This window comes from Xenopus tropicalis, chromosome 5 (genome assembly GCF_000004195.4).
Source record: "Xenopus tropicalis strain Nigerian chromosome 5, UCB_Xtro_10.0, whole genome shotgun sequence".
Classification (NCBI taxonomy): Eukaryota; Metazoa; Chordata; class Amphibia; order Anura; family Pipidae; genus Xenopus; species Xenopus tropicalis.
In genome coordinates, this window is record NC_030681.2 from 147,051,615 (window position 1) to 147,164,926 (window position 113,312).

A 113,312-nucleotide genomic window follows, 5' to 3' on the forward strand; every position below is an offset into this window, starting at 1 on the left:
TGCCACAGCCATGTGACCTGTGCTCTGATAAACTTCAGTCACACTTTACTGCTGCGCTGCGAGTTGGAGTGATATCCCCCCCTCCCAGTAGCCGATCAGCAGAACAATGGGGAGGGAGCAAGATAGCAGCTCCCAGTAGGTATCAGAATAGCACTCAATAGTAAGAAATCAAAGTCCGGCTTGGGACTCCTCCAGTTACATGGGAGTAGGAGAAACAATAGTTTAGCTGAAAGCAGTTCTAATGTGTAGCGCTGGCTGAAAGCTCAGACTCAGGCACAATGCACTGAGATGGCGCCTACACACCAATATTACAGCTACAAATAGGTATCACCATTTTATTCAGAGGCTTTTTAGGGCCCCTTTTCCCTGCAGGTTGGCAACTCTCTCAGAGATCCGGGCAAGCCCCCCCAGGTATCATTAGCAGCATTCATGTAATGTATAGAAAGTATCACAGCGGGGGCTGCAAATAAGATTCCCTGTACAATATCCTCACAGTAACATTACATGGCAGCACAGGAGACAACAAAATAGGCAGAACTTGACCTTTTTAATGCAGATCTTCTGTCCTAAATGTGTGCATTGTGGATGCGGCCCCCCTATTGCTGCGTGCTGCAGCCGGCCCGGCGTATTCATTCTGACATTTCCCCTGTAATATATGCACAAAGGGGGCCATACTCAACATTTAGAAATGCAAAATTCAACATTTATAGGGATTGAATAATTGCTGTGACATATCCCAATTCTTTTTTGCTCTGCTAATGTTATTTTAATAAGAAGAGAATTAAAGGCAAAGTGCTGAATCCCTAATAGCATTGCTTGGTGCCTTAAGCTAATCAGCCACCACCGCCGCTGTTGCACTACATTGTGTATCACACAAACTTATGTGCCTGAACGTTTGCTTGGGATATTTTGCCCCAATAATGTCTGTAATGTTTGTAATTTAATCTTGGGTGCATGCTGGGAGTTGTAGTTCATTAATTACAAATATAATTTATCGTTGCCCTGCGATAATAAAATGCTACTATTGTGTATATAAACTAACTGCTGTGTAGCAATGGAGGCAATCGAAATAGGGCTTAAGGTGGCCATACACGGGTCAGCAACGACGGCCTGCCTGACCAACATCTGGCTTGAAATCGGGCAGCTATCGATCGGGCAGATAACAGGTAAGCTCTGTAGAACACCATTATATTCTACAGAGTTTATCTGCTGTGTAACCTGAGCCTTTTCATCTTTGATTGGCTGCCCCCATGGCTACACAGCAGCTTATTCACATACTACTATATAAATACTATATACTACTATATGGTAGGGTTTCTGCAGCAAACTCACTAGTTATACCCGTGCAGGGCAATAGTATATGTATATATTTTCTTTTACTTTATTTTCATTTTCAAGAACTCTATTTTTTCATTTTAAGAACAAATATAAAGCAAAACATAAGAAAGAAGATTGACATTGAGATCTTGAGACTTAGGGGGGCCATTTACTAACCGTCAGATTTTTTTTTCATCCAATTCAGATTTTGGCTAAAATGGCTAAAAATCATGTAGAAGTCAATGGCAGATTTCCCTTTCCTGAAAGATCCTTCTTTTGCCTCAAAACATTAGAGGTTTTGGATTTTGATGCTGGTTTTCAAATGGAGTTTTGGGGGCAACAATTCTAAAAAGTTGCCGTTTCTGTGACTTTTTTCATTTTTTTTTTCCGTTTATTATTAAATGTCAGGCATTCATGGAAATGGGTTTAGTCGAATTTAAAAAAATAAAAATATGAGAAATGTTAGTAATACATAGTATACAGAATGGTGTAAGTACTGGCTTACACCATGGTAAAAACCTCCCACTTCTAATTGGCAAAGATCTGGCCCTGTGACGACTCCCCTCTGCCACCCTGGCAGGTATCAATAGATTCCCTGGGGTGAATACCTGGCATGGAACGTACTGCTGAGTGTATTTATATCCCTGATTTACAGCTGGGGCATCCCTGGCCGCTCCGCTGAGCTATCTCCACTAGCAGCAGGTCCCTGTGCTCCGCTCATTGCTCTGCCACACAAGCCTAACGCTGCTTCCCTACCCAGGCTGGGTCTATACCAGATGCCCACGATCAGGGTCGGACTGGAGGGTGCAGGGCCCACCGGGGCTTCTGCCTCAGGGGCCCCTGCACCCCCCAATGGCCCCCACGCCTTCACCCCTCCACCCCCGCAGAGGCCCCCAACCCCCTTCCCCTGAGCGCTCCTAAAAGAAATTTAGCTGTGGTGCGTTAGGGGAGGGAGATGGCAGATCGCGGGAGCACCCTGGGGGGTGGGATCAGATCTGGGCCGTCGGGGTCCATCGGGTTTTTTCCCAGTACCCCGGCGGCCCAGTCAGACGCTGGCCAAGATCAAAATGAGCCCCCGGACACCTACTGCTCTGCTAATACGGCTCTATTAAAAGGGGCAAAAGACTGATATTTGGGCCTGCTTAGTACATAATGGAAAGAAATGGCTGAGGAGATCCTCATATTATGGATTTTGCCCTGAGATCCAGATCTGGACTGGGATTCAAAACAGGCCCTGGCATTCCAAGTACCCAGGGGCCCAAACAGCCCCACCAGCCCAATAAAAAGTCACTGTCTATGGCATCTTACAGCAGCCCCCCTGGCATATGCCAGGATCCACAGTCTAATGGTTAGCGCAAGTAAAGGGCGAATTTATGCTTCTGATTGCAGCAGGAGCGGTTACTCTGGAATTCTGAGGCGGAATGCTACATTGTGGGTAAAAACCATAGTGAATTGCACTGATTTTTTTTTTTTTTTGCCTTTACATGCATTTAGTAAATAAGCCCCTAGAGGTTTTATTGGAGAGAATGTTTCCACCCATACCCAGGAAAAAGTTTCCATTCGTATTTTGATCTTGGAACAGTCCCTGGAGGTAGAGCAAATGCTGCTCTGCGGAGCGCGTCTGTGTACCGGGAAAGGTCAACTTAAATAGAACGTTTGTGCAATGACATTGAGTAGGAAAGCTTGCAGATTAGAAATTCAGCCTTGTAGGAAGGTAGAGTCTATGGGTGCAGAGCTGCCTACAGGGGGGGCACATACAGGGGAATGCCCTGCTTCAGCGGGCACCAGGTACAGTGTGCGGCAAGATGGCAAACATGGGGCTAAACGATGACTTTGGTCCTTTATCAGCAAGAGCAGAAGGGCCACCGATTGGGTTTGTACAAATAACATGGCCCTGCGGAATATATTCTGCCCCTGGCACTGCCACCGCCCTAATAGTTTGGCACATTGCTGCTGGGGCCCACTTACCGGCTCTCTAACTCAGAACCCATCACCATGTAATGGAGAGATTGGATCATGCTAAACAGCTGGCACACTTCTGCCTTTTTGGGCACTAGGGCAATAAAGATCTTGTATTGTGCCTTGGGGGTTCTGGCAAACAGCTGGTTCACTGGTTTTGCCTTTTTGGGCACTAGGGCAATATAGATGCTCCTAGTATCTTCCTACAATAACCCACCACTAAAGAAGCCCTTATTGTATTGTGCCTTCAGGGTCCTGGCAAACAGCTGGCGCACTGGTTCTGCCTTTTTGGGCACTAGGGCAATATAGAGCCTCCTAGAATCTTCCTACAATAGCCCACCACTAAAGAAGCCCTTATTGTATTGTGCCTTTGGAGTCCTGGCAAACAGCTGGCACACTTCTGCCTTTTGGGGCACTAGGGCAATATAGATCCTCCTAGTATCTTCCTACAATAGCCCACCACTAAAGAAGCCCTTATTGTATTGTGCCTTTGGAGTCCTGGCAAACAGCTGGCACACTTCTGCCTTTTGGGGCACTAGGGCAATATAGATCCTCCTAGTATCTTCCTACAATAGCCCACCACTAAAGAAGCCCTTATTGTATTGTGCCTTTGGGGTCCTGGCAAACAGCTGGCACACTGGTTCTGCCTTTTTGGGCACTAGGGCAATATAGATCCTCCTAGTATCTTCCTACAATAGCCCACCACTAAAGAAGCCCTTATTGTATTGTGCCTTGGGGGTTCTGGCAAACAGCTGGCACACTGGTTCTGCCTTTTTGGGCACTAGGGCAATATAGATCCTCCTAGTATCTTCCTACAATAGCCCACCACTAAAGAAGCCCTTATTGTACTGTGCCTTCAGGGTCCTGGCAAACAGCTGGCGCACTGGTTCTGCCTTTTTGGGCACTAGGGCAATATAGAGCCTCCTAGTATCTTCCTACAATAGCCCACCACTAAAGAAGCCCTTATTGTATTGTGCCTTGGGGGTTCTGGCAAACAGCTGGCACACTGGTTCTGCCTTTTTGGGCACTAGGGCAATATAGATCCTCCTAGTATCTTCCTACAATAGCCCACCACTAAAGAAGCCCTTATTGTACTGTGCCTTTGGGGTCCTGGCAAACAGCTGGCACACTGGTTCTGCCTTTTTGGGCACTAGGGCAATATAGATCCTCCTAGTATCTTCCTACAATAGCCCACCACTAAAGAAGCCCTTATTGTACTGTGCCTTTGGGGTCCTGGCAAACAGCTGGCACACTGGTTCTGCCTTTTTGGGCACTAGGGCAATATAGATCCTCCTAGTATCTTCCTACAATAGCCCACCACTAAAGAAGCCCTTATTGTATTGTGCCTTCGGGGTCCTGGCAAACAGCTGGCACACTGGTTCTGCCTTTTGGGGCACTAGGGCAATATAGATCCTCCTAGTATCTTCCTACAATAGCCCACCACTAAAGAAGCCCTTATTGTATTGTGCCAGTGGGGTCCTGGCAAACAGCTGGCACACTGGTTCTGCCTTTTGGGGCACTAGGACTCAGCATTGTTCCAGTTTCAAGCTCATTGTATAAAGGGGCTGTTCACCTTCATAAACTTTTAGTATGTTATAGAATGGCCTATTCTTAGCAATTTTTCAGTTGGTCTTCATTTTCTGTTTTTTATAGTTTTTGAATTATTTGCCTTCTTCTTCTATTTTCAGCTTTCAAATGGGGGTCACTGACCCCCGGCAGCCAAAAACCTGTTGCTCTGTGAGGCTACAATGTTATTGTTACTTTTTATTATTTCAGGCCCTCCTCTATTCATATCCCTGTCTCTTTTTCAAACCACTTCCTGGTTGCTAGGTTAAATTGGACCATAGCAACCACATAAAAAAAGCTAAATAATTAAAAAAATGCAAATAATAAATAAAGAATGATTGCAAATTGTCTCAGAATAGCACTCTCTGCATCATACTAAAAGTTAATTTAAAGCTAAACTACCCCATTAACCAGCCGTTTCTCAATCATGTATATAATCTGTAAACACTAGGGATGCAGTGAATCCTGGAATTGGTTCGGGATTCGGGCCGAATCCAGGCTTTTTTTGAAGGATTCGGCTTCAGACGAATCCGCAGTCCTGGTCGAACCCAAAAAAGTGAGTTCGGTGCATCCCTAGTAAACATTAAAGGACAACTAAAGCTCCTCTAAGGATTGGGCTAGAAATGATGCTCTTGGGGCTTTCTGTACCATTCGGCTGTATATAATTCTTGGCGTATAGATTCAGCTTTTCAACATCAAATATTCAGGCTTAAAAAGTTCCGCAATCAGCACCGGGGCAGAATGCAGAGGGGGCCCAGCGGCGGGGGAATTCATTAACTAATCACATATTCTATCCTCAGTTTCCCCTTTAGTCACGACGTACAAATTGCTTTTGTTTTTGCACCCTTCCAGCAGTTCACTTTGGGTAAATTAATCACATTCGAGATGCCTTTAAGCGCCATCGTTCCAACTTGTGCCGCTTCCAGCATTGTTAACATGCGTCTGACCTTTCTGCAATATTTAGGACCCCATGCCGACTGATTGCCAGATGAGGATCTGTGGACGTGAACTGTTTATTAAAGCGCCGTGTACAATCGTAAGAGGAGAATCAGCGGACAGAGGGGCATCCAGGGGGAATATTGGGTTTAAAGACAGTGGAATAAGGAGTAACCAGAAATCCTTGCGTTAAAGGGAAGCAAACCCAAACTGAAACATTTAAAAGCCCTTATGAACATATTAAAGGGGAACCCTGCCTAAAAACTGTTTTTTTTCTAATAAAAGAAAATGTCATTCAAAGCAACTTTCCATTACACAATAATAAAATGTAATCAATAGGATCAGTAGCACAGACAATATGGACTGACAGATAGGTAGCAATGTTATATTAAGGTGGCCATACATTATGAGATTATTATAAGATTCACTTGTCCAGGGTCGGACTGGGGGGTGCAGGGCCCACCGGGGCTCCCGCCCCAGGGGCCCTGCAGGTGCCCCAGCCAGCCATGTCCCCTACCCCCCCCAGGGGCCCCCCTAAACCCCCCGCAGGGCCCCCGGCTGACGTCCTCCCCAAGCGCGTATAAATTGAACGCGTCAGGGGAGGAACAGTCAGTAAGGGGAAGCGCTGGCAAAGGTCGGACTGGGCCACCGGGGCCTACCGGGATTTTTACCGGTGTCCCGGCGGCCCAGTCCGACCCTGCACTTGTCTGGCCATATGCAGACAGATTTAAGCTGCTGAGTCTGGTCCTTCAGACCGGTTTGGCACTTTATCTTCCCGTGTATGGAGCCCACAGGCCTCCCCATTCGATATCTGGCCAAAAATTGTCCAGATGTAGATCGGGCAGGATTGATTCATCTGTCGGATCGAGGATTGCATCGGCTCATTGATTCGCTCATTGCTCTGACTTTTAGTATCCCCTACATTGTAATGCAATCGTTTGGCCCTAGGGCCCAACAATCGCTTCAGAATCATATATTGGGTGGGCATATCGGGGGGAAAGGAAAGATTCTCTTGTTTGGTGACCTCGCCAAATAAAGAAATCTTACCACGTATGGCCAAACAATCAAATTACAATGATGGAAATAGGAGCGGCCAGAGCGAGGAACGCATCAATGAGGTCCCCAATCCGACTAAATAATCAAACCTGCCTGATCGATTTTCAGCCACATATTGGTTGGTAGGGGCTATTGGGGGTGCCTATACATAGGCAGATAGGGACTTGAGCCGGCAGTCTAAATCCGCCCGTGTATGGCCACCTTTACTTGAATTTCTAAAAAGCCGCAGTCTTGTTTTGCTTGTCATAATAGGGGCCTAAAGGTCCCCATACATGGGCCGATTCTAGCTGCCGATATGGGTCCCTTAGACCAATTCAGCAGCTTATCGGCCTGTGTATGGGCACTACCGACGGGCCTGCCTGACCAATATCTGGCCTGAAATCGGCCAGATATCGGGCAGGTTAGAAAATCTAGTCGGATCGGGGACCGCATCGGACCGACTTTTCCTATACCCGTCGTTATAATTCGATCGCTTGGCCCCAGGGCCAAACAATCAAATTAGCCTGGATTCTCCCGATATCGCCCACCCGTAGGTGGAAGCGGATCTGAAGGTGTATGGGCACCTTAAGGAGACAGGAGAGGTCCTCACTGTAGTGCATATGTGGCCCTTGAAGGAAGGAATTTTCAAACTTGCCCAGCCAGATAATGATTTGCTGTGGGTTTGCCCCCATAGAGGGGCCAATAAATTACTGACGTGGCCTGGAGTAGCTCAGTCAGCAGGTAATATTACAGGCCCTCCAGCCAGATACCAGTGGCCATATCTGTGTAGGACATCTTTCTTGTTCCATTCATTCAGGCTCATATGATCAGATAATATCATAGGGCATTATATATAGGACATAAGGACATTCTGTCCTACTAGGAATTGCCTTCCCCGTTAAACAGAACAGGGATTGTGTGTCCATATTTTGCACTATACTCAAGCAATATATCCCCTGCCCAGAGGTGCGTATGTATCAGGCTATGGTGGTAGGGTAGGGTATACGCACATTCTGGAAGGCACTATTGTGAGAATGGCAATAATAAATGTACCCTCTATGCATCAGGCCAAATGCCCTTAGTAATAAATCGGGCCCAGTTTTGGGCACATTGTACAGTCGCAGTCACTAGGGATATTAACTGGAAATGTCCCTGGGAAATGAGTGTTTCCCCAACCAATTCCCACCTCCAAATGCGCCACTGAATTCCGTCTATTTATCAGACAGCCAGGGAGCCTGTGCCATGTTCTACCCACACTGAGTGCCACACACTGTGCTGCTGGCATCTAGGGCTGGCAGTGCTTATTATTATTACAGTGGGTACAGCTGATACTTAAGATTGGTAGTACGAGTTAATTCTACCGTGGGTGCTGCTAGTACCTGAGATTGGCAGTGCCTGTTCCTGGCTGAAAGCAGTATATGGGTACAGCCGGTACCTGAGGTTGGCAGTGCCAGTCCCTGAGAGCAGTATATGGGTACAGCCGGTACCTGAGGTTGGCAGTGCCAGTAGCTGCGAGCATTATATGGGTACAGCCTGTACCTGAGGCAGGCAGTGCCAGTACCTGCAAGCAGTATATGGGTACAGCCGGTACCTGAGGCTGGCAGTGCCAGTACCTGAGAGCACAGTATGGGTACAGCTGGTACCTGGGTTTGGCAGTGCCAGTACCTGAGAGCGCAGTATGGGTACAGCTGGTACCTGGGGTTGGCAGTGCCAGTACCTGAAAGCGCAGTATGGGTACAGCTGGTACCTGGGGTTGGCAGTGCCAGTACCTGAGAGCGCAGTATGGGTACAGCCGGTACCTGGGGTTGGCAGTGCCAGTACCTGAGAGCGCAGTATGAGTACAGCCGGTACCTGGGGTTGGCAGTGCCAGTACCTGAGAGCGCAGTATGGGTACAGCTGGTACCTGGGGTTTGCAGTGCCAGTACCTGAGAGCGCAGTATGAGTACAGCTGGTACCTGGGGTTGGCAGTGCCAGTACCTGAGAGCGCAGTATGGGTACAGCTGGTACCTGGGGTTGGCAGTGCCAGTACCTGAGAGCGCAGTATGGGTACAGCTGGTACCTGGGGTTGGCAGTGCCAGTACCTGAGAGCGCAGTATGGGTACAGCTGGTACCTGAGGTTGGCAGTGCCAGTACCTGAGCGCAGTATGGGTACAGCTGGTACCTGAGGTTGGCAGTGCCAGTACCTGAGCGCAGTATGGGTACAGCTGGTACCTGGGGTTGGCAGTGCCAGTACCTGAGAGCGCAGTATGGGTACAGCTGGTACCTGAGGTTGGCAGTGCCAGTACCTGAGCGCAGTATGGGTACAGATGGTACCTGGGGTTGGCAGTGCCAGTACCTGAGAGCGCAGTATGAGTACAGCTGGTACCTGGGGTTGGCAGTGCCAGTACCTGAGAGCGCAGTATGGGTACAGCTGGTACCTGGGGTTGGCAGTGCCAGTACCTGAGAGCGCAGTATGAGTACAGCTGGTACCTGGGGTTGGCAGTGCCAGTACCTGAGAGCGCAGTATGGGTACAGCTGGTACCTGAGGTTGGCAGTGCCAGTACCTGAGCGCAGTATGGGTACAGCTGGTACCTGGGGTTGGCAGTGCCAGTACCTGAGAGCGCAGTATGAGTACAGCTGGTACCTGGGGTTGGCAATGCCAGTACCTGAGAGCGCAGTATGGGTACAGCTGGTACCTGAGGTTGGCAGTGCCAGTACCTGAGCGCAGTATGGGTACAGATGGTACCTGGGGTTGGCAGTGCCAGTACCTGAGAGCGCAGTATGGGTACAGCTGGTACCTGGGGTTGGCAGTGCCAGTACCTGAGCGCAGTATGGGTACAGCTGGTACCTGGGGTTGGCAGTGCCAGTACCTGAGAGCGCAGTATGGGTACAGCTGGTACCTGAGGTTGGCAGTGCCAGTACCTGAGAGCGCAGTATGGGTACAGCTGGTACCTGGGGTTGGCAGTGCCAGTACCTGAGCGCAGTATGGGTACAGCTGGTACCTGAGGTTGGCAGTGCCAGTACCTGCAAGCAGTATGGGTACAGCTGGTACCTGGGGTTGGCAGTGCCAGTACCTGAGCGCAGTATGGGTACAGCTGGTACCTGGGGTTGGCAGTGCCAGTACCTGAGCGCAGTATGGGTACAGCTGGTACCTGGGGTTGGCAGTGCCAGTACCTGAGCGCAGTATGGGTACAGCTGGTACCTGGGGTTGGCAGTGCCAGTACCTGAGAGCGCAGTATGGGTACAGCTGGTACCTGGGGTTGGCAGTGCCAGTACCTGAGTGCAGTATGGGTACAGCTGGTACCTGAGGTTGGCAGTGCCAGTACCTGAGTGCAGTATGGGTACAGCTGGTACCTGAAGTTGGCAGTGCCAGTACCTGAGTGCAGTATGGGTACAGCTGGTACCTGAAGTTGGCAGTGCCAGTACCTGAGTGCAGTATGGGTACAGCTGGTACCTGGGGTTGGCAGTGCCAGTACCTGAGTGCAGTATGGGTACAGCTGGTACCTGAAGTTGGCAGTGCCAGTACCTGAGTGCAGTATGGGTACAGCTGGTACCTGAGGTTGGCAGTGCCAGTACCTGAGTGCAGTATGGGTACAGCTGGTACCTGAAGTTGGCAGTGCCAGTACCTGAGTGCAGTATGGGTACAGCTGGTACCTGAAGTTGGCAGTGCCAGTACCTGAGTGCAGTATGGGTACAGCTGGTACCTGAAGTTGGCAGTGCCAGTACCTGAGTGCAGTATGGGTACAGCTGGTACCTGGGGTTGGCAGTGCCAGTACCTGAGTGCAGTATGGGTACAGCTGGTACCTGGGGTTGGCAGTGCCAGTACCTGAGAGCGCAGTATGGGTACAGCTGGTACCTGGGGTTGGCAGTGCCAGTACCTGAGAGCGCAGTATGAGTACAGCTGGTACCTGGGGTTGGCAGTGCCAGTACCTGAGAGCGCAGTATGGGTACAGCTGGTATCTGAGGTTGGCAGTGCCAGTACCTGAGCGCAGTATGGGTACAGCTGGTACCTGGGGTTGGCAGTGCCAGTACCTGAGAGCGCAGTATGGGTACAGCTGGTACCTGAGGTTGGCAGTGCCAGTACCTGAGCGCAGTATGGGTACAGATGGTACCTGGGGTTGGCAGTGCCAGTACCTGAGAGCGCAGTATGGGTACAGCTGGTACCTGGGGTTGGCAGTGCCAGTACCTGAGCGCAGTATGGGTACAGCTGGTACCTGGGGTTGGCAGTGCCAGTACCTGAGAGCGCAGTATGGGTACAGCTGGTACCTGAGGTTGGCAGTGCCAGTACCTGAGAGCGCAGTATGGGTACAGCTGGTACCTGGGGTTGGCAGTGCCAGTACCTGAGCGCAGTATGGGTACAGCTGGTACCTGAGGTTGGCAGTGCCAGTACCTGCAAGCAGTATGGGTACAGCTGGTACCTGGGGTTGGCAGTGCCAGTACCTGAGCGCAGTATGGGTACAGCTGGTACCTGGGGTTGGCAGTGCCAGTACCTGAGCGCAGTATGGGTACAGCTGGTACCTGGGGTTGGCAGTGCCAGTACCTGAGCGCAGTATGGGTACAGCTGGTACCTGGGGTTGGCAGTGCCAGTACCTGAGAGCGCAGTATGGGTACAGCTGGTACCTGGGGTTGGCAGTGCCAGTACCTGAGTGCAGTATGGGTACAGCTGGTACCTGAGGTTGGCAGTGCCAGTACCTGAGTGCAGTATGGGTACAGCTGGTACCTGAAGTTGGCAGTGCCAGTACCTGAGTGCAGTATGGGTACAGCTGGTACCTGAAGTTGGCAGTGCCAGTACCTGAGTGCAGTATGGGTACAGCTGGTACCTGGGGTTGGCAGTGCCAGTACCTGAGTGCAGTATGGGTACAGCTGGTACCTGAAGTTGGCAGTGCCAGTACCTGAGTGCAGTATGGGTACAGCTGGTACCTGAGGTTGGCAGTGCCAGTACCTGAGTGCAGTATGGGTACAGCTGGTACCTGAAGTTGGCAGTGCCAGTACCTGAGTGCAGTATGGGTACAGCTGGTACCTGAAGTTGGCAGTGCCAGTACCTGAGTGCAGTATGGGTACAGCTGGTACCTGAAGTTGGCAGTGCCAGTACCTGAGTGCAGTATGGGTACAGCTGGTACCTGGGGTTGGCAGTGCCAGTACCTGAGTGCAGTATGGGTACAGCTGGTACCTGAAGTTGGCAGTGCCAGTACCTGAGTGCAGTATAGGTACAGCTGGTACCTGAGGTTGGCAGTGCCAGTACCTGAGTGCAGTATGGGTACAGCTGGTACCTGAGGTTGGCAGTGCCAGTACCTGAGTGCAGTATGGGTACAGCTGGTACCTGAGGTTGGCAGTGCCAGTACCTGAGTGCAGTATGGGTACAGCTGGTACCTGAAGTTGGCAGTGCCAGTACCTGAGTGCAGTATGGGTACAGCTGGTACCTGAAGTTGGCAGTGCCAGTACCTGAGAGCAGTATGGGTACAGCTGGTACCTGAAGTTGGCAGTGCCAGTACCTGAGAGCAGTATATGGGTACAGCTGGTACCTGGGGTTGGCAGTGCCAGTACCTGAGAGCACAGTATGGGTACAGCTGGTACCTGAGGTTGGCAGTGCCAGTACCTGAGAGCACAGTATGGGTACAGCTGGTACCTGGGGTTGGCAGTGCTAGCAGTGATGGCAGTACCTGAGATAAGCAGCCCAACCGCGGTGAGAGCAAGCGCTAACGATTGGCTGCGGTGAGGGAGAGTGCGGCCGGATTGGCTGGAGGGGGTGTCAGTTACCAGGGGGGCGGGGGCAGTGAGTACAGGAGCAGTGTGAGTGCGGGCAGAGCTGCCACAGACACCGGACAAGAGACTCTTCCGCTGTACGAGACCGGGAGCAGCAGCTGCAGCAGGTAGGGGGGGAGGGGGAGGGTCTGGGGCTCTGCTGTGGGGGGAATGGATGGGGCAGTAAGCGGCTTGTGCGATATTACCGGGGCAGGATTCACACTGATGAGATTATAGGGGGGAAAGGTGCAGTAGGAGACAGGTTGGGGCAGGGAGATAGTATCCCGCTGGGGCAGAGCCAACGGTAGGTGTGGGGGGGGGGGGGGGGGGCTGTGTGTATGGGGGTCACTGCACTGTATGGGGGGGATAGGGAGGGCACAGTGAGGAACATACAGCAATGTGTATAGGGTTGGGAGTGACAGTATGGGGGAGTGTATGGGGGAGACTGAATTAGAATATATTGGGCAAAAAGGGTATGGGGCAGGATAGGGAGAGAGTTTGTAGGGGGGAGACGGGAGTACACGGTAGAAGGAAAGTGTATGGGGGGAGTGCGGTGAGTAGTGTATGGGGGGAGTGCGGTGAGTAGTGTATGGGGGGAGTGCGGTGAGTAGTGTATGGGGGGAGTGCGGTGAGTAGTGTATGGGGGAGTGCGGTGAGTAGTGTATGGGGGGAGTGCGGTGAGTAGTGTATGGGGGGAGTGCGGTGAGTAGTGTATGGGGGGAGTGCGGTGAGTAGTGTATGGGGGGAGTGCGGTGAGTAGTGTATGGGGGGAGTGCGGTGAGTAGTGTATGGGGGGAGTGCGGTGAGTAGTGTATGGGGGTGTCAGCGACTAGTAAGTGTGTAATGGAGTGTAAAGGTGCTACAATACAGGGTATGGGGTGAGTGTATGGGGGAGACTGTAAAGGGTAGAAGAGAGTGTATGGGGGGACAGTGCAGGGCAAAAGAGAGTGTATGGGGGGACAGTGCAGGGCAAAAGAGAGTGTATGGGGGGACAGTGCAGGGCAAAAGAGAGTGTATGGGGGGACAGTGAGGGTAGAAGAGAGTGTATGGGGGGACAGTGAGGGTAGAAGAGAGTGTATGGGGGGACAGTGCAGGGTAGAAGAGAGTGTATGGGGGGACAGTGAGGGTAGAAGAGAGTGTATGGGGGGACAGTGCAGGGTAGAAGAGAGTGTATGGGGGGACAGTGAGGGTAGAAGAGAGTGTATGGGAGGACAGTGCAGGGTAGAAGAGAGTGTATGGGGGGATAGTGAGGGTAGAAGAGAGTGTATGGGGGGACAGTGCAGGGTAGAAGAGAGTGTATGGGGGGGACAGTGCAGGGTAGAGGAGTGTATGGGGGACAGTGCAGGGTAGAGGAATGTATGGGGGGACAGTGAGGGTAGAAGAGAGTGTATGGGGGGACAGTGCAGGGTAGAAGAGAGTGTATGGGGGGACAGTGCAGGGTAGAAGAGAGTGTATGGGGGGACAGTGCAGGGTAGAGGAGTGTATGGGGGGACAGTGCAGGGTAGAGGAATGTATGGGGGGACAGTGCAGGGTAGAGGAATGTATGGGGGGACAGTGCAGGGTAGAGGAGTGTATGGGGGGACAGTGCAGGGTAGAGGAATGTATGGGGGGACAGTGCAGGGTAGGGTTTGACAGCATGAGGGAGCCAGTGCAGGTTCAGAAGGGAGTAGATGGTAGTAGAAGGGGCAGGGTAAGGTAGAGGGTATGGGGAGACAGTCAAGGGTATGGGGAGATGGTATGATGTAGACAACATAGTTTAGGAGATGAAGAATAGAAATAAGAATGCTTATGGGCACAGTGCTGGGATGGAAGAGTGTGTGTTTTTGAGGAAGACTGCACATTGCAGGGAGAGTGGTTATACAATACAATACCTAGACTGTAAGCTCTACGGGGCAGGGACCTCCTTCCTACTGTGTCTCATACCACATGGCACTTATTCCCTGTGCATTTATATATATTTATTGTATTTATTTATTATAACACTTGTCCTCCCTGTGTGTAATTGTGTATATTGTAAGATTGTACAGCGCTGCGTACCCTTGTGGCTCTTTATAAATAAAGTTATACATACATACATACATAGGGGAAAACGATTATGCTTTACCAGATTGTGGGAAGAATCTTGGACCCTTATACATTGCAGATTATTAATTTGAATTTAAAAGCAGTCCCATGTTTATTTAAAGGAGACAGAGTAGGGGAGGGACATATTGTATTTGGGGAACAGGGTAGAAAATAGGAGAGACATCACAAGGGGAAGAGAGGCAAGTAGATGCAGGGGGGGAGAGAGAATATGAGAGAGAGGAAGAAGTGTAGGTAAAGAGTAATCTGCGATACTAAATAGGGAGAAAGCATGTGGAGAGGGGATATTGGGGACGAACAATATATGGGTAAAGGGAAGATGGCAGGTTGGAAGGAATTATATGGGGGGGGGGGATGAGAGAGAGAGAGTGTATACAAAGGAAAGGCTATTGGCCAGGAAAAGAGTATAAAGGGGGATGCTTAATAGGAAGATAATGATAGAGTTCTTGGTGGGGAGGGGGGTCCTTGATATTGAGAGATAATTATGGGTATTGAGAGAGGATGCTAAAGAGGGGTGCACATAGTATGGGCAGATGCTGCCCATTATTATATAGAAATGCCACCTCGGATACAGAGGTAAGGGATGTTGGTACCCAGCAGAGCAATGATAGCAGACATGGAGAGACATGCAACAAGTGGGGCCCTGGACTGGTAGGAACCAGCATGGTGGGGCTGGTATAAGGCACACAGGGTTATGATGGGCTGTGCAGTGAAGGATAAAATCAATAATCAAGCTACAGGGAAAGATGTCATTACTGGAGCTGCATGGGCAAATCACACAGCACTGAGAAAACAGGGATTAAGAAACAAAAGGGAATGATAAATGGGTGAGTGGATAAAATATGATTATGGAAAGTGAAGCACACAAAGGGAGCTGATAAAGGGGGGGTTAATACAGGAGATTCGGGGGCTGCTGCAACACTGCTTCTGTGTTGTGTGAGCCGTAACAATCAGTTAATTTGGCTGAGAAGCCCACCCCCTGGTTGGATTGGGTAGTGTTTAACAAGTTACTTCTATAAAGTTATATGTGTTCTAGGTAGGGTCAGTTAATACAGGATTTAGGCTGCAATCAACTTGTTGCCCTATAATGTTTGTCTTTAATTTAAATTCAAATTCTTATATAATATGGTAACCTGTAGGTGGCGCTCCACCTAAGCCATCTCAGCACTGGTTGGCTTGCATGACAAACAATATCCAGTGGGGTTTACTGGTTAATATACTGGTTAATATGTGCTAACAAGTCATCTTCCTGGAGTGTAGGGGGCCATAAAACCAGTTTGCTTTGGTGTCCAGTAACTTCCAGTTGCCCCATTGGATATGCTCATGGGAAAAACTATCATTACTGTCCATGAGATTGTGGGTCACATAACTCCAAGAGACAAATTTACTAAAATAAGCACTAAAATGCACCAGTGCAGTTACACATAGGATAGATTTGGATTTTATTTTATAAGACTACTGTACCAGCCTAGAGGTTTTACATCCCTAAAACAGTAATGGTGCATGCCTTCAATCTTCTGATCTTGTTACACCATCGTTTGAGGGTCTGTGACACTACACATGCTCAGTGTAAGTTGGGCTGCTGTTGACAAGCTAAGCCTATCAGAATGCAGAGCTTCCGACTTATGACTTGATTTCCTCAGGGCTGAGGAAATCTTTCAGAATTCTTTTTATTCAATTCTGAAGCAGACTGCACTGGTTTCTATGCTGGTTTGGTATGGTTTCCAATATCGTAAGAATGATTAGCAGTTGTGCGTATTGGTGTTTCAGTGAGTGAAGTAGCCCAGCTGGCCAGTGGGTCATTAAGTGCATGTAACCGTGGTAATATTAGAAAGCAAAACAACATATGTGGTGTCAGTGAAGAAGCAGGAAGTGACATCATACACCTTTTGATGCAATCATGGCAACCAGGAAGTATTTCAGTACAAACCACATAGCTGCTGAGTATAACAACAGTTATAAGGATTGTTATGTGTGGTAATCCAATATGCCTTACAGTGCTGTCCAGAGAGGTTTTTTCCATTGTAGAGTATCTCTCTGGAAAGCAGATAGGGGTGATTTGGCCACCACTGGTTTCCATCAGGTCACAGTGGTTGTCAAAACAGCCTGCATGGCACTAGGTTTAATGAACCATACGTGTATATATATATGGAGAGTAATGACGGCACTCACAGGAATTTTCACGCAGGAATCATTAGGTGAAAATAAAAAATGAGGTTTTATTCAGTCAGGGACTGAATAAAACCAAATTTTTAATTTTTACCTAATGATTCCTGTGTGCAAATTCCTGTGAGTGCCGTCATTACTCTCCTATTTGCGTACTACAACATTGCACGGGCACCCAGCTATCATCTACTATTGATGGTGTGCAGCTTGCTGGCTGTTTATACACACACATATATATACACACACACGTCATGGAACTCCATTTATAAGAATATACCGGTAATTTACAGTTTGGTCCCAATTGTAGGGAAACTGTTATGTGGATATATTCTCTTTTATAGCACCAGAGTATTTGCTTAATTTTGAAATTCAAGTGCACCACCTTCTGGACTCATATATATATATATATATATATATATAGTTACGACATTGCAGTTGGAAAAAGACACATGCTCATTAGCTCTGATCTAGCATCCCATATTTCCTGCCATTACAACTGCTTCTGGGAGAGAATTCCACAACTTCACATCTGTCACTGTAAAAAGAAAAAAACCTTTTCACACCTTAAGATGAATTCTCTCCTCTAATCTCCAGGGATGCCCTGTGTCCTCTGGAAAGGGCTACTGCTGATTAAGGAGCAGACTATTTTTATATATATATACATTCATATCCCCCCTAAAGTGCCTCTTGTTCTGTGTAAATATCCCTCAGCCTGGCCAGCCATTCCTTATACCTGATAGCTCCCACAGATTAGTTGCTCTCCTCTGGACTTTCTCCAATTCAGTAGTGTTCCGTTTTAGCACTGAAGACCAAAACTGCATATTCTAGATGGGCCCTTACCAGGATAAAGGGGAAGCATTACCCTCTCCTTCCCGCAATTTATTTTCTATTTTAATAGAGGTCAGTACCTTGCTGGCCCTTCCTGCTGTTACCTGCCATTGATTGCTACAGTTAAGTCTATTATTCACAAGCACCTAGGGTTGCCAACTTTTCTGGAAAAAAATACCAGCCTTCCTATACATTAGTGCTGCCTACAACGCTATATTTATTCAGCAGAAAGCTTTACTATACCTGACTAAAGAGGGCTAGAAGCTCCCTCTGATAGCAGCTGCCATTTTAGCTTGGTCTTGGTAGCTTCCTGCTGCAGATCACACATTCCTAAGGGTGGGGAAATGAGTTCTTATGCATTCTTATGGGAGAAGAAAACAGAAGAAGGGAGGGGGAGAGAGAGCAACTGAGCAGACTCAAGCCCCAAACCTTTATGAGCCCTAAAAGAGAGGAAGTCTGATACCGAAGAACATGTTCCCAAAAAAATAGACAAGAAATCCTGTGTTTCTTTTGATAGAGGAGTGCAGCATTTCTCTGAGTGCTTATGGCTGTATTTACATAGACCTTTCTGAAAAAGCTTACTTAGTTTTTACCTTTTTTTTTCTCCTTTAATACCACTGGTATAAAGCTTTAGTAAAATACAGGCCAGGTGGCAACTCTACAAGTACCCCTAGGTTCTTCTCCATCAAGTCGTATTAATGGTATAAATAATGTGCATATTCTTAAACCCTAGATATGTAACTTCACGCTTATATGCACAGAATATTATCCGCCACTAGCATTTTACCCCGACATGGGTGTACCCTTGTTCTGCTATGTAGGAACCTCTATACACAGCATGTACCATATTTATTATCCAGTACTTGCCTGTGTAATGTCTTTCTAACAAGCAGGACTGAAGATCCATACTGTGCAGATGGAATTGGGGACGGGGATCGTTTCACTGACATTGTGGCCTGGAGCAAACCACTTTAAGAATCTAATGAACAGTATCCGTTGATGATACCATTTTGGGTTGAAATTCTATATGCACTAACTTGCCTTGAGACAAGGGTGAATTTGCACCTTATTAAATATTCATCACTTTAGTAGCCTTCTGCAGCGCAGGCCATTTAAGCATTTGCTGACAAATCGGTCTTGTTGAGCTAAATAGACAATCAGGAGAAATATATAACATAAAGCTGTGACGTCACGTTACTTAACTGCATTACATATAACTTGAGATACTGCCTCTACAGGAATGTCACCTTGCTGGCCCGATTCAATTACAGTATCGCATTAAGCACATCCATTGGACAGATTTAACTGCATATGAGCCATTTACGGTTCCTTAAGTGCCTTATTTGCAGGGCAGTTGAACACAGAGTCATTTGGGCACTTTGGCTTTTTATGTAAGCAATTGCAACAAGGGTAAAGACACATGGAGCTACTTAGTAGCAGCTACTTGTCATGGCTATTAATTGCCAGAAAATACCCTGCCATAGTGTCCTCTCAAGGCAACTTCCGAGATTTCAGGGAAATCACGCCGCCGCGTATGCCATCCCCTGGCGATTTACACAGTGGGATGGCAACTGACGGCTCTCTGATGGCAACTCGGGGTGATTAGTCACCCGCGAACAGGGAGATTTGTCGCGGGCGACTAATCTCCCCGTGTGCCAGAGCCCTTACAGCTGCCTTAAAGACACCTTAAGGGTGAAGACACACAGAGCTACTAGTAGCAGCTACTTGTCATGGCTACTAAAAAATAGACAATGCTGATAATTTCCTGATAATTGTCTCTACGTGTGTTTTAGCAGAGGCAATTCTCAGTATTGTCTATTGCAGGGAATTTTCTGAAGTTTAGTCACTTTCAAAAAGTAGCTGCTACTAGTAGCCCAGTGTGTCTTCACCCTAAAACATGGCAGTCAAGTTGGGCCAATTTGGCGCCAAGTCACCTGAATTTGCCCCCATGTCCTGATTCTGTGGCGCTCTAGGCCTTAATTACTAACTTACAAAATATTGGATAGGGTTTGTCTGATCCCCAAACAATTACTTATTTATTTATACACTTATATAAATACCCACACAAATGGAACGTTCTAACAAAAGAGGTTTTTTACAAGGTTACTGCAGGCTCGCTACTGGCTGATTCGGGCACTTACCTAATTGAATTGAAGGTAGTGCATCATTAATTCAGTTAAAATGTCCTTGTTGGTCTGAACTATATGGTGCCCTATATTCTGGAACAGAAATGTATTTCTTTATTTTTGTCCCTAAAGGGGAAGTTCACCTTTAAATACCTTTAGTAAATGGATATATTATATGCAGCTTTATTACAGTCTTTATTACATATTTTGTATGGGTTTTGAGTTCTTTTTCTGCAGACACCTGGTTGCAGGAATCCCAAATCGTTCCATGTTTCTCTCTGGCTGCAGCTCAACACTGCGTTTTCCCAGACTGATAGAAAAAGCGCTTGTTTTGCTTGGCAGAGGTGCTATGCAGCAATGTTAGGATGGCCATACAGATACAGATATAAGCTGCCAATTTAGCCCCTGTCACTATGCCTTTAACCCTTTCAATGCCTTATGGTTACGGGTGCACGTGCTGTGGCAAAGTGCTTAAAATGTAATCTAGCACTAATGTCATATTTTTAAAGGACAACTATACCCCCAGAATGAATATTTAACCAACAGACAGTTTATATTATGTTACGTGACCTATTAAATAATCTTACCAAACTGGAATATATATATCAGTAAATATTGCCCTTTTACATCCTTTCCCTTGATCCACCATTTAGTAATGGGCTGTGTGTTCCCTTAGGGCGAAGACATACGGGGCGATTAGTCACCGCGACTTTTAATTAATCCAATCACGGCGACTGATCACAGTGACTTTTCGCACATAAAGTACAATGGCCGTTGATGTGACTAATCATGCAAGTAGATTAATCGCCGCGACTTTTTAAAAAAGTGTCTTCACCCTTAGAGATCACCTGACAGGAAGTGATGCAGCTCTAACTGTAACAGGAATTAGTGTGGGAGCAAAAGGCAGAACTCTGTCCATTCATTGGCTGATGGGGCCTAGCATGTATGTGTGCCGTGGCTTGTTTGTGTGCACTGTGAATCCTATGATCCCAGGGGGCGGCCCTTAGTACTTACAATGGCAGTTTTCTATTTAGGATTACCCAATGGCACATACTACTAAAAAGGTATATTTTTATGAAAATGGTTTATTTAGATGACGCAGGGTTTTACACATGAACTGTTTATGCAATATATTTTAATAGAAACCTACATTGTTTGGGGGTATAGTTTCCTTTTAAGTAATGCTCTATTACACCCTATTACCAATTACTCTTCTTTCAGTGCTGTCTTAAGAGTGATGTGGGGCTTCGGATCAGGCCAAAGACCTGATGTATACAGTGCCCTACCCTACCCTAAGGCTAGGGACTTTGCCCTGCTATCCACATATGGGACAGAGTTTGGAGAAAAGTGTAGGGGGCTGACATGAGCAAGTAGCAGGGGTTGGGGGCAGCTTTATAAATCCATACGCACATTCGTTAAAATCTGAAACCTCTCATGATCCCTTTATTAGGTTACTGTAACAGCTACTATTTCTATGTTTTCTACTTTAGGTTCCCTTTAACCGATGGCTGCCTGCAATAAAATCTTCCCTCTCCTCCCACTTAAGCTCTCTGGCACCAGAGGCTTAAGGAAAGGACCTTGGCCAGCCATTAAATATTTAGCAAAGCCTATGAAATACTATAAATGATAAATGCAAAATGTTAACGACCCATTACTTCCAGTTAAACATTTCAGGGAAAATTATATTTACCCCAAATGGACTGGCTTTTTAACTGATATTTTATACAAAAAAAACCAAAACATTATCACTATAAAAAAACACTATATTTTGGCCTACAGTGCACCTTAACACCCCATTTGTAGCACCTATTGATAATATGGAGTGTGAAGTGAATGTTTTAATTGTTATACTTAGTGGAGAAATTACTATAAAGAGAAATAAAATCAAAAGCTTTTTCAAATCAAAAGCTTGTTTTAATAAATTACCTAAAATTAGGGGCACAATAAACCATTCTGCAATAAATCAAGTTAAAGTCACATGGCTGTAGCCTGCAGCATTCTCATCTTTATTTCATGCTTGTGGGCTGAACCCCACCTTGGCTGCTGTAGGCGGAGCTTTATTGGACAAGGACAGAATGTGTTAGAGCTAGAATTGAGTAAATATTCCCCTGTCATTAGCCTTCTGGTGAGTGGGTTGCAGGGAAAAGTAGATGCAGAGCAATATGGTTCTATATGTGAATTTTGGGAACGGCGGCTGTTTGAGACAAAAGCATGGCTTAAGCCTGTAATACTATGAGGAATGCCCGCGGCACTGCTCTGGTATTTTAATAAGGTTAAAACTTTCTAGCTCAGATGAAAAGCTATTTATCACTCGGGGCCCATACAACTTCATGTAAATAGGGATTATTCAGTGGGATTATAACTTTATTACCCCTCTGCCAGGGCCTAAATAGCATGGCGTGCTGCGCCGGCTGCCTTTAACCCCCGCCTGCACTTGCAACTGCTCATTTGTGTGTCTGACCCTCCGTCTTTAGTTGTGGAGGGGTTTGGTGGGAAAATTTTTTTGTGAGGCCTGATTATATAAATAGAGTCCAACATATGGTGCTTCAGCTGTTTTTGAACTATACCTCTCAGCACCTAATGTGACCACCCAGGTGCTGGGACAATATCTGAACTGATATTAACAGTATGGGCCTATCACTGGATGTGGTCTTTACCCAAAATGATTTTCAAGTTCATCTAATTATATATATATGTATATATATATATATATACCCAGGCCCTAACTGAGCGTGTGTTAGAGATGCTGTGGTTTTGGCCCCATACATGGGCTAAAAGCTGCCAACTCTTTCAGGGGCACCCATGTTGGCAGGCACTGTTGGTCTGTGTAAGGGTAACTACTAATTAGGTTATGTAATTAGAGGTGCAAAGTTACATGTCTAGTCACCTATAGCAACTAATCAGCATTTATGGTCACCTGTTTAAAAGCAAGCATCCTATTGGCTGCTATGGGTTACTGCAAGGATCCCCAACATTTTATACGTGTGAGCCACATTCAGATGGAAAAAATGTTGGGGAGCAACACAAGAATGAAAAAAGTTCCAGGGGTGCCAAATAATGATTGGCTATTTGGTAGCCCTATGTAGATTTGCAGCCTACAGGAGGTTTGTTTGGCAGTACTCTGGGTTTTATGCAACCAAAACTTGCCCCAAGCCAGAAATTCAAAAATAACTCCCTGCTTTGAGGCCACTGGGAGCAACATCCAAGGGGTAGGTAAGTAACATGTTGCCCCTCAGCCACTGGTTGGGGATCACTGGGTTACTGCATACTTAGTGCCTTTTATACATTTACAATCACTGCTAAATGCCTCAAAGAGTTGCACCTCACTGGGGCTCATTTATAAGCACTGGGCAAATAAGCACAGTGTTTGTAAATGAGTTTGACAAGGGCAGTGTCAAGTCTCTGCAGGAAGGATAACCACCAACTTACCTTTACCCCATGTATATCTCCATTTCTGGAACCCTTTCCCCCCAAGACACAATAATGACATCTAGGTTTTGGAATAGAGAAGGTCACAGCTTTAATTACAGATTAAAATGCATTGTCCACAATACTATTAGTTTGTGCCAGCATGGTTTTATGCGTAACAGATCTTGCCAGACTAATTTAGTTGCCTTTTATGAGGAGGTGAGCAGGAACCTTGATGCTGGAATGGCAGTTGATGTCATCTACTTGGACTTTGCTAAAGCGTTTGATACAGTACCTCACAGAAGGTTAATGATCAAATTAAGGAATATTGGCCTAGAACATAATATTTGTAATTGGATAGAGAACTGGCTGAAGGATAGAGTACAAAGAGTGGTTGTAAATGGAACATTTTCTAATTGGGCCAGTGTGGTTAGTGGAGTACCGCAGGGGTCAGTCCTTGGTCCTTTGCTTTTTAACTTGTTTATTAATGACCTGGAGGTGGGCATAGACAGTACTGTTTCTATTTTTGCTGATGACACTAAATTGTGCAAAACTATAAGTTCCATGCAGGATGCTGCCGCTTTGCAGAGCGATTTGACAAAATTAGATAACTGGGCAGCAAACTGGAAAATGAGGTTCAATGTTGACAAGTGCAAAGTTATGCATTTTGGTAGAAATAATATAAACGCAAACTATCTACTGAATGATAGTGTGTTGGGGGTTTCCTTAATGGAGAAGGATCTAGTGGTTTTTGTTGATAACAAATTGTCTAATGCCAGGCAGTGTCATTCTGTGGCTACTAAAGCAAATAAAGTGCTGTCTTGTATAAAAAAGGGCATTGACTCAAGGGATGAGAACATAATTTTGCCCCTTTATAGGTCCCTGGTAAGGCCTCACCTTGAGTATGGGGGGCAGTTTTGGGCTCCAGTCCTTAAGAAGGATATTAATGAGCTGGAGAGAGTGCAGAGACTGCAACTAAACTGGTTAAGGGGATGGAAGGGTTAAACTATGAGGTGAGACTGTCGAGGTTGAGGTTGTTTTCTCTGGAAAAGAGGCGCTTGCGAGGGGACATGATTACTCTGTACAAGTACATTAGAGGGGATTATAGGCAGTTGGGGGGTTCTTTTTTCCCATAAAAACAATCAACGCACCAGAGGTCACCCCTTTAGATTAGAGGAAAGGAGCTTCCATTTGAAGCAGCGTAGGGGTTTTTTCACAGTGAGGGCAGTGAGGTTATGGAATGCCCTTCCTAGTGATGGGGTAATGGCAGATTCTGTTAATGCCTTTAAGAGGGGCCTGGATGAGTTCTTGATCAATCAGAATATCCAAGGCTATTGTGATACTAATATCTACAGTTAGTACTAGTGGTTGTATTTATAGTGTATGTATGTGAGTGTATAGATTGGTAGGTGTGGGTTAGGTGTGCTGGGTTTACTTGGATGGGTTGAACTTGATGGACACTGGTCTTTTTTCAACCCTATGTAACTATGTAATTTATATTAACATCATCAATGTATTAACTTATCAACCAATATGTTTTTAACCATATCCAAGGAATGCTTGCCCAAACAAACCACTGCTATACTCCTTCCTGGGCTACCTGGCATGCCGGCCACCCAACCCCATAGGGGGGCAGATGGGAAAGTGAGAACCAGGTAACCAACTTGTTACCCCTCTTGCGGGACCCATGCCCGACAAGAGCCTGCATCAGCACCAGTCGGCACCAGCCGTAACTATCCATGGCCATAGGCCCCCAGGGCAAGAATTCCACCGCCCACTGTGACAAACAAAACATTTTTGGACCCAAGTGAGTCCCCACAAGACACTGTTATGACCTCTCCTCCTATAGGGCGGGTGGGAGAGACGCTGCTTCGTTCTTCCAAAATGGCACCGCTGCACCTGTGTCTCCTCTACCTATCGCGTCACTTCCTTCTTCTCTGCGCCCTGTCACTGCCCTCCTCCCTGCACCGCGGGCTGTCTGGAGCCCCTATTCAGTCTGAGAACAGAATCCCTTTTTGAATATTGGAACCACATTAGCAATTCTCCAGTCTCTCAACACCATGCCAGACTGATACAGGAGTTATTATTACTGTGACCAGACTGTACTATTGGAACACTGATACAGGAGTTATTATTACTGTGACCAGACTGTACTATTGGAACACTGATACAGGAGTTATTATTATGGTGACCAGACTGTACTATTGGAACACTGATACAGGAGTTATTATTACTGTGACCAGACTGTACTATTGGAACACTGATACAGGAGTTATTATTATGGTGACCAGACTGTACTATTGGAACACTGATACAGGAGTTATTATTACTGTGAACAGACTGTACTATTGGAACACTGATACAGGAGTTATTATTATGGTGACCAGACTGTACTATTGGAACACTGATACAGGAGTTATTATTATGGTGACCAGACTGTACTATTGGAACACTGATACAGGAGTTATTATTATGGTGACCAGACTGTACTATTGGAACACTGATACAGGAGTTATTATTATGGTGACCAGACTGTACTATTGGAACACTGATACAGGAGTTATTATTATGGTGACCAGACTGTACTATTGGAACACTGATACAGGAGTTGTTATTACTGTGAACAGACTGTACTATTGGAACTCTGATGCAGGAGTTATTATTATGGTGACCAGACTGTACTAATGGAACACTGATACAGGAGTTATTATTACTGTGACCAGACTGTACTAATGGAACACTGATACAGGAGTTATTATTACTGTGAACAGACTGTACTATTGGAACACTGATGCAGGAGTTATTATTATGGTGACCAGACTGTACTAATGGAACACTGATGCAGGAGTTATTATTATGGTGACCAGACTGTACTATTGGAACACTGATACAGGAGTTATTATTACTGTGAACAGACTGTACTATTGGAACACTGATGCAGGAGTTATTATTATGGTGACCAGACTGTACTAATAGAACACTGATGCAGGAGTTGTTATTATTATGGTGACCAGACTCTACTAATGGAACACTGATACAGGAGTTGTTATTATTATGGTGACCAGACTGTACTAATGGAACACTGATACAGGAGTTGTTATTATTATGGTGACCAGACTGTACTAATGGAACACTGATGCAGGAGTTGTTATTATTTATGGCGACCAGACTGTACTAATGGAACACTGATGCAGGAGTTGTTATTATTATGGTGACCAGACTGTACTAATGGAACACTGATACAGGAGTTGTTATTATTTATGGCGACCAGACTGTACTAATGGAACACTGATACAGGAGTTGTTATTATTATGGTGACCAGACTGTACTAATGGAACACTGATACAGGAGTTGTTATTATTATGGTGACCAGACTGTACTAATGGAACACTGATACAGGAGTTGTTATTATTATGGTGACCAGACTGTACTAATGGAACACTGATGCAGGAGTTGTTATTATTTATGACGACCAGACTGTACTAATGGAACACTGATACAGGAGTTGTTATTATTATGGTGACCAGACTGTACTAATGGAACACTGATACAGGAGTTATTATTATGGCGACCAGACTGTATGAATGGAGATTGCTGGAGATGCACATATTAGGTCCCATAGAGTACTATTGTAGCTAACGTTTCCTCTCTTTGTGCTTGCAGGGATGAGGGGAGAGCCTTACTACATCGGGATGAGGGCCACTGGATATTTTGCCTGTGAGGTGGGAGGAGGGGAGCTGCTTCTTCTGTATCCAATGCACAGAAACAGAGACCTGTCCAGATTCCTCTCAGAAGAAGACTTTCAGGGCATCACTGATTTCAATGATCTCCCCAACTCCCTTTTTGCTTGCAACGTCCACCAGTCTGTGTTTGAAGATGAAGATAGCAAGGTACGAGATCTCTGCTTTAGTTCTCCTACATACCCCCGAAAGCCCAGCTTGACAGTCAGGGGGAGGTTTGGGGGGTATAGGTATTTGCTGTCCTTCACAGTTTTTAAACTATGGCTGATATTTTCCCCTAACTGTATTCATTTCATGAGCTGAGGGGCCCTGACCAAAGGTTGGATATTCAAGTCGGGCTTGAACCAAAAAGGATTGACAGCCACTGCCATAAGGGTGAAGATACACAGAGCTACTAGTAGCAGCTACTCATTGTGGCTACTAAAAAATGACAATTTTCAATACACTTTACTTACACTGTATAAATGATTTAAATCTTGTGTCCTTCAGTTTTGGGATTCACAATCACAGCCAGCAGGCAGACGCCATTTTGTGGGCACTGTTAGTAAGGCAAGCTTTGTATTATCCCAAAATCTTGTGTATGTGCCAGAATGGGGGACCTGAAGCCCATGCACTGGCTTTACTATTAGATGGTGAGGAGGGAGGGGGAAAGTGACTGCTCAATGGAAAGTGGAAGTAATTCTATGCCCCGCCTCTATGCCTAAGGCATAAGGGCGGAGTAGTCAATATATGATTGACAGCTGGGATTTCTAAATGCCTTTATAACGCATATGGATGTGTTAATAAAAATTTGAGTTTCATGTTTAATTTGAAAATTACTTTCATTATACAGCTTTTTATGTCTGGGTGACAGATCCCATTTAAGGGGAGGCCAAGGTTTAGAGTGGAAAAAAGGAGGCACCATATTGATCACAATGTCCCTCAACCCCCTAGAGCTGTTGGTTGCAATTTGAACAACCAGTATGGGAGGTAGAGAGTTGTTCCTGACAATGAGTTCTATGCTGTCTAACCTGCACCTGTACTGGCATTAATGATGCCTCCGGCCTTCTGTATATCATGGGAAAGTGCATCAGAGTTTTTGTTTGTTTTATAGCTCAAAACTGGGTGAAGCTTGCACAGATCCCCTGAGTTTCCCTTGCACTATTGTTGTGAATAGAATGAAGTATAGGTATTGGATCCAGTATCCAGAAAGCTCTGTATGACGATCTCCCATAGACCAAATAATTCAAATTTTTAAAAATGATTTCCTTTTTCTCTGTAATAATAAAACAGTACCTGTACTTGATCCCAACTAAGATATAATTACCCCTTATTGGGGGCAGAACAGCCCTATTGGGTTTATTTCATGGTTAAATGATTCCCTTTTCTCTGTAATAATAAAACCGTACCTGTACTTGATCCCAACTAAGATATAATTACCCCTTATTGGGGCAGAACAGCCCTATTGGGTTTATTTAATGGTTAAATGATTCCCTTTTCTCTGTAATAATAAAAGAGTACCTGTACTTGATCCCAACTAAGATATAATTACCCCTTATTGGGGGCAGAACAGCCCTATTGGGTTTATTTCATGGTTAAATGATTCCCTTTTCTCTGTAATAATAAAAGAGTACCTGTACTTGATCCCAACTAAGATATAATTACCCCTTATTGGGGCAGAACAGCCCTATTGGGTTTATTTAATGGTTAAATGATTCCCTTTTCTCTGTAATAATAAAACAGTACCTGTACTTGATCCCAACTAAGATATAATTACCCCTTATTGGGGCAGAACAGCCCTATTGGGTTTATTTAATGGTTAAATGATTCCCTTTTCTCTGTAATAATAAAACAGTACCTGTACTTGATCCCAACTAAGATATAATTACCCCTTATTGGGGGAAGAACAGCCCTATTGGGTTTATTTCATGGTTAAATGATTCCCTTTTCTCTGTAATAATAAAACAGTACCTGTACTTGATCCCAACTAAGATATAATTACCCCTTATTGGGGGCAGAACAGCCCTATTGGGTTTATTTCATGGTTAAATGATTCCCTTTTCTCTGTAATAATAAAACAGTACCTGTACTTGATCCCAACTAAGATATAATTACCCCTTATTGGGGCAGAACGGTCCTATTGGGTTTAATTAATGTTTAAATTATTTTTGGTATTTTTAAGGTATAGAGATCCAAATTAAGACCCCTTATCCAGAAAAGCCCAGGTCCCAAGCATTCTCTGCATATAAAAATAAAAATGTGATTTTGTTTGCACCAATCTGAAAGAATATTTTACACCCATTGAAAATAAGCCCCAGAATCTCTACTTCCTTGCAGCTGTCTCGACTTGTCCCTTATTAGTCCAGGGTCAGACTGGGCCAGTGGGACATGGGCAAAAAACCCGGTGGGCCACATCCCCTCGTGGGCCCTGCCGACCTAGACCCTGATCCTCCTCTGCCGCCCTCCCTCCCCCAGTCACGGCGCATTATAAGGTACACATACGGGTACGCCTATAAGTGGCTTTTCTCCTTGGGAGCTAATTAGGGCTTATAAGAATTTCATTTTCCGTCCTGGCAACTCACGTTCTTGCTGGGCTGTAATTACAGGTTATTTTCTGCCACTTGCATTTCCTTCCATCACATATATAATTCCACTCTCCCCATTCATAGATCTGTGTATGGGGCGCAGGGAATGCGATTTTCTATTGCATCAATAAAATGGCCCCTTTTCCTCGAGTTCTGCAGTCCCATTGGCTACTGGGTAATTTGAAGGAATTAATCATATTTGGTAAGAGATTCCTGTCTCCGGGACCCTGATGTCTTTGTGTTCAGTTATATCCTGCAGCCCGGGCGATATGAGACGCACGTTGTGATGCATCAGATGCTTTCAGGGGACGGAGCCTGAATCTCTCTCTAGATTTCCTGACGTCAAACTGGGGCTTTTTCTGCAGTAGGAATCTGCCTGGCGTAGCGCTGACTCCATCTCTTCTGTTCTACTGCTTCTCTGCAGTTTCTCAGCTCCTTACGCCTGCATCTCCCCAGTTATTGGGGGGGGGGGGGGGCAGTGTAAGAACTTAAGCTACGCAAACTGTGCCTATAGCCTATAGCTCCCAGCATGCCCCTGGAACTATAGGGGGGTGACTGTTACCCCAATGTTTCTATATATCTGTAACCTTGTTATGGGCTAAGGGGGCCCAGCCTGAAGGCCAGTTAGGGGGGATTTGGGGTGAGTGCTTATTTGTGCCCTGGGTACCCCTGGAACTATAGCAGGGTGACTGTTACCCCAATGTTTCTATATATCTGTAACCTTGTTATGGGCTAAGGGGGCCCAGCCTGAAGGCCAGTTAGGGGGGGATTTGGGGTGAGTGCTTATTTGTGCCCTGGGTACCCCTGGAACTATAGCAGGGTGACTGTTACCCCAATGTTTCTATATATCTGTAACCTTGTTATGGGCTAAGGGGGCCCAGCCTGAAGGCCAGTTTGGGGGGGATTTGGGGTGAGTGCTTATTTGTGCCCTGGGTACCCCTGGAACTATAGCAGGGTGTCTGTTACCCCAATGTTTCTATATATCTTTGCGGGCCGGTCCATGGGTTGGGCAGGTTCAGACTGACCTTTGCACAGTACTTGTGGGTCGCAGGTTTAGGCTGAACTCTCCCTTCCACCCTCCCTGCCTGTGACTTTACCTTCCCAGCTTCTGCCCCAGGAGCCTTTATATACAGACATGCAGCTGCCCGCACTGCCCCTTCATGATTTCAGTAATGGGGGGGCCGCTGGCCTAAAAATACAGGTGCCCTGCAGGCTCGGGTTGGGTGCGGGCAAGTTAGGATGCGGGAGAGTTAGGTCTTTATTTTGTGATTTTGTGTAACTGTTAAACCAGTGTTTTAATAACTGTAACTTTGTTATAAGCTACAGAGGCTCAGGTTAAAGATAAACTGGGGTAAGATTTGGGGTGAGGGCTGATTTACTGGGCTAGACTGACGTTTTAAAGGCTTATTTATGATATTAAAAGACAGAATTTTGATGGTTTTAGTTCAAATGTTCATTAAAAGTCACAATTCTGACTTACAGGTGTAATCATGCAGGTGTAATAGGAGGGGCTCTCAGTCATACCTTAATGTGAGAGCCCAGAACTGACGTTTGGATAATGAGAATGGGCAAAATAGACCCTGCAAAGTAAACAATGTTTTCAATATAGTTAGTTGGGCAACAATGTCAACTTTCCTCGACTGAAAAATAAAGATTAGGATTTTTTGCTTTACATTTTTTTCTCGAATCCCATTAATAAAACGTTATCTCAAATTTTAATAAATAATACCATAATCGTTTCTCCAGACCCTGGTTTTAGTCCATGCAAACTAAAGGGAAAGTATTTTCCTTATAATAAAGAATTTTTATATATTACAAATGTAATAACAGGCAGTAAGTTTGCCCAGGCAGTTACCCATAGCAACCAATAAGGTGTTTATTTTTATATAGGTGACCAGTAAATGCTGCCTGCTGACTGGTTGCTATGGGTTACTGCTCCTGGGCAGGTGTAGTGCCTTTTTTTACATAACCCCATAAGTATCTTGTACTGTACTGTAGATTTGCATTAGGGTTACGGTTGGCTTCTTCCATTGTGTTGTGGTTTTTAGACCACATATTTATTAATATAATGCTTCTGTGGCACCTGGGAATAGGGCTGAGTTACAGTAACAAACTGCCAGCAAGGAAAGAGTCCTATGGTTTGGCGAGTCCGTTCCTAAACACTAAGGGGCTAAGGGGGCCCAGCCTGAAGGCCAGTTAGGGGGAGATTTGGGGTGAGTGCTTATTTGTGCCCTGGGTACCCCTGGAACTATAGCAGGGTGTCTGTTACCCCAATGTTTCTATATATCTGTAACCTTGTTATGGGCTAAGGGGGCCCAGCCTGAAGGCCAGTTAGGGGGGGATTTAGGGCGAGTGCTTATTTGTTCCCTGGGTACCCCTGGAACTATAGGGGGGTGACTGTTACCCCAATGTTTCTATATATCTGTAACCTTGTTATGGGCTAAGGGGGCCCAGTCTGAAGGCCAGTTAGGGGGGGATTTGGGGTGAGTGCTTATTTGTGCCCTGGGTACCCCTGGAACTATAGCAGGATGACTGTTACCCCAATGTTTCTATATATCTGTAACCTTTTTATGGGCTAAGGGGGCCCAGTCTGAAGGCCAGTTAGGGGCAGATTTGGGGTGAGTGCTTATTTGTTCCCTGGGTACCCCTGGAACTATAGCAGGGTGACTGTTACCCCAATGTTTCTATATATCTGTAACCTTGTTATGGGCTAAGGGGGCCCAGCCTGAAGGCCAGTTATGGGGGGATTTGGGGTGAGGGCTTATTTGTGCCCTGGGTACCCCTGGAACTATAGCGGGGTGACTGTCACCCCAATGTTTCTATATATCTTTGTGGGCTTGTCCACGGGTCGGTTCAGACTGACCTTTGCACAGTACTTGTGGGTCGCAGGTTTAGGCTGAACTCTCCCTTCCACACACCCTGCCTGCGACCTTCATGATTTCAGTAATGGGGGGGCCGCTGGCCTATAAATACAGGTGCCCTGCAGGCTCGGGTTGGGTGCGGGCAAGTTAGGATGCGGGAGAGTTAGGTCTTTATTTTGTGATTTTATGTAATTTTTAAACCAGTGTTTTAATATTTGTAACTTTGTTATAAGCTACAGAGGCTCAGGTTAAAGATAAAATGGGGTAAGATTTGGGGTGAGGGCTGATTTACTGGGCTGGATGGTACTATAGCAGTGTGACTGTTATATAACTCTCTTGATGCTTCTGTAACTTTTCTGTAGAGCTAAGGTTGGGCCAACTCTCGCTGCTTTGCATTACATCTTCAGTGTTTAAAACCACTGTTCAGCGCTGATGATGTAACAATGCGTTACATCAGCACTATACATTGGTGAGCTAATGTGTAATTCTGATGATGTCACAATGCATTACTGATGATGTCACAATGAGCTTCCTCAGCACTACACAAGTGCTGGGTATTATGCTGATGATGTCACAATGGTAGATCGGTCATGTGACCTAAATATCTGTTGTTTTGCTGAAAGCATCTTCATTTGTTTTGATCTGTGACAGAGGCAGCAGCTGTTTCACACTGCTCTTCTTGTCTATCTTAACTACCTTACACACAACAATCACATTATATTTTCAATAACTATGGAACAAGAGGAAAATCGAAAACTTCGCAGAAGTGCTCGTATCCGAGCCTACAGAGAGAGACAGAACTCTGATTTCCAAATAATATTCCTGCCGCACAACATCCGGCAGCAGAAACCTCCAACTTCACACTCTGGAGCCCACAATTCCCCAAAGGTTGATCTGAAAAGTGGGTTTTCTTTCTTCCAAAGCACACAATTCAAAACTGGTGTTATTTTGTTCATAGCCATTGCGCTAATATTGTTTGCGATATGGCAGGTATACAAGCCCAGCCCCGAGTTAAGGAAGGAGGCGCTGATACGTATACGGGATTATGAGAACATGATGCGTGATATGAAGGATATGGATGAGGATATGAAGGATATGAAGGATATGGATGAGGATATGAAGGATATGAAGGATATGGAGGATATGGAGGATATGCCTGAGTTGGTCCATTTCAGGGAAAAATTAGCTAAGCTAAAAGCTCTGGTATCTCACAAACAGAAGAATAAGAAATCTTTATGGGAAACACTTGCTAACGGTTTCTCCCCAAACATTAAGGTTTTCACTCGATCCGTTCGGCGTCACTAATGGAACAATGAGGGGATTTATTTGAATTTAAGATAAATTTTGAAGTGTTTACCAAAGATTCGCACAAGAAATAAAGGGAAAAAGCGCAGAAAAGGATTTGCTGGTGTAAAAAGATACCCCCAACCCGTTTATTGGGGAGTGCACATACAGAGCCAACGTTTCAAGGGCTACACGCCCTCTTCATCAGGGGAAAAGTACCCACAATTCAATAATGATGCCCAACCCCGTTACCCATAAGCCCCACCCCTCGCCTCCGTATAGGCGCCTGACGTAATACGCTAGATCCCGCAGAGCGAACGTGTATTAGTTACAATGTGCGGAATTTAGCAGATACATATCAACGTGCGGAATCCAGTTCTCGCGAGACTACGAAAATTCGCAAAACACCAGAAAATCAGCAAAACGCATTCTTTTTGACCCAATTTGACACGACCACAATTTTTTTAGACGCGTGACGAATTTTTCACGAAACAATTCGCTTATGGTGAAATGCGGAAATTCGCTACGAATCCACGCCTGGCAAAAAAATTCGCTCATCACTAATTACTTTCTTTGGTTGTTCAACGTTGAAAAATAAAGATTTTTTTGGTTAAAACTTCATGAGATCTTTGTGTTTTTTATAGCAATAATATTTATACAGGATATGTGGCTGATTAATTCTGGCAGTTAGCCAGTTACTGGTGTAGCCCTGTTCCGCCACTGTGGGAAGTCCTGTACTGGTTCCCATTATGGCGCTACAGGAGTCCTGCGTCTCTGCTATATGGGGGGGTAAAACAGTAAGTTAGATGCCCCCACTCAGGGCAAGGGCAGACTATGCTGTAATACCCCCCCACTCAGGGCAAGGGCAGACTATGCTGTAATACCCCCCCACTCAGGGCAAGGGCAGACTATGCTGTAATACCCCCCCACTCAGGGCAAGGGCAGACTATGCTGTAATACCCCCCCACTCAGGGCAAGGGCAGACTATGCTGTAATACCCCCCCACTCAGGGCAAGGGCAGACTGTGCTGTAATACCCCCCCACTCAGGGCAAGGGCAGACTATGCTGTAATACCCCCCCACTCAGGGCAAGGGCAGACTATGCTGTAATACCCCCCCACTCAGGGCAAGGGCAGACTATGCTGTAATACCCCCCCACTCAGGGCAAGGGCAGACTATGCTGTAATACCCCCCCACTCAGGGTAAGGGCAGACTGTGCTGTAATACCCCCCCACTCAGGGCAAGGGCAGACTATGCTGTAATACCCCCCCCCACTCAGGGCAAGGGCAGACTATGCTGTAATACCCCCCCACTCAGGGCAAGGGCAGACTATGCTGTAATACCCCCCCACTCAGGGCAAGGGCAGACTATGCTGTAATACCCCCCCACTCAGGGCAAGGGCAGACTATGCTGTAATACCCCCCCACTCAGGGCAAGGGCAGACTATGCTGTAATACCCCCCCACTCAGGGCAAGGGCAGACTATGCTGTAATACCCCCCCACTCAGGGCAAGGGCAGACTATGCTGTAATACCCCCCCACTCAGGGTAAGGGCAGACTGTGCTGTAATACCCCCCCCCCACTCAGGGCAAGGGCAGACTATGCTGTAATTCCCCCCCCACTCAGGGCAAGGGCAGACTATGCTGTAATACCCCCCCACTCAGGGCAAGGGCAGACTATGCTGTAATACCCCCCCACTCAGGGCAAGGGCAGACTATGCTGTAATACCCCCCCCACTCAGGGCAAGGGCAGACTATGCTGTAATACCCCCCCACTCAGGGCAAGGGCAGACTATGCTGTAATACCCCCCCACTCAGGGCAAGGGCAGACTATGCTGTAATACCCCCCCTGGGAACCTCACTGAGCCAAACTGACAGCCCTCAGAAAAGGATGGGAAGTTTATTTTACAAGTAAATTATAAACTATATATAGTTACATAGACACGTAGGGTTGAAAAAGTCATAATTATGAGTGTAAAAGTCAAAATATAAATTTTTAGATTATGAGATTAAGTCATAATTATGAGATTATGGGGGCATTTACTAATGTTCAAATTTTTTTTCATGATTCTTTTTTTTGCACAAAAATACAATTGAACAAAATATGATTTTTTCGCCATTTATTATGCAATAAATTGCAAATCTTAAATAAAAAGAATATGCTGCCATCTAGAAGCTGTCGGGATCATGTAGAAGTCAGTGGCAGGCGCCCTTTTTAAAGAATGGAAGATCTTTCTTTGCTTCTTGGTTTAAAGAGTTTAGTTGTGGTGTCAAAAATCTGTAAAACCACGAAAATTCAAATGTTGATCAATCTGCCCCTAAAAGTCAGAATTTTGACGTTTTAAAGACATATTTATGAAATTAAAAGACAGAATTTGAGGTTTTAGTCATAAATATGGAATTAAAAGTTCAAATGTTCATTAAAAGTCACAATTCTGACTTACAGACATAATCATGCAGGTGTAATAGGAGGGGCTCTCAGTCATACCTTAATGTGAGAGCCCAGAACTGACGTTTGGATAATGAGAATGGGCAAAATAGACCCTGCAAAGTAAACAATGTTTTCAATATAGTTAGTTGGGCAACAATGTCAACTTTCCTCGACTGAAAAATAAAGATTAGGATTTTTTGCTTTACATTTTTTTCTCGAATCCCATTAATAAAACATTATCTCAAATTTTAATAAATAATACCATAATCGTTTCTCCAGACCCTGGTTTTAGCCCATGCAAACTAAAGGGAAAGTATTTTCCTTATAATAAAGAATTTTTATATATTACAAATGTAATAAAAGGCAGTAAGTTTGCCCAGGCAGTTACCCATAGCAACCAATAAGGTGTTTATTTTTATATAGGTGACCAGTAAATGCTGCCTGCTGACTGGTTGCTATGGGTTACTGCTCCTGGGCAGGTGTAGTGCCTTTTTTTACATAACCCCATAAGTATCTTGTACTGTACTGTAGATCTGCATTAGGGTTACGGTTGGCTTCTTCCATTGTGTTGTGGTTTTTAGACCACATATTTATTAATATAATGCTTCTGTGGCCCCTGGGAATAGGGCTGAGTTACAGTAACAAACTGCCAGCAAGGAAAGAGTCCTATGGTTTGGCGAGTCCGTTCCTAAACACTAAGGGGCTAAGGGGGCCCAGCCTGAAGGCCAGTTAGGGGGGGATTTGGGGTGAGTGCTTATTTGTGCCCTGGGTACCCCTGGAACTATAGCAGGGTGACTGTTACCCCAATGTTTCTATATATCTGTAACCTTGTTATGGGCTAAGGGGGCCCAGCCTGAAGGCCAGTTAGGGGGGGATTTGGGGTGAGTGCTTATTTGTGCCCTGGGTACCCCTGGAACTATAGCAGGGTGTCTGTTACCCCAATGTTTCTATATATCTGTAACCTTGTTATGGGCTAAGGGGGCCCAGCCTGAAGGCCAGTTAGGGGGGGATTTGGGGTGAGTGCTTATTTGTGCCCTGGGTACCCCTGGAACTATAGCAGGGTGTCTGTTACCCCAATGTTTCTATATATCTGTAACCTTGTTATGAGCTAAGGGGGCCCAGTCTGAAGGCCAGTTAGGGGGAGATTTGGGGTGAGTCCTTATTTGTTCCCTGGGTACCCCTGGAACTATAGCAGGGTGACTGTTACCCCAATGTTTCTATATATCTGTAACCTTGTTATGGGCTAAGGGGGCCCAGCCTGAAGGCCAGTTAGGGGGGGATTTGGGGTGAGTGCTTATTTGTGCCCTGGGTACCCCTGGAACTATAGCGGGGTGACTGTTACCCCCAATGTTTCTATATATCTTTGTGGGCTTGTCCACGGGTCGGGCAGGTTCAGACTGACCTTTGCACAGTACTTGTGGGTCGCAGGTTTAGGCTGAACTCTCCCTTCCACACACCCTGCCTGCGACCTTCATGATTTCAGTAATGGGGGGGCCGCTGGCCTATAAATACAGGTGCCCTGCAGGCTCGGGTTGGGTGCGGGCAAGTTAGGATGCGGGAGAGTTAGGTCTTTATTTTGTGATTTTATGTAATTTTTAAACCAGTGTTTTAATATTTGTATCTTTGTTATAAGTTACAGAGGCTCAGGTTAAAGATAAAATGGGGTAAGATTTGGGGTGAGGGCTGATTTACTGGTCTGGATGGTACTATAGCAGTGTGACTGTTATATAACTCTCTTGATGCTTCTGTAACTTTTCTGTAGAGCTAAGGTTGGGCCAACTCTCGCTGCTTTGCATTACATCATCAGTGTTTAAAACCACTGTTCAGCGCTGATGATGTCACAATGCGTTACATCAGCACTATACATTGGTGAGCTAATGTGTAATTCTGATGATGTCACAATGCATTACTGATGATGTCACAATGAGCTTCCTCAGCACTACACAAGTGCTGGGTATTATGCTGATGATGTCACAATGGTAGATCGGTCATGTGACCTAAATATCTGTTGTTTTGCTGAAAGCATCTTCATTTGTTTTGATCTGTGACAGAGGCAGCAGCTTTTTTAAACTGCTCTTCTTGTCTATCTTAACTACCTTACACACAACAATCACATTATATTTTCAATAACTATGGAACAAGAGGAAAATCGAAAACTTCGCAGAAGTGCTCGTATCCGAGCCTACAGAGAGAGGCAGAACTCTGATTTCCAAATAATATTCCTGCCGCACAACATCCGGCAGCAGAAACCTCCAACTTCACACTCTGGAGCCCACAATTCCCCAAAGGTTGATCTGAAAAGTGGGTTTTCTTTCTTCCAAAGCACACAATTCAAAACTGGTGTTATTTTGTTCATAGCCATTGCGCTAATATTGTTTGCAATATGGCAGGTATACAAGCCCAGCCCCGAGTTAAGGAAGGAGGCGCTGATACGTATACGGGATTATGAGAACATGATGCGTGATATGAAGGATATGGATGAGGATATGAAGGATATGAAGGATATGGATGAGGATATGAAGGATATGAAGGATATGGAGGATATGGATGAGGATATGAAGGATATGAAGGATATGGATGAGGATATGAAGGATATGAAGGATATGGAGGATATGCCTGAGTTGGTCCATTTCAGGGAAAAATTCGCTAAGCTAAAAGCTCTGGTATCTCACAAACAGAAGAATAAGAAATCTTTATGAGAAACACTTGCTAACGGTTTCTCCCCAAACATTAAGGTTTTCACTCGATCCGTTCGACGTCACTAATGGAACAATGAGGGGATTTATTTGAATTTAAGATAAATTTTGAAGTGTTTACCAAAGATTCGCACAAGAAATAAAGGGAAAAAGCGCAGAAAAGGATTTGCTGGTGTAAAAAGATACCCCCAACCCGTTTATTGGGGAGTGCACATACAGAGCCAACGTTTCAAGGGCTACACGCCCTCTTCATCAGGGGAAAAGTACCCACAATTCAATAATGATGCCCAACCCCGTTACCCATAAGCCCCACCCCTCGCCTCCGTATAGGCGCCTGACGTAATACGCTAGATCCCGCAGAGCGAACGTGTATTAGTTACAATGTGCGGAATTTAGCAGATACATATCAACGTGCGGAATCCAGTTCTCGCGAGACTACGAAAATTCGCAAAACACCAGAAAATCAGCAAAACGCATTCTTTTTGACCCAATTTGACACGACCACAATTTTTTTAGACGCGTGACGAATTTTTCACGAAACAATTCGCTTATGGTGAAATGCGGAAATTCGCTACGAATCCACGCCTGGCAAAAAAATTCGCTCATCACTAATTACTTTCTTTGGTTGTTCAACGTTGAAAAATAAAGATTTTTTTGGTTAAAACTTCATGAGATCTTTGTGTTTTTTATAGCAATAATATTTATACAGGATAAGTGGCTGATTAATTCTGGCAGTTAGCCAGTTACTGGTGTAGCCCTGTTCCGCCACTGTGGGAAGTCCTGTACTGGTTCCCATTATGGCGCTACAGGAGTCCTGCGTCTCTGCTATATGGGGGGGTAAAACAGTAAGTTAGATGCCCCCACTCAGGGCAAGGGCAGACTATGCTGTAATACCCCCCCACTCAGGGCAAGGGCAGACTATGCTGTAATACCCCCCCACTCAGGGCAAGGGCAGACTATGCTGTAATACCCCCCCACTCAGGGCAAGGGCAGACTATGCTGTAATACCCCCCCACTCAGGGCAAGGGCAGACTATGCTGTAATACCCCCCACTCAGGGCAAGGGCAGACTATGCTGTAATACCCCCCCACTCAGGGCAAGGGCAGACTATGCTGTAATACCCCCCCACTCAGGGCAAGGGCAGACTATGCTGTAATACCCCCCCACTCAGGGCAAGGGCAGACTATGCTGTAATACCCCCCCACTCAGGGCAAGGGCAGACTATGCTGTAATACCCCCCCACTCAGGGCAAGGGCAGACTATGCTGTAATACCCCCCCACTCAGGGTAAGGGCAGACTGTGCTGTAATACCCCCCCACTCAGGGCAAGGGCAGACTATGCTGTAATACCCCCCCCACTTAGGGCAAGGGCAGACTATGCTGTAATACCCCCCCACTCAGGGCAAGGGCAGACTATGCTGTAATACCCCCCCACTCAGGGCAAGGGCAGACTATGCTGTAATACCCCCCCACTCAGGGCAAGGGCAGACTATGCTGTAATACCCCCCCACTCAGGGCAAGGGCAGACTATGCTGTAATACCCCCCCACTCAGGGCAAGGGCAGACTATGCTGTAATACCCCCCCCACTCAGGGCAAGGGCAGACTATGCTGTAATACCCCCCCACTCAGGGTAAGGGCAGACTGCTGTAATTCCCCCCCCACTCAGGGCAAGGGCAGACTATGCTGTAATACCCCCCCACTCAGGGCAAGGGCAGACTATGCTGTAATACCCCCCCACTCAGGGCAAGGGCAGACTATGCTGTAATACCCCCCCCCACTCAGGGCAAGGGCAGACTATGCTGTAATACCCCCCACTCAGGGCAAGGGCAGACTATGCTGTAATACCCCCCCTGGGAACCTCACTGAGCCAAACTGACAGCCCTCAGAAAAGGATGGGAAGTTTATTTTACAAGTAAATTATAAACTATATATAGTTACATAGACACGTAGGGTTGAAAAAGTCATAATTATGAGTGTAAAAGTCAAAATATAAATTTTTAGATTATGAGATTAAGTCATAATTATGAGATTATGGGGGCATTTACTAATGTTCAAATTTTTTTTCATGATTCTTTTTTTTGCACAAAAATACAATTGAACAAAATATGATTTTTTCGCCATTTATTATGCAATAAATTGCAAATCTTAAATAAAAAGAATATGCTGCCATCTAGAAGCTGTCGGGATCATGTAGAAGTCAGGGGCAGGCGCCCTTTTTAAAGAATGGAAGATCTTTCTTTGCTTCTTGGTTTAAAGAGTTTAGTTGTGGTGTCAAAAATCTGTAAAACCACGAAAATTCAAATGTTGATCAATCTGCCCCTAAAAGTCAGAATTTTGACGTTTTAAAGACATATTTATGAAATTAAAAGACAGAATTTGAGGTTTTAGTCATAAATATGGAATTAAAAGTTCAAATGTTCATTAAAAGTCACAATTCTGACTTACAGACATAATCATGCAGGTGTAATAGGAGGGGCTCTCAGTCATACCTTAATGTGAGAGCCCAGAACTGACGTTTGGATAATGAGAATGGGCAAAATAGACCCTGCAAAGTAAACAATGTTTTCAATATAGTTAGTTGGGCAACAATGTCAACTTTCCTCGACTGAAAAATAAAGATTAGGATTTTTTGCTTTACATTTTTTTCTCGAATCCCATTAATAAAACGTTATCTCAAATTTTAATAAATAATACCATAATCGTTTCTCCAGACCCTGGTTTTAGCCCATGCAAACTAAAGGGAAAGTATTTTCCTTATAATAAAGAATTTTTATATATTACAAATGTAATAAAAGGCAGTAAGTTTGCCCAGGCAGTTACCCATAGCAACCAATAAGGTGTTTATTTTTATATAGGTGACCAGTAAATGCTGCCTGCTGACTGGTTGCTATGGGTTACTGCTCCTGGGCAGGTGTAGTGCCTTTTTTTACATAACCCCATAAGTATCTTGTACTGTACTGTAGATCTGCATTAGGGTTACGGTTGGCTTCTTCCATTGTGTTGTGGTTTTTAGACCACATATTTATTAATATAATGCTTCTGTGGCCCCTGGGAATAGGGCTGAGTTACAGTAACAAACTGCCAGCAAGGAAAGAGTCCTATGGTTTGGCGAGTCCGTTCCTAAACACTAAGGGGCTAAGGGGGCCCAGCCTGAAGGCCAGTTAGGGGGGGATTTGGGGTGAGTGCTTATTTGTGCCCTGGGTACCCCTGGAACTATAGCAGGGTGTCTGTTACCCCAATGTTTCTATATATCTGTAACCTTGTTATGGGCTAAGGGGCCCCAGTCTGAAGGCCAGTTAGGGGGGGATTTGGGGTGAGTGCTTATTTGTTCCCTGGGTACCCCTGGAACTATAGCAGGGTGACTGTTACCCCAATGTTTCTATATATCTGTAACCTTGTTATGGGCTAAGGGGGCCCAGCCTGAAGGTCAGTTAGGGGGAGATTTGGGGTGAGTGCTTATTTGTGCCCTGGGTACCCCTGGAACTATAGCAGGGTGACTGTTACCCCAATGTTTCTATATATCTGTAACCTTGTCATGGGCTAAGGGGGCCCAGTCTGAAGGCCAGTTAGGGGGGGATTTGGGGTGAGTGCTTATTTTTGCCCTGGGTACCCATGGAACTATAGCGGGGTGACTGTCACCCCAATGTTTCTATATATCTTTGTGGGCTTCTCCACGGGTCGGGCAGGTTCAGACTGACCTTTGCACAGTACTTGTGGGTCACAGGTTTAGGCTGAACTCTCCCTTCCACACACCCTGCCTGCGACCTTCATGATTTCAGTAATGGGGCGGCCGCTGGCCTATAAATACAGGTGCCCTGCAGGCTCGGGTTGGGTGCGGGCAAGTTAGGATGCGGGAGAGTTAGGTCTTTATTTTGTGATTTTATGTAATTTTTAAACCAGTGTTTTAATATTTGTAACTTTGTTATAAGCTACAGAGGCTCAGGTTAAAGATAAAATGGGGTAAGATTTGGGGTGAGGGCTGATTTACTGGGCTGGATGGTACTATAGCAGTGTGACTGTTATATAACTCTCTTGATGCTTCTGTAACTTTTCTGTAGAGCTAAGGTTGGGCCAACTCTCGCTGCTTTGCATTACATCATCAGTGTTTAAAACCACTGTTCAGCGCTGATGATGTCACAATGCGTTACATCAGCACTATACATTGGTGAGCTAATGTGTAATTCTGATGATGTCACAATGCATTACTGATGATGTCACAATGAGCTTCCTCAGCACTACACAAGTGCTGGGTATTATGCTGATGATGTCACAATGGTAGATCGGTCATGTGACCTAAATATCTGTTGTTTTGCTGAAAGCATCTTCATTTGTTTTGATCTGTGACAGAGGCAGCAGCTTTTTCAAACTGCTCTTCTTGTCTATCTTAACTACCTTACACACAACAATCACATTATATTTTCAATAACTATGGAACAAGAGGAAAATTGAAAACTTCGCAGAAGTGCTCGTATCCGAGCCTACAGAGAGAGACAGAACTCTGATTTCCAAATAATATTCCTGCCGCACAACATCCGGCAGCAGAAACCTCCAACTTCACACTCTGGAGCCCACAATTCCCCAAAGGTTGATCTGAAAAGTGGGTTTTCTTTCTTCCAAAGCACACAATTCAAAACTGGTGTTATTTTGTTCATAGCCATTGCGCTAATATTGTTTGCGATATGGCAGGTATACAAGCCCAGCCCCGAGTTAAGGAAGGAGGCGCTGATACGTATACGGGATTATGAGAACATGATGCGTGATATGAAGGATATGGATGAGGATATGAAGGATATGAAGGATATGGATGAGGATATGAAGGATATGAAGGATATGGAGGATATGGAGGATATGCCTGAGTTGGTCCATTTCAGGGAAAAATTAGCTAAGCTAAAAGCTCTGGTATCTCACAAACAGAAGAATAAGAAATCTTTATGGGAAACACTTGCTAACGGTTTCTCCCCAAACATTAAGGTTTTCACTCGATCCGTTCGGCGTCACTAATGGAACAATGAGGGGATTTATTTGAATTTAAGATAAATTTTGAAGTGTTTACCAAAGATTCGCACAAGAAATAAAGGGAAAAAGCGCAGAAAAGGATTTGCTGGTGTAAAAAGATACCCCCAACCCGTTTATTGGGGAGTGCACATACAGAGCCAACGTTTCAAGGGCTACACGCCCTCTTCATCAGGGGAAAAGTACCCACAATTCAATAATGATGCCCAACCCCGTTACCCATAAGCCCCACCCCTCGCCTCCGTATAGGCGCCTGACGTAATACGCTAGATCCCGCAGAGAGAACGTGTATTAGTTACAATGTGCGGAATTTAGCAGATACATATCAACGTGCGGAATCCAGTTCTCGCGAGACTACGAAAATTCGCAAAACACCAGAAAATCAGCAAAACGCATTCTTTTTGACCCAATTTGACACGACCACAATTTTTTTAGACGCGTGACGAATTTTTCACGAAACAATTCGCTTATGGTGAAATGCGGAAATTCGCTACGAATCCACGCCTGGCAAAAAAATTCGCTCATCACTAATTACTTTCTTTGGTTGTTCAACGTTGAAAAATAAAGATTTTTTTGGTTAAAACTTCATGAGATCTTTGTGTTTTTTATAGCAATAATATTTATACAGGATATGTGGCTGATTAATTCTGGCAGTTAGCCAGTTACTGGTGTAGCCCTGTTCCGCCACTGTGGGAAGTCCTGTACTGGTTCCCATTATGGCGCTACAGGAGTCCTGCGTCTCTGCTATATGGGGGGGTAAAACAGTAAGTTAGATGCCCCCACTCAGGGCAAGGGCAGACTATGCTGTAATACCCCCCCACTAAGGGCAAGGGCAGACTATGCTGTAATACCCCCCCACTCAGGGCAAGGGCAGACTATGCTGTAATACCCCCCCACTCAGGGCAAGGGCAGACTATGCTGTAATACCCCCCCCCCCACTCAGGGCAAGGGCAGACTGTGCTGTAATATCCCCCCACTCAGGGCAAGGGCAGACTGTGCTTTAATACCCCCCCACTCAGGGCAAGGGCAGACTATGCTGTAATACCCCCCCACTCAGGGCAAGGGCAGACTATGCTGTAATACCCCCCCCACTCAGGGCAAGGGCAGACTGTGCTGTAATATCCCCCCACTCAGGGCAAGGGCAGACTGTGCTTTAATACCCCCCCACTCAGGGCAAGGGCAGACTATGCTGTAATACCCCCCCACTCAGGGCAAGGGCAGACTATGCTGTAATACCCCCCCACTCAGGGCAAGGGCAGACTATGCTGTAATACCCCCCCACTCAGGGCAAGGGCAGACTGTGCTGTAATACCCCCCCACTCAGGGCAAGGGCAGACTATGCTGTAATACCCCCCCACTCAGGGCAAGGGCAGACTATGCTGTAATACCCCCCCACTCAGGGCAAGGGCAGACTGTGCTGTAATACCCCCCCACTCAGGGCAAGGGCAGACTATGCTGTAATACCCCCCCACTCAGGGCAAGGGCAGACTATGCTGTAATACCCCCCCACTCAGGGCAAGGGCAGACTATGCTGTAATACCCCCCCCACTCAGGGCAAGGGCAGACTATGCTGTAATACCCCCCCTGGGAACCTCACTGAGCCAAACTGACAGCCCTCAGAAAAGGATGGGAAGTTTATTTACAAGTAAATTATAAACTATATATAGTTACATAGACACGTAGGGTTGAAAAAGTCATAATTATGAGTGTAAATGTCAAAATGTAAATTTTTAGATTATGAGATTAAGTCATAATTATGAGATTATGGGGGCATTTAGTAATGTTCAAATTTTTTTTCATGATTCTTTTTTTTGCACAAAAATACAATTGAACAAAATATGATTTTTTCGCCATTTATTATGCAATAAATTGCAAATCTTAAAAAAAAAAGAATATGCTACCATCTAGAAGCTGTCGGGATCATGTAGAAGTCAGTGGCAGGCGCCCTTTTTAAAGAATGGAAGATCTTTCTTTGCTTCTTGGTTTAAAGAGTTTAGTTGTGGTTTCAAAAAACTGTAAAACCACGAAAATTCAAATGTTGATCAATCTGCCCCTAAAAGACAGAATTTTGACGTTTTAAAGACATATTTATGATATTAAAAGACAGAATTTGAGGTTTTAGTCATAAATATGGAATTAAAAGTTCAAATGTTCATTAAAAGTCACAATTCTGACTTACAGGCGTAATCATGCAGGTGTAATAGGAGGGGCTCTCAGTCATACCTTAATGTGAGAGCCCAGAACTGACGTTTGGATAATGAGAATGGGCAAAATAGACCCTGCAAAGTAAACAATGTTTTCAATATAGTTAGTTGGGCAACAATGTCAACTTTCCTCGACTGAAAAATAAAGATTAGGATTTTTTGCTTTACATTTTTTTCTCGAATCCCATTAATAAAACATTATCTCAAATTTTAATAAATAATACCATAATCGTTTCTCCAGACCCTGGTTTTAGCCCATGCAAACTAAAGGGAAAGTATTTTCCTTATAATAAAGAATTTTTATATATTACAAATGTAATAAAAGGCAGTAAGTTTGCCCAGGCAGTTACCCATAGCAACCAATAAGGTGTTTATTTTTATATAGGTGACCAGTAAATGCTGCCTGCTGACTGGTTGCTATGGGTTACTGCTCCTGGGCAGGTGTAGTGCCTTTTTTTACATAACCCCATAAGTATCTTGTACTGTACTGTAGATCTGCATTAGGGTTACGGTTGGCTTCTTCCATTGTGTTGTGGTTTTTAGACCACATATTTATTAATATAATGCTTCTGTGGCCCCTGGGAATAGGGCTGAGTTACAGTAACAAACTGCCAGCAAGGAAAGAGTCCTATGGTTTGGCGAGTCCGTTCCTAAACACTAAGGGGCTAAGGGGGCCCAGCCTGAAGGCCAGTTAGGGGGGGATTTGGGGTGAGTGCTTATTTGTGCCCTGGGTACCCCTGGAACTATAGCAGGGTGACTGTTACCCCAATGTTTCTATATATCTGTAACCTTGTTATGGGCTAAGGGGGCCCAGCCTGAAGGCCAGTTAGGGGGGGATTTGGGGTGAGTGCTTATTTGTGCCCTGGGTACCCCTGGAACTATAGCAGGGTGTCTGTTACCCCAATGTTTCTATATATCTGTAACCTTGTTATGGGCTAAGGGGGCCCAGCCTGAAGGCCAGTTAGGGGGGGATTTGGGGTGAGTGCTTATTTGTGCCCTGGGTACCCCTGGAACTATAGCAGGGTGTCTGTTACCCCAATGTTTCTATATATCTGTAACCTTGTTATGAGCTAAGGGGGCCCAGTCTGAAGGCCAGTTAGGGGGAGATTTGGGGTGAGTCCTTATTTGTTCCCTGGGTACCCCTGGAACTATAGCAGGGTGACTGTTACCCCAATGTTTCTATATATCTGTAACCTTGTTATGGGCTAAGGGGGCCCAGCCTGAAGGCCAGTTAGGGGGGGATTTGGGGTGAGTGCTTATTTGTGCCCTGGGTACCCCTGGAACTATAGCGGGGTGACTGTTACCCCAATGTTTCTATATATCTTTGTGGGCTTGTCCACGGGTCGGGCAGGTTCAGACTGACCTTTGCACAGTACTTGTGGGTCGCAGGTTTAGGCTGAACTCTCCCTTCCACACACCCTGCCTGCGACCTTCATGATTTCAGTAATGGGGGGGCCGCTGGCCTATAAATACAGGTGCCCTGCAGGCTCGGGTTGGGTGCGGGCAAGTTAGGATGCGGGAGAGTTAGGTCTTTATTTTGTGATTTTATGTAATTTTTAAACCAGTGTTTTAATATTTGTATCTTTGTTATAAGTTACAGAGGCTCAGGTTAAAGATAAAATGGGGTAAGATTTGGGGTGAGGGCTGATTTACTGGTCTGGATGGTACTATAGCAGTGTGACTGTTATATAACTCTCTTGATGCTTCTGTAACTTTTCTGTAGAGCTAAGGTTGGGCCAACTCTCGCTGCTTTGCATTACATCATCAGTGTTTAAAACCACTGTTCAGCGCTGATGATGTCACAATGCGTTACATCAGCACTATACATTGGTGAGCTAATGTGTAATTCTGATGATGTCACAATGCATTACTGATGATGTCACAATGAGCTTCCTCAGCACTACACAAGTGCTGGGTATTATGCTGATGATGTCACAATGGTAGATCGGTCATGTGACCTAAATATCTGTTGTTTTGCTGAAAGCATCTTCATTTGTTTTGATCTGTGACAGAGGCAGCAGCTTTTTCAAACTGCTCTTCTTGTCTATCTTAACTACCTTACACACAACAATCACATTATATTTTCAATAACTATGGAACAAGAGGAAAATCGAAAACTTCGCAGAAGTGCTCGTATCCGAGCCTACAGAGAGAGGCAGAACTCTGATTTCCAAATAATATTCCTGCCGCACAACATCCGGCAGCAGAAACCTCCAACTTCACACTCTGGAGCCCACAATTCCCCAAAGGTTGATCTGAAAAGTGGGTTTTCTTTCTTCCAAAGCACACAATTCAAAACTGGTGTTATTTTGTTCATAGCCATTGCGCTAATATTGTTTGCAATATGGCAGGTATACAAGCCCAGCCCCGAGTTAAGGAAGGAGGCGCTGATACGTATACGGGATTATGAGAACATGATGCGTGATATGAAGGATATGGATGAGGATATGAAGGATATGAAGGATATGGATGAGGATATGAAGGATATGAAGGATATGGAGGATATGGATGAGGATATGAAGGATATGAAGGATATGGATGAGGATATGAAGGATATGAAGGATATGGAGGATATGCCTGAGTTGGTCCATTTCAGGGAAAAATTCGCTAAGCTAAAAGCTCTGGTATCTCACAAACAGAAGAATAAGAAATCTTTATGAGAAACACTTGCTAACGGTTTCTCCCCAAACATTAAGGTTTTCACTCGATCCGTTCGACGTCACTAATGGAACAATGAGGGGATTTATTTGAATTTAAGATAAATTTTGAAGTGTTTACCAAAGATTCGCACAAGAAATAAAGGGAAAAAGCGCAGAAAAGGATTTGCTGGTGTAAAAAGATACCCCCAACCCGTTTATTGGGGAGTGCACATACAGAGCCAACGTTTCAAGGGCTACACGCCCTCTTCATCAGGGGAAAAGTACCCACAATTCAATAATGATGCCCAACCCCGTTACCCATAAGCCCCACCCCTCGCCTCCGTATAGGCGCCTGACGTAATACGCTAGATCCCGCAGAGCGAACGTGTATTAGTTACAATGTGCGGAATTTAGCAGATACATATCAACGTGCGGAATCCAGTTCTCGCGAGACTACGAAAATTCGCAAAACACCAGAAAATCAGCAAAACGCATTCTTTTTGACCCAATTTGACACGACCACAATTTTTTTAGACGCGTGACGAATTTTTCACGAAACAATTCGCTTATGGTGAAATGCGGAAATTCGCTACGAATCCACGCCTGGCAAAAAAATTCGCTCATCACTAATTACTTTCTTTGGTTGTTCAACGTTGAAAAATAAAGATTTTTTTGGTTAAAACTTCATGAGATCTTTGTGTTTTTTATAGCAATAATATTTATACAGGATAAGTGGCTGATTAATTCTGGCAGTTAGCCAGTTACTGGTGTAGCCCTGTTCCGCCACTGTGGGAAGTCCTGTACTGGTTCCCATTATGGCGCTACAGGAGTCCTGCGTCTCTGCTATATGGGGGGGTAAAACAGTAAGTTAGATGCCCCCACTCAGGGCAAGGGCAGACTATGCTGTAATACCCCCCACTCAGGGCAAGGGCAGACTATGCTGTAATACCCCCCCACTCAGGGCAAGGGCAGACTATGCTGTAATACCCCCCCACTCAGGGCAAGGGCAGACTATGCTGTAATACCCCCCCACTCAGGGCAAGGGCAGACTATGCTGTAATACCCCCCCACTCAGGGCAAGGGCAGACTATGCTGTAATACCCCCCCACTCAGGGCAAGGGCAGACTATGCTGTAATACCCCCCCACTCAGGGCAAGGGCAGACTATGCTGTAATACCCCCCCACTCAGGGCAAGGGCAGACTATGCTGTAATACCCCCCCACTCAGGGCAAGGGCAGACTATGCTGTAATACCCCCCCACTCAGGGCAAGGGCAGACTGTACCTGGGCTGGTAATACCCCCCCACTCAGGGCAAGGGCAGACTATGCTGTAATACCCCCCCCACTTAGGGCAAGGGCAGACTATGCTGTAATACCCCCCCACTCAGGGCAAGGGCAGACTATGCTGTAATACCCCCCCACTCAGGGCAAGGGCAGACTATGCTGTAATACCCCCCACTCAGGGCAAGGGCAGACTATGCTGTAATACCCCCCACTCAGGGCAAGGGCAGACTATGCTGTAATACCCCCCCACTCAGGGCAAGGGCAGACTATGCTGTAATACCCCCCCCACTCAGGGCAAGGGCAGACTATGCTGTAATACCCCCCCACTCAGGGTAAGGGCAGACTGTGCTGTAATACCCCCCCCCACTCAGGGCAAGGGCAGACTATGCTGTAATTCCCCCCCCACTCAGGGCAAGGGCAGACTATGCTGTAATACCCCCCCACTCAGGGCAAGGGCAGACTATGCTGTAATACCCCCCCACTCAGGGCAAGGGCAGACTATGCTGTAATACCCCCCCCCACTCAGGGCAAGGGCAGACTATGCTGTAATACCCCCCCACTCAGGGCAAGGGCAGACTATGCTGTAATACCCCCCTGGGAACCTCACTGAGCCAAACTGACAGCCCTCAGAAAAGGATGGGAAGTTTATTTTACAAGTAAATTATAAACTATATATAGTTACATAGACACGTAGGGTTGAAAAAGTCATAATTATGAGTGTAAAAGTCAAAATATAAATTTTTAGATTATGAGATTAAGTCATAATTATGAGATTATGGGGGCATTTACTAATGTTCAAATTTTTTTTCATGATTCTTTTTTTTTGCACAAAAATACAATTGAACAAAATATGATTTTTTCGCCATTTATTATGCAATAAATTGCAAATCTTAAATAAAAAGAATATGCTGCCATCTAGAAGCTGTCGGGATCATGTAGAAGTCAGGGGCAGGCGCCCTTTTTAAAGAATGGAAGATCTTTCTTTGCTTCTTGGTTTAAAGAGTTTAGTTGTGGTGTCAAAAATCTGTAAAACCACGAAAATTCAAATGTTGATCAATCTGCCCCTAAAAGTCAGAATTTTGACGTTTTAAAGACATATTTATGAAATTAAAAGACAGAATTTGAGGTTTTAGTCATAAATATGGAATTAAAAGTTCAAATGTTCATTAAAAGTCACAATTCTGACTTACAGACATAATCATGCAGGTGTAATAGGAGGGGCTCTCAGTCATACCTTAATGTGAGAGCCCAGAACTGACGTTTGGATAATGAGAATGGGCAAAATAGACCCTGCAAAGTAAACAATGTTTTCAATATAGTTAGTTGGGCAACAATGTCAACTTTCCTCGACTGAAAAATAAAGATTAGGATTTTTTGCTTTACATTTTTTTCTCGAATCCCATTAATAAAACGTTATCTCAAATTTTAATAAATAATACCATAATCGTTTCTCCAGACCCTGGTTTTAGCCCATGCAAACTAAAGGGAAAGTATTTTCCTTATAATAAAGAATTTTTATATATTACAAATGTAATAAAAGGCAGTAAGTTTGCCCAGGCAGTTACCCATAGCAACCAATAAGGTGTTTATTTTTATATAGGTGACCAGTAAATGCTGCCTGCTGACTGGTTGCTATGGGTTACTGCTCCTGGGCAGGTGTAGTGCCTTTTTTTACATAACCCCATAAGTATCTTGTACTGTACTGTAGATCTGCATTAGGGTTACGGTTGGCTTCTTCCATTGTGTTGTGGTTTTTAGACCACATATTTATTAATATAATGCTTCTGTGGCCCCTGGGAATAGGGCTGAGTTACAGTAACAAACTGCCAGCAAGGAAAGAGTCCTATGGTTTGGCGAGTCCGTTCCTAAACACTAAGGGGCTAAGGGGGCCCAGCCTGAAGGCCAATTAGGGGGGGATTTGGGGTGAGTGCTTATTTGTGCCCTGGGTACCCCTGGAACTATAGCAGGGTGTCTGTTACCCCAATGTTTCTATATATCTGTAACCTTGTTATGGGCTAAGGGGCCCCAGTCTGAAGGCCAGTTAGGGGGGGATTTGGGGTGAGTGCTTATTTGTTCCCTGGGTACCCCTGGAACTATAGCAGGGTGACTGTTACCCCAATGTTTCTATATATCTGTAACCTTGTTATGGGCTAAGGGGGCCCAGCCTGAAGGTCAGTTAGGGGGAGATTTGGGGTGAGTGCTTATTTGTGCCCTGGGTACCCCTGGAACTATAGCAGGGTGACTGTTACCCCAATGTTTCTATATATCTGTAACCTTGTCATGGGCTAAGGGGGCCCAGTCTGAAGGCCAGTTAGGGGGGGATTTGGGGTGAGTGCTTATTTTTGCCCTGGGTACCCATGGAACTATAGCGGGGTGACTGTCACCCCAATGTTTCTATATATCTTTGTGGGCTTCTCCACGGGTTGGGCAGGTTCAGACTGACCTTTGCACAGTACTTGTGGGTCACAGGTTTAGGCTGAACTCTCCCTTCCACACACCCTGCCTGCGACCTTCATGATTTCAGTAATGGGGCGGCCGCTGGCCTATAAATACAGGTGCCCTGCAGGCTCGGGTTGGGTGCGGGCAAGTTAGGATGCGGGAGAGTTAGGTCTTTATTTTGTGATTTTATGTAATTTTTAAACCAGTGTTTTAATATTTGTAACTTTGTTATAAGCTACAGAGGCTCAGGTTAAAGATAAAATGGGGTAAGATTTGGGGTGAGGGCTGATTTACTGGGCTGGATGGTACTATAGCAGTGTGACTGTTATATAACTCTCTTGATGCTTCTGTAACTTTTCTGTAGAGCTAAGGTTGGGCCAACTCTCGCTGCTTTGCATTACATCATCAGTGTTTAAAACCACTGTTCAGCGCTGATGATGTCACAATGCGTTACATCAGCACTATACATTGGTGAGCTAATGTGTAATTCTGATGATGTCACAATGCATTACTGATGATGTCACAATGAGCTTCCTCAGCACTACACAAGTGCTGGGTATTATGCTGATGATGTCACAATGGTAGATCGGTCATGTGACCTAAATATCTGTTGTTTTGCTGAAAGCATCTTCATTTGTTTTGATCTGTGACAGAGGCAGCAGCTTTTTCAAACTGCTCTTCTTGTCTATCTTAACTACCTTACACACAACAATCACATTATATTTTCAATAACTATGGAACAAGAGGAAAATCGAAAACTTCGCAGAAGTGCTCGTATCCGAGCCTACAGAGAGAGACAGAACTCTGATTTCCAAATAATATTCCTGCCGCACAACATCCGGCAGCAGAAACCTCCAACTTCACACTCTGGAGCCCACAATTCCCCAAAGGTTGATCTGAAAAGTGGGTTTTCTTTCTTCCAAAGCACACAATTCAAAACTGGTGTTATTTTGTTCATAGCCATTGCGCTAATATTGTTTGCGATATGGCAGGTATACAAGCCCAGCCCCGAGTTAAGGAAGGAGGCGCTGATACGTATACGGGATTATGAGAACATGATGCGTGATATGAAGGATATGGATGAGGATATGAAGGATATGAAGGATATGGATGAGGATATGAAGGATATGAAGGATATGGAGGATATGGAGGATATGCCTGAGTTGGTCCATTTCAGGGAAAAATTAGCTAAGCTAAAAGCTCTGGTATCTCACAAACAGAAGAATAAGAAATCTTTATGGGAAACACTTGCTAACGGTTTCTCCCCAACCATTAAGGTTTTCACTCGATCCGTTCGGCGTCACTAATGGAACAATGAGGGGATTTATTTGAATTTAAGATAAATTTTGAAGTGTTTACCAAAGATTCGCACAAGAAATAAAGGGAAAAAGCGCAGAAAAGGATTTGCTGGTGTAAAAAGATACCCCCAACCCGTTTATTGGGGAGTGCACATACAGAGCCAACGTTTCAAGGGCTACACGCCCTCTTCATCAGGGGAAAAGTACCCACAATTCAATAATGATGCCCAACCCCGTTACCCATAAGCCCCACCCCTCGCCTCCGTATAGGCGCCTGACGTAATACGCTAGATCCCGCAGAGAGAACGTGTATTAGTTACAATGTGCGGAATTTAGCAGATACATATCAACGTGCGGAATCCAGTTCTCGCGAGACTACGAAAATTCGCAAAACACCAGAAAATCAGCAAAACGCATTCTTTTTGACCCAATTTGACACGACCACAATTTTTTTAGACGCGTGACGAATTTTTCACGAAACAATTCGCTTATGGTGAAATGCGGAAATTCGCTACGAATCCACGCCTGGCAAAAAAATTCGCTCATCACTAATTACTTTCTTTGGTTGTTCAACGTTGAAAAATAAAGATTTTTTTGGTTAAAACTTCATGAGATCTTTGTGTTTTTTATAGCAATAATATTTATACAGGATATGTGGCTGATTAATTCTGGCAGTTAGCCAGTTACTGGTGTAGCCCTGTTCTGCCACTGTGGGAAGTCCTGTACTGGTTCCCATTATGGCGCTACAGGAGTCCTGCGTCTCTGCTATATGGGGGGGTAAAACAGTAAGTTAGATGCCCCCACTCAGGGCAAGGGCAGACTATGCTGTAATACCCCCCCACTAAGGGCAAGGGCAGACTATGCTGTAATACCCCCCCACTCAGGGCAAGGGCAGACTATGCTGTAATACCCCCCCACTCAGGGCAAGGGCAGACTATGCTGTAATACCCCCCCCCCCACTCAGGGCAAGGGCAGACTGTGCTGTAATATCCCCCCACTCAGGGCAAGGGCAGACTGTGCTTTAATACCCCCCCACTCAGGGCAAGGGCAGACTATGCTGTAATACCCCCCACTCAGGGCAAGGGCAGACTATGCTGTAATACCCCCCCCACTCAGGGCAAGGGCAGACTGTGCTGTAATATCCCCCCACTCAGGGCAAGGGCAGACTGTGCTTTAATACCCCCCCACTCAGGGCAAGGGCAGACTATGCTGTAATACCCCCCCACTCAGGGCAAGGGCAGACTATGCTGTAATACCCCCCCACTCAGGGCAAGGGCAGACTATGCTGTAATACCCCCCCACTCAGGGCAAGGGCAGACTGTGCTGTAATACCCCCCCACTCAGGGCAAGGGCAGACTATGCTGTAATACCCCCCCACTCAGGGCAAGGGCAGACTATGCTGTAATACCCCCCCACTCAGGGCAAGGGCAGACTGTGCTGTAATACCCCCCCACTCAGGGCAAGGGCAGACTATGCTGTAATACCCCCCCACTCAGGGCAAGGGCAGACTATGCTGTAATACCCCCCCACTCAGGGCAAGGGCAGACTATGCTGTAATACCCCCCCTGGGAACCTCACTGAGCCAAACTGACAGCCCTCAGAAAAGGATGGGAAGTTTATTTACAAGTAAATTATAAACTATATATAGTTACATAGACACGTAGGGTTGAAAAAGTCATAATTATGAGTGTAAATGTCAAAATGTAAATTTTTAGATTATGAGATTAAGTCATAATTATGAGATTATGGGGGCATTTAGTAATGTTCAAATTTTTTTTCATGATTCTTTTTTTTGCACAAAAATACAATTGAACAAAATATGATTTTTTCGCCATTTATTATGCAATAAATTGCAAATCTTAAAAAAAAAAGAATATGCTACCATCTAGAAGCTGTCGGGATCATGTAGAAGTCAGTGGCAGGCGCCCTTTTTAAAGAATGGAAGATCTTTCTTTGCTTCTTGGTTTAAAGAGTTTAGTTGTGGTTTCAAAAAACTGTAAAACCACGAAAATTCAAATGTTGATCAATCTGCCCCTAAAAGACAGAATTTTGACGTTTTAAAGACATATTTATGATATTAAAAGACAGAATTTGAGGTTTTAGTCATAAATATGGAATTAAAAGTTCAAATGTTCATTAAAAGTCACAATTCTGACTTACAGGCGTAATCATGCAGGTGTAATAGGAGGGGCTCTCAGTCATACCTTAATGTGAGAGCCCAGAACTGACGTTTGGATAATGAGAATGGGCAAAATAGACCCTGCAAAGTAAACAATGTTTTCAATATAGTTAGTTGGGCAACAATGTCAACTTTCCTCGACTGAAAAATAAAGATTAGGATTTTTTGCTTTACATTTTTTTCTCGAATCCCATTAATAAAACATTATCTCAAATTTTAATAAATAATACCATAATCGTTTCTCCAGACCCTGGTTTTAGCCCATGCAAACTAAAGGGAAAGTATTTTCCTTATAATAAAGAATTTTTATATATTACAAATGTAATAAAAGGCAGTAAGTTTGCCCAGGCAGTTACCCATAGCAACCAATAAGGTGTTTATTTTTATATAGGTGACCAGTAAATGCTGCCTGCTGACTGGTTGCTATGGGTTACTGCTCCTGGGCAGGTGTAGTGCCTTTTTTTACATAACCCCATAAGTATCTTGTACTGTACTGTAGATCTGCATTAGGGTTACGGTTGGCTTCTTCCATTGTGTTGTGGTTTTTAGACCACATATTTATTAATATAATGCTTCTGTGGCCCCTGGGAATAGGGCTGAGTTACAGTAACAAACTGCCAGCAAGGAAAGAGTCCTATGGTTTGGCGAGTCCGTTCCTAAACACTAAGGGGCTAAGGGGGCCCAGCCTGAAGGCCAGTTAGGGGGGGATTTGGGGTGAGTGCTTATTTGTGCCCTGGGTACCCCTGGAACTATAGCAGGGTGACTGTTACCCCAATGTTTCTATATATCTGTAACCTTGTTATGGGCTAAGGGGGCCCAGCCTGAAGGCCAGTTAGGGGGGGATTTGGGGTGAGTGCTTATTTGTGCCCTGGGTACCCCTGGAACTATAGCAGGGTGTCTGTTACCCCAATGTTTCTATATATCTGTAACCTTGTTATGGGCTAAGGGGGCCCAGCCTGAAGGCCAGTTAGGGGGGGATTTGGGGTGAGTGCTTATTTGTGCCCTGGGTACCCCTGGAACTATAGCAGGGTGTCTGTTACCCCAATGTTTCTATATATCTGTAACCTTGTTATGAGCTAAGGGGGCCCAGTCTGAAGGCCAGTTAGGGGGAGATTTGGGGTGAGTCCTTATTTGTTCCCTGGGTACCCCTGGAACTATAGCAGGGTGACTGTTACCCCAATGTTTCTATATATCTGTAACCTTGTTATGGGCTAAGGGGGCCCAGCCTGAAGGCCAGTTAGGGGGGGATTTGGGGTGAGTGCTTATTTGTGCCCTGGGTACCCCTGGAACTATAGCGGGGTGACTGTTACCCCAATGTTTCTATATATCTTTGTGGGCTTGTCCACGGGTCGGGCAGGTTCAGACTGACCTTTGCACAGTACTTGTGGGTCGCAGGTTTAGGCTGAACTCTCCCTTCCACACACCCTGCCTGCGACCTTCATGATTTCAGTAATGGGGGGGCCGCTGGCCTATAAATACAGGTGCCCTGCAGGCTCGGGTTGGGTGCGGGCAAGTTAGGATGCGGGAGAGTTAGGTCTTTATTTTGTGATTTTATGTAATTTTTAAACCAGTGTTTTAATATTTGTATCTTTGTTATAAGTTACAGAGGCTCAGGTTAAAGATAAAATGGGGTAAGATTTGGGGTGAGGGCTGATTTACTGGTCTGGATGGTACTATAGCAGTGTGACTGTTATATAACTCTCTTGATGCTTCTGTAACTTTTCTGTAGAGCTAAGGTTGGGCCAACTCTCGCTGCTTTGCATTACATCATCAGTGTTTAAAACCACTGTTCAGCGCTGATGATGTCACAATGCGTTACATCAGCACTATACATTGGTGAGCTAATGTGTAATTCTGATGATGTCACAATGCATTACTGATGATGTCACAATGAGCTTCCTCAGCACTACACAAGTGCTGGGTATTATGCTGATGATGTCACAATGGTAGATCGGTCATGTGACCTAAATATCTGTTGTTTTGCTGAAAGCATCTTCATTTGTTTTGATCTGTGACAGAGGCAGCAGCTTTTTCAAACTGCTCTTCTTGTCTATCTTAACTACCTTACACACAACAATCACATTATATTTTCAATAACTATGGAACAAGAGGAAAATCGAAAACTTCGCAGAAGTGCTCGTATCCGAGCCTACAGAGAGAGGCAGAACTCTGATTTCCAAATAATATTCCTGCCGCACAACATCCGGCAGCAGAAACCTCCAACTTCACACTCTGGAGCCCACAATTCCCCAAAGGTTGATCTGAAAAGTGGGTTTTCTTTCTTCCAAAGCACACAATTCAAAACTGGTGTTATTTTGTTCATAGCCATTGCGCTAATATTGTTTGCAATATGGCAGGTATACAAGCCCAGCCCCGAGTTAAGGAAGGAGGCGCTGATACGTATACGGGATTATGAGAACATGATGCGTGATATGAAGGATATGGATGAGGATATGAAGGATATGAAGGATATGGATGAGGATATGAAGGATATGAAGGATATGGAGGATATGGAGGATATGCCTGAGTTGGTCCATTTCAGGGAAAAATTAGCTAAGCTAAAAGCTCTGGTATCTCACAAACAGAAGAATAAGAAATCTTTATGAGAAACACTTGCTAACGGTTTCTCCCCAAACATTAAGGTTTTCACTCGATCCGTTCGGCGTCACTAATGGAACAATGAGGGGATTTATTTGAATTTAAGATAAATTTTGAAGTGTTTACCAAAGATTCGCACAAGAAATAAAGGGAAAAAGCGCAGAAAAGGATTTGCTGGTGTAAAAAGATACCCCCAACCCGTTTATTGGGGAGTGCACATACAGAGCCAACGTTTCAAGGGCTACACGCCCTCTTCATCAGGGGAAAAGTACCCACAATTCAATAATGATGCCCAACCCCGTTACCCATAAGCCCCACCCCTCGCCTCCGTATAGGCGCCTGACGTAATACGCTAGATCCCGCAGAGCGAACGTGTATTAGTTACAATGTGCGGAATTTAGCAGATACATATCAACGTGCGGAATCCAGTTCTCGCGAGACTACGAAAATTCGCAAAACACCAGAAAATCAGCAAAACGCATTCTTTTTGACCCAATTTGACACGACCACAATTTTTTTAGACGCGTGACGAATTTTTCACGAAACAATTCGCTTATGGTGAAATGCGGAAATTCGCTACGAATCCACGCCTGGCAAAAAAATTCGCTCATCACTAATTACTTTCTTTGGTTGTTCAACGTTGAAAAATAAAGATTTTTTTGGTTAAAACTTCATGAGATCTTTGTGTTTTTTATAGCAATAATATTTATACAGGATATGTGGCTGATTAATTCTGGCAGTTAGCCAGTTACTGGTGTAGCCCTGTTCTGCCACTGTGGGAAGTCCTGTACTGGTTCCCATTATGGCGCTACAGGAGTCCTGCGTCTCTGCTATATGGGGGGGTAAAACAGTAAGTTAGATGCCCCCACTCAGGGCAAGGGCAGACTATGCTGTAATACCCCCCCACTCAGGGCAAGGGCAGACTATGCTGTAATACCCCCCCACTCAGGGCAAGGGCAGACTATGCTGTAATACCCCCCCACTCAGGGCAAGGGCAGACTGTGCTGTAATACCCCCCCACTCAGGGCAAGGGCAGACTATGCTGTAATACCCCCCCACTCAGGGCAAGGGCAGACTATGCTGTAATACCCCCCCACTCAGGGCAAGGGCAGACTATGCTGTAATACCCCCCCACTCAGGGCAAGGGCAGACTATGCTGTAATACCCCCCCACTCAGGGCAAGGGCAGACTATGCTGTAATACCCCCCCAGTTACTGGTGTAGCCCTGTTCTGCCACTGTGGGAAGTCCTGTACTGGTTCCCATTATGGCGCTACAGGAGTCCTGCGTCTCTGCTATTTGGGGGCGTAAAACAGTAAGTTAGATGCCCCCATCCAGGGCAAGGGCAGACTATGCTGTAATACCCCCCCACTCAGGGCAAGGGCAGACTATGCTGTAATACCCCCCCACTCAGGGCAAGGGCAGACTATGCTGTAATACCCCCCCCACTCAGGGCAAGGGCAGACTGTGCTGTAATATCCCCCCACTCAGGGCAAGGGCAGACTGTGCTTTAATACCCCCCCACTCAGGGCAAGGGCAGACTATGCTGTAATACCCCCCCACTCAGGGCAAGGGCAGACTATGCTGTAATACCCCCCCCACTCAGGGCAAGGGCATACTGTGCTGTAATATCCCCCCACTCAGGGCAAGGGCAGACTGTGCTTTAATACCCCCCCACTCAGGGCAAGGGCAGACTATGCTGTAATACCCCCCCACTCAGGGCAAGGGCAGACTATGCTGTAATACCCCCCCCACTCAGGGCAAGGGCAGACTGTGCTGTAATATCCCCCCACTCAGGGCAAGGGCATACTGTGCTGTAATATCCCCCCACTCAGGGCAAGGGCAGACTGTGCTTTAATACCCCCCCACCCAGGGCAAGGGCAGACTATGCTTTAATACCCCCCCACTCAGGGCAAGGGCAGACTATGCTGTAATACCCCCCCACTCAGGGCAAGGGCAGACTATGCTGTAATACCCCCCCCACTCAGGGCAAGGGCAGACTGTGCTGTAATATCCCCCCACTCAGGGCAAGGGCAGACTGTGCTTTAATACCCCCCCACCCAGGGCAAGGGCAGACTATGCTGTAATACCCCCCCACTCAGGGCAAGGGCAGACTATGCTGTAATACCCCCCCACTCAGGGCAAGGGCAGACTATGCTGTAATACCCCCCCTGGGAACCTCACTGAGCCAAACTGACAGCCCTCAGAAATGGCTGTGATGTTTATTTACAGGTAAATTATAAACTATATATAGTTACATAGACACGTAGGGTTAAAAAAAGTCATAATTATGAGTTTAAAGGTCAAAATGTAAATTTTCAGATTATGAGATTAAGTCATAATTATGAGATTATGGGGCATTTACTAATGTTCTATTTTATTTTCATGATTCCTTTTTTTTGCACAAAAATACAATTGAACAAAATGTGATTTTGTTCGCCATTTATTATGCAATAAATTGCAAATCTTAAAAAAAAAAGAATATGCTGCCATCTAGAAGCTGTCGGGATCATGTAGAAGTCAGTGGCAGGCGCCCTTTTTAAAGAATGGAAGATCTTTCTTTGCTTCTTGGTTTAAAGAGTTTAGTTGTGGTGTCAAAAATCTGTAAAACCACGAAAATTCAAATGTTGATCAATCTGCCCCTAAAAGTCAGAATTTTGACGTTTTAAAGACATATTTATGAAATTAAAAGACAGAATTTGAGGTTTTAGTCATAAATATGGAATTAAAAGTTCAAATGTTCATTAAAAGTCACAATTCTGACTTACAGACATAATCATGCAGGTGTAATAGGAGGGGCTCTCAGTCATACCTTAATGTGAGAGCCCAGAACTGACGTTTGGATAATGAGAATGGGCAAAATAGACCCTGCAAAGTAAACAATGTTTTCAATATAGTTAGTTGGGCAACAATGTCAACTTTCCTCGACTGAAAAATAAAGATTAGGATTTTTTGCTTTACATTTTTTTCTCGAATCCCATTAATAAAACGTTATCTCAAATTTTAATAAATAATACCATAATCGTTTCTCCAGACCCTGGTTTTAGTCCATGCAAACTAAAGGGAAAGTATTTTCCTTATAATAAAGAATTTTTATATATTACAAATGTAATAAAAGGCAGTAAGTTTGCCCAGGCAGTTACCCATAGCAACCAATAAGGTGTTTATTTTTATATAGGTGACCAGTAAATGCTGCCTGCTGACTGGTTGCTATGGGTTACTGCTCCTGGGCAGGTGTAGTGCCTTTTTTTACATAACCCCATAAGTATCTTGTACTGTACTGTAGATCTGCATTAGGGTTACGGTTGGCTTCTTCCATTGTGTTGTGGTTTTTAGACCACATATTTATTAATATAATGCTTCTGTGGCCCCTGGGAATAGGGCTGAGTTACAGTAACAAACTGCCAGCAAGGAAAGAGTCCTATGGTTTGGCGAGTCCGTTCCTAAACACTAAGGGGCTAAGGGGGCCCAGCCTGAAGGCCAGTTAGGGGGGGATTTGGGGTGAGTGCTTATTTGTGCCCTGGGTACCCCTGTAACTATAGCAGGGTGACTGTTACCCCAATGTTTCTATATATCTGTAACCTTGTTATGGGCTAAGGGGGCCCAGCCTGAAGGCCAGTTAGGGGGGGATTTGGGGTGAGTGCTTATTTGTGCCCTGGGTACCCCTGGAACTATAGCAGGGTGTCTGTTACCCCAATGTTTCTATATATCTGTAACCTTGTCATGGGCTAAGGGGGCCCAGCCTGAAGGCCAGTTAGGGGGGGATTTGGGGTGAGTGCTTATTTGTTCCCTGGGTACCCCTGGAACTATAGCGGGGTGACTGTTACCCCAATGTTTCTATATATCTGTAACCTTGTTATGGGCTAAGGGGGCCCAGCCTGAAGGCCAGTTAGGGGGGGATTTGGGGTGAGTGCTTATTTGTGCCCTGGGTACCCCTGGAACTATAGCAGGGTGTCTGTTACCCCAATGTTTCTATATATCTGTAACCTTGTTATTGGCTAAGGGGGCTCAGCCTGAAGGCCGGTTAGGGGGGGATTTGGGGTGAGTGCTTATTTGTTCCCTGGGTACCCCTGGAACTATAGCAGGGTGTCTGTTACCCCAATGTTTCTATATATCTGTAACCTTGTTATGAGCTAAGGGGGCCCAGCCTGAAGGCCAGTTAGGGGGGGATTTGGGGTGAGTGCTTATTTGTTCCCTGGGTACCCCTGGAACTATAGCAGGGTGACTGTTACCCCAATGTTTCTATATATCTGTAACCTTGTTATGGGCTAAGGGGGCTCAGCCTGAAGGCCGGTTAGGGGCGGATTTGGGGTGAGTGCTTATTTGTTCCCTGGGTACCCCTGGAACTATAGCAGGGTGACTGTTACCCCAATGTTTCTATATATCTGTAACCTTGTTATGGGCTAAGGGGGCCCAGCCTGAAGGCCAGTTAGGGGGAGATTTGGGGTTAGTGCTTATTTGTGCCCTGGGTACCCCTGGAACTATAGCAGGGTGACTGTTACCCCAATGTTTCTATATATCTGTAACCTTGTTATGGGCTAAGGGGGCCCAGCCTGAAGGCCAGTTAGGGGGGGATTTGGGGTGAGTGCTTATTTGTGCCCTGGGTACCCCTGGAACTATAGCGGGGTGACTGTTACCCCAATGTTTCTATATATCTTTGTGGGCTTGTCCACGGGTCGGGCAGGTTCAGACTGACCTTTGCACAGTACTTGTGGGTCGCAGGTTTAGGCTGAACTCTCCCTTCCACCCTCCCTGCCTGCGACCTTCATGATTTCAGTAATGGGGGGGCCGCTGGCCTATAAATACAGGTGCCCTGCAGGCTCGGGTTGGGTGCGGGCAAGTTAGGATGCGGGAGAGTTAGGTCTTTATTTTGTGATTTTATGTAATTTTTAAACCAGTGTTTTAATATCTGTAACTTTGTTATAAGCTACAGAGGCTCAGGTTAAAGATAAAATGGGGTAAGATTTGGGGCGAGGGCTGATTTACTGGGCTGGATGGTACTATAGCAGTGTGACTGTTATATAAGTCTTTTGATGCGTCTGTAACTTTTTTGTAGAGCTAAAGTTTGCCCAACTCTTGCTGCTTTGCATTACATCATCAGTGTTTAAAACCACTGTTCAGCGCTGATGATGTCACAATGTGTTACATCAGCACTGTACAATGGTGAGCCAATGTGTAATTCTGATGATGTCACAATGGGCTTCCTCAGCACTACACAAGTGCTGGGTATAATGCTGATGATGTCACAATGGTAGATCGGTCATGTGACCTAAATATCTGTTGTTTTGCTGAAAGCATCTTCATTTGTTTTGATCTGTGACAGAGGCAGCAGCTGTTTCACACTGCTCTTCTTGTCTATCTTAACTACCTTACACACAACAATCACATTATATTTTCAATAACTATGGAACAAGAGGAAAATCGAAAACTTCGCAGAAGTGCTCGTATCCGAGCCTACAGAGAGAGGCAGAACTCTGATTTCCAAATAATATTCCTGCCGCACAACATCCGGCAGCAGAAACCTCCAACTTCACACTCTGGAGCCCACAATTCCCCAAAGGTTGATCTGAAAAGTGGGTTTTCTTTCTTCCAAAGCACACAATTCAAAACTGGTGTTATTTTGTTCATAGCCATTGCGCTAATATTGTTTGCGATATGGCAGGTATACAAGCCCAGCCCCGAGTTAAGGAAGGAGGCGCTGATACGTATACGGGATTATGAGAACATGATGCGTGATATGAAGGATATGGATGAGGATATGAAGGATATGAAGGATATGGATGAGGATATGAAGGATATGAAGGATATGGAGGATATGGAGGATATGCCTGAGTTGGTCCATTTCAGGGAAAAATTAGCTAAGCTAAAAGCTCTGGTATCTCACAAACAGAAGAATAAGAAATCTTTATGAGAAACACTTGCTAACGGTTTCTCCCCAAACATTAAGGTTTTCACTCGATCCGTTCGGCGTCACTAATGGAACAATGAGGGGATTTATTTGAATTTAAGATAAATTTTGAAGTGTTTACCAAAGATTCGCACAAGAAATAAAGGGAAAAAGCGCAGAAAAGGATTTGCTGGTGTAAAAAGATACCCCCAACCCGTTTATTGGGGAGTGCACATACAGAGCCAACGTTTCAAGGGCTACACGCCCTCTTCATCAGGGGAAAAGTACCCACAATTCAATAATGATGCCCAACCCCGTTACCCATAAGCCCCACCCCTCGCCTCCGTATAGGCGCCTGACGTAATACGCTAGATCCCGCAGAGCGAACGTGTATTAGTTACAATGTGCGGAATTTAGCAGATACATATCAACGTGCGGAATCCAGTTCTCGCGAGACTACGAAAATTCGCAAAACACCAGAAAATCAGCAAAACGCATTCTTTTTGACCCAATTTGACACGACCACAATTTTTTTAGACGCGTGACGAATTTTTCACGAAACAATTCGCTTATGGTGAAATGCGGAAATTCGCTACGAATCCACGCCTGGCAAAAAAATTCGCTCATCACTAATTACTTTCTTTGGTTGTTCAACGTTGAAAAATAAAGATTTTTTTGGTTAAAACTTCATGAGATCTTTGTGTTTTTTATAGCAATAATATTTATACAGGATATGTGGCTGATTAATTCTGGCAGTTAGCCAGTTACTGGTGTAGCCCTGTTCTGCCACTGTGGGAAGTCCTGTACTGGTTCCCATTATGGCGCTACAGGAGTCCTGCGTCTCTGCTATATGGGGGGGTAAAACAGTAAGTTAGATGCCCCCACTCAGGGCAAGGGCAGACTATGCTGTAATACCCCCCCACTCAGGGCAAGGGCAGACTATGCTGTAATACCCCCCCACTCAGGGCAAGGGCAGACTATGCTGTAATACCCCCCCCACTCAGGGCAAGGGCAGACTGTGCTGTAATACCCCCCACTCAGGGCAAGGGCAGACTATGCTGTAATACCCCCCCCACTCAGGGCAAGGGCAGACTGTGCTGTAATATCCCCCCACTCAGGGCAAGGGCACACTGTGCTTTAATACCCCCCCACTCAGGGCAAGGGCAGACTATGCTGTAATACCCCCCCACTCAGGGCAAGGGCAGACTATGCTGTAATACCCCCCCACTCAGGGCAAGGGCAGACTGTGCTGTAATACCCCCCCACTCAGGGCAAGGGCAGACTATGCTGTAATACCCCCCCACTCAGGGCAAGGGCATACTATGCTGTAATACCCCCCCACTCAGGGCAAGGGCAGACTATGCTGTAATACCCCCCCACTCAGGGCAAGGGCAGACTATGCTGTAATACCCCCCCTGGGAACCTCACTGAGCCAAACTGACAGCCCTCAGAAAAGGATGGGAAGTTTATTTACAGGTAAATTATAAACTATATATAGTTACATAGACACGTAGGGTTGAAAAAGTCATAATTATGAGTGTAAATGTCAAAATGTAAATTTTTAGATTATGAGATTAAGTCATAATTATGAGATTATGGGGGCATTTAGTAATGTTCAAATTTTTTTTCATGATTCTTTTTTTTGCACAAAAATACAATTGAACAAAATATGATTTTTTCGCCATTTATTATGCAATAAATTGCAAATCTTAAAAAAAAAAGAATATGCTACCATCTAGAAGCTGTCGGGATCATGTAGAAGTCAGGGGCAGGCGCCCTTTTTAAAGAATGGAAGATCTTTCTTTGCTTCTTGGTTTAAAGAGTTTAGTTGTGGTGTCAAAAAACTGTAAAACTACGAAAATTCAAATGTTGATCAATCTGCCCCTAAAAGTCAGAATTTTGACGTTTTAAAGACATATTTATGATATTAAAAGACAGAATTTGAGGTTTTAGTCATAAATATGGAATTAAAAGTTCAAATGTTCATTAAAAGTCACAATTCTGACTTACAGGCGTAATCATGCAGGTGTAATAGGAGGGGCTCTCAGTCATACCTTAATGTGAGAGCCCAGAACTGACGTTTGGATAATGAGAATGGGCAAAATAGACCCTGCAAAGTAAACAATGTTTTCAATATAGTTAGTTGGGCAACAATGTCATCTTTCCTCGACTGAAAAATAAAGATTAGGATTTTTTGCTTTACATTTTTTTCTCGAATCCCATTAATAAAACGTTATCTCAAATTTTAATAAATAATACCATAATCGTTTCTCCAGACCCTGGTTTTAGTCCATGCAAACTAAAGGGAAAGTATTTTCCTTATAATAAAGAATTTTTATATATTACAAATGTAATAAAAGGCAGTAAGTTTGCCCAGGCAGTTACCCATAGCAACCAATAAGGTGTTTATTTTTATATAGGTGACCAGTAAATGCTGCCTGCTGACTGGTTGCTATGGGTTACTGCTCCTGGGCAGGTGTAGTGCCTTTTTTTACATAACCCCATAAGTATCTTGTACTGTACTGTAGATCTGCATTAGGGTTACGGTTGGCTTCTTTCATTGTGTTGTGGTTTTTAGACCACATATTTATTAATATAATGCTTCTGTGGCCCCTGGGAATAGGGCTGAGTTACAGTAACAAACTGCCAGCAAGGAAAGAGTCCTATGGTTTGGCGAGTCCGTTCCTAAACACTAAGGGGCTAAGGGGGCCCAGCCTGAAGGCCAGTTAGGGGGGGATTTGGGGTGAGTGCTTATTTGTGCCCTGGGTACCCCTGTAACTATAGCAGGGTGACTGTTACCTCAATGTTTCTATATATCTGTAACCTTGTTATGGGCTAAGGGGGCCCAGCCTGAAGACCAGTTAGGGGGGGATTTGGGGTGAGTGCTTATTTGTGCCCTGGGTACCCCTGGAACTATAGCAGGGTGTCTGTTACCCCAATGTTTCTATATATCTGTAACCTTGTCATGGGCTAAGGGGGCCCAGCCTGAAGGCCAGTTAGGGGGGGATTTGGGGTGAGTGCTTATTTGTTCCCTGGGTACCCCTGGAACTATAGCGGGGTGACTGTTACCCCAATGTTTCTATATATCTGTAACCTTGTTATGGGCTAAGGGGGCCCAGCCTGAAGGCCAGTTAGGGGGGGATTTGGGGTGAGTGCTTATTTGTGCCCTGGGTACCCCTGGAACTATAGCAGGGTGTCTGTTACCCCAATGTTTCTATATATCTGTAACCTTGTTATGGGCTAAGGGGGCTCAGCCTGAAGGCCGGTTAGGGGGGGATTTGGGGTGAGTGCTTATTTGTTCCCTGGGTACCCCTGGAACTATAGCAGGGTGTCTGTTACCCCAATGTTTCTATATATCTGTAACCTTGTTATGAGCTAAGGGGGCCCAGCCTGAAGGCCAGTTAGGGGGGGATTTGGGGTGAGTGCTTATTTGTTCCCTGGGTACCCCTGGAACTATAGCAGGGTGTCTGTTACCCCAATGTTTCTATATATCTGTAACCTTGTTATGAGCTAAGGGGGCCCAGTCTGAAGGCCAGTTAGGGGGAGATTTGGGGTGAGTCCTTATTTGTTCCCTGGGTACCCCTGGAACTATAGCAGGGTGACTGTTACCCCAATGTTTCTATATATCTGTAACCTTGTTATGGCCTAAGGGGGCCCAGCCTGAAGGCCAGTTAGGGGGGGATTTGGGGTGAGTGCTTATTTGTGCCCTGGGTACCCCTGGAACTTTAGGGGGGTGACTGTTACCCCAATGTTTCTATATATCTTTGTGGGCTTGTCCACGGGTCGGGCAGGTTCAGACTGACCTTTGCACAGTACTTGTGGGTCGCAGGTTTAGGCTGAACTCTCCCTTCCACACACCCTGCCTGCGACCTTCATGATTTCAGTAATGGGGGGGCCGCTGGCCTATAAATACAGGTGCCCTGCAGGCTCGGGTTGGGTGCGGGCAAGTTAGGATGCGGGAGAGTTAGGTCTTTATTTTGTGATTTTATGTAATTTTTAAACCAATGTTTTAATATTTGTAACTTTGTTATAAGCTACAGAGGCTCAGGTTAAAGATAAACTGGGGTAAGATTTGGGGTGAGGGCTGATTTACTGGGCTGGATGGTACTATAGCAGTGTGACTGTTATATAAGTCTTTTGATGCGTCTGTAACTTTTTTGTAGAGCTAAAGTTTGCCCAACTCTTGCTGCTTTGCATTACATCATCAGTGTTTAAAACCACTGTTCAGCGCTGATGATGTCACAATGTGTTACATCAGCACTGTACAATGGTGAGCCAATGTGTAATTCTTATGATGTCACAATGGGCTTCCTCAGCACTACACAAGTGCTGGGTATAATGCTGATGATGTCACAATGGTAGATCGGTCATGTGACCTAAATATCTGTTGTTTTGCTGAAAGCATCTTCATTTGTTTTGATCTGTGACAGAGGCAGCAGCTGTTTCACACTGCTCTTCTTGTCTATCTTAACTACCTTACACACAACAATCACATTATATTTTCAATAACTATGGAACAAGAGGAAAATCGAAATCTTCGCAGAAGTGCTCGTATCCGAGCCTACAGAGAGAGGCAGAACTCTGATTTCCAAATAATATTCCTGCCGCACAACATCCGGCAGCAGAAACCTCCAACTTCACACTCTGGAGCCCACAATTCCCCAAAGGTTGATCTGAAAAGTGGGGTTTCTTTCTTCCAAAGCACACAATTCAAAACTGGTGTTATTTTGTTCATAGCCATTGCGCTAATATTGTTTGCAATATGGCAGGTATACAAGCCCAGCCCCGAGTTAAGGAAGGAGGCGCTGATACGTATACGGGATTATGAGAACATGATGCGTGATATGAAGGATATGGATGAGGATATGAAGGATATGGATGAGGATATGAAGGATATGAAGGATATGGATGAGGATATGAAGGATATGAAGGATATGGAGGATATGGATGAGGATATGAAGGATATGGAGGATATGGAGGATATGCCTGAGTTGGTCCATTTCAGGGAAAAATTCGCTAAGCTAAAAGCTCTGGTATCTCACAAACAGAAGAATAAGAAATCTTTATGGGAAACACTTGCTAGCGGTTTCTCCCCAAACATTAAGGTTTTCACTCGATCCGTTCGGCGTCACTATTGGAACAATGAGGGGATTTATTTGAATTTAAGATAAATTTTGAAGTTTTTACCAAAAATGCACACAAGAAAAAAAGGGAAAAAGCGCAGAAAAGGATTTGCTGGTGTAAAAAGAAACCCCCAACTCGTTTATTGGGGAGTGCACATACAGAGCCAATGTTTCAAGGGCTACACGCCCTCTTCATCAGTGGGAAAAGTACCCACAATTCAATATTGATGCCCAACCCCCTTACATACCCATAAGCCCCACCCCCCGCCTCCGTATAGGCGCCTGACGTAATACGCTAGATCCCGCAGAGAAAACGTGTATTAGTTACAATTTGCGGAATTTAGCAGATACATATCAACGTGCGGAATCCAGTTCTCGCGAGATTACGAAAATTCCCAAAACACTAGAAAATCCGCAGAGCGCATTCTTTTTTTGTCCGCACCCAATTTGACACGACCGTAATTTTTTTAGATGCGCGACAAATTTTTCACGAAACAATTCGCTTATTGTGAAATGCGTAAATTCACTACGAATCCACGCCTGGCAAAAAAATTAGCTCATCCCTAATTACTTTCTTTTGTTGTTCAACGTTGAAAAATAAAGATTTTTTTGGTTAAAACTTCATGAGATCTTTGTGTTTTTTATAGCAATAATATTTATACAGGATATGTGGCTGATTAATTCTGGCAGTTAGCCAGTTACTGGTGTAGCCCTGTTCCACCACTGTGGGAAGTCCTGTACTGGTTCCCATTATGGCGCTACAGGAGTCCTGCGTCTCTGCTATATGGGGGGGTAAAACAGTAAGTTAGATGCCCCCACTCAGGGCAAGGGCAGACTATGCTGTAATACCCCCCCACTCAGGGCAAGGGCAGACTATGCTGTAATACCCCCCCTGGGAACCTCACTGAGCCAAACTGACAGCCCTCAGAAAAGGATGGGAAGTTTATTTACAGGTAAATTATAAACTATATATAGTTACATAGACACGTAGGGTTGCAAAAAAGTCATAATTATGAGTTTAAACTCGAAAATGTAAATGTAAAAAGTTGTGGTCCCAAGCATGAAAAAGGGTTTCTTTAATACAAGATTGATTTGCTGCCTTACAGTTTTTGTTGAACTAATCTCCCAGCCTGTGTTACACATAGGAGCCATCATGTAAGGACTTATGGGCCGTTTGTCTGTGCCTGAGGCTTGGGGCAAGGAGCAGACTGGAGACACGGCCCACATTGGCACGCTAGCCTTTCAGGCGTCTGCCCTGCCACATGCCCAACATATTGGCTTTAGCAGCCATGGGGGATGGTATTTGAGATGGTGGGGCGTATTTACTAATACTGGGCACTTTTGCCCCACTTACATAATATATATACTCATATACCACTCAAAATTAGTTAAAAAATATAAATTTATTTTAGCCCATTGAGAACAATAGCCACCCCATAGATTTGGCCCAACACGTTTCATGCTTTATCAAAGGAGTGAGCCTATAATGAAGTTCTGGGTAAGCATAAAAAGTGTTGGGCCAAATCTCTGGGGTGGATATTGTTCTTAATGGGCTAAAAAAAAATTATATTTTTTAACTAATTTTGAGTGGTATATGAGTATCTATATTATGTAGCTGTACTACCCTTTGTTGGTCACTGTGAATACTACCCCCAGGTTAGTTTTTGACTTTAGTAATTGAGCTCCTTATGCCCTCGTGAGTGAGTTACCCATAGCAACCAATCTGTAATCAGCTTTGATTTACTGCCGGCAGAATAATGAAATAATACTGCATATCTCAGCCTAATATGTCCTTTAGACTGGGCTTCCAGGTGTGCAAATAAGCATTCTGCCCCAAACCTACCCCAAACCAAGGTTGTCTCCATGCCATTGATCCCCAGGGGAACCAGCTCCACTCCCACAGTTTGGGAACCAACTCCACCCCCACAGTTTGGGAACCAGCTCCACCCCCACAGTTTGGGAACCAGCTCCACCCCCACAGTTTGGGAACCAGCTCCACCCCCACAGTTTGGGAACCAGCTCCACCCCCACAGTTTGGGAACCAGCTCCACCCCCACAGTTTGGGAACCAGCTCCACCCCCACAGTTTGGGAACCAGCTCCACTCCCACAGTTTTGGAACCAGCTCCACCCCCACAGTTTGGGAACCAGCTCCACCCCCACAGTTTGGGAACCAGCTCCACTCCCACAGTTTGGGAACCAGCTCCACCCCCACAGTTTTGGAACCAGCTCCACTCCCACAGTTTGTGAACCAGCTCCACCCCCACAGTTTGGGAACCAGCTCCACTCCCACAGTTTGGGAACCAGCTCCACTCCCACAGTTTGGGAACCAACTCCACTCCTACAGTTTGGGAACCAACTCCACTCCCACAGTTTGGGAACCAGCTCCACTCCCACAGTTTGGGAACCAACTCCACTCCTACAGTTTGGGAACCAACTCCACTCCCACAGTTTGGGAACCAGCTCCACCCCCACAGTTTGGGAACCAGCTCCACTCCCACAGTTTGGGAACCAGCTCCACCCCCACAGTTTGGGAACCAACTCCACTCCCACAGTTTGGGAACCGGCTCCACTCCCACAGTTTTGGAACCAACTCCACTCCCACAGTTTGGGAACCAGCTCCACTCCCACAGTTTGGGAACCAACTCCACTCCCACAGTTTGGGAACCAGCTCCACTCCCACAGTTTGGGAACCAACTCCACTCCCACAGTTTGGGAACCAACTCCACTCCCACAGTTTGGGAACCAGCTCCACCCCCACAGTTTGGGAACCAGCTCCACTCCCACAGTTTGGGAACCAGCTCCACTCCCGCAGTTTGGGAACCAGCTCCACCCCCACAGTTTGGGAACCAACTCCACTCCCACAGTTTGGGAACCAACTCCACTCCCACAGTTTGGGAACCAGCTCCACCCCCACAGTTTGGGAACCAACTCCACTCCCACAGTTTGGGAACCAGCTCCACTCCTACAGTTTGGGAACCCACTCCACTTCCTTGGGAACCAGCTCCACTCCCACAGTTTGGGAACCAACTCCACTCCCACAGTTTGGGAACCAACTCCACTCCCACAGTTTGGGAACCAGCTCCACTCCCACAGTTTTGGAACCAGCTCCACTCCCACAGTTTTGGAACCAGCTCCACTCCCACAGTTTGGGAACCAGCTCCACCTCCACAGTTTGGGAACCAGCTCCACCCCCACAGTTTAGGAACCAGCGATGTTGGTTAAGGTTCCTGAGCCGCTGATGCAGAGAAGTCTCTAGATGTGTAGTTGGAAGCCATAATGAGCTTTGATGGAACACTGGCTTGTGGTTACCCATTACACTTCCATTTATGCACTTCCCAATGGACTAATAAACAGGGCTTGTGTAGCGCTGCCATACTGAGTGGCCAGTAATTAATTATAATTTAATTTATGATGGAGTAAATGCATAAGATACATAGGAAGCACTTGGTTTCACTCAGGGAGCCCATCACTACCTGCTGAGAATAAGTGTATATATAAGTGCCAATATGGCAGTAGAAGGAAGCAGGAGGGCTCCATTTGAGACTAATGGAGGAGCTGGATTGCCCATAATGCCTGTTAGCCATAAGCGGCACCTAATGGGCAGGCAGTCGGACGCACTCACTCATCCCATCATACTCTCAGAGGGAAGGGTTTATCATAAATAAGAATAAATGAGAAGCTTTAGGGGCTGAAATGGAAATGTGGATTTTTTATTAACTCTTTAATATTAATGGCTTGAACAATAAAACCCCCACAAATGATTTCATTTGATTTCATTTTTGTATCTCTGTATACGTTGTACCTACTGCTCTCATGGATTCCAACACATATTCATTATCTAGGCAGCCCGGCTACTGTATTTCTGAAGATGCTTCTGTCTTACCCTTCAACCAAAAATGGCTCTTTAATTATCAGTAAAGATGAAAGGGGCAGGCCAACTATAAATTATATTTTAGTATGTTTTTCAATAACTATTCAATTTCATTATTTAGTTTGTATGGTGTTTAAATTGTTATCATTCCTGTTCTGCCTTCTCACAGGCTGCAATTGATAATGTCATTTGTTTGCTGGGGGTCAGTGACCCCAGCAAACAATAAGAAATATTAGAACTCATTTACGTCAGTCTGGTTAGGAGGCAGCGGTAGCCCCTGGGGCACCCCCAAATTGCAAACCTTGTGGCCTGGGCCAACGTGTAACATAAACATTGTACTGATAGCGTGCAGTGCTGCCCAGGGCAGGGGAAGATCAGCATCTGAATGACTTCGGGTACAGGTATGGGACATCCAGAATGCTCAGAACCTGGGGTTTCCAGATATTGTATCTTTCCATAAACATTAAACATTAAACCCAATAGGGCTGTTCTGCCCCCAATAAGGGGTAATTATATCTTAGTTGGGATCAAGTACAGGTACTGTTTTATTATTACAGAGAAAAGGGAATCATTTAACCATTAAATAAACCCAATAGGGCTGTTCTGCCCCCAATAAGGGGTAATTATATCTTAGTTGGGATCAAGTACAGGTTCTGTTTTATTATTACAGAGAAAAGGGAATCATTTAACCATTAAATAAACCCAATAGGGATGTTCTGCCCCCAATAAGGGGTAATTATATCTTAGTTGGGATCAAGTACAGGTACTGTTTTATTATTACAGAGAAAAGGGAATCATTTAACCATTAAATAAACCCAATAGGGCTGTTCTGCCCCAATAAGGGGTAATTATATCTCAGTTGGGATCAAGTACAGGTACTGTTTTATTATTACAGAGAAAAGGGAATCATTTAACCATGAAATAAACCCAATAGGGCTGTTCTGCCCCAATAAGGGGTAATTATATCTTAGTTGGGATCAAGTACAGGTACTGTTTTATTATTATAATTTTTAAAAATCTGAATTGTTTGATTCAAATACGGAGATGGCCTTCCCATAATTCAGAGCTTTCTGGATAACGGGTTTCCAGATAAGGGATACCATATCTGTATCAGGGAGCCAGTGAATAGCAAAGGTCTTTGAAGTCAGACCTGGGACCATTTGAGAAAAATTTGGACCTGAAATTGTCTTTATTTAACCTTCAGATGTCCTTCTGTTTGTCTGGCCGGTTCTGCTCTTGTGTGTGTGTTAGTGTGAGATTGTGTTTGTGTGAGATTGTGTGTGTTGTTGTGCATATGTCAATACTAGGAATTTCAGGGCATTTTTATCTGTAAATAATGGTATTCATGCTAAAAGCTTTTGGGCACTGTTGTGTGCCGCCACCTCCTTTGCCTCGCCATCCAAAGGCTAATAAAGGGGCACCCCCCCACTATGGGTCACATTATCAGAAACCATAGAACCCCCCCCCCCCCCACTACAAATGATTATTTTTTGGCCTTACCAAGTAGCCATGAGAGCACAGACAGCAAAGCCATATAACTGATGTATTCATTTTGCTGCCCGTGCCCCTTTAACTACACCCCCCGTGTCACATCCTATTGGAGCGCTAGCTTATTGTGTCGGTTCTTGTTTTTTTGTATCCCTTCCTCCCTTCCTAAGGCTCCTGCGTTATCCCCAGACTGTCCTCACATTCTAAATGTCACGTCATTTAAGGTCGCGCTGAGCAGCAATTTTCTGTACAAGGAAATGTAAAAACAAGGAGGCAGAAATCATTCACCTGTGTGTGTGCGATGGGGGCGCCGGGCGCGTCTGATTCCCCAGATACCACTCGCTGTCTGTTAGTCTGTGTAACAAAGGCCTTCGATTAAGTCAAGAAGAATTGTTCTTTAAATCTATAAGAGTTAATGAGGAAGGGCTGCCTGGTAACAGAGATAGGGGGATAGCTTCCCATAGGAACGCATGTAACAGATACATGGATGTATATATTGATACCATAATTAGCTGGGGTAATTAATAGCTGTCTATACTATTTTTTATTTTTGGGTGTTACTCACATAATTGTCAGTGACTTCCAATATCCTTATCATTTACAGTAGGGGGTACATTATCCCTTATAATACATGAGTGATACTCAGAGTTCCCTGTATAACTCAGCCTGCAGCCTTGTGCCTTTATATGGGCACAGAACCCCTCAGTGACTGCTAATATCCTTATCATTTACAGTAGGGGGTACATTATCCCTTATAATACATGAGTGATACTCAGAGTTCCCTGTATAACTCAGCCTGCAGCCTTGTGCCTTTATATGGGCACAGAGCCCCTCAGTGACTGCTAATATCCTTATCATTTACAGTAGGGGGTACATTATCCCTTATAATACATGAGTGATACTCAGAGTTCCCTGTATAACTCAGCCTGCAGCCTTGTGCCTTTATATGGGCACAGAACCCCTCAGTGACTGCTAATATCCTTATCATTTACAGTAGGGGGTACATTATCCCTTATAATACATGAGTGATACTCAGAGTTCCCTGTATAACTCAGCCTGCAGCCTTGTGCCTTTATATGGGCACAGAACCTCTCAGTGACTGCTAATATCCTTATCATTTACAGTAGGGGGTATGGGCTAGTAAGCAAGATAGATTGGCTAGTTAGCAGCACCTATTGGCAAGTGGGCAAGACAGACTACTCAGCAGCACCTATGGGCTAGTGAGCAAGACAGATAGGCTAGTCAGCAGCACCTATGGGCTAGTGAGCAAGACAGATAGGCTAGTGAGCAGCCCCTATGGCAGGGGTGGGCAAACTACGGCCCGCGGACCACGTCCGGCCCCTTGGCCTTTTTAATCCGGCCCGCCGACGATGCCAAGTCTCATCACGCGAGAATTAAACAGACTAAGGGGGGCGTAACGCTGGCCTGGCCCTGCCCGCCCTGGCCCGGTCTGGCAACAAGCAGTCAACAGAACAGATGGACTGATTAGTAGAACCGGTGGTTCAGCCAACAACCTAATTGGCTCAGTCATGCTTCCAACTAGTGACGTGCCAGCCACGGAAAACTCATCCCACATCTGGTCCTAACCAACAAGACCATAACCCGCACCTAACACTAACCTGCTAAATGTACCCGTATCTGCCAGCTTTGCACCCTACTTCTGGGTCCAAGAGAGGGAAACTTCAACAGTTGCAGTGGTCACTGGGTTTTGGGTTAACCCACGCATTGCTGCTTCCAAGCCACCTGTCTGAGTGGCAACTACTGATGTACACAGTTGTGGGGGCCTACCCTGTGCTCACTGTGTGCCAAATGGGCAGGTAGTTGACACAGAGGGGTGCTACTGGCACGACTACGGGCAGTATTCCTAGACTTGCCACCATAACCCCAGTACCTCTTACCCCCCCCTGCCTACTTGGTGCTGTCCGTGGCATGGCCCCTTGCCCTGTGTCACCTGTGGGTTTGAGTCACTGCACTAATGGGGAGAGATGTGGGGGTGCAGGAAGGCTGATGTGGGGGTGCAGGAAGGCTGATGTGGGGGTTCATTGTTTTACTTGATCAATGTTTATATGGAATTAAATGTATATTCTCAGTATATTATGTCTTTTATGCATCTTTATTACATCTGAGTGCCAGGTATTGTACAATAGGGGCATAGGGCTGCCACCCTTGCTGGAAAAATTACCGGCTTTCATATCATTCATTTGTTATTCCCTATTATTATTCTTAATAACATTTGCATCAAGCAACATTTTTATGGCCAGTAAAGTACCAGCCAGGGGGCAAACCCTTATGGGCAAGTGCAGCTCTCTGTGACTTAACCCTGTGTGTACCAACCGGCATGCAGGTGTTATGGAGACTCCCCTATGTAATAAACAGGTATGGGATCCCTTATCCGGAAACCCGTTATTCAGAAAGCTCCGAATTACAGAAAGTCTGTCTCCCATAGGCTCCATTTTAATAAAATAATTCAGAATTTTAAAACTGATTTCCTTTTTCTCGGTAGTAATAAAACAGTACCTGTAATTGATCCCAACTAAGATATAATTACCCCTTATTGGGGGCAGAACAGCCCTATTGGGTTTATTTCATGGTTAAATGATTCCCTTTTCTCTGTAATAATAAAACAGTACCTGTACTTGATCCCAACTAAGATATAATTACCCCTTATTGGGGCAGAACAGTCCTATTGGGTTTATTTCATGGTTAAATGATTCCCTTTTCTCTGTAATAATAAAACAGTACCTGTACTTGATCCCAACTAAGATATAATTACCCCTTATTGGGGGCAGAACAGCCCTATTGGGTTTATTTAATGGTTAAATGATTCCCTTTTCTCTGTAATAATAAAACAGAACCTTGTAATTGATCCCAACTAAGATATAAAAAATCCTTATTGGATGCAAAACAATCCTATTGGGTTTGATTAATGTTTTTAGTAGGCTTATGGTATAGAGATCCAAATTACGGAAAGACTCATTATCCGGAATACCCTTGGTCCTGAGCATTCTGGATAACGGGTCCTATACCTGTATAGTATGAATACACCTAGATGCTTAAATATAGAGATGTTTAAATACATTTTGATTAAATGTAAGCGTTGAAGGGGGTTAAACAATATTTATGCACACTGAGTGCATAAAAGAACTCTCTGTATATACAGAACACAAAGCAGATCTGATTGGCCAGCGCAGAGAGCATACAAAGCTTACTTTCCCTTTGTGCCATATCTGGTTAAATGAATGTATATAATGCCTAGTGGCACTGGGGTCAGAGCTCTGAGTGTTCTTTGTTAGCGGCTGTGGCTCCTGCATTGATCCCGGCACAGGTCAGATTTAGCGCACAATCAGGTCCCATTTGCTCCGCTGCGCTGCCTGCAGATAAAAGCCTTCAGAAAACAGACTTGGCTTATGTCAGCGGCGGCGCTGATGTCACTGCTGGGGGAGACGGGGCAGCAGTGGTTACTGGGCTGGCTCACTGTGTGGGGCTGAAGCTGCACTTGGGCACAGCCGGAACAGCCGCACACTGGGGCCACATCTCCCACCATCTGGCCATAGGGGGGCCAAGCTCTGGCAGTACAGGAGAGAGTCCCTAAGGATCCCAAGAGTTCTCCTACTGGCACTGGAACAGTAACATGCCTTCCCGCACTATGGACATCGATGTGTGCACTCTGGTTGCCTGCATGGTCGATATGGAGGTGTTCACTATTCAGGGGGTACAGGTAAGGCTGCCATTTAATCCTACATAACCCCCATATCTCTATAACAGGAATAACAGGGATTTGCAGCTTGGGGGGGGGGTATGTATTTCATGGAGCTGCAGTTTATAAAGAGCCGGAGGGCTGTGTAATTGGCAACATCCCAGATAAATACACTTTACAATATGCAGTTATCAGATACATAGAGATGGTTTCAAAGTTCTTTGTAAATGTATGTAACAGAAGCTTCTGCACTGGCGGTTCTGACTCTGTACTGTAGTTTCAATCAATAGTTAGCCAAGACTGCGCTTCTTAATTAGCCGGATTCTGCTACATTGTTTCAGCAGTCAGAACCACGGCTGCAGTGAATAGAATAGTGATTGGATAGACAGATACAGCTCTCAGTAGCAGTAGATTCACACACCATAACTGAGCTCTGCAGAATATGTCAGCACCGGGTACATGGAGGAGAATGCTCTGCAGTATGTCAGCCTTATATGTAGCATAAAGCTATGCAGAATATCTCAACACTATAGTAACGGAGGATAAAGCAGTTCAAAATACCTCAGCACTATATAAGTACAGTGTGAAGCTTTTATACATGCTCTATATACAGGCAGGATAAAGCTCTGCAGCATGTTAGCACTATATAAGTGAAGGAGAATAATGCTCTGCAGGATATAGCAGCACTGTATAAGTGTAGGATAATGCTCTGCAGGATATAGCGGCACTGTATAAGTGTAGGATAAAGCTGTGCAGGATATAGCAGCACTGTATAAGTGTAGGATAATGCTCTGCAGGATATAGCGGCACTGTATAAGTGTAGGATAAAGCTGTGCAGGATATAGCAGCACTGTATAAGTGTAGGATAATGCTCTGCAGGATATAGCGGCACTGTATAAGTGTAGGATAAAGCTGTGCAGGATATAGCGGCACTGTATAAGTGTAGGATAAAGCTGTGCAGGATATAGCAGCACTGTATAAGTGTAGGATAATGCTCTGCAGGATATAGCGGCACTGTATAAGTGTAGGATAAAGCTGTGCAGGATATAGCAGCACTGTATAAGTGTAGGATAAAGCTGTGCAGGATATAGCAGCACTGTATAAGTGTAGGATAAAGCTGTGCAGGATATAGCAGCACTGTATAAGTGTAGGATAAAGCTGTGCAGGATATAGCGGCACTGTATAAGTGTAGGATAAAGCTGTGCAGGATATAGCAGCACTGTATAAGTGTAGGATAATGCTCTGCAGGATATAGCGGCACTGTATAAGTGTAGGATAAAGCTGTGCAGGATATAGCAGCACTGTATAAGTGTAGGATAAAGCTGTGCAGGATATAGCAGCACTGTATAAGTGTAGGATAAAGCTGTGCAGGATATAGCAGCACTGTATAAGTGTAGGATAAAGCTGTGCAGGATATAGCGGCACTGTATAAGTGTAGGATAAAGCTCTGCAGGATATAGCGGCACTGTATAAGTGTAGGATAAAGCTGTGCAGGATATAGCAGCACTGTATAAGTGTAGGATAAAGCTGTGCAGGATATAGCAGCACTGTATAAGTGTAGGATAAAGCTCTGCAGGATATAGCAGCACTGTATAAGTGTAGGATAAAGCTCTGCAGGATATAGCGGCACTGTATAAGTGTAGGGTAAAGCTCTGCAGGATATAGCGGTACTGTAAGTATATGTGATGCCATTAGCAGAGAATGGGGTGTTTACCCCTAATGCTAACTGTATGAATATGTAAGTGACTGGCAAATGTTAGAGATGAGCCGGGGGTGATTGGCTCAGTGCAGCCTCTAACCATACGGTGACAGGGTAGCTGCTGTAATGGGATGGTTAGCTCTCCTTCCTAGCAGCAGTTCTGTCACGCTTTGTGGCATTCAGACCACTGGTTAGAGACATGAAACCCCCTTTTTCCATTACTGCAGGATATGGAGCCCTTAGCAGGATTAAACAGCAGAGTGACTAAGATAAGGAAGCTTAGCATGTCAGAGTAAACACTTCATTATATAGAATGGGGATATATGTAGTCACTGAAAACAATGCTTAATTAACAGCTTAAGAATATATTTCATTTAATTACCCGATCCTCTCCTAAAAAGTACTGTTCCTGACTGGAAAAAGCACCATCTCCGTTACCTGCGCCCCTTGTACTGCAGCAGAACCCACAGTGCACTTGTCCCCTTCTGTTGGCACTGATGCCACATGCTGCCGTCACCCATTGGATCCTTTCAAAGGAGGAGGGTCAACCCTCTGCCTTCCAGATGTTGCTGAACTACAACCCTCAGCGTCAGGGCTGGAGTTGGTGCTGTTAAGGGTTTGCAATTCGTCTCCATTCGTGGATATAACCAATGATCTCTGTAATCACTCTCTGGGACGCTTACCCCTCTATATCCCTGACTGTATAGTTTTATTGCCAACATACTTTATTTCATATTATACATGGGCACGACTGTTCTGTGAGGGGTCTCTGTTTCTGTCCCAGCCCCAATCCCCCCCCGTGTATCCTCAGATGCTACTTCAGGTAACCATTGTTCTGCATGCAGTAAGGGCGCCTTTAATAGCGTTAGTCATTCACCAATGAGATGCTTCAGTAGGCAGGACCATTGGAATCTGTTAAATGCCAATGAACTAATCAGTAGCTGCTAAACTGTTCCATATTTCTGATTACATTTCTAGCACATATATTATCAGACTAATCCCTGGCGTATTTGGATACAGAGGAAGATTGGAAATGATTCCCTTGTCTGCAGAGAGTTGTAGTTGAACAGCAGTCGGAGGCACACAGCTTGCCTATATCCCCCCTACACTATGTATTCCTATATCCCCCCTACACTATGTATTCCTATATCCCCCCTACACTATGTATTCCTATATCCCCCCTACACTATGTATCCTATATCCCCCCTACACTATGTATTCCTATATCCCCCCCTACACTATGTATTCCTATATCCCCCCCTACACTATGTATTCCTATATCCCCCCTACACTATGTATTCCTATATCCCCCCTACACTATGTATTCCTATATCCCCCCTACACTATGTATTCCTATATCCCCCTACACTATGTATTCCTATATCCCCCCTACACTATGTATTCCTATATCCCCCCTACACTATGTATCCTATATCCCCCCCTACACTATGTATTCCTATATCCCCCCTACACTATGTATTCCTATATCCCCCCCTACACTATGTATTCCTATATCCCCCCTACACTATGTATTCCTATATCCCCCCCTACACTATGTATTCCTATATCCCCCCCACACTATGTATTCCTATATCCCCCCTACACTATGTATTCCTATATCCCCCCCTACACTATGTATTCCTATATCCCCCCCTATACTATGTATTCTATATCCCCTCCATACACTATGTATTCTATATCCCCCCCCCAATACACTATGTATTCCTATATCCCCCCCTACACTATGTATTCCTATATCCCCCCCTACACTATGTATTCCTATATCCCCCCTACACTATGTATCCTATATCCCCCCCTACACTATGTATTCCTATATCCCCCCTACACTATGTATTCCTATATCCCCCCCTACACTATGTATTCCTATATCCCCCCTACACTATGTATTCCTATATCCCCCCTACACTATATATTCCTATATCCCCCCCTACACTATGTATTCCTATATCCCCCCTACACTATGTATTCCTATATCCCCCCTACACTATGTATTCCTATATCCCCCCCCTACACTATGTATTCCTATATCCCCCCCTATACTATGTATTCTATATCCCCTCCATACACTATGTATTCTATATCCCCCCTACACTATGTATTCCTATATCCCCCCCTACACTATGTATTCTATATCCCCCCCAATACACTATGTATTCCTATATCCCCCCCTACACTATGTATTCCTATATCCCCCCCTACACTATGTATTCCTATATCCCCCCTACACTATGTATCCTATATCCCCCCCTACACTATGTATTCCTATATCCCCCCTACACTATGTATTCCTATATCCCCCCTACACTATGTATTCCTATATCCCCCCCTACACTATGTATTCCTATATCCCCCCCTACACTATGTATTCCTATATCCCCCCTACACTATGTATTCCTATACCCCCCTACACTATGTATTCCTATATCCCCCCTACACTATGTATTCCTATATCCCCCCCTACACTATGTATTCCTATATCCCCCCTACACTATGTATTCCTATATCCCCCCCTACACTATGTATTCCTATATCCCCCCTACACTATGTATTCCTATATCCCCCCTACACTATGTATTCCTATATCCCCCCCTACACTATGTATTCCTATATCCCCCCTACACTATGTATTCCTATATCCCCCCTACACTATGTATTCCTATATCCCCCCCTACACTATGTATTCCTATATCCCCCCTATACTATGTATTCTATATCCCCTCCATACACTATGTATTCTATATCCCCCCTACACTATGTATTCCTATATCCCCCCCTACACTATGTATTCCTATATCCCCCCTACACTATGTATTCCTATATCCCCCCTACACTATGTATTTCCTATATCCCCCCCTACACTATGTATTCCTATATCCCCCCCTATACTATGTATTCTATATCCCCTCCATACACTATGTATTCTATATCCCCCCCCAATACACTATGTATTCCTATATCCCCCCCTACACTATGTATTCCTATATCCCCCCCTACACTATGTATTCCTATATCCCCCCCTACACTATGTATTCCTATACCCCCCCTACACTATGTATTCCTATATCCCCCCCTACACTATGTATTCCTATACCCCCCCTACACTATGTATTCCTATATCCCCCCTACACTATGTATTCCTATATCCCCCCCTACACTATGTATTCCTATATCCCCCCCTACACTATGTATTCCTATACCCCCCCTACACTATGTATTCCTATATCCCCCCCTACACTATGTATTCCTATACCCCCCTACACTATGTATTCCTATATCCCCCCTACACTATGTATTCCTATATCCCCCCCTACACTATGTATTCCTATATCCCCCCTACACTATGTATTCCTATATCCCCCCTACACTATGTATTCCTATATCCCCCCCTACACTATGTATCCTATATCCCCCCTAGACTATGTATTCCTATATCCCCCCTACACTATGTATTCCTATATCCCCCCTACACTATGTATTCCTATATTCCCCCCTAAACACTATGTATCCTATATCCCCCCTACACTATGTATTCATATATCCCCCCTACACTATGGGGCACATTTACTAATCCACGAATCCGAATCACGAATGGGAAAAAATCGTATTGGAAACGAAAATTTCGGAAGATCGCAAATATCACGAAAATGCTTACGAAAAAATCGTATTAGTCACGATAATATCGTATTGGCGATCCGAAAGTCACGAAATTTTCGTACCGAACAATTGTAAACAGCGGTAAGACCTTTCTGATTTTTTCGTGCAAACGTCTGAAAAAGTCGTGCGCCGTACGAAAAAGTCGTGCGGACGCCCGAAAAAATCGGCAAAAATACGCTCGGAGCGTTCGCGTGAACGATCGAGCGTTCGTGCCTTTGTAAATGTGCCCCAAAGTATTCCTATATCCCCCCCTACACTATGTATTCTATATCCCCCCTACACTATGTATTCTATATCCCCCCCCAATACACTATGTATTCCTATATCCCCCCTACACTATGTATCCTATATCCCCCCCTACACTATGTATTCTATATCCCCCCTACACTATATATTCCTATATCCCCCCTACACTATGTATTCTATATCCCCCCTACACTATGTATTCCTATATCCCCCCCTACACTATGTATTCTATATCCCCCCTACACTATATATTCCTATATCCCCCCTACACTATGTATTCTATATCCCCCCTACACTATGTATTCCTATATCCCCCCTACACTATGTATCCTATATCCCCCCCTACACTATGTATCCTATATCCCCCCTACACTATGTATCCTATATCCCCCCTACACTATGTATTCTTATATCCCCCCTACACTATGTATCCTATATCCCCCCTACACTATGTATCCTATATCCCCCCCTACACTATGTATCCTATATCCCCCCCTACACTATGTATCCTATATCCCCCCTACACTATGTATTCCTATATCCCCCCTACACTATGTATCCTATATCCCCCCTACACTATGTATCCTATATCCCCCCTACACTATGTATCCTATATCCCCCCTACACTATGTATCCTATATCCCCCCTACACTATGTATCCTATATCCCCCCTACACTATGTATCCTATATCCCCCCCTACACTATGTATCCTATATCCCCCCCTACACTATGTATTCCTATATCCCCCCCTACACTATGTATCCTATATCCCCCCTACACTATGTATCCTATATCCCCCCTACACTATGTATTCCTATATCCCCCCTACACTATGTATCCTATATCCCCCCCTACACTATGTATCCTATATCCCCCCTACACTATGTATCCTATATCCCCCTTTACACTATGTATTCCTATATCCCCCCTATACTATGTATCCTATATCCCCCCTACACTATGTATCCTATATCCCCCCCTACACTATGTATCCTATATCCCCCCCTACACTATGTATCCTATATCCCCCTACACTATGTATTCCTATATCCCCCCTACACTATGTATCCTATATCCCCCCTACACTATGTATCCTATATCCCCCCCTACACTATGTATTCCTATATCCCCCCCTACACTATGTATCCTATATCCCCCCTACACTATGTATTCCTATATCCCCCCTACACTATGTATTCCTATATCCCCCCTACACTATGTATCCTATATCCCCCCTACACTATGTATCCTATATCCCCCCCTACACTATGTATTCCTATATCCCCCCTACACTATGTATTCCTATATCCCCCCTACACTATGTATTCCTATATCCCCCCCTACACTATGTATTCCTATATCCCCCTACACTATGTATCCTATATCCCCCCTACACTATGTATCCTATATCCCCCCTACACTATGTATTCCTATATCCCCCCTACACTATGTATTCCTATATCCCCCCTACACTATTTATTCCTATATTCCCCCCTACACTATGTATCCTATATCCCCCTACACTATGTATTCCTATATCCCCCCTACACTATGTATTCCTATATCCCCCCCTACACTATGTATCCTATATCCCCCCTACACTATGTATTCCTATATCCCCCCCTACACTATGTATCCTATATCCCCCCTACACTATGTATTCCTATATCCCCCCCTACACTATGTATTCCTATATCCCCCCCTACACTATGTATCCTATATCCCCCCCTACACTATGTATTCCATATTAGTAGACAGAGGGACCCTCCGCCGCCACTGGCTGCTAATTGCTCACTAACTACCTCTGTTACTGCCCCAGAGTTTAATTGCCCCACCAGAGAAAGAGCAGTGGATATTGCTTGTGTGTGAGATTGGGGTAATTGTGCCGGGAGCTGTGAGCGACGCGGCGCTGTGTGTAACAGGGAAATTAATATGCACAGGCTCCATTCATAAATACAATAGGGAGGTCTCGTACAAGATGTATTCAGCGGGGACGGGGGGGGGGAATGGTAACTATAGTAACAGCATGAACAAAGCCCACCGATGCCCAGCGTATCCTGCCTGCTATGGATTAAAATATTAACTCTCATTTTGTATAAGAACTGACTTCCTAGCTCAGCCAATCCATTTGGCTGTGTGTCCTTAAAGGGATACTGACACCAGAAATTAACCCTTTTTTTTACATCTCTATGAGTGGGCGGCCATATACAGCATTAGAAGCTGTAACTTCTTATTCTCATTCATTGTTTGCCCATTCATTGCTTTTAGGGACCAAAACGTTGAGATTCAGCGCCTTTCAAGAAGGTAGAAGGGGGCTCAGCCTGATGGTACAACAATGCAGAGACAAACTGCAATTGTTTTTTTTAATTATTTACATTTTTGTTTAGCAGTTCCAGCTTGGAGTTTCAGCAGCTATCTGGTTGCTAGGGTAAACATGACTTTAGCAACCAGGAAGCCGTTTGAATGAGAGACTGATATATGGATAGGGGAGGGGCTGAATAGAAAGATAAGTAATAAAAAGTAATAATAACAGTAAAACTGTAGCCTCACAGAGCAATAGGTTTTTGGCTGCTGGAGTCAGTGACCCCCATTTCTCTATATATCTGTAACCTTGTTATGAGCTAAGGGGGCCCAGCCTGAAGGCCAGTTAGGGGGGGATTTGGGGTGAGTGCTTATTTGTGCCCTGGGTACCCCTGGAACTATAGCAGGGTGACTGTTACCCCAATGTTTCTATATATCTGTAACCTTGTTATGGGCTAAGGGGGCCCAGCCTGAAGGCCAGTTAGGGGGGGATTTGGGGTGAGTGCTTATTTGTTCCCTGGGTACCCCTGGAACTATAGCAGGGTGACTGTTACCCCAATGTTTCTATATATCTGTAACCTTGTTATGGGCTAAGGGGGCCCAGCCTGAAGGCCAGTTAGGGGGGGATTTGGGGTGAGTGCTTATTTGTGCCATAATAATGGTTGGATGGGTTGGGGGTTGAAACAGTCCCACAAGCAGTTCTGTGGGGTGAGACGTTAGACTTGCTGCTCTGTTATGGCTGAAAGCACATTTTCATTACGCGCTGCTGACAGCTCTTGCTTGATCAATTACCCCATCAGCGGTAGTACAAGCAGTGCTATTTATACGCTTACACAGGTAGGCGCCAATACGTGGGTCTGGTGTTCAGGACATAAGGTTCCCTTCTCATTAGCAGAGCCGTTCCCAGCCTTCCTGGGGTTGTGCCACAATGCGCCATCACTTAGTGCCAGGCACAGCTTTAGGCCACATCTATGGCTAGTACTGTACAGCGCTGCGGAATATGTTGGCGCTTTATAAATAAATGTTAATAATAATAATACTGGGCGCGGGCTGTAATGCACCAGTATACTTGCACATATACAGTAGCACTGTTCATAATGGAATGTATTGGGGAGTGAATTCACCCCCCCACACACACCACCATCATTAACAGATTAAGGGTCGCCCTGCTAAACATTCACCTTCTGTAGCACTCCACTTGGGTTAAACATGATTGGTTGCCATTTAGTTTGATTGGCAGTGTAACCGATACATGAGGACTCCCCAGTTCTGCGCACAAAAGGCGGCGGGAGTAGTGGAACCCCCAGTCATTAAAAGTAACCATAACAGGAGTTTGCCCCCCACTGGAAGCTGAAGTTTATTGGTTCGGGTCCAGACTCATCGGGGGCTTCTTTTTGGCTGTTGCAGGAGAAATTCGAGGGTCTGTTTCGCTCTTATGACGACTGCGTCACACTGCAGCTTTTCAAGAGCTTCCGAAGAGTGCGGATAAATTTCAGCAACCCCAAGGCAGCGGCGAGAGCGAGGATAGAGCTCCACGAAACGCAGTTCAGGGGCAAAAAGTTAAAACTGTACTTTGCACAGGTAAGAAAGCTCCGCCCCAAACACAGAACTTGCTGGGTTTTTTTTCTGTAATTCTCCTGGCCCCCAATATTAGGGTCCCCATACACCTTAAGATCCGCTGGCTTGGCGATGTCGACAAGCAAGCGGATCTTCTCCCGATATCCCCCACCCTGGGGCCAAACAATTGAATTATAACGACGGGTATAGGCAAAGTCGGTTCGGGGAGCCGATGCGGTCCCCGATCCGACTAGATTTTTAAAACAACTGCCCGATCGAAATTTGCCCGATTTCAGGCCAGATATGGGTCGGGGAGTCCCATCAGTAGTTCCCATACGCGGGCCGACTAGACCTTTAGTCCACGTATGGACCCTACATGATGCCCTCTCGGATACAGGGCCACTTTAATAATGGGCAAAAGAAGGGATGCTACATAAAGCAACAGTGGCAGCCGCCATATCGGGGGAGTTGGGGGGTAGGCAGGCTGTCAGTGTTCCCCTTTAATCAAAAGCCTCTAAACCAACATTTTCTTTCCTAACTGCTTTGTAATCATTCCTGTATTTGTATCTGATGTGGGTGCCCAACCTCTAATCTCCTATCCAGGTTCAGAGCTCAGAGACAGACGGAGATAAGCTTCACCTGGCGCCCCCACAGCCTGCCAAACAGTTCCTCATCTCCCCGCCCGTGTCCCCCCCAGTCGGCTGGCAGCCAATAGACGACGCCACACCGGTTATTAACTACGACCTCCTTTATGCAGTCGCCAAGCTCGGCCCAGGTAGGTGCTCAGCCCTCCCTTCTTTCTAAGGGCAGTGCTCATTATTTGGCTACAGGCTGTGCAATTGGTGCGAGCCAAGAGCTTGTGTTTCCTTGTGTTCTTCTTACTAATACAAAACACATTGGTAAGGCATTGCTGTAATGAAGCCTATGTATGTGATTGGCTAGTGAGACCCCGACCCCCCAGAGGTCTATCATTGCAAGATGGATACCCAACATTATATTCTACCTCCCATAAGGGTGTTAATTAGTAGCAGCTACTTGTCACGGCTGCTAAAAACCAGAAAATCCCCTGCCATAGACAATACTGAGAATTGCCTCTGCTAAAACACACGTAGAGACAATTATCAGTAAATGATCAGCATTGTCTGTTTTAGTAGCTGTGCCAAGTAGCTGCTGCTAGTAGCTCTGTGTGTCATCACCCTTAATGAAATGACTGTATGCACAATTCATTTTTCATCCATGTCCTCCCACATGGACTTTCATCCGGTGGCACAGCCTTTCTTACAGGAACAAACATTATGGGGTGCAATGCAGTCACCGGTACTTAACCCTCTCTGGGCTATAAAGTGTGGGGTATGAGACCCCATGCTCTGTTTATTATGCATTTAAACAGGTGATGGTTCCTGAAGAAGGTTTAATGGAGCTGAAACGTTGTCTCTATCAGAGCCAAAGTCCATGTTCCATAATCTCCTGCCTGGGAACACAAGGAATACCCTTAATTAGATAGTAGTCGAAGTTGTCTCTGAGGAAGTCTCGGAATCAGGAACGAAAAATAATTCTTCCCTAAAGGACAGTCCCGCGGTCACCATTGTACTTACAGCCTTGTGTTGTCTCATCTATACCCCTTTATTCATCATGGTATAACCTGGTTACCCAGTGTGTGTGGTACAGACACAAATACATTTATCCATTTGTCCCTGGGAATGGCGCCGTGTCCCATGATTTAGAGCCTGATCCAGGGGTGAGAAGCTGTGAGGGCAGGTATCATTTAGATTCATTTGCAGGGTGGCAGAGCCCATTCTCACAGCGAGCCGGCAGGGTCGGAGCCATTACTCACTGTGGCAGCTCAGTCACTAAGGCACGGTTAGCCAGCGCGGTAACGGTCTGCGGGGAGCAGGAGTTTTGTCATAATATTTTTGAACTCACAGCTCTTGGCAAAATCAAACACAGGGCTGTTATAACTTGGTGTGGGGCTACGTAACCCAACAGTCAGGGGCGCTATCATCCCTATGGGCAGCTTTCTTTAATACATTCAGTTTTATACAAAGTTTCTCAAGGAAACTTTGGGCAACTTTGGGAAATCGCAGTGACGCATATGCCGTTACCCCTGCAGCTATAGCTCCCCTTACTGGCAGATGAGGTTTCACCATAACTACACGGATCCCCAGCCATAGACTTTACAGGGAAATTCATCATTATAACCTTCCTTAAATCTGAGGGTCCTGGAGTTTCTTGGGTTAATGTTTGTTGTTGGACAGAGCGTTAGAGCCAGAGACACAGTGAGGGGAGAGGGTAGCTGACTCTGTATTGCCCCCCACAGAGCGTTAGAGCCAGAGACACAGTGAGGGGAGAGGGTAACTGACTCTGTATTGCCCCCCACAGAGCGTTAGAGCCAGAGACACAGTGAGGGGAGAGGGTAGCTGACTCTGTATTGCCCCCCACAGAGCGTTAGAGCCAGAGACACAGTGAGGGGAGAGGGTAGCTGACTCTGTATTGCCCCCCACAGAGCGTTAGAGCCAGAGACACAGTGAGGGGAGAGGGTAGCTGACTCTGTATTGCCCCCCACAGAGCGTTAGAGCCAGAGACACAGTGAGGGGAGAGGGTAACTGACTCTGTATTGCCCCCCACAGAGCGTTAGAGCCAGAGACATAGTGAGGGGAGAGGGTAGCTGACTCTGTATTGCCCCCCACAGAGCGTTAGAGCCAGAGACACAGTGAGGGGAGAGGGTAGCTGACTCTGTATTGCCCCCCACAGAGCGTTAGAGCCAGAGACACAGTGAGGGGAGAGGGTAGCTGACTCTGTATTGCCCCCCACAGAGCGTTAGAGCCAGAGACACAGTGAGGGGAGAGGGTAACTGACTCTGTATTGCCCCCCACAGAGCGTTACAGCCAGAGACACAGTGAGGGGAGAGGGTAGCTGACTCTGTATTGCCCCCCACAGAGCGTTAGAGCCAGAGACACAGTGAGGGGAGAGGGTAGCTGACTCTGTATTGCCCCCCACAGAGCGTTAGAGCCAGAGACACAGTGAGGGGAGAGGGTAGCTGACTCTGTATTGCCCCCCACAGAGTGTTAGAGCCAGAGACACAGTGAGGGGAGAGGATAGCTGACTCTGTATTGCCCCCCACAGAGCGTTAGAGCCAGAGACACAGTGAGGGGAGAGGGTAGCTGACTCTGTATTGCCCCCCACAGAGCGTTAGAGCCAGAGACACAGTGAGGGGAGAGGGTAGCTGACTCTGTATTGCCCCCCACAGAGGGTTGGCACAAAAGCAATTGGCTGTGGCAGGGTACAGGGCATGAGGGGACTGGCAGCGCCGCGCTGGTTATTGCTGAGCTGAACATAAAACTCGCACATCATTGCAGCAGCCTCTCGCAGGGGTCACATAAGGTTTGGTAGAGCGTAAGCTCTGTGTACAACTGGAATATAGAGCATCACATCCATATAGTAGCCCCCTGCCTTGGTTGGCACAGAGGGCCACTGGCATCACAGGGGCCCTTTGGGAGGTGTAAATTATAAAAGAGATAATGTAGGAATATTCAGTAGTGTAACTGACTGTTATTTTTGGGGTTAACAGCAAGATGCCCTGTCAGTCCCGGAGCCGCTATTGGCGCAGGTGCTGACGCAGTTCGCAGCAGATATGTATAATTTATCAAGCGAGAAGCCGTGTCAGTAACAGAATCCTGCGATTCCTTGGCGTCATCTCACGGGGAGGCTTCTGTTCTCCCGGCTTCTGACTCACGGCTAAAGGAAAATAAAGCCGTGACATTGCCACAAGGTCACCCTATTATAGTGGCAGGTAACGGGGCCACTGTATGTGTGAAAGCCACTGATTGGGCGGTCAGACGAATAGAGACAATAAACAGATTATGGGCCCTAATTTGCCAACCGCGATAGCTACATAAATACAGAGCAGTCTTAGTACGACACAGACAGTGATATTCAAAGACAGTTTGCAGATGGTCTTCTTGAGAGACTGGAAAATGAATAGGAAAGGAGACAGTAATAGAGCAGCTCCCCTAGTGGTTATAAGTAGGTGGTGCTGCTTCAGGAGGGAACTGGGTGGCATATTCAGATGCAGGAGATGCAGGATGGGCAGGTTGGATGTACGGGGGACCTGGGGTTGTACCACCCTAGGCACAGGGACTATAGGGCTGGAGCACTAAGCAGCAGGGAATAGCGCCCCCTACATTGGCTTATTGTGCCGTTACAGTTCTGTGCATAGGGAATAGGGCACAGTCATTATTTTCTTTGCTGATGCTGAAATATCTCACAGTTTGGTCCCTTGACACTTGGCCCCTTCTAAAAATAAGGGATTTCCTTGACAACTCACCATTTTGAGCTTGGATATATATATATATACACATTATTCATGCTCCCGCAAAGGTGACTTTCTGTGCTACATCCAACCGCTGCACAGCTTTTTCTATTTGCCCTTCCCAGGGCACATTTATATCCAGTTGTCCCTTGATTGATTACCAGTGGCCCCAGTGTAGACACTAATTTGCTGTTAGGGCAGACGAGGAGGCAGAATCACATGGCCACCCCTTGTATTATTGCCCCACGCCATCATGTGATCCTGCTGGGCACTGACCCCCACCTTCTGATCAGTAGCGCGTCCCACCCACCTGTCCGTCATATCTACACCTATAGAAACTGCTTGTAACAGGCTGAACCCGGGGCACCCAGTTATGTTGGGTTTTATGGAAGAATAATATTTTTTTGTGATGCCCGCTCTCTGCAGTGCCCCCTGTGGGTGCCTCCCCTAACCTATAATCCCACGGGGGCAGCGAGGCACAGGGAGCCATCAAACTGCAGGTATATGGGGAGCTGAGAGCGAGACGGTGCCAGGGAAAGGGCTAATATATTCCCCAGAGAGGGACGGGGAGATGCAGTGGCCAGGGTGGCTAATAGCCTGTGTGTGCGCTGAGCTGCCTGTAAGTGACAGTGAGAGATGGGCCCTGGATACAGGCTGGCAGCACTGACGTCAGATTGTGGCTGAGAAATGAGTTGGAGCCCAGAGGGCAGTAATGTTAGAGAGAGAAATCAAATCTCTTCCTGATGTAGCAGAACCCGGGCTGCCAACGCACACGCGGGCATCTACACACTGGCACCTACACATGGGCACCTACACACGGGCACCTCCACATGGCACCTACACACGGGCACCTACACATGGGCACCTACACACGGGCACCTCCACATGGCACCTACACACGGGCACCTACACACGGGCACCTACACACGGGCACCTCCACACGGGCACCTACACACTGGCACCTACACATGGGCACCTACACACGGGCACCTACACACAGGCACCTACACACGGGCACCTACACACGGGCACCTCCACATGGCACCTACACACGGGCACCTCCACACGGGCACCTCCACACGGGCACCTACACACGGGCATACACGGGCACCTACACACGGGCATACACTGGCACCTACACACGGGCACCTACACACGGGCATACACTGGCACCTACACACTGGCACCTACACACGGGCACCTACACACAGGCATACACTGGCACCTACACACGGGCATACACTGGCACCTACACACGGGCACCTCCACACGGGCACCTACACACGGGCAGGGCATACACTGGCACCTCCACACAGGCACCTCCACACTGGCACCTCCACACGGGCATACACTGGCACCTACACACTGGCACATCCACACTGGCACCTACACACGAGCACCTCCACACGGGCATACACTGGCACCTACACATGGGCATACACTGGCACCTACACACTGACACCTACACACGGGCACACGCTCCTTTCTCAGACACATACCCCGGCCCTGTGTGTTTCTGTGGGAATAAGAACCCTCTGAAAGGGGCTGCTGTGCTACCTGCCACATCCACATCGTCCCTGCCAGCTTTGTGTGCCCATCCCAGGGTAATGCTCTGCTCTGGGGTGCAGGATAGCAGTGCCAAGCACCTTGCGCCCAATGGTGACACAACAGAATAGGGGGGCTGGGCCTCCGCAAGTGGCATGATGTGAAATTGCTCATGTTGTTTTTCCTGTACCCATAACTTGTGTTGCCCCCCAGCCGGTATTGGGCCGGTGCCAGTATTCAAATCTACCGGCAATATAAATACCAGTATATATGTACAGGTGGTAACCCTTCCTGTCATCCCTTCCCTGACTCTTTCTGCTGAAGATCAGGTGATCGGCCAGCCTATGCCCACCCACCTGCCCATTCCCCTGCCCCATCTGCCCATTCCCTGCCCCATCTGCCCATTCCCCTGCCCCATCTGCCTATTCCCTGCCCCATCTGCCCATTCCCCTGCCCCATCTGCCCATTCCCTGCCCCATCTGCCCATTCCCTGCCCCATCTGCCCATTCCCTGCCCCATCTGCCCATTCCCCTGCCCCATCTGCCTATTCCCTGCCCCATCTGCCCATTCCCCTGCCCCATCTGCCCATTCCCCTGCCCCATCTGCCCATTCCCTGCCCCATCTGCCCATTCCCTGCCCCATCTGCCCATTCCCCTGCCCCATTTCCTTGCTCCCAACTAACGTCAATGCCCGCACCCCAAACACAAGGCGAGTATTACCAGCAAAAGACGTGCCAACCCTACTCATAACCGTGCCCAGGGGCAGACGTTGGTTGCTCTTATTGTCACATGACTTTTTCACTTTCTGGAATTCCCTAAGCAGCAGAATCAGAAGTTTCGTCTCATCATATGAAACCTTCCCTCCACTGTAGTGCAATTGTCAGACCCGGCCAGTAGGCGGCACTGTTATTTCAGTATCATTATATTGGCAGCTTCAAATATGCTAATATTGTGAAATCTAGATTTAATAAAAAGTTCAGCCGCTTGGGGGTTCTGCACTGTGCAGATAAAATCTTACGCTGACCATGAACAATCTAGGTTGCCACACAAGCAGATACTTGCCCAATTTTGGCACTCAGCCAGTGGGCCACATCAGCCTGATCTTATGGCTCAGCCCTCGAGCCAAGATTCAGATGCAGAGGCCTCCAACCACCATCTTGGATCTTCAGCTGATTGGATTAGTAAAGGTGGCCACACACAGTCAGGGCTGAAACAGCAGATATGGAGGCAGAAACAATAGGATTTCTACCTCCTTCTGCCGATTCAGCCCTGACGGCAGATTTTGGTCAGGTGCCTTCTATGGCGCCCGATCAAAATTTTCTAACCTGGCCGATCGGCGACCGATATCAGCAGCTTCCTGTGATTCGCTGACATGCCATACACGCACCGAATATCGTACGAAACGAGGTTTTATACAATATTATCTGTGCGTGTATGGCCAGCTTTAGACAACTTACATTGATCTGCGCCCAAATGGTCACTACTCAGACCAATGTAAGATAGCGGGTCATTTAGGCATGGAGGAAGATCCAATCAGCTGAATCCATTCATCTGGATAAGGGATACAACAATGTAATTATTGGCAGTAGGCTGCTAAGTCAGTAAGGGGTAGCCAAGTCATTAGCCAATGTCTAATTTAGACTATGTTGGACTGGCCCACCAGGGTACTGGGGAGACTCCCCGTGGGCTCAGGGTTCATTTGCCCTTGTATAACTGTAACATGGCCATTCCTTACAGCAGGGATCCCCAGCCTTTCCTACTTATGAGCCACACTCAGATGTAAAAAATGTTGGTGGGCCACACAAGCATGAAAAAGTTCTTTGGGGATGTCAAATAAGGGCTGTGATTGGCTATTGGGTAGCCCCATGGGGACTGCTGGCCTGCAGGAGGCTCTGCTTGGGGTAAAACTGTGTCTCTGGGCTTCCAAAACTTGTCTCCAAGCCAGAAATGTAAAAATGGCTCCTACTTTGGGGCCACTGGGAGCAACATCAAAGGTGAGCAACATGTTGTCCCTGAGCCACTGGTTGGGGATCACTGCTTTACAGACTAATCAAGACTAAACTGACCATGTTTCACAACCAATCAGAATCTGGCTCCTTGCCCAGCCACCAAGAGTGTAGCCAATGGGGTGTGTGGTTGTTAATGGAGCAGAATGCTATTGGCCCAATTTTCAACATTTGCCCCCTTTTTCTTTTTAAGGTGAGAAATATGAGCTTCACGCCGGCACGGAATCGACCCCCAGCGTGGTGGTGCACGTGTGCGACAGTGACATGGAGGAAGAGGAGGACACAAAGAACTCACCGAAGCCTAAAATCATCCCCACCAGGCGCCCCGGCCTGCCTCCGACCAAGTCCAACTGATCTGCCCTGGGGGGGGCGCCACCCTGACTGAATCTTTTTCACATAGCTTTTATATCCTTAACTCTTCCATTAGAGCGTAGCCTTTTCCTCATTTTTATAGGGAGGTTATTGGCGCATCGTGACATCAGCATGGAGGCCGCCAGTCAGCGCTTTGGGTTCCTATACAGGGAGAAACCATTTGCTACACAGGACTTTACGCCTCTCCCAAGTGCTGATTGGCCAGAGAACCGGGACGCGGCTTATACCAGAACGGCGGGATAAATATATCACCAAAAATCTGTTTTTTTTGTTTTTTTATTTAATATTTGCACAAAACCCCATTGATGCGAGATTCCATCATGTCACTTGTCTCTCTGCCAGCGTTTTCTGTGCGTTTATGTTCTTAACCCCTCCCACTAGTTGCGGCGGAGAGAGACGCGCGGGTAAGGAAGTGCCGGACAGAAGGAGCATGTCGGATATCTGTGTCTCACATTCATGGAATTGATATTTGTAAATTGTTTGTGTAACGAAGAATAAAAAGGAAATTTAGAAATTCAAATGTTGTTGATTTTCAGCAGCAAATGAAATGAAAATGTGATCCAGGGAATGGTTACCATGGAAATAAAACACACATTTAACTTACCCTTTGTGCCCGTTGTCTACTGCATCATTTTGCCCCGTGCGTCACATTTTGGTCCAGTTTCCGTGTAGGAAGGTCCCACCCATCTATGGCAGTAGCAATGATCTGATTGGTTGCTAGGATAGTGATGTGCCGGGCCCCGTGAAATCTTCTTTGACGAGGGGGTCCAGTCGTGTTGTGAAGTTATGTATAAAGTTACTCAATTTACGTAACTTCTGCAAAAACTGCCTAGAAAAACAACGTAACTGCCTAGAACGTAAGGAACTTGCGTATCAAACAAAAGACAAACCTCACTGACCCCCAATGAACTGACTTATTAGCTCATTAATTGTTCATTGTAACTATTTATATGAACTGATTATTATAGAGTAACATCAGCCGTTTGTATTGCACACACAAGGGGCGTGGCCAAAATTTTGGTACTGCTCACTTCTGTTCGTGGGTGGGTGGGGGGCATATAAATAACCTGTGCGGGGCCCCAAACTTTCCTGCCTATGTCTCTGCAACCTTCCTTGGTACTTACCTGCTATGGGCGGCTGCTTGTACCAGCTCCTTCTTGCCATCAGGAATTATGGGACCCCCATGCTACTACATTAGTCACCTGAGAGGAGGACCCTGGACTTCTGTGGGGTGGGCCCTGCTAATAAGTAGAATGGGCCCCTTTACACACAACAGCCATTCACCTGATATCCCCCTAGTCACACCCCATTATGCCAAAGCCACACCCCCTTTACAACCCATGTCTCCAGTACCCCCCTATACACCCCCAATGGTGGCCTAAAGCACAAATGCACCAGATGCTGCACGGGGGGGGGGGGGGCTTTACCCACGGTGCAGGAAGCTGGGGAGAATCTAAGTCGTTGCTAATGTTATTTCCCCTAGATACAATGACCCCCGCCGCTAATTGGACAGACGCATCTCCCCCTGGTGACTACAATCACACTGGGATTATGAGGGAAAACGCTGCACTGTGGATTAGAAATGGGCACTTTGCACTCTGCACGTGCAGATCATAAATAGCCTCGTATGTTTCCCACTATAGTGCGTATGGCCAGCCTCCATTGCTGCTGTGATAGTTTCAGCTGGGGGTAACAAAAAGTGTGTGGGGGGTGGGGGGTAGGGGTTGGGAAAATGTGTGGCCCTTTGCTTGTGCAAGTGTGGGAGAGACATCACTTTGATCCATTTATGCAGAGACTTTACTGGCAAGTCTAGGGTTAATGTAGTTCTCTGAATTGTTTTTTTTCTGCGGAGATCTTACTGGAATATCTTATTAATGCAGCAGTGATCTTACTGGCATGTCTGGGGTTAATGCAATGCTCTAAATCTGCACTAACCCTACTGACATGCCTGTGCCATTATTACTACAGGGGGTACCAAAGGGGGAGTGAGTAGAGGGTTTCACCAAGCATTTTGGGGGCGGTTTAGACTTGCTTTGGGCACAATATTATCATTGTACTTTGGTTCCTGACTCTGCCGACAGTGGAGACAAAGAATGGTGAGAAAAAGTGAGAATAGGGGAAGTTTTTTCTGTAACGTCTGTTAGTGAGACAATAGCCCCCTCTAGTGGCAAATGATAGAAACTATTCTCCAGAAATCCCCTACACTGGGCACGGGGTGAGTTACATGAAGTACGAGGAACCTTTATCCAAACTATAAGCTGTGTGTGTAGAATTAGATACAATTTGGAGACTGCAAGGAGGCGGGGCTTGTGGGGAAGTAGGTTATGACATAATAGGGCATGGCTGGGGTGGAAAGCAAAATGGCCGTGCATATGTGGGGCATTCATTGCTTATTAAAGCCCCTACTTTTGGCAGGACCCACATCTAGGGGACCAGGAGGCTAATAATAATAATAATGCATATTAGAAAGTTGATTACAAAGTTTTATTGTTTTGCTTTATTTCCCCTTTAACTTGGCCCAGGACAGCAGTGGCTGCAGCCAATCACAGGTGAGTACTGTAGGCTCCAGCCCCGCCCATCAGTAAAGAGAAGGTCTATAGGGGGTGAGAGCACGACAGGACACGGGGGGTTTATTACACATTTATTGAACGATGCAAAGTGATTCTAAAGGGAAAGTAGAAAAATAAACCTTGTTTGAATCTCTTCCAAGTACCTAAATATAATTTCCTTTCAGATTTTCCACAATCATTAAAAACACAACGGATTCTTTTTCTGTGAGACAGGGAGTTGAACTATAAATACACATAAAAACATTGCTTAAAGGAGAACTAAACCCTCCCCCACGCCAAACCAACCCACAGCCAGCCACGCTCCCCATTACTGGATCTCCAAAGGCAGAGCAGCAGAGGGGGGTCGGCAGCCGCCATGTTTGGTTATGTCATTTCCTGTTTCTGGCTCCTTGACTTGAAGTGTGCAGTGGGGGGGGGGGGGGGGTTAGTTCTCTTTTAATTCATAGAAGCCCAGTGCTTTGATCATATATACATTTATACAGATAGTAACCACACGTGTAGGGTGAAGCTGCCATACTGCTTCCATTTCTGAGAGAAGAGCAGAGAGATTTGTCCTTCCATGCAACACTCCCTCTATACAGCACCCAAGGGAAACCAAATCCAAACACATACAAGAGAACACATGGGGGTCAGTATTTAGCTACTATAAAGCCAGGGTGCTGCTATACAGAGGGTAGTATAAGGGAGCACTTCATTAGACCGCTGTGTTTGGCCAATCACAGGCTGATTGGTCAGAAGGGGCTAACGGAGCCAGCGTATCAGCCAATGTATAGGGCCCTAGACATTGGGCCAATATCAAACAGAGAAGTGAGAATGCCATTGGCTGAGGATCACATCAGCTCATTAATATGCTCCTCTCTCATTATGGATCTTTGGTGCGGGGGCTAAAATGATATAATTGGCCCCACCCAGTTAGTGGGCAGTTTGTGTAAAGACACGCTGGTTTGGTGACCGGGCAGATATCAGTGTATTCCCAGTGTAACTGGGAGACACTTCGGCAGCTGCATGGATCTCCATTACATGGGAATCAGTTTGCCTTAAGTACCTCATAACATTTATAATAAATCCTGCAAATGATCCATTTATTTTCTCCTGAATAGAAATGGATTGTGCTTATAAAACCTTACTGTGTATTTTTTTGTAACTATGAGATGGAGCTTCCATACTGCTTATGGCATCCGATGGGTTCTAACTAAACCCCTTCTGTTCATATAAAGGCGGCGCTGCCTTAGAATCCAGGGAAAAGGTCACTGAGATGGGAAAAAAAATATTCTATATTACTGCTATGAATGATGTTCTTACAGTACGCTGGCCATTTAAAGGGCAAGTAAAGCTATATGGCACAGGGCTCCTTTTGCCCTTCCCACAGCCAGCAGTTTGTACACACAGGTGGGAAGGTACCATCTATACGTGATTCTGCTCAGTGCAGTTTGTGCTTCTGTGCCTGCTGGGAGAGCGGCACGGCCCGGATACTATAGGGCACTACTGCCCCGTGACTCTATCGCTACAAGCAGATAAAGAGACAATAGTCTTTATATTTTCCTGAGCTCTCTGCGGCTAACTGCTTGTGTATATATATATATATGTATATATAGTGTCACGTGTATAGCACAGCGACAGACAGGGAATGGACACCACAATAAATAAATATTGTTAAATACACTTATAGCGATTTCTGGGGCAAATCTGAGATTTTTTTTTTTTTTTTTTTTTAATTCCAAACTCATTTTTGAGAGTTATCAAAAAAAAAAAGTTCCATACAGTATAGGGGAGGGGGTTCAATAGTCCAGTGAGTTTAAACATTTGTAAACTCATTTGAAAAGGAATACATCTCCCTCATTTATTTTTTCACTAAATGTTTTTATGTAGGAACTGTACTTTTCATCTTCCAGTCTGACATTCAAACTGCTGCCACATTGCCAGGGTAACTAAGGACCTAGCAACCAGAAAGTTTGCCTTTAAAGCCTCAGGACTGTACAACAATAAAGAAAATACCCAAATATAAAGACTAATCCTATTTGGATTACTATGGTCTATACTAAAACTTCATTTTAAAGCAACCCTGTAAGGACTGTGAAATGCAAAGAATACAAATGACTTTCTTCCCTAAGTATCACTTACAAATAGAACAAATGTCAAATTTATGGAAAATGAGAATTTGATGGTTGTTACGCAAGCAAAAGATCAACATTAACCCTGCGTGACAATAAAAAGTCAAGTAAAGCGCCAAAGATGAACCACACTTGGCATATGAAAATGGAGAAATACGGGGCGCTGTCTCTTTAAAGGGCAAGCGGCCATAGAAGCGAGTGCTACGGCTCAGTGCAGACAAACCAATAATATACCATAGATGGAAGATCCATGGATCATACGGAGGCAGAAGCTCACATAGTGCAATTTTGGAAACAACCTATGATAACAAACAACCCTAAATACAGGGCGTCGGAAGGAAGGAATAATATTGCTTTAAACAAAGGCAAGACGGAAGAAAAGGCAATATTTAAATAAGAAAGTACAATTCAAGTATTTTCCCCAATCTGTGCCCCAGTAATGCAAGCAGGGAAAGGTTTCGCTATGTGCTGTTATTTTCTTTAGTTCCTAAAATCATGGAAAGCACAAGCCAATCAGAAGGGACTCCCACCGGCAAAGTGCAATAAGGCTACACAATTGGGGCTTTCATTCTTCCAGTAATAAAGGACTGTCGTTATCTCCGGGTAGTCGATCAGTTCTATCCAATCAGCAACCAATATTGCTTAGTCGCAGCCGGAGGTCTCTGTGCCGGGGAGGTTGGCACATACATACGGACAGTGTGCCGCCGTAGCTGTATGCCTGTATGTGGCACAGAATTCAATGGAAACCAAATGGTTAATCTGGAGATGGTGACACACAGAGTGTACCCGAATATCCCTACACACAAGAGGGTCAGCATTCTTCCACACCCCAAAACCCGTCTACCTTGGCCACCATCAGAAGCATTAAGCACATTACAATCTGGTAGTAGGAAATCTTTAGCTTCAACCAATCAGAGGATCGTCATCATCCTGAAACTGAAGCCGTGAAAACTGGCGCGTGGAGGGCATCTTCTTCTTCAGCATGACGATGATGCACGTCAGGGTGGTGAGCACCATGATGGCTCCGATGACTATTCCGATAGCTTCCGGGATTTGAATGTAGCACTGGTTGACCAATAAGCATTTGATATCCTTCAGTGTCCCGTTGTTGGGCAGCCCGGTTATGCCAAGGATGTGGCACATTAAGGGATAGATATCCACGCTGTTTATGGTGCGCATTCTGTAACCCTTGCGAAATGCCGGCCCGTGGGCGGCCAGGAAGGGGTGCATGCTGTGAAGGTCGTTGTCGTAGCCATGATCTCCCACTGGAAAATACAAAGAATATACATTGGCTCATCAGTTAGTTATACAGCAGCTACACGTGGGCTTAGCTATAGGGATGCACAGAATCCAGGAATCGGCTTGGGATTGGCCCAAGACTCAGCCTTTATCAGCAGGACTTGGATCTGAGCAAATACACGTGCCTGGCTCAACCGAATCCTTGAAATCACATGACTTTTTATCACATAAACACTGAAGCTGAAAATGTTCCACCACAAGCTCTGTGCGCGATTCTCTGCAAATAAGGATTTGGTTTAGTATTTGCCAGAATCTTTCACAAAGGATCTGGGGTTTGGCTGGATCCCAATATACTGAATTTGGTGTATCCCTACTTAGATGTAACAAAAACCAGATATTTCTTGATGAAAACATTAGCACATTTGGCACAAACCCTATTCACTGAGCTTATGTTGAACCAGGGATTATATCCCCATTCCGCCCCATATAACTCATGTCCTAATCTCGGCCCTTCTCACTGACATCTGACTCCTACCGACCCAGAACTAACCACTTTCATACAGTATTAGCCTTTAACTTTAAATATGTTACGAAATGTTCTATTCCTAGCAACTTTGCAATTTGTCTTCATTATTCATTTTTATTTAGATTTTTTTTTACATTTTTTGCCTTTCTCTTCTACATCTCAGTTTTCAAATGGGGGTCACTGACAACTGCTTTGCGAGAAAACAATTTAATATTTTTACTCCTAATCTTTCTATGCATGCCCCATTCTATGTATATTTCTGTTTCTGGTTGCTAAGGAAACCAAGACTCTAGCAACCAGATAGCTGCTGAAATACTGAACAGGAGAGATGCTGAATAACTGAAAAATCACAAATAAATAATAAGAATATCAATGCCTAAGAGAACAACGGTGGTCAAAATACCATGTGTACCCAAGCATTGAGTAGTCTGTACAATGAAAGCACACAAGAGTGGGCGCTATGGGTTAGGGCTAGTTCACACTTTGCCCATTTTAAGTCAAGGAGCTCACTCACTGACCTGTAAAGGAACATGATCTGCACTTTCATGAATTTATATGATAACACAATATGGAATTTCCCTTCCCACACCTCAGCCCCTCCTCGGCTCTAATTAACCTGCTGCAGACTTGTATTAAGTGAGACGCTGCACACAGAGCCTGTAGATTACAATGCATATTGTACCCCCTACTTACATTTATAAAGATATTAGCAGTCACCTCGAAGTTGTGTGACCTGTATAAAACTCACATATATGGTCACATAACTCCTCAGTGACTTCTTATATCCTTATAAATTACAGCAGGTACATTATCCACTATATAATGTACAGTGAAAGGGTAACATTAGAAAGCAACAATACAGCAGTATGAGGGGTAGAGTGATTTGAATTTAGGTGAAGGCAGTGTATAGAGAAAAGGAAAGGTATTTACACATAGAGATTGAATGGTTCTGGGTAATCATCCATCCCTCATCTGCAACCAGAAGCAGCGGCTGGATCCGGCTGTTGTGTTTATAGTGCCAGCGCTCTGGGATCTCTTCTTTCCTGTACACCTTCATGTGAGGGTGGCAGTTCCTTAGCAGATCATAGACAAGCTGTGTATCTGGGGACAGCAAGAGAACAACAGTTTATTCTAGCAGCCACTAACACAATCATTACATTTAATGTCATTTCCTTTCTTGTGGAGTCAAAGAATTCCCTTCAGAAGCCATGACTGCCTTGTGACTTGAGTCACTTTCCTCGTGGTTAAATCAGTTCCAAGAGCCACACAGAAGGAAAACTGATTTACTTCTAAATACGTCTTGGTGACTCTGTGTGGGTGAAAGTGACATTAACCCAAATGGCAGGAGTGCTCTCTGCCCGGATGGATATGTATGTATGAGGGGCCACACAGCAGGCCCACCTTCCTATCCGATCATTGATATGAACGATTGGTACTACAGTCTGACGCACACACAGCAGTGACAGGCAGGCCTCCGAGCTAAATGCTCACTTCCTTGTAGATTGTAAGCTCTTTTGGGCAGGGCTCTCTTTACCTCTTGTATCGGTTATTGATTGCTTTATATGTTACTCTGTATGTCTCCTTGTAGATTGTAAGCTCTTTTGGGCAGGGCCCTCTTCCCCTCCTGTATCGGTTATTGATTGCTTTATATGTTACTCTGTATGTCTCCTTGTAGAGTGTAAGCTCTTTTAGACAGGGCTCTCTTCCCCTCTTGTATCGGTTATTGATTGCTTTATATGTTACTCTGTATGTCTCCTTGTAGATTGTAAGCTCTTTTGGGCAGGGCCCTCTTCCCCTCTTGTATCGGTTACTGATTGGCTTTATATGTTACTCTGTATGTCCAATGTATGAAACCCACTTATTGTACAGCGCTGCGGGATATGTTGCCGCTTTATAAATAAATGTTAATAATAATAATAAGGGGTCGTTCACCTTAAAATTAACTTACATAGACAGTGATATTCTGAGACAATTGGCATTTGGTTTTCCTTTCTTTATGGTTTTTCAGTTATTCAGCTCTCTAGTTTGCAATTTCAGCAGCTGGTTCCTAGGGTCTTGTTTACCTTAGTAACCGGGCAGTGGTTTGAGTGAGAGACTGGATATGGATAGAATGTAAGCTCTTGTGAGCAGGACCCTCCCCCTGGTGCCTCCGATCCTCATCCAATGCAACTGCAAACCATTTTTGTGAATTGTTTATATGTACATGCTAACTGTTCTGTTTTTTGTACCCCTCTATTCTGTAAAGCGCTGCGTAAATTGTTGGTGCTATATAAATAATAATAATAATAATAAAAGTAGAGGGACTATATACAAAGATAAATAATAAAAAGAAACAATATTAAAACTGCAAGCTCGCAGAGCAATAAGTTTTTGACTGCTGGGGTCAGTGACCCCCATTTCAAAGCAAATGTAGAAGGCAAACTATAAAAAATAATGAAGACCAATTGCAAAGTTGCTAGGAACAGGACATGATTCACCTTTAAAGTAAACTTTTAATATGTTATAGAATGGGCAATTCTAAGCAAATCTTTATTATTTATTTGCTATAGTTTTTGAATTATTTGCCTTCTTCTAACTCTTTGCAGCTTTCAAATGGGGATCAGTGACTCCATAAGCTAAATAGATAAAACTATTGCTCTGTGAGGCTACAGTTTTATAGTTATTGTTACTCTTTATAATTTCTTTTACTATTCAAGTCCTCCCCTATTCATAAATCAGTCTCTCACTCAAACCACTTCCCTGGTTGCTAAGGTAATTTGAACCCTAGCAACCAAATAACTGCTGAAACTCCAAACTGGGGAGCTCCTGAACTGAAAATGAAAGAACTAGAAAAACTACAAACTATAAAAAATGTAGACCAATTGCAAATTGTCTCAGAATATTACTCTCTACACCATACTAAAAGTTAACATAAAGGTGAACCAACCCTTTAGAGGCTGTTAGAAAGTATTAGGAGAGGTAGGTGATGACTGTTCCCCACCAGAGACCATGTTGGAAATGTCTGTACGCACCTGAAAGTGGAAGGATTGCTGCAACAGGATTGTCGTCCACCAGCGTATAGTTTCCGGGGCCGATGCAGTCATTCAGTTTTATAATTCTGTCCTTGGAGCACTGGGCCATGCCATGGTCACTAGTGATAATCACATTGACTGTATCCCAAAGCTTGGCCTTTTTTAGCTCTGACATCAAGTAGCCCACGTGCTCGTCCACTTCTTTCAGTACTTTGGCCATATTGTCATGGTCATCGGGCCCAAAACGGTGTCCGCTTGCATCAGGCTCCTCCCAGTAAATAGTGGCAAAGTTGATTGGATCATTGGGCCTCGTAAGCCACATGGTGACGTTATTTACTCTTTCAGTAAAGGTAACATTGGGATTATAATTAAGAGATGCATTGAGGGTTACATTGTGCATGGGCACATTACACCCGGGCCACATGGCACATCCGCTTTTATGGCCTTGCTTCTGATTTGTCACCCAGATAGGAGTTGCCTCGTCCCACCACTTGGAATTTGAATCGTTCATATGGAATACCTGCCGAGTGTCATTATCATACATGTGATTGGCCACGATGCCGTGGCTTTCGGCATAAAGGCCGGTGACTAGGGAGTAATGGTTGGGAAAAGTCTTGGTTATGAAGACATTTTTGACTTCTTCCACTTGAACCCCTTCCTTCATAAACTCATCAAGGTTAGGCATGGGGAATCTTGTTAGGTAGTCAGCCCGGAATCCATCGAAGGATAGGATGATTAACCTGGGAGTGGAACTGTTAGTAGGTTTATCTGCCTTACAGAACGTCGCACAGTACAATACAGCCACAATGAAAGCCCTTCCCAACATCTTGATGTGACGATTCCTTGCTGTTACCTACAAATAAAAACATGAGCATGAAAACTGTGAGCAACAACTTAACAAAACGTTAATCTGAATCCATGCATAATCAGCCTTATACTGTGACATTTATATTCTATATATACAGTATAGTGTGACATTTATATTCTATATATACAGTATAGTGTGACATTTATATTCTATATATACAGGATAGTGTGACATTTATACTCTATATATACAGGATAGTGTGACATTTATATTCTATATATACAGTATAGTGTGACATTTATATTCTATATATACAGGATACTGTGACATTTATATTCTATATATACAGGATACTGTGACATTTATATTCTATATATACAGTATAGTGTGACATTTATATTCTATATATACAGGATAGTGGGACATTTATATTCTATATATACAGGATAGTGGGACATTTATATTCTATATATACAGGATAGTGTGACATTTATATTCTATATATACAGGATAGTGTGTCATTTATATTCTATATATACAGGATAGTGTGTCATTTATATTCTATATATACTGTATAGTGTGACATTTATATTCTATATATACAGTATAGTGAGACATTTATATTCTATATATACAGGATAGTGTGTCATTTATATTCTATATATACTGTATAGTGTGACATTTATATTCTATATATACAGTATAGTGAGACATTTATATTCTATATATACAGTATAGTGAGACATTTATATTCTATATATACAGGATAGTGTGTCATTTATATTCTATATATACTGTATAGTGTGACATTTATATTCTATATATACAGGATAGTGAGACATTTATATTCTATATATACAGTATAGTGAGACATTTATATTCTATATATACAGGATAGTGTGACATTTATATTCTATATATACAGGATAGTGTTACATTTATATTCTATATATACAGTATAGTGAGACATTTATATTCTATATATACAGGATAGTGTGACATTTATATTCTATATATACAGGATAGTGTTACATTTATATTCTATATATACAGTATAGTGAGACATTTATATTCTATATATACAGGATAGTGTGACATTTATATTCTATATATACAGGATAGTGTTACATTTATATTCTATATATACAGGATAGTGAGACATTTATATTCTATATATACAGGATAATGTGAGTGGGCCCCTAAGCTCAGGTAAGTGCCAGCAGCACAGAGTATGGGCAGGGAATCAGTAGAAAAGAAGATGGGGGGCTACTGGGGCATATTTGGGGGCACAGACCTTCCCTGCTAAAGGGCTGTGGGTGCCTTGGGCTGGTACAGAAGCTCAGAAGATAATGTGCAGCATTTCCAGCCTAATTCTTCATTGAGCAAAATGACATTTTCCTGTAAGCTCTGCATTAGAAGCAGCAGTGCTGGCCATAATGAGTACACATGGCTCCCATAATCAGATCTGGACTAGGATTACAATTAGGCCCTGACATTTCAAGTACACAGAGGCCCAAACAGCCCCCCCCCCCCCAGCCCCCGCCCAATAAATAGTGAGTGACTATGGCACCTTACAGCAGCCCCTCTGGCATTTGCCTGAACCCACAGATTGCCGGGCCGGGCCTGCCCAGAACCATTCCATGCTTGGAAGCCCAGTCATGCTGAAAGCTCCGCTGGCTGCAGAGTAGAAAGCAATTTGCTTAGCTGCCATGCCAATAGGTATGTGTATAAATAGCAGCACCCAGGAAGGCACGCCTGCCAAACAGGTTAGGCCAGAGCACGCGCACAGGCGTGTATGATAAACACGTGATGTACAAACATAGATAGGAAACAGACCAAGGCGCCTTTACACTCCTTACTGCCTCCCATACTCACTTTGGCCTCTCTGTCTATTACTGGTTTAATCCAGCCCCTGCCTGTCAGTGCCTGTGCCCTGGGCAGGGTTCCCCATGGGTAGATGAGATGCCGATGGGACACTGCAGCTAAATGTACTTTTCAGAGAGCACCAAGGAGCGATCATCTTCTCCCACTTTATCTTTCTTCATGGCCCCCGGGCCGATACACGTGCATTACAGTGAAAAAGTTGACATTTTTTTATTAAAGTTCAGATTTTCACTCTACTGCTCACCCACACAAAGAAGTAGGAATGGGATCGCTCCATGGTGCTCACTGAGAAGTCACGGTATCAGCAGGGCCATAGTTATATACAGGCACCCCAGAGTCTGTGCCTAGGGCAGCAGCTTTTTAGGGGTGGCCTATATAACAGATTTATCAATTTTTTTAAAAAAATTAAAAATCCCCCCCACCCACCGCCAGGAACTAGTGGGATAAATCCGATGGTGGAGCTGTCACTTCTGCAAACAGGAAGGGGGGGTTGCGATTAGGTCCCGTGCCACCCTTGGGCACCAGATAAGTGATAACAATCACGGGGGGGGGGGGGGGGGCACAGGAACCATATACACCCCTGGTCTCACTGACATACCCTATAGAGCTAACAGGTTCAAGGTAGTAAGTGTAATATTGGGCATATGAAAATATAGCAAAAAAATAACATACATACATTCTCATTTCCGGGAGGGTTATACGGCGCTGTATATACAGAGGGAACGTACCCGGGCCATACATTCTCATTACCGGGAGGGTTATACGGCGCTGTATATACAGAGGGCAGGTACCCGGGCCATACATTCTCATTACCGGGAGGGTTATACGGCGCTGTATATACAGAGGGCACATACCCGGGCCATACATTCTCATTACCGGGAGGGTTATACGGCGCTGTATATACAGAGGGCACATACCCGGGCCATACATTCTCATTACCGGGAGGGTTATACGGCGCTGTATATACAGAGGGCAGGTACCCGGGCCATACATTCTCATTACCGGGAGGGTTATACGGCGCTGTATATACAGAGGGCACATACCCGGGCCATACATTCTCATTACCAGGAGGGTTATACGGCGCTGTATATACAGAGGGTACGTACCCGGGCCATACATTCTCATTTCTGGGAGGGTTATACGGCGCTGTATATACAGAGGGCACATACCCGGGCCATACATTCTCATTTCTGGGAGGGTTATACGGCGCTGTATATACAGAGGGCACATACCCGGGCCATACATTCTCATTACCGGGAGGGTTATACGGCGCTGTATATACAGAGGGCACGTACCCGGGCCATACATTCTCATTTCTGGGAGGGTTATACGGCGCTGTATATACAGAGGGCACATACCCGGGCCATACATTCTCATTACCGGGAGGGTTATACGGCGCTGTATATACAGAGGGCACGTACCCGGGCCATACATTCTCATTACCGGGAGGGTTATACGGCGCTGTATATACAGAGGGCACGTACCCGGGCCATACATTCTCATTACCGGGAGGGTTATACGGCGCTGTATATACAGAGGGCACGTACCCGGGCCATACATTCTCATTACCGGGAGGGTTATACGGCGCTGTATATACAGAGGGCACGTACCCGGGCCATACAGATACAGTAGTGCCCCATGTGGGGCAGAAAGGGGCAACTCTGTCCTTGCCTCGTTACTTTATCCCCCAAGAATAAGAAATGATGCAATGCAATTATTAATACCCCGCACATACTATCACCAATAGCACCTTCTGAACGAGTGGGGCAGCTTTCAGCTACCAGACCCAGGGCAAATACTCTCTCTGCCCTACCCTAACACTGAATACCTGGCTACTGATGTAGCAGGGCTGGAGTTAGACAAAAGTGGGCTCCCAGATACACAAGCAGGGGCTACTGATGTAGCAGGGCTGGAGTTAGGGTGGGGGCTCCCAGATACACAAGCAGGGGCTACTGATGTAGCAGGGCTGGAGTTAGGGTGGGGGCTCCCAGATACACAAGCAGGGGCTACTGATGTAGCAGGGCTGGAGTTAGGGTGGGGGCTCCCAGATACACAAGCAGGGGCTACTGATGTAGCAGGGCTGGAGTTAGACAAAAGTGGGCTCCCAGATACACAAGCAGGGGCTACTGATGTAGCAGGGCTGGAGTTAGGGTGGGGGCTCCCAGATACACAAGCAGGGGCTACTGAGCAGGGCTGGAGTTAGACAAAAGTGGGCTCCCAGATACACAAGCAGGGGCTACTGATGTAGCAGGGCTGGAGTTAGGGTGGGGGCTCCCAGATACACAAGCAGGGGCTACTGATGTAGCAGGGCTGGAGTTAGACAAAAGTGGGCTCCCAGATACACAAGCAGGGGCTACTGATGTAGCAGGGCTGGAGTTAGGGTGGGGGCTCCCAGATACACAAGCAGGGGCTACTGATGTAGCAGGGCTGGAGTTAGGGTGGGGGCTCCCAGATACACAAGCAGGGGCTACTGATGTAGCAGGGCTGGAGTTAGGGTGGGGGCTCCCAGATACACAAGCAGGGCCACTAGTTTGGGGGTGGGGGGCAGGCTGGAAGCCTAGCAGGAGGCAGTTCAGGGGTTAAAAAGAATCCTTGCAGCACTTTTCCTGTATTGTAAATGAGCACAGCACTGCGCATACAGTACATACTGGTTGTGGGAGTTGCAGTTGAACTACAGCTTCAGGTTGGACTTTTTCTGACGCTGTATATAGTGTATATGTTTTATCATCTCCCCTATTAGCTATATTAACCCCCCTGGGCAAATGCCCTCTCTGACCTCCACTAAAGCCAGCCCCGACCCCAGGAGAGCGACTTACCGGTCCGCTTCCTGGTACCAAGTGGTGTCAGTGACGCAGCAAATGTGATTGGACAGTGCCCCGCCCACTTACCTGAGAGGTGAAACTCACGGAGCCGGTACTGCCTTACAGGGTGGCCATGGCGGGGGACACAGGGGCTCCTACACTGCCGGGGATGTGCCTGTGGGCGGCGGGGACAGTCCCACCGATAAGTTTCAGGCTCCGAGTTGTCACACTGATTTTTCCTCTGTTTGCTGTAAGCAACTAGCGTCACTGGGCGGGGCTCACATGAGAGGAGGCGTGCCCATGCCCGTTATGGAGGCAAGTGATTGGATGTAGGAGTCTGAGTCATTCTGCACGGAGTATAAATAGTTACCCCTGGCCTCCTCAGGGGCGCAGTTCCCGCCGATTAGTTTGGCGCTTAGAGTTGTGTTGGCAAATGGCCCTGGCTGTCTGTAGTGGGCACCCTGGGCACGGCTGGCATTATACTGACAGTTTGCTAAATCCTGAGCGATTAGTTGTAGTAAATAAAGTAACTATTAGCAAGAGAAGTGTTTCCCCAGCGCTGTCAGTCTTACTTAAGGGGAAAGACACACTGAGCTACTTAGTAGCAGCTACTTGTCACGGCTACTAAACTCCAGAAAATCCCCTGCCATAGACAATACTGAGAATTGCCTCTGCTAAACACACATAGAGACAGTTATCAGTAAACGATCAGCATTGTCTGTTTTAGTAGCTGCTACTAAGTAGCTTCGTGTGTCTTCTCCCTAAATGGGCGGTTAACTTTTAGTATGTTATAGAAAACACACTTTAGTCTTCATTATTTGTTTTTCATAGTTCTGGAATGTTTTTGCCTTGTAGAGTAGCTGCTGAAACTCCCAAGCTGGAGAGCTGCTGAACAAAAACTGAAATCATTAAAAAACTACAAATAAAGACCAATTGCAAATTGTCTCAGACTATTACTTTCTGCATCATACTAAAAGTTAATTCAAAGGTGGATAACCCTTTTAAAAGGGTTCATATAGATGATCTCTACATGCAATACGCAGCACAATACTTAACTTTCTACATGGAAGGCCTATTGGGTAACAAAATGGTGTTACAGTCCATGGGCTTATAATGCAGGGCGGTCACTACTGAGTTAGCATCCAAAAATGCCAGTTCATATACAGACTGTTCAAACGTTAACTTGATAGAATCATGGGCTTCATTCACATGTTTGCAGCCTAGCAATTAAACATGCTATTCCAAGAAAAACAAAATAATATCTTTGTCAATGCTAGTTCCAGGGCCTCCCCGGCAAAATTGATCTCATGTGTTTTTAAACCCAATTTAGTTAAATAATAATAAATACATTCCCTCTGCATGTAGAGTGGAGATCACAGACATCCAGGGAACACAATAGGACCTCTCTGTATGGTAACTGAACTTTCATGAACTTACCTACAAACATGTATGAAACAATAGGTTGGCACACAGCATCCAGATAGACTGCTAGAGGTTGTAAAATAGACCCACAAGCAGAAAAATCCATGTATAGAATTCCACTGTTAATACTGTAAATAGTTCTTGTGTAATAAGGCTGTCTCTAAGTGCCCCTTTTAAAAAAGAATCAATTTCCTTCCCTAACTGTAGGGTTATAGGTGAGTTTTCTATATCGAGACTCATTTCCCAACTGGCGTCGTGCTTTATAAATATATGCATCTCAATCAAGGACTACAATGCCCCACCTTTGTCACTTGATTGGATTATAATGTATGTGTAGGACTTCAAACCCCTCAATGCTTTTTATTCACCTCCGGACATATTATTATTGCCCAAATGAGTTTGACCAAATACTCAAACATTTCACTGCATCTAGGAGTACTGCTTGGTATAAAGGAAGATTTAAAACCTAGTCTTGTTAAAGGGGGTCACATTTTAGTATCACATGATTTGTATGGTATTTAATGACGTTAAGTTCACTATGCATCTACTGCACCTGAGGACCCCAAAAGCTTGTGCTACAACAGTCTGCAATAAATGGATTATTGATTAGTTATTGATTGCTTTATATGTTACTCTGTATGTCTCCTTGTAGATTGTAAGCTCTTTTGGGCAGGGCTCTCTTCCCCTCTTGTATCGGTTATTGATTGCTTTATATGTTACTCTGTATGTCTCCTTGTAGATTGTAAGCTCTTTTGGGCAGGGCTCTCTTCCCCTCTTGTATCGGTTATTGGTTGC

At 45.4% G+C, this 113,312-nt stretch overlaps 2 protein-coding genes across 2 annotated transcripts; one reads left to right on the forward strand and one right to left on the reverse strand.

Moving 5' to 3' along the window:
• The first annotated feature begins 12,618 nt into the window (after nucleotides 1–12,618).
• rcan2 (regulator of calcineurin 2) lies at nucleotides 12,619–96,748 on the forward strand. Its single transcript, NM_001011215.1, is given in 5 exon segments — nucleotides 12,619–12,662; nucleotides 26,808–27,034; nucleotides 87,765–87,938; nucleotides 88,518–88,689; nucleotides 95,967–96,748. Coding segments are annotated over 4 exon segments (732 nt in total). The 5' UTR covers nucleotides 12,619–12,662; nucleotides 26,808–26,809; the 3' UTR covers nucleotides 96,128–96,748.
• A 3,665-nt stretch (nucleotides 96,749–100,413) lies between these two features.
• Nucleotides 100,414–111,341, reverse strand: enpp4 (ectonucleotide pyrophosphatase/phosphodiesterase 4). The gene is made up of 4 exons (NM_001017328.4): nucleotides 111,183–111,341; nucleotides 105,603–106,455; nucleotides 103,522–103,692; nucleotides 100,414–102,091 (listed from the first exon to the last, which is right to left on the reverse strand). Exons 2-4 carry the CDS (start codon nucleotides 106,426–106,428, stop codon nucleotides 101,730–101,732), a joined length of 1,359 nt encoding a protein of 452 aa, NP_001017328.2. The 5' UTR covers nucleotides 106,429–106,455; nucleotides 111,183–111,341; the 3' UTR covers nucleotides 100,414–101,729.
• Nucleotides 111,342–113,312: the final 1,971 nt, after the last annotated feature.

Coding starts and splice junctions, on each gene's coding strand:
- enpp4 (NM_001017328.4), bottom strand. CDS start 106,428: ATGTTGGGAAGGGCTTTCATTGTGGCTGTATTGTACTGTGCGACGTTC. Junction 103,693..105,602: donor AGCAATCCTTCCACTTTCAG/GTGCGTACAGAC, acceptor TGCTGTCCCCAG/ATACACAGCTTGTCTATGAT. Junction 102,092..103,521: donor GAACCATTCAATCTCTATGT/GTAAATACCTTT, acceptor TGTATTTTCCAG/TGGGAGATCATGGCTACGAC.